General features: G+C 59.8%; 1 protein-coding gene and 3 long non-coding RNA genes across 32 annotated transcripts; 3 read left to right on the top strand and 1 right to left on the bottom strand.

Annotated features, from left to right (window-relative positions):
- Positions 1–8,362: 8,362 nt before the first annotated feature.
- BRSK2 (BR serine/threonine kinase 2) lies at positions 8,363–77,826 on the bottom strand. Of its 29 annotated transcripts, none has more exons than XR_011524239.1 (22): positions 77,412–77,649; positions 35,150–35,244; positions 33,580–33,665; positions 30,736–30,876; positions 30,168–30,284; positions 29,337–29,370; positions 29,077–29,145; positions 28,818–28,964; positions 27,359–27,390; positions 26,867–27,031; positions 26,601–26,698; positions 26,370–26,520; positions 24,400–24,465; positions 22,351–22,411; positions 21,368–21,575; positions 20,610–20,658; positions 16,162–16,285; positions 14,391–14,571; positions 14,233–14,322; positions 13,937–14,031; positions 11,708–11,755; positions 8,363–10,417 (listed from the first exon to the last, which is right to left on the bottom strand). XR_011524239.1 is itself a non-coding variant. In XM_070565926.1 (21 exons), the coding sequence occupies exons 1-21, from the start codon at positions 77,500–77,502 to the stop codon at positions 10,194–10,196; spliced, it is 2,277 nt and encodes a 758-aa protein (XP_070422027.1). In that variant the 5' UTR covers positions 77,503–77,826; the 3' UTR covers positions 8,363–10,193. The 29 variants fall into 29 exon arrangements, 19 of the variants coding, with proteins under 19 accessions (XP_070422027.1, XP_070422022.1, XP_070422029.1 ...); XR_011524238.1 differs by having other exon boundaries at positions 8,363–10,369; XR_011524240.1 differs by having other exon boundaries at positions 8,363–9,942.
- On the top strand, positions 15,035–18,792 carry LOC139074546 (uncharacterized). The gene is made up of 3 exons (XR_011524248.1): positions 15,035–16,248; positions 16,384–16,956; positions 17,767–18,792. It is a non-coding gene; the product is annotated as an uncharacterized lncRNA (long non-coding RNA).
- Positions 77,827–90,544: 12,718 nt separating the features above from the next.
- On the top strand, positions 90,545–94,951 carry LOC139074418 (uncharacterized). The gene is made up of 3 exons (XR_011524017.1): positions 90,545–90,859; positions 90,954–91,183; positions 91,270–94,951. It is a non-coding gene; the product is annotated as an uncharacterized lncRNA (long non-coding RNA).
- An 11,004-nt stretch (positions 94,952–105,955) lies between these two features.
- LOC103563252 (uncharacterized) lies at positions 105,956–111,817 on the top strand. The gene is made up of 3 exons (XR_011524016.1): positions 105,956–110,092; positions 110,960–111,177; positions 111,400–111,817. It is a non-coding gene; the product is annotated as an uncharacterized lncRNA (long non-coding RNA).
- The last annotated feature ends 5,508 nt before the right edge of the window (positions 111,818–117,325 follow it).

Here is a 117,325-nt window from a genome sequence, read left to right as displayed (position 1 = left end):
GTGCTGGCCGATGGCAGGCACTGCCCTTCTTGCCAGGGCCAAGCACAGTCTCCCCCTGCTGACCCGTGTCCACAGCGGCCTGCAGGGCCACAGGAAGCCTGGAGCCAGGGAACACACCTGTGTCACAAGTCCCCAGGGGGCTTTGGTCACTCCTCCTGTGCTGTGCCCTCCCCGTGCAGGTAGCAGGGACCCTGGAGTGGGGGCTGGAGTTGGCTAGGGAGTTTTCCTGGCCAGCGTGCTGGAGGGGCTCCACTGCAGGTGCCAGCCCTGGCCAGGACAGCATGGTCCGAGGGTGGCTTAGGGGAGAGCTTGGGGAGGGGGTGAGTGCCTGCAGTGGGGTCAGGGCAGGGCTTGGGGAACAAATGGGGGAGTGAGGCATGAGCTGAACCCTGGAGCTTGTCTAGGTTCCGTGTGGGCAGAGAGGAGGGGGCTCCAGTGGGGACCCCCCCACCCTCCCTGATACCATGCCTGGTGATAGGTCAGCCTTCTCTGGTGGTTGACTCCTGTCCTGCTCACCTCTTGTGCACCCCTTAAATGGCAGGGGCCCTGGGCTCTGTCTCCCAGCTCGTGTGGCCACCAGGTCCTTCCCCCGCCCGCCTTCTCTCCGGACCTCTTCTGTGGCCTCTTCATTGCTCCTGGCATGGCGTCTCCTCCTCCTGCCCCTGAGAGTTGCTCCCCACCTGACAGCCCTGGGGTTCCCCAGAAAATCCAAGTGCACCCTCGGGGGCCCTGTCCTCTTATCTCCCCACCGGGGCCCTGCACCATCTCCCTGACCCCTCCCTGCACCAGAGCAGCTGCACAGTGGTCAACTGGGAGCAGCTTTAAAACTCCCCGTGCTTGAAAACGAAGACCAACCCTGTTGACTCAGTCCCTGGAGATGGAGGGTAGACATCAGAATTTTTTTTTTTTGAGGAAGATTAGCTGTGAGCTAACATCCGCCACCAATCCTCCTCTGAGGATTGCTGAGGAAGACTGGCCCTGAGCTAACATCCATGCCCATCTTCCTCTGCTTTATATTTGGGACACCTGCCACAGCATGGCTTGATGAGCAGTGTGTAGGTCCATACCTGGGATCTGAACTGGCAAACCCTGGGCCACCGAAGCGGAATGTGTGAACTTAACTGCTGCGCCACTGGGCCAGCCCCCAGAATTGTTTTAACATGACTTTAACATGCACAGTTCCAGAAGGTTCCACTCAAATTACCTGCTGAGCTCACTCATGCTCAGAGCCTCTGGGCAAGTGCCACCTTCCCTGCAGGAAGGCTTCTGGGCTCTCCTCTGCCCCTCCGAGCCCATGGCCGCCTTGCCGAGGCTTGTGCCTCTGTTCCCACCTAGCCTGGGCTCAGCAAAGCCAGGCCAGCCTCTTCCCCTGCCTGCCCCCAAGTCACTGGATGCCTCTGGCAGCATCCTGGCTGTGCCTGTCACCAGCTGGGAGGCCTTACCAGTCCCTTTAGCCATGACCCCACAATGAGGCTGGGAGGTGTTGACTCAGCTCCCACTACCCCATTCCCTGCAGGTGCCTCTTGAAAGGATGAGCTCCTGGCTGGCCTGTGTGCAGCCTGCCACCCCACTGCTTCCTAAACCCTGCAGACAAGAGCTCTGTGCCCAGCCAGGGAAGCCACAGCCCCTCCTGGGCAAGGCCTGGCCTGGGAGCCTCCTTCAGGTCACCCCCCTCCATCTGTCATGCCCTCCTTCTTAGTCATCCTGGCCTCACTGTGGACACTCAGCCCACCTGGCTGCACGGGCCCCTTCCCCCGGGTGTGCCTCACCCATGTGTCTTTCCCGTCTCTCTAGTGTATTTTCCACGTGAATTGGACCCCCGAAGTAGAGGTCTCAGGATGCCCGTGGCACTTAACCACAGGGCTAAATGTGGGAGCCAAAGGCAGGGCTCTGGCCTGGCCTGGGGTATCAAGGACCTCCTGAGGCCTGCAGGGAGCAGACCAGGCACACAGGCTGTGTCCCATGTGTGTTTAGGCTGCTGGGTGGAGGCCTGGAGTAGGGAGGTGGTGAAACTGGCCCTGAGGTGGGAGTGGGAGCAGTCCGGCTGGCCGATGTGGGGACTGGAGATGCCAGCAGGACACTGGAATGTCCAAGTCGAGCTGCTGGATGGAGCTGAGATACAGAGCATGTGTAGAGGGGGTGACATTTCCATGAGGAGCCACAGGACATCTGCAGGGAGGTGTCTAGGACACACGTGGTCATGTTGGTCTGACTCAGGAAGGAGCTATGGAATCCCCGGGCATGTGGGTGTCGTGGGCACGGCACTGGTCATTGGGACCTCAGGAAGTCCACCCAGGAAGGGCCAGGTGGCCAGGATGAAGACCAGCACTGGTTGTTCTGGGAGTGCCTCCTGCTGGACTGTGCGCCGGCTGAGCCAACCCACACACCTCCCAAGGGTGAGGACAGTGCCCCGTGCTCTCCACCAGCTGGCTGGCTCCTTGCTGAACGACCTGCAGAGTCCTGGCCCACTCAGATCTTGGGGGAGGCTTCTTGCCTCTGCCTCAGTTTCCCAGCCTGCAGTGAGGTGGCTGCACATGGCTCCTGGGTTTTGCCTGCAGTGAGGCAGTGGGGCGCAGCTTAAGGCATGCAGACTCGGGGCTGAGTCCCAGCTGTGCCCTGATGAACTGTTCGCTTACCCATCCCTGAGTCTTGGATCACCCAGTCCTGTTAGCTCTGTTCTGGACATCCCCCCAAAGGTGTCCGTGTCCTAATCCCTGGGACCTATGAATACACTGCCTTACCTCGCAACGGAGAATTAAAGATGCTGAAGGAGTTACAGTTGCTAATGAGCCAACCTTGAGACAGGAGCATGTCCTGGATTGACCAGGTGGACCTAACGTCATCACAAGGGTCCTCGTACATGGAAGACGGAGGCGGAATAGGGAGTACCAGAGAGAGGCAGCACAAGAAAGATTTGGCCCAATGTGGATAGAAGAAGGGGCCATGAATCAGGGAACTTGGGCCCGTCTAGAAGCTGGAAAGGAAAACAATTTCTCCCTTTCCCCTGGAGCCTCCAGAAGGAACTAGCCCTGCTGACACCTTGATTTTAACCCAGTGAGATCCATTTTGGATTTCTGACTTCCACAACTGTAAGATAACAAACTTATCTTGTCATGAGCCACTAAGTTTATGGTAATTTGTTACAGCAGTGATAGGAAATGAATGCAGATTTTGGTCGCAGGAGTAGGGTGCTACTGTAACAAATACCTAAAAATGTAGAAGTGGCTTTGGGAATAGGCAATGCAGAGGCTGGAGGAATTTTGAAGGGCATGATAGAAAAAGCCTAGATTTCCTTAAACATGTTGTTGGTAGAAGTATGGATGTTAACAACTCTGCTACTGAAGACTCAGAAATAAATGAGGGGCACAGCAAAGGAAACCTAATTCACCACTAAGAATACCAAAAATCATCCTGAACAGCCTGTTAGTAGAAATATGAATGTTAAAGGCATTGTTGGTGAGGCCTGAGGGAGATGAAGACTGTGCCACTGGAAATTGGAGGAAAGGAGGTCCTTGTTATATGGTGATACATAGCAGAAAGACTAGCTGAATTCTGTCCTCCTACAGTTAATGGAAAGCAGGACTTGTAAATAATCAACCTGGATATTTAGCTGAGATTTCCAAGCAAAATTTTGAAGGTGCAGCCTGGTTTCTTGCTGCTTATAGTAAAATGTGAGAGGAAAGAGAAATTGGGGGAGGAGCTGTTAAGCAAAAGGAAACCTGAGCTTGATGATTTGGGGAATTCTCAGGCAAGCCAGATTGCAGAAGACACTAGAATTAGGAGGTTCACTGTCAGGAAAATGTGCTCTGGAGAAAAAGTTGAGAGTGAAGCTGGACAGCCTTCTGCTAATACCTGAGAAGACGAACAAGCTCAGAGTATTCAGTCACAGGGAGGGCTCTTGGAGGAGGTCAAGCGTGTGACTAATAGTTACCACAGTCGTCTCAGGAAAGCCAAAAACAGAAAATTTTCTCTTGGAAGGATCTGGAGGAACACCTTGTCTTATGGAGTGAATCTCCATGACACATACAGGAGATTCACATGGTTCTTGAGAATTTTATACCATCAGAAACCCTGACAGCTTGGACTGAAAGGGTCAGTGAGAGGATGAAGTGAAAGGCTGTTGGACCCCCCAAGATACTATGGGCAGGAAACAGACTGATAAAACCTCAGCTGCAAATGCTTGCTACCTTTCTTTAAAAAGGAAGTCTAAGCCGGAGGGTGGAGCTGGGTATCCAGAGGGCAGAGCCTTGAGCCACAGAGGATTACTCCTAGGCCTGATGGGCGCCTAGCGGAGTTGGCCCAGCTGGGTTTTGAAATTGCTTGGGACTAGTGATACCTATCTCCTCCTTCGTTTCTCCCCTTTTGGATGGAAATGTCCATGACTGGCATCGTATGCCTGTCCTACCATTGTATTTTGGAAGCAGATAGCTTTTCTAGTTTTAAAGGCCCACATATGGAGAGGAATTTTGCAGTAGGATGGATCATACTCAAAGTCTTCACATACCCACACCTGAATCAGATGATTTAGGTGAGATTTGGGCTTTTGAGCTGTTGAGATTTAGATGAGGTTTCGTGTTTGACTTGATACTGTAATGGGTTGAGCCTTTTGGGGACCTTGGAATGGAGTGAGTGTATTTTCCATGTGAATTGGATGTGAAACTTGCTAGAAGGCAGTCTGTGCTTGGCAGAATAATGCCCACCCCCCAGTGTCCACATCCTCACCCCTGGAACTTGTGACTATGCCTGTCACCTCATGTAGCAAAGGGGAATTAAAGTTGCTAATCACTTGAACTTGAGATGGAGAGATTATCTGGGCCCAGTATAATCACAAGATTCCTTAAAACTGGAAGAGGGAGGCAGAGGAGGGAGAATCAGAGAGATGGCAGCGTGCGGACTCAGCTGATGTTCCTGACTCTGCAGACAGAGGAAGGGGCCACGAGCCGAGGATTACAGGTGCCTCCAGAAGCTGGAAAAGGCAAGGAAATGGATTCTCCTCCAGAGGGGATGCAGCCCTGCCAACATCTTGATTTTAGCCCAGTGAGACCCACTTAAGTGAGACTCAGTTCTTGGCCTCCGGTCCAGAACTTAAGATAACAAATTTGTGTTGTTTTAAGCCATTAGGTTTGTGGTAACTTGTTACAGCAACAGTAGGAAACGAATATATCTGTAGGATGGGCCATGGAGCTCTTAGCGCCATTTTGAGGGCATAAGGAGATGATCCATGAAGGCACTTAGCTCAGCGCCTGACTCCAAGGATGTGTGACAGACAGCAGGGCTTGGGCTGGTGACCAACAGCATAGACTCCACAATCCCACCTGAGCCCCAAGGCTGGCACTCAGCTTCCCGGATCAGAGATGCTCCTTCCTTGCCTCTGTCAGTCCTGGCTGCGTTTCTCCTCAAGTAGACATCGCTGTCTTGACATTCACCACCAGTCCTCTCCGTGTCACTGGCTGTCCTCTCTGCTCCCCGCTAAGCTCCGTCTCTTTCTGAATCACACCAAAAGAGACTTGGGTTGGTGGTGGGGAGTGGGGTGGATCCAGGAAACAGAAAGTGTGAAGGGGGAGGGGCTGGCCCTGTGGCTGAGTGGTTAAGTTTGCGTGCTCCGCTGCAGGCGACCCTGTGTTTCGTTGGTTTAAATCCTGGGCTCGGACATGGCACTGCTCATCAAGCCACGCTGAGGCAGCGTCCCGCATGCCACAACTAGAAGGACCCACAACGAAGAATATACAACTGTGTGCCAGGGGGTTTTGGGGGGAAAAAGGAAAAAAATAAAAGCTTTAAAAAAAAAAAAGATATGTTATCTAATATTTAAAAAAAAGTCAGTGAAGAAGGGGGCACTGGACTTGGTGATTCAACTCCTGCTGGCCTTGGGTGAGGGCAGGGGGAGTGGGCACTGAACTACAGGGAGAAGGGAGGGCAGGACTAGGAGGCAGAGCCATCAGCGAGGGCCAGGCCACCTCCAGTGGTGAGCTCCCTGGCAAGGGAGGTACGTCAGCAGGGCTCCTATAGGAAGCCTGAAGCCGGCTGTAGGACTTTGAGGATCCAGCCTGCTTCTCCAAGCTCTGAGGCCTCATGACACCAGGAATTGCTCCTTCTCATAGGTTGGGAGCCTGTGAGGCACTCAGCTGACGGTGTGGTCAGAGTCCAGGGCAGATTCTTGTCAGAGCAGAGCTAGGGCTGGGCTGCTGCTCGCATTTCCTCCTTTGTGCCTCCACCCTGCCCATGCCACCTGCCAGCACACAGAGCCCCAGGGGAGACATGCATCATGTCCAGCAGTCATCCGTGATTTCTGTGGTAGGCACACCCCAGCCAATGTGCTCATCAGCACCCCAGCTCCCAGGCCAGGCAGTGCCAGGCACCCGAAATGTGCCAGTTGAGTTAGCCACCTGAGAACTCAGAATGGGACATGGGAGGTCATCCCCTCACCAGGTGCTAGACCCACCATCTTTTTGGTTTTTTTACATACCCATTTAATTTCTACTTCATAGAAATAGTCTGAAGACCACTTGGTTTAATGTTCAGTGGAAGGTGCTCAGAATAGTGTCTGGCACATAGTTAAGTCCTTATGTATTGGTTTTTATTTTATATATTTTTTATTTCATATTAGCAAATATTAATACTAACAGTTTTTGGCTTAACTGGCCTTGGTTTCTGTTACTTACAACAAGAGAGACCTTGGTGTCGGAAGTGGGATTGTGGAACACAGAACCTTCCCATGGAAGGGGTGTGGTGGTGGGCAGATGGAAAGCTAGCAGATGTGTCGGGTATTCTGTCCTATTTGGGGGGGGCTCCAATCACGTGCCTGTTAAGGCTGACACTTTAGACTGTAAACCTTTAGAAGACCAGCAGAGGAAGATTGGGAGGTGTCTGTGCGTCAGCTGCTCTTTAGTAAAGCACGTGCAAAACCACAGGTTAAGAAAACTTTTCCTGTGGCCAGCAACCTGGGACCCCAAGAGCCCGATAATCATCATGTGCCTTGCTGAACTGTAGCAACCAAATTCTTTCCTTCAACCTGTTTTTTTAAGCTAAAGTTAACAGAACACTGCAGCCCAGTGATTGCCATAGAGCCTGGTCCTCTCAGCCTCTCCAAGGTACCTTCTGGGTACCCACCTCCCTCAAAGGCGGGGTGATGTTCCAGGGCTGGGCAGAGGAGGAAGACCCCAGCTGCACGTCAGCAGACTTTTTCATGTCCTGGGTCTTGAGCAGAGCTGGAGACAGCTGCCATTCCTGCAGAGCTCCCAAGCTCACAACTAAGCCAGAGAAGCATGGTGCACTTGTGGCTGTCTGCTCCAGCAAGATGGTATAGGAGGTAAGAGTATGAATGCTACAGCCGATTCCGCCCCCCAGGGGATGGTGGCAATGTCTGGGAACAGTTTTGCTTGTCACACGGGGGTGGGGGGGCAGCTAAAGGCATCTAATGGGTAGAGACCAGGAATGATGGTGACATTTGACAACGTGCGGGTGGGGCCACCAGAGAATCGAACCTCAGCAGTGCTGCAGCACAGGATCCTGCCCTGGAGTCAGGCTCTGCCACCGGGCCAAGCGTCTGTGCTTTGCCTGCTCTCCTTCGTGTATGGGGGAGTGTGTGTGTGAGAGAGGCCAGAGGGCTTCGTGGGTGTCCTAGTCTCTGCTTGGACCCCTTGACAAGGATTGCTCCTCGTCTGTCCTCGAGGCTGTGGTGGAATCCCAGGCGCAGCCCTTGTGACATGGGGCTGGGCGGCCCCATGGTTTTCAGGGGGCTGGACCTGTCCTTCACGCTGCAGCAGCAGAGCGGGAGGCTGGCCAGTGCGTGGTCATGGTGCCTACATCCCCAGCTGGTGAGAGTGGTGGGCACGGCTGGGACCATCCCCTACGCTGTGAGAGGCCAGCCTGTGGTCTCCAAGGGCTGCCCGCTAGCCTTGGCCCATTGCTTTCAGGGCGAGGCCACAGTGCTGCATCCTTCTTTTCCCCAGAAAGGAGTGGAAAGAATGTTTGTCCTCCAGGACAAAGCCGAGATGCTGGGATGACCCCTGAGATCCCTGGTAACCGCAATGCTGCAGTGCCAGGCAGGGAGTGGTGCTCACTGGCGCCACCCTCTTCCCACCCCCCAGAGCTCCATGTCAGCCTCGGGGGCCCTTCCCTAGGCCTCCGGCCTCTCCTCCCACCCAGCCCCGCCCAGCATGTGGTCTGCCTCAGGCTGGGGGCAGCCTAAGAGGGCACCTCCCACCCCTGCACAGGGGTCTGTCCTTTTCAGCTGGGGCAGAAGTTAGTGCCATCCACACCTGGCAGAGCCCAGAGGAGCGCATGCTAGGGACAAGAGCCAGTCCCAGGTTGTCCTCCGTCCCTGCCCCGCCCACCCACCTGGACGGAGACTGGCGTCGAGTGTCTTTACTGAAGGAATTTATTGTTCCGGAACTAAAGTTGCTCACAGTTATTGGACAGGGAATACACTGAGTGGGGCTTGTCCGGGTCGTGATGTCTGCGTGTGTCCCAAGTACAAAAGAGGAAGGCGAACAAGAGGTATTGCTTTCGGCGTCCTCTGTCTCTGGAGCAGCCCCTCCCGCTGTACGGCGTGGCTGTTGCTGATATGGGTGTTGAATTTTTCTTACGTGTGGAAATCCCAGCCTGCGGGAGGGGGTCAATGTAATAGAAGCGGTAAAATCCACCCGCAACGGGCAGGGCAGCGGGAGACACCAAAGCAAAATGGACTGACCAAGCCGAGGCATGCATCCCGGCCACCGGGCTGGCCGCACCCACAGAAGAAACTCGAGCAGAAGCGGCCCAGCTGAAGTGTCCCAAGAACACACTGCAGAGAGTGCTGCTCACTTTCTCTTTTGTCCTTTGTTTTCCTTTTTTTTTTTTACTTTTTGTCATTTTAGTAAAAAACCGCTGCGGTGCCCCTGCCGTCCTGTGTGTGGGTGAGGCCGGCTCGGGGCCCTCCTCTGCCACCCACTCTCGGACACAGAACAGAGATGGCCCTGGCCTGGGCCTGACGACCTCAGCCGCAGGAGTGACCGCGCAGTCTTTAAATATATATATGTGTGTATGTCTATAGAAAGAACCAAGAGCCAAGACCTGAACACAAAGCCTCACCCTGCCCGGCGGCTCCCACACACCCTTTTCCAAAAAGAACCAAGAAAACGAAGTTTATAAAAATATCTTGCAGGAATTCTTTAAAGTTTACAGTAGTTGCTGGCGCCGCACCCACCGGCCTGCCCCCCGGCACTCCAACGGCTCCGTCCTTGGCCCCTCGGCCCCGGACCCCACCCTGCCCGAGACACACACACACACACACGGACACACACAGACAGACGGCAGGAAGACGCTGCTGCTGCCCCTTCCCTGAACAGAGAAGTAAAGACACTCAATAAGTTAAAACAGCAAATAAATAACACTGATGTGGGCCGGCCCCGGGGCGGGCAGGCGGCTCTGGGGCCTCTGAGGTCTCTCCACCTCAGCCAGGAAGGACGCCAGCGCCCGAGAGAGCGCAGCAGCCCCGCCCCGTGAGTCATGGAGGACTGGGATGCAAACTAGTGGCGGGGGCGGCGCCAAGGTGCTGGGACGAGGAGAGGGTGCGGCGGGGAGGAGAGGTGCCGAGGAGAGGCTGCGGGCAGGCTGGCTGGGCGCCTATGGCCGCTTCGCCCACCACAGGCTGCGCCCTGGAGGTGGCCTGGGCAGGCTGGACCTGCCGAGGGCTCTAGTCACTGCGAGTCCGATCTGCTGGGCTGGAGGTGGCTTCCCCTCGGAGCCAGGTCCTCCTCCCCCTGGCCATGCGGAGCTGAAACGGGGCAGAGCCACCCGCAGGCAGGTGGATGGAGGCGGCGGGTGGGCAGGCCTCGCCGCCCGGCAGGCAGCAGCAGGAGAGGGCAGGTCCACAGCAGCTGCCTTCGGTCAGCTCGTGTCCAGCGCGGAGCACAGAGGATGGCCTCGTGGAGGTGACATGTTAACTTTTCGGGATAATTCCTGGTATCAGAGTGGAAACAGTGACGTTGTAAGAGACAGGCAGAGAGACAGACAGCGAGAGAAGGAGAGAGCGGGCACGGGCAGGCCCAGCCGCACGGTCCCCCTCTCCTTCCCTCCCCGGCTTCACAACAGTCTAGACGGACAGATGGGCGCGGCCCTGGTCCACGCAGGGCGGGCAGCGGGTGGCGAGTGGGCGGTGAGGCGGCCTTGGTGGCCACTGTCAGGGCCGTGCTGGGGGAGGGGCTATGTGTCTAAGGCTGCTCGCGGCGGGCGGCGGGCGGCCCCGTCTTGGCCATGTCCTTGCCCGTTGGGTACTCGGCGTCCCCTCCAGGGCCGGGGCCAGCGGCCGCGGAGTCACCGAGTGGGCTGTGGGCACTCCGCTTGGCGGGCGTGCTGGGGGCCTGGGCCGCCTGCCCGTTCTTCTCGTCTGAAAAAAGTTGTTTAATTACGTCAAAGAAGTTACTCAATGGGCTGCCTGGGTACACAGAACAGAAGACAAAAGAAAAAAAAGAAAAAAGAAAAAAAGGCAGAGAAAGAGGGAGGGAGGGAAGGAGAGAGAAAGAACAAACAAGGAATTGAACGGAAGAGCCTTGACAAAGAAGAAACCCACGAGCTGAGGTCTGAGATGGTGGGGACAGGCGGGGATGGGCGGGCAGCAAGCAGGGTGGGCAGGCGGCCGCGGGTCCCTATGCGCCAGGGGCTGGCAGCAGGGGCTGGTGTGGTAGAACCGGAAGCTGGGATCCCCTCGGCCTCCCAGCTGGGGAGCCAGACCCTAGGCAGGTGGAGAGACCCTCCCCCTCGCAGGCCTGGCCCTAAAGGCCTGGCCACGCCTCCTCCTTAGCCACGCCTCCCCTCATCAGCCCTGTGGCCTTGCCGGCTGGCCAGCCCCACTCTGAAAACGGAGGCACAAAGACCAGGGCTGAGCAGGACCTGGGCCGGTGGCTGGCTCCTTGCACGAGGCTGCAGAGCTTGCTCTGGGCTGAGGAAGCCAGAGCCAGTGCGCCTGCCACACTCCTCCCAGGAGGCCTGGAGCCCGGCCCCTGGCCAGCCCAGCCAGCACAGCGTGGACACAGGTCAGCAGCAGACAGACAGATGGACGGATGGGTGGACAGGCATGGAGAGCTTGGGTGTGGGAGGGCTAGGGGCAGGCAGCCAGAGTGGGGGCCCTGGTCCCAAAGGGCATGTCCTGAGGGCTGGAGGAAGGGGGCAGAAATGGGGCGCCATCCCCCACTAGGTGCCCTGTGCTCACTGTCCAGGTGCACTGACAGGCACCTCAGCTCTATTTCCTAAACCTGATGCCTACCTGGGCCCAGAGCACAGGGGCCCTTCCCTCCCGCAGGTGCAGCAGGAGGCAGTGCATGCGCGTCGAGGGAGCTCACAGCCTCAGCAGGAGTGGGCCCCCCGCCCCGTGCCAGCGGACAGAGGGCCTGACACCAGACCCTGCCCAAGGACTGGAGTCCACCCTGACCCCAGGCCAGAGCCTGCATATGGGGCCCTTGCTGGCCTCCGGGAATGGGGTGCCTTTCTTGCTTGGAGGCTTGGGGTCCCTCCCTGGCCTATGCTGATGCGTGGGCTGGCCTGTGGCGAGTGGCCAAGGCTGCTCCCAGCAGAGGCAGGGGGCTGGGCAGTTGGGGCCTGTGCCGGCCGCGTGTGTGTGCCGGCCCACGTGTACACAGGGACCCCAGGACAGCCCCAGGGGTGGCGGGTGGGGGTGAGCGGTGGGGGTGACAGGCTGGGGGCCCAGGTGAGCGTAAGGGGTTCTTACCACATTTGGAAAGCCTCCCCGTCATCATTTCCATACAGTTAGTGGTGTCTGGAGCACAGAACGGAGAGAGGAGGGGGGAGACGTGTGAAAAAGGCTTTCCACCGGGCCCTCGGGCTGGGCACTGCCCACAGCCTCTGGCCAGGCCCTCAGGGAGGGGGCCGAGTCTGGGGCCCCGGAGGGGGCGGGGCCCAGGGTGGGCGGAGTCCGGAGCAGGTGGGGCTCAGGGAGGGGGCGGGGGCCTGGAGGGGGCGGGGCCCAGGGGAGGGGCGGGGGCTGGAGGGGGATCAAGGAGGGGCGGGGCTCAGAATGTGGGCGCTGAGTCAGGCTGTCTCCAGCGCAGTGGCGGGTCCTGCAGCAACTAGGGCCTGAGGACAGGATGTGACCCTACCCCTTGGATGCCCTGGGCCCAGGACACATGCTGTGGAGCTGAGAAGCCCCTGGGCTCTAGCCGTGCTCTACGATGGCCACCTAGCCACCTACGTGTCCTCACCCTGGGCTCAGGCAGCTGCATGGCTCCCATTTGCTCCTCAACTCATGCATGGCCCCCTTCCCTGACACTCTCCCTCCCTCTGCTGGGCCTGGGAGTGCTGGCAGGGCCTGGGGTTGGGGGCTGCTCCCTCAAGGCCCTCTCTAGGGCCGCGGTGCAGGGTGGGATGTGTCTTCCTGGCCTCCCCTCCCTGGGCTGGTGGCCCCACTCGGGTGGCCACTTGGTCTTTTGGTCTGGAGCCTGAAGGTCCCCCACTTCCACCGCCCTCCTACAGTGGCTCTGGGACTGAGTTCGCTGGATAAGAGCGTCCAGTGTGGGAGGGAGGGTGCTGGGAGGGGCTGGAGTATCAGGGGTCTAGGCATGGGGCCAAGCGATGGGCTGGAGTCCCAGGTTGGGCTCCCTGAAGGAGGGCAGGGGAGACAGGCTTGGGGCCCAGAGTGGGTACCCAAGAGTCTTCAGAACTGATTGCTGGAGCCCTGAGGAAGGTCCCTGTCCACCTTGTTGACTGCTGTGCCGGGGACCTGGCACGGAGGGCACTTGCTGACGGACAGCATGACACCTCTTAGGGTGGGACTCGGGGGCTCTATGCACAGCCCAGCCAGGAGCAGAGAGGGACCACCACCCTGGGTGGTGGCTGCAGGAACAGGTTACCTGGCCTTTGCTTGCCTCCCAGGACAAGTTGTGTCCCTCCCGGGCCTCAGTTTCCCTCTGTCAGCACTGCCTTGCTCTGAGATGGAGGCCTTAAAGGCTCAGGGAGCCAGAGGCACCTGACCCTGCTTGCTCCCTGTCCCCCTGCCACCTGCTCCCAGGGCAGGAGAGGGGGCCCCTCCATGGCGTGAGGGCAGGTGTTGGGGGCACTCCAGCCCCAACCCGCCAATAGGGTGATGAGGCACGTGTTGGGGGAGAGGAGAGGGGTGGGTGAAACAGACGATGGAATGAGGATGGCAGGGCAGAGGACAGAGGGCATTCTGGCCTCTAGGACCCCACACAGAAGCACGGAAGGTGACCCCAACAGCCTGGGGAAGGGCCCACTCAGGCCCCGGCCGGCCACGGGGGGCTCAGAGAAGGAGGGCTTAGGCTGGACGCAGTGCTCCCTGGACCCCAAACCCCAACACAGGCTTTACGGGGACCCTGTGCCTCACTGCTGTCCAGACATGCCCCACACACCCTCACTGACAAGACGGCCACTCGTGCACGTGCCCGCCCAGCCGACTTGGCTCACCCCCACCCACACCCGTGCAGCCCACTCCTGCCAGACACCGAGTGGCATGGACCCTCAGGCTCCAAGGCCCCCAGTGCCTCCAGGCCTGGGCAGCCCCTTCCCTTGTGTGACCCCCTCTAGGCCCAGCTGGGGAGCCCCTGCTTTGACTGGGGCCTCAGGTCCCCTCTGCCCTGCTCAAGGCCAGACAGTCGCAGGCCCGTTATGGGTAGGGTGTTAGGCAGGGTGGGCACCAGGTCAGAGCCCTCACGGGTGCCTCGGGCAGGAGCCCTGAGGGTGCAGGGCTCCCAGGCAGGACATGGCCACTGCTCTCCAGGAGCCTGCTCTCACTGTCCCAGGGCCCGGCTGCCCGTCTCCAGCTGCTCAGCCTGGGGGCCGGGCCTGCACGGCCTGTCCAGGGCCAGGAGCTGGCCACTGGAGGTGTGAGCAGGCACGGGGTGCCTTCTCAGGGCCAGCCTGGCTCTCACCGGAGGCCCTGCCCGCAGCCCCCTCCCCGCCCCAGTGGCGGGGCCGGACACCTTACCTGCCAGCGTCAGAGGCTACTCTCGTAGCTGGTGGCCACCTTCTGGCCCTTAAGCCCAGCACCCCAGCTTAGTCCTGGCGCTGGCGGGGGGGGTTCTACAGTGGACAAGAGGCGCCTTTCAGTGTGGTGTGCTGGGCCCTACCTCCCTGGGTGTGCAGATGCAGCCGGCCCGCTGCGCTGGGAGGGCCCTGCTCCCTGAGGGCGCAGCACAGCTTGGGGTGGGAGTGGGGCACATCGGAGGGGCCAAGCCCCACTTGCCAGCCCGCCGGGCGGCCCGCACTGAGCCCCCGCCTCACCTGACAAATGCTGGGTGGAGGGCTGGTCGTGTGTGCTCAGCAGCTGGGTCTGAATAGTCTCCACGACCCTCTTGAAGCGGCGGCTAGGGCCTGTGGGAGACTGGGGGTTATGCCCGGGCAGGGCTGGCCAGAGCCCATCCCCCGGCCCAGCGGCTCACCTGACAGAAGCGTGAACGTGACAGAGTAGATGCCATTCTCCTTCTGTGCTGCACCCCCCTCAGTGTAGGTGATGTCCACCTGGAACTTGACTGGCTTCTGGAACACCGCTGGGCCCCCCGTTGCCTTGTACTCAGCCCGGAAGCTGGTTTGGGAGATGACGCTGTGGCTGAGGCTGGGGATCTGCAGGGTGGCAGGTGGCGTGAGCGTGGCCCCGGCCCAGCCCAGCATGTGTGCTGTGCACAAGACTGTGCACTGGATGCACTGAGCCAGCCCCCGCCTCATCTGTGAAACAGGCGTAGCCAGATGAGGCCCATCAAGTAGGAGCTGGTCTCCCGCTCCAAGGCCACGCGGCAGAGGCACGTGGAGCCTCCGTGGAGATTTCTCACACGGACTGACAGGAGAGCAGGCCTGGCCTACTAGGCCCACGAGGCAGGGCTCCTGAGAGGAAGGTAACCTGGAGGGGAAGAGGGAGGGCGTAGGGGGCGGGACTGAGGGCGGAGGGGGAGGTGAGTGCAAGGTTGCAGACCCCAGAGAGCAGCAGCGGGGACCGAGCCTCAAGCCTTCGCTGCATGTTGACAAAGTGCTTCTGAGGCTGAGGCCACATGGCCTCGCTGACGACAGTGCCCATCACTCTGCTGGTTCTGGAGTCCAAGCTCTCGGCGCCGGGCCCAGGGGCCTCTGCGTTTTGGGGTTATGCAGCAGCAGGGGGAAAGGCCCATGGGTCACCCCCAGGATAGGGCCCTGCCGCTCAGGAGAGCACAGCGCTGGCCTCATGGTTAGAAGGGCTGACCCATGTCAGGAGACAGAGGCGGGCACTGGCCAGGTCGAGGTCACAGGGGAGGAATTCTTGGTGTCCCACAAGCAGCCAGAGGGGCCTAGGGGGCAGGTGGTCAGGACAGGGTTAGGGGGCCAAACCCGCTCCCAAAGAGGAGAGCAGGCTTCAGAGACAGGGTGCCTGTGTGCAGCGTGAGGCTACCCCCTGCCTGGTGCTGGCTCCTTGGGCCCTGGAGACCTCTAGTGGGCACAGAGCTGTCCCTGCACTCTGAGGGAGGCTGGGCTGCAGCCAAGGCAGCAGGGGTGATGCAGTGCCCAGTGGGCCAAGGCTGCCCCGAGTTAGAGAAACCGCCCCGAAGGCTGGGCCTGAACTCGGGCTGCAGAGATGCTGGGATCCCTCTGATACTCCTAAGCTGTGATCCTAGGGAACCTAGCACAAGGCAGGCCCAGGCAGGCTGGGCCCCCTGGCGTGACTCTGGAAGAAAACCTTCAGGGCTTTCTGCTCCGCATGCCCAAGATCCCAGCAAAGACAAGTGGAACGCACTCCAGGCCCCAGCGCGGTCCACCCTCAGAGAGCTGGCAGGGCGTGGGGTGTCTGGAGGGCACACAGGGACCAGAGACAGCCGCTTAGCGACCGTTCCCCAGCCCCCAGGCGCGTCCACCACACCTCGCAGAGTCTCTGAGTCAAAGCCTCATGTCCCATCCCTGCGAGCTGCTGCGAGGCCGCCTGTGCTTCACCCCGTCTCAGTGAGGGGCCACCCCCAAGGCCTGGCCCTGTCCCCAGTGCCCCTTCCTTCAGAGCCCAGCCCCGGTCTGGGCCTGTGCACAGCACGACTGTGGATCTGTCAATGCAAGCTCCCTGGGCCCTCCCCAGGCCAGGCCATGGCCTCAGTGATGCTGCGGCCCCAGCGGAGCAGGTGGGAGGCAGTGTCTGCCGAGTGAGGGATGGATGGACCCTCTGTCCGGGGCGAGCGTCCCGAGTGGTGTGAGGCTCACCGACAGGAAGGCGTGGACGATGTCTGCTTTGATGGAGCTCAGCGGCTTGTCCTTGATGACCACGAAGATCTGCTCCTCCTTCTCCAGGTTGATGAAGTTCCCAAACCAGGACTTCTTGGCGAGCCTGGGGGAGGGACGTGGGGCAGAGGGCTGGTTATGTCAGGGTACACTGTGCCATCAGCAGAGCGTCTGGGGACAGGCCTGCCCTTCTCTCCCTTCCAGGCCAGAGGCCAGTTCACTGCCCTAACCTGACCTTCTGCCCTGACCCAGCACTGACCCCACCATCTGGTGATGACACCCCCTGCCCAGGCCCTGCCCCTGAAACCAAAAAGGAAGGAGTTAAAATTTCCCTGGATTAGGCCGAAACCATTGACATGGGAAACAAAGTGACCAAGTTTCTGAGCTTGTTCTGCAGAACAGCAGGGGGACGCTGACACATGGCAGCTTGTTGACCGCAACCCCGCCCCCAAGCATCATGCAGGGGCACCAAGAGGCCAGTGACTGAGTGTAAACGTTCAACATCACAGACTAAAATCCACCGCATGCAACATGGAAGACAGTTGCACCTGTGCAGAGGACTCTTAGAACTTCCGCCCCAAGGCCACATGCTCCCCCTCCCCCACTTGAAACCCCCAATAAAAACCCCTGCTTGTAGCTTTTCGGGGAGTTCGGGATTACAGCGTTAGCTGCCCGCTCTCCTTGCTCAGTGCTCTGCAGGAAAATTCCTACTTTGTTCCACTGCGCCCGGCGTCAGAGATTGGCTTGCTGTGCGACGGAAAAGCGAACCTGCTTTAGGTTCAGTAACAACCCCACCATCCTGGCCCCACCCTGCCCCCGCCCCACCCCTGACCCCACCATCCTTGCCCCTGACCTCACATCCCTAATGCTAGTCCCACAGCCCTGGGCCCCACTCCCCCGCCTGCTTGGCCCAGGCAGCACCTGCTGGAATCCCCCAGGAAGGAGCAGAAAGCCCACCCTGCCCCCAGCCTGCTCCTCTCTGTTGAAGCTGCCAAGGTTGGGGATATTTGCTGTGCAGCCATCTGCCCTTGTCCCAGGGCTGTGTGGGGAGCCAGAGAGGGCAGGGATAGGGGGGCAGCAGGGGAACCCTGCAGGGTATGGTGGGGGAGATGGCACAGAGAAGGGGCAGCCTTGGCCCCCCCAGTGCCACCCCCTGTACCCCCATCCTCAGGACCAGTGGCTGCCCGAGCCCAGGTCACTGGATCGTGGACTCACGTCAACCCCATGGGCCCAGCTGCTGTGCTAGGCAGGGTGGAGGCTGCATCCCGGGGAGCCCAAGGCTGGCAGCACCCTCCTGCACATGGCCTCTCGCCTCACGGGCACCCAGGGCTTCCCTTCCTTGCTCCGTCTGGTCTTGTCACTCTGTCCTGTGTCTGAGCGCCCCCTGAGGTGGAGCCCTTCCTGCTACAGCACGCAGCAGTGTGGGAGACCCCTGGGTGGCCCCGCCGCCCTGCCTCCTGGATGCCCGTGTGGCCCCCCCTTGGGTGTGGGCAGGGCCTGTGCCTTGCTTCTAACTAGCATGCAGGAAGGTGACAGGTCACTTCCAAGATTGGGTTATAAAGGCTGGGACTTCCATCTTGCTAGCAGGTCTCCACTGAGTCTTGAAGGAGCCAGCTGACGTGATGGTGAGGAACCGAGGCCCTCTGTCCAACAGCCATGAGGACCTGAATCCTGCCAACACCACCTGAGCTTGGCAGCAGATCCTGCTCCAGTTGAGCCTTGAGGTGACCACAGCTGGCTGACACCCTAAAGCAGAGGGGCCAGTCGGGCTGCGTCCAGGCCCTGACCCACGAAGACCTCCACCAATCAAACGCGCCCACTCAAACTGGGAGCTAGTGATGCAGAGGCAGGGACCTGGGGGGAGGTGCTGCAGCAGCCACGTGCAGTGTCTGCAGCCAGGGCCGGCCTGGTCTCAGGCCCATGTCTTGCTCCAGCAGCGGTGGCAGGGTGAGCTGTCGGTCTCATGTCAGCAGAGCTCTCTGGGCTGACTCTCAGGCTGGGTTTGGTGGTTTTCATGGCCATGCGACTTTCCTTTCTTCTGCCCATTTCCGGAACTGGGTCTTCGGCCACCATGGCAATTCTGGAGCACCAGCCGCCTGCCGACCCAGCACTTCCTGCTCCCACCCGCAAGAGCCGACCTCCGTGCCCTGCCAGGACTCCCGACAGAAGGCAGAGGTCAAGATATGCAGAATCTTCCTCGCGGACCCCACGCCGGTGCTCAGCCACCTCAGCGTCCTTCCCCACATCCAGCTGCTCTCTGGCCATCGGCTCTGTATCCCACACTCCAGGGTAGGCTGCTACCCCAGCCTGCTCACCGCTGGACCCCAGCACCTGTCCCAGGGCCTGGAGCCCAGGAGGTGCTCAGGGAAGTGGTTCCGGAACCTGCTTCTCCCTTGATGAAAAAGATGGAAGAATAACAATGGAATCTGACTTTTGTACTTTGGAACCCAGGGGTTGGCATCTGACAAAATAGTCCATGTCTGAAAGAAGCCTGGATGAGCTGGCAAGGCCAGTGGAGGGAGATGGTGATGGGCCCGTGATGGTTAACTTCAGGGTCAGCTTGGCTTGCCTGGTCAAACATTGGGTGTTGCTTATTAAAAGATATTTTTTAGACATGGTAATCATTTGACTGAGAAAGCAGGTGACCTTCTCAAACGTGGTGGGCCTCATCCAATCAGCTGATGGCCTTCAGAGCAATGGCTGAGGTTTCCCAGAAAAGGAAGAATTCGCCTCAAGATGGCAGCATGGAGGCCGGCCTGAGTTCCTGCTTGTCTGCCGGCAGGTTTTAGACTTAAGGCTGCAACGTCATGCAAACCTGCACTTCCAGCCTGCCGAGCCTAGTCTCAGGCTCGCCAGCGCCCCCAGTCTCATGAGCCAGTTCCTGAAAACACCAGCCCCGGCGTGCACACCCTGCCAGCTGCTTCTCTGGGAAGCTGGGCTGATGCAGGGTTGCTGGCGGCTGTGGGTAGGATGTCTCAGGTGGGCGAACATGTGGGGGCTACACTCAGGGGTCAACACACAGGAGGGGCGGGTGCTGGCCAGGGCGCTCAGGAGGGGGCAAGGCCTCCACGGGGCTCAGGCTGGGAAGGAGGGGCTGCAGACTGCCCAACCGGCTGAGGCTGCTTGTAGGAGGTTTTCAAGTATCCTTGAAAATATGACGATGACATGCCAAGGATGTTCGCGAGAGCTTCTGACAACAGCAGAAACTTGTGACTGAAGGGACGCCGACAGTGGATTAAAACGCTCCCTAACTCAGCCCCCAGGGCACACGCCGTGCTGGGTGCCACTGGCTTGGCGGCTCGCCCGGCTCCCACCAGTGGTGCCAGGCCCACAGCCTCAGTCGGCGCACAAGACTCGGTAACAGCTTCTTCTCTGGCTCAGGTGACGGCTGGCCCGGTGCCTTGGCGCAGGCTGCCCGCGTGAGGTCACAGCGGCTCTCCAGCACCTTCACCCTTGGCGCCCTGCCTGGCACCCACACCACGTCTCGTGTTCATACCATCAGCCCACAGACTGTGCAATGGAGGTCACCAGGGGGAAGGTGGGGAGAGTGGAGCAGGCGGCGCCTCTCCAGGGTCTTTGCCCCAGACACCGTGTGATCGGGTGACACCACAGAGGAGCATCTCGGTGAGTGGCATCTGCGGTGTGTGTGTGTGTGTGTGTAGCTCTGGGTTCCTGCTGCCTCCCACAGGCCCCTGCTGCTTCCTCTTATGGGACGGGGAGCCGGGGGCTTGGTCTACACCTGCCTTGACCAAGGCCACCCTCCCCTGGACGTGTGTCCCACTGGGCCATTCCATGGCTTTCTTCCTCCCTGGCCAGTGCCATGTCTTCCCCTCGAGGACTCCAATCCGCGAGCCCCCGAGTCTCTGGCCACACTTGGGGGCTCTGCTCTTGGGCAGCCCTGACAGAGGCTCCTGCTGCAGGCGCCACAGGCCAGTACTTCCCACGACCCCAGGTCCGGCACGTCGAGAGACATGAGCCAGCCTGGCTACCAAGGGCTCTCCCAGCATGGAGGCCAGGGCTCCCGGCGGGTGTGGACTGTCACTCTGAGACATGGCTATGCTGTCCATCCCTTGAGTCTGGCCAGCCCTGGGCTCCCCACCCCAGGGTGTGGCTTCCCAGCAGAGCCGGGAAGAGCCAGGCTTTACTCCCCAGCGGCCCTCTCACTGCCCCGGGCCCTGCTCCCCAACTCAGAGCCACGAGCACTGGGGAGGAGGTGGCCAAAGCAGGGGGCAGAGGGCAGGGACCTGGGGGTAAGCCAAGGGCCACAGGGAGACAAGGAGGAGGACCCAAGAGGCTGGGTTGCTCGGCCCTGGAGCCGCCCGTGGCTCCCCCTGGCCTGCTACCTGGAGAGTCCAGCATGACCCTCCCTCATGTGCCTGGCGTCCAGACACCAGGAGGGAGGCTGACGACCTCGGGCAAGGGCCACTTACTCTGGGGACGACTCCGGGGTTAGGTTGGACATCTCCTCTGGCGTTGGAACTGTAGACACAAGCAGGACAAGGAGAGAAGCGTGGTCACTGCACGGCCCTCCCCCAGCAGGGCCCCACCCGCAGGCTGTCACTATCCACAGCACCCAAGGGCACAGGTCAGCCCCAGCTGCCAGGAGCTGTCCTGACCACGGGTGCTGAAACCAGGCCACACCTTCTCTGGCCTGCAGCCAGCCCTCCTGTCCCTCACAGATGGCACTGGCCCTCCATGTCCCACCCATCAGCTGTGCTGTGCGACCCGTGGGCCCAGGAGATGGGCAGTGCCGACTGACCCTCAGCACCCAGCATGCAGGGGTCAGCTGTCAACTGCTGCCCTGGTCCCGAGGGCTTCCTGACCTTCTGCACCCACACCACCCACGTGCTCAGGCAACCCGGCCCAAGGAGGACGAAGGGCTAAGTGAGGAGCAAAGGAGCCAAGAGGGGTCCCAAGGCTGCACCTGCTGGGAGGGCAGTTCTGAGTGGACCCCTGACACACGTGGTGGGCAGGCTCAGGCACACATAGACGTCTGGAGGTGCTGCCCAGGCCTGTGCTGGCCTAGTGGACATGGGCTGCTGTCCAGTGTTGTTGGCAGATGAACCACCAAATGGGGGAGGGGGCAGCCCGTAGCCTACAGCCCCCACCTGCCCCACTGGCTGGACGGCCGGTGCTCCCGCTGTGGCCCTACTCCCCATACACCCTGCCACGTCCGGCCCAAGCGCACCTTGCAGTTTCCGGCGGTGGAAGCGGGGCGACCCCAGGAAGCTGTTCTTGATGGAGTTGAGCCGTGTCCTCCAGGGCACCCCTCCAACGCTGGGACTGGACGGCGGCGTGGGGTTGGGCGTGCCGGCTGGGCTCTCCTTGGGCGTGTGCACGGGCGTCCCCTTGGGGGTGGGGAGGGGACTGCCCCTTGGAGAGGGGTGAGGGGTCACCTGTATGGTGGGGACAGATTTGGTGTTTGGTTCAGTCCCGGCGGGTAGGAGCCGGGCGGGGGCCGGCAGGGTCGGCGAGGCCGGGGGCAGGGCCAGCTGGGGGCCGAGGCCCCCTGGGACAGGGGGCCGGGCCTGGGTGCCGGCTGGGAGCGGGTTAGACTTGGTGCCCTGTAGCGGCTTGTCGGTCAGCTTGGCCTTGCTCGGCAAGGTCTGGGTCTTGGGGTTGGGCCGCGGGGCGGGCTGTGCAGGGAGGACGTGTCCCAGCCGCGAGGCACTCCGACAAGCTTCGGGCTCCATGGAGGTGGCCGTGGGGCAGGCCACGAAGGGGAGCTCCGGGGGTGGGGGGGGCAGAACAAACTTTCTAACAGGCTACAGGGCAGGCGTGGGACAGAGAGTAGAGTAAGGGGTCCAAGGGGTCCGCGAGAGCCAAGCGCCAGCGTGCACACCCCGTCCCGCCCCCCGCATGCACACACAGCACCCGTAGGACCAGAGAGAAGCCGGGACCCCAGGCGGGAGCAGCGGGGACAGGCAGGCGTTGGGGGGGGGGAGTGTTTGCCACAAAAGAAAACAAATGACACACGAGAAAACAAACAAGACAGAACAAGAGCGTGCAGTTAGCGAGAGCAGTGGCAGCCACGCGGCAGCCCCAGCCGCAGGCGGGGACCAGGCGAGGCGGGGCCTGCTTCTGTCCACCAGCCTCCCCCCACCCGGCGCCCGCCGGCCGCAGAGGCACGGGCACCTCCCGGAGCCTGCAGAGAGCGGGTGGGTCACTCACCCGAGGGCTGCTGAGAGGGCTGGTGGAGAGGCCTGAGGAGGCGCCGCTGATGGACCTAGACCTGGGGACACAGGCGCAGAAGCAGGTCAGCCTGGGAAAGGGCCACGGGCTCTTGGCCCCTCTCTCCCCCCAGGTAGACTCTGCAAGAGGCCTGGAGCCCTGGCCTGGTGCACGCCCGGCCTGCCCAGGGCCATCCTGCTGTCCCCACCCTGCCTCTCACCAGGCCCAGGAAGGCCCACAGCCCATCTAGGCCCCATCAGAGGCCCAGGGCTGTGGCTGGTGGCCTTGGAGCTCCTCCTCCGCACCACATGACAGCTGTCCCGTGTCCGAGGTGCTAGACCCAGGACAGCAGAGAAGAGCCCTCAGCAAGGGTCTGCCAGGGGCTTAGGTGGACGGAGGGACAAGGGGACGTGGGGGCTCCCTGCGAACTGAATCCATTCCCTGTGCCGGGTCCACTCCATGCCCTGGTTGCCCTGAGCCCGGCCTGACCCCCAAGGCTGAGCTTTCACAGGGCTCTGAATCCTGCACTCGGCCCAGCCCTCATGTCTCTGCATGTGGGCCTCCAGCTGGGCACCAGCCCAGCCACTCCAGACCCATGGCCCACCCGCCCAGCCCAGAGCTGCCCACGGCAGGCCAGCCCACAGCCCTCTCCTCACTCACACTGGGCGGGCCTGGGCAAGACGAGGCTAGGGTGGACACTGGCAGGGACCATGGTCCTTGTCCACCACTGGCCCACATGGCCTGCAGACCTGGCCTGGGCGTGGCCAAAGAGAGCCCACTGGCCCAGTGTGCCTGGCTGAGACACACACACAGCCGTTGCTCCTGTGAGGCTGGAGCTGGACCCCCCAGAGGCCTCTCCACCACACCGACGGCCGGAGGGAAAGTGAACGCCTTCCACCCCTGGGCACCTGCACCTGCCGTCCTGGAGGAGGACACGGGAGGGACTGGGGCGGCCACCTGGGACAGGAGGGCACAAGAGAGTGAGGGCCATTCGCCCACCGCCTGGCCTCTGGAGGGGTCTCACCCGCCCACACCACGGCCCGGCCCCTGGGCCTCAGGGAGAAGCTGAGCCCACGCTGGCACCTGTGGGCTGGGGCCCCATGGCGACGAGTGTCCTACTCTTGACCTGACAGCTATGGAGCCGGGGGCGCTGCGGACCCTGCTCCTAGCCCCTAGCCTGACCCCTCGCGGCCAAGATGGTGCTCAGAGCCAGGCCAGGGCTGAAGCTTTCAGATGTTGCATAAGGGAGCTGGGGGCCAGTCGGTCCCAGCTGGTGCCCACCCCAGCAGCCACAGGCTGGCAGAGGCAGCAGCCATGAGCAGACCTCCCACTGAGCCAGCCACGAGCTCGTCGCTTGGCACAAGAAAGCAGAAAAGCAGCAGCGGGTGGGAGCCGCGTCCACACCTGTCCAACCAGGAGGCCCCTGGAAACCAGGCTGGAGCTGCCTGCAATAGGAAGGACGGCACCAGAACCCAGAAAAGGCAGGAGGGGCTGGAGCAGGGGGATGGGGTGAGGCCTGACCACCGGTGCCCACAGGCAGCAGAGCCTACAGGTGCAGGGCCCCGGGGGCTCAGGAGGACTGGCCCCATGCAGAGGCCTCTGGACTGTCCCACCTCCTGCCGCCTCCTTGGGGAGCCTGCAGCCCGCAGGACTCGGGGGGCCAAGCGGCCCTGGTGACGCATCCACTCAGGCCCTTGTGGGCAGCAGGGAGGCCCCAGGACCCAGGGGCCATGCAGAACAGGGAGGGGAGGTTAACCAGGGCCACAGAGGCCCACCGGCCACAGGGCAAGGGCAGGCCAGAAGGGGTCTCACAGCCTGCAGCCACTGGGGTCCCAGGGCAGGGAGAGCACTGTGGGTCTCCTGGCCCCTCGCAGGCTGGCCGTCGGCCTCGCCCCAGCAGCCCTCTCCTCCTGCTGGGCTCTGCCTACCCTGGCCAGGCCCTTCCCCGGCCAAAGGGAGAGAGCCAGACGCGCCTCAGGCCCAGCCCTGCCACCAGGCCCACCGTGGCCATCAGGGCAGGGGGCGGGGGTGGGTGGGCAGGGTGTGTACCTGTCTTCTTTGCTGAATTGGGGGTGGGCTTCAGCGATATCCAGGCTTTTACTGAACATTGCTTTACTACAGCAGGAACAAAGCGAGAGAAGAGAGTTACTGACACAGCCCCGCTGGCAGTCCAGGAGGCCTGCCCACCACACAGCTCTGGGCTGGGCGCAGGCACCTGGCCCCCTGCCAGGGCACACGGACGCCAGGAGCAGTCGGGCAGGAGAGCACCAGGGCCACAGTGCATCCTGCCCTGGTGACCTGCTGGGCAGGGCGGCTGGACAGGCCTTGGAGGATGCCCAGGACCCCTTAGCTCCAGGAGGTGGCCTGCTGTGGCCCAGTGCTAAGTGGCCAAGCCAGAAGAGGCAGCAGAGCCCGGAGCAGCAGCTGGTGGGGAGGAGCCAAGAGGAAAAGGGCTTTACAAAGGTGACCATCGGGATGGTCCACACCTCATCCCAGCACCCTGTTTCCCAGGCAGTGGGGCCTGGAAGGCAGAGCAGGAACCACGGCAGGGTGGGCTCCCACGCCGGGCCCATGCCCCTGCCCCTGCCCCAGGCAGGTGGCGTGGCAGGGCTGCAGGGCAGCTGGTATGGGGAGGCGGTCAGCACTCAGCCTGTCGTGTGGGAAGGCGGGCTGGCGAGAGGTGACCTCTCAGTGAGCCGCTTGGAGGGGGCCACTCTCCCCTGGGGGCCTGCTGGGGGAGGTGCGCCCACCACAAGCAGGACGCCAGGTGTGGTCAGGGCAGGAGCTCAGCCAACAGGACCTTCCTCCTGCTCCTCCTCTCGACCCCCCAATGCAGGAGCCCACGGGCGTGTCCATGGCTGTCTGGAGACCTGGAAGGAGGCCTCAGAGGGCGGGGACCCCAGGTCGGAGGCTGAGCCAGCCAGCCTGGTTCCCTGGGGGAGGGCCTGGGACCACCCGGGGGCTATGGACCACCAGCCCAGTTTCATCCTGATGGGGGCCTTGCTGCCCTGTGGTCCCCATTTACTGCCAAATTCCACAGGAGGCCTGCCTGGCCCAGCACCTAGCGCTAGCTGTCCAGGGGTGGCCAAGGCTGCTGGGACTTCCTGTGGTGCTCCAAGGCCCCAGGGCTGTCCCCAGATGGCTGAAGCCCCCACTGGGCAGGAACATTGGGCCTTGCCCCCAACAGGTCACACTCAGCACCAGGGTGAGGATTTGCCAAGAGCCTCGCCCAGCTGGCTGCCACTCAGCTGAGGTGCTGTGGGGCCCAGACCCTGTCCTTCCTCCAGGGGATCTGTCGGGATAGCCAGACCTGCTCATTGCTCCCAGAATTCCACATCCCTGCACAACACTGCCTGAGGCCAATGTCAAGTGGGGACAGGATAGGACAGCCCAGCCCAGCCCAGTTAAACCCAGCCCAGCTCAGTCCAGTACAGTCCAGCTCAGACTAGTCCACTTCAGATCAGTCCACTCCAGTTCAGTCCATTTCAGCCCAGCCCAGCTCAGCCCAGTCCAGCCCAGTTCAGCCCAGTCTCCTCCAGTCCAGCCCAGTTCAGTCCCGTTCAGCTCAGCCCAGCCCAGTCCAGGCCCTTCCAGTCCCGCCCAGTTCAGTCCCGTTCAGCTCAGTCCAGGCCCCTCCAGTTTAGTCTATCTCAGTCCAGCCCAGCTCAGCCCAGGTCAGTCCAGTCCAGTCCAGCTCAGCCCAGTCCAGCCCAGTGCAGCCCAGTGCAGCCCAGCCCAGCTCAGCCCAGTCCAGCCCAGCCCAGCTCAGCCCAATCCAGCCCAGTTTAGCCCAGTGCAGCCCAACCCAGCTCAGCCCAGCTCAGCCCAGTGCAGCCAGCGCAGTCCAAGCAGCCGAGTCCTCGGCACGGCACAGTCCACCCCGCCCAGTGGCCTCGGCGCAGCCCAGGGCCAGGGGGCAGAGATGAGCTAGGCCAGGCCCAGCCGGCCCATGAGGGTGCTGACACCGACCAGGCCAGGGTACAGGAGCCGGAGCACCGGGTCCTCTGGAAGGCACGCACCTCTGGCCGTGCTGAGCCATCTCGATGGCCCTCCGTGCGGGCACCGGGGAGCCACCGTCCGTCACGCTGAGCACCTCCATGGACTTGCGCTCTGGCCGTCGCTTGCCGTGCCGGTTCAGCATCGGGGAGTCCACACGCTTCCGGGGAGGGTCTGCATGCAGAGGGGGGTCAGGGCCGGGCAGCCCGCGTGGGACCAAAGGGTGGTGTGAGGCTGGGCCCCTGGGGCTGTACCTATTTCATTCCTTGGGGGCAGGTCCTCGTCCTCGTGGCTTGGGTACCTCTCCTTCCGGTCCAGGAGGAGGAAGTAGATCATCTTCTCCTGGTTCTCCCTGGAGCAGGCGAGAGGCGGTGAGGAGGCCTGGCCCCAGGGCACATCAGTTCCTGGGTGATGGTCCCCGGGGCCACTCTGTGTTCCCCCAGGGCACCCACTCCCCACCGCCTCCTACGAACACTCCCGGCTCTGCCGCCCGCCTGGGTGGGTGTCCCCACAGACGCACTCCTCGGACAGCAGGTCCTGCAGCAGCTTGTTGCGGTCGCGGAAGCAGCCCAGCGAGTGCATGCTATCCAGCACATCAGGGTCGATGTCCTCCAGGCTGGGCAGTGAGCGGATCTGCACCTTGCGGGGAATGGGCTGCTCAGGCTCCGGCTCGTTCTTGCCCCCTCTGTGGATGACAGGGCAGCGGCCACTCACCTCTGGCCCAGCGGAGGCTCCTCCACCCCCACCCTGAGGCGGCCAGGAGGGCGGGAAGCCGGGAGGCCCACCCCTTCCTGGGGACCCTGAGTCCTGCTGCTCCCCCTGCGCCAGCCCCTGCACACCTCCTGCATTCTGCCTGTGCCCAGTGCAGGCCAGCCCAGGGGCCCTGAGAGCTGGCCAGGCAGCCAAGGCTGGGGCAGGCCTGCGCTGGGTCCTCCCCCCCGCCTTCCCTAGCAGGCCCTCCAGGCCACAGCCACAGGCAAGCAGGCGAGGAGTGGGAGGAGAAGCTACTTACATATACCATGTGTGTTTCTGAATGTGCTCTAGCTACGAGGAAAGAGAAACAGGGAGTTAGTAGGGGGAAGGAGAGAGCCCACGTTAGGAAGCCAGAGGGAGCAGGAGGGGGAGGCACAGGAGGGGAGGGGGACAGGAGCTGGAGAGAGAGGAGGGGGAGGGGGTGGAGAAGAGAGGATGGAGATGGGGGAGGACAGGAGGGGGAGGGGAGGGGAAGATGAGGGGAGAACAAGGATGAGGAGGAGAGAGGGAGAGGAAGGGGGGGAGGGAGAGAAGGGGAAAGCGGAGAAGGGGCAGGGGAGGGGAAGGATGGGGGAGGGGGAGAAGGGAGAGAGGGTGGATGAGGAGGGGAGGGGGCAAGGGAGGGCGAGGAGTGGGAAGGGGGAGGATGGGAGATGTGGGGCGGGGTGGGGGGCGTAAGGAGGGGGAGGGCTGCATTCCCAGAGGCTCCAGGCTAGCTCCCCTGACCTGCCCTCCCAAGTGAAGAGGAAATGCCAGCCTAGAGAAAGCAAGCAGTTGGGGAGGGGAGGAGTGGGAGCCGCAGGCAGGGGCGGGGGCCTGGTGGCCTATGCTTCGGGTCCCTCTTGGGGCTCTGGGAAGGAGGTGTGAGGGAGGAGAGCAGGGGAAGCAGCCAGGCCCAGCCCATCTGCGTGGGGAGGGGCTGGGGGGAAGGTACAAGCAGGAGGCCCAGGGGCCGAGCCCCCCACCCAGACTCAGGACAGCTTTGCTGGGGAGGGAGGGAGAGGGCGGCTTCTTGGGCACCAGGCCACCCAGGGGAGTCCTACTGCCCTCGCCCTGGGGACCTGCCAACTTGGCAGCAGCTTAGCCCCTTGGCAGGAGACCACAGACAGCTGACCTGGGGCTTCTTTCAGAAGTGGGGGGCTTCCCTCAGACCCTCCCATCCCCCAGCGTGGGAGTCGGTCATGCTGACAGCACTGGCCCAGGAGAAGGGAGCCAGTAACGGTGGACTCTCGCCTCCCAGGCACACCTAGCGCTCCAGAACCACACTCACAGGCAGAGGACTGTGCACATGCCTATGCCCGGCACACGCTCACACCCATGCACACATGCACACATCCATGCCCATGTGCTTGCACACCTGCACATACACGCACACACCCATGCACATGCCCACACACAGCTTCGCATGCACACTCCTATTCTCACACACACTCATGCCTCTGTGCATGTACTGTTACCCATGTGCATGTGCCCATATACCTGTGCACGTGTGCACACTCACAAACCCATGCACACGCCCACACACGCCTGTTCATGCAGTCACACACAGCTGTGCACACACTCTCACATGTGCACGCACACGCCCTCTGCACACCGGCACACTCGCGCACACCCAGGGCTCCGTACACACTCCCGCGCACAGGGCCGTCCCCGTGGGCAGCGCCCCTCGCCCTGGGAGGCGGGTGCAGAGGAGCCTCGCCCGCAGGCGGCGGACGCACCGTGAGGCGCCGCGCGGCGTCCACCTCGATCATGCCACGCAGCAGGCTCTGGCAGTCGGGCGGGATGAAGTGCGGCATGTGGAACACGCCCCGCTTCACCTTCTCCAGCAGCTGCCGCAGGTTGTCGTCGTCGAAGGGCAGCGCCCCCTGCCGGCCGGAAGGGGGTCATCGCGGGAAGGAGGGTGGGCGGTGGCCGGGCGGGGTGGGGCGGGGTGAGGGGCGGGGACAGAGATGGATGGGGGCCGGGACGGGGTCTCACCACCAGCAAGGCGAACAGGATCACCCCGCAGCTCCACACGTCCGCCTTGCGGCCGTCATACTTCTCCCCCTGCAGACACAGTGCGGTGGGCGCGGGCGCAGGGCCGGGGCTTGCCGGCGAGGGGCCCGGGCCAGGGTCTGGGAGTCGCCCCGTGGGCTGTCCAAGGACACGTGGACCCTCAGACCTCCCCGAGGGCTGGGGTGGGAGCCCCCTTGGACAGATAGGGCCTGGGGTGGGGGCCGCGGGCAATGGCCACTTACCCGGATCACCTCGGGGCAGGCATAGTGGGGCGACCTGAAGGGAAACCAGCGTCAGGGCTCGAGGCAGCACCACTGTCCGTGGCCTGGGCCTCTGGGCTGCCCCGGACACAAGGTGGGGCCCACATGAGGGGTGGTCCCTGCTCCCTGTCCACTGCCTGGACCTCTGGGCCCCTGGGACACAGGAGGGGCCTGGAGGAGGGGTGCTCCCTGCCCCCTGGGGTGGAGTCCCGCTGGGGCCCTCACGCCTTCCAGGAGGCTCAGGGGGCTCTGGTGCCACCACACCACCACCTAATGCCCTGCATGCTCCCTGGGGGACAACAAGGCCTGGGAGCTGGGGCTCCTCTATGCTCAGGGAAGTCTGCCCATCCCTCCTGGTCCAAGGAGATGGGCGTCAGAGGAAGGACCACGGGGCATGTCCTGGGGTCCCAACTTAGGTCCCTCTGCTAAGGGTGCACAGAGCAGGAAGCTGTGCACCAGCTCCCCCTGCCCCAGGGCAGGCAGCCATGGGGCTGGACCTCCTTCCAGGGCCTGGTGGGAGAGCCGAGGGAGGCTCTGGGCCAGGCGGGCCACCTGCCACCCCTTCACTGAACAGCACACCAGAGCCAGAGCCGGAGGCAGAGCCAGGGGTCCTGCCTCCAGCCCAGGCTGCGGGGGCCTGGAGGGAGGCCCTGGGGCTGCAGGGCCACCTGGCCGGGCAGACACAGAGACCCCACGTGCATCCATGGGCTGGGCTGGGGCAGCAGCATCTGGGCCACCTCTCCGAGCCTGTGTAGAGCTGGCAGGGGTGCAGGGCTGCAGCGGCAGGCAGGGCCGAGGCAGGTAGGCACTCACCCACAGCTGGTCTCCAGCAGGCTGTCGCCCACCTGCAGGGAGGCCATCCCGAAGTCCGCGATGCGGATGTTGTTCTTCTCGTCCAGCAGCAAGTTCTCTGGTTTCAGGTCCCTGTGGCTGGAAGGAACCGGGTCAGGCCGAAGGGCCCAGAGCTGTCTCCCCTTCCCTCCCCACCACACAGCATGAGGCCAATGGCAGCTCCTGGTGATGTCACAGGCAGCCCATCTCACGTGGCCTGCCTGGGCTCTGGTCTGTGGGATGGAGGGACAGGCTCTCTTGGGTCGCACTGCTGGCTCTTGTGGCCCCTGGGCAGGCTCTGCTTTGCTCCCTGAGGCCCCATTCCCTTCGCTGCTTCCCCCACACCGCTCTGCGCGGAGGCCAACCTGCGGTCCCCAGACCGAGGACGCCCTGAAAAAGCCGAGGAGAGGCTTCCAACTCTTGGGTGGGCACCTGGCAGAAAATGTCCTGAGGCCCTTGAGGAGTCAGTAAGAGATGCACTGTCTACTCCAAGGGGATAGGGGAATGCAAGAGTCGGGGGAGGCGCTCCTGGGGTGACGGGGGCGCGTACCATATGGAGTGGCTGTGGCAGAAGTCTAGCGCCGAGATGATCTGCCGGAAGAACTTGCGCGCCTCTTTGGGGGTCAGCCTCCCCTTTTTGACCAGGTAGTCGAAGAGCTCACCTCCAGACACGTGTTCTAGCACCAGGTATCTGCGGGGATGGCGGGCGTCAGTGGGCACACACAGCGTGCCCGGCCCACCCCAGGGCCACCCAGCTAGAGCCACCGTCGTGTCCTGGCACCTTCAGCATGAGGCCCCACCTCGAGGGCAGCCTGTTGGAGGCATCTCTGGCGCCTGGGGCCAGGGAGCAGGGCTACATGGCCCCCCAGCTGAGGGATGCTGGCCCGAGGCGAGAGAGGTACTGTGGTTGGACCTTGTGTGAGCCATGGCCTCGGCCCTTCCAGCCCTCCCTGGCCAGCCCAGGCAGAACTTCCCAACAACAGGATGAATCAGACCGTCGGGCCCTCAGGGAGCCCTGGCCAGCAGGACAGACATCAAAAGGGAGTAGGCGAGGGGCTAGTAGGGCGCAGCCGGGGGTGTGGGGAAGCTCTCCCTCAAAGGAGGTCTGGGAAGACAGAGGGGAAGGGGTAGGAGGAGGGCCTGGGTGGGTGTGTCCCAGCTGGCAGGGTGGCAACTGCCCCTGACTTGGCTCAGTGCGGCTGGAGCGGTGCCAGGGGTGGGGACTGGGCTACTGGAGGGACCAGATGCCCCTCTGCTCAGCCTGGCCCTTTGCACCCTCCCCTCAACTGCATCACAGCGCCAAGCAGGGGTCCAGGGACCAAGGACATCTGGGCAGCTGTGCAGGGCTGTGGGGTGGGGGCTGAGACAGGACGGGGAGGTCAGGTGGAGGAAGGTGTCCAGGCTCTGGCTGGGGTGATGGTGGCTGGGGGGACCCGCACCCCTCTGAAAGGGGGGTGAGAAGCGGGCTGTGTGCGAGCTGAGCCTGTGGTGGGGCCTGACCAGGGTGGTTTCTGGGAGAAGTGGCGGGTCCCTGGGACGATGGACTCTGATGCCTGCGGGGCCTCAGGGGAGCCTGGTTGGGACACTGAGCACACTCCCGAGGAGTCACTGGTAGGAACTGGTGAGGGTGGGGTCCCGGGCAGGCTGCAGTGGCTTTTCGGGGGGAGGCATGAGAGGAGAGGATCATGAGAGGAGCCACACAGGACAAGGGCTGGCAGGACCAGGGCCTCAGGGGCGTGCCCGGCGGCCATGGGATCAAAAGTGACCAGCTGTCTCAAGGGCTGGTTTTGCAGGAATTGAGGGGTCAGTGCGCTGGGGGCCCTGGGCACAAGGAGCCTGTCTGTGAGGTGGAGCAGGGCCCCACCTTGGCCCCTGCAATCCCCTGGACCGGCTACCTGTCCGCCTGTGTCCAGGTCCCCCATTCCCGTCACCTTTGCCGAGCTGTGCCCACCTGGCCCCGCCGTCCCAGGCCCCTCCCCAACTGCCTGGCCCCATGTTGGCCTCCTTGAACCTCAGGCTCTGCTGTCGCCTATGTGTCTGCCTCACGAGTGACTCAGCAGCCACAGAGGTGTGAGGTGTCCCATGTACTAGGTGTGCAGGGGGCATGGCCACACACCCTGCATCCCAAACCCACAGGATGCCACTAAGATACTGCCAGGTGGTTGATCAGGCCAGTGGGGGCGAGGGCAGGAGTGTGGTGTGGCCCCATTGCACCTCATCAAGGTCCTAATGGTGGCCAAGTTCCGCAGTCCACCAGCGTCAGGGCCCAGGCCCGTGGTGACTGAGGTCCCCCATGCAGGGCAGCTCCTGGCACTCCACCCTCATTAAACACTTGGAGTTGGCCATTGTGCTGGCTGGGACCCCAGCTGGCGTAGTGGTGACACCGTCATGCACGAGGAAACTGAGGTGCAGAGAGAGTGAGTAACCTGCCAGGGGGACACTGGGTCCCAAGCCCTCCTGCTCCCCCAGGGCTGCCCTCGCACCGGCCTCCTGCCCCACCTCCACTGCCCAGGGCAGTGCCCAGGGGCTGAGGACGGCCACCTGGGCAGCTGGTCGGCCTGCATCAGGTGCCCAGGGCTCTAGGACGAGGGTGGCTGGGGGTCGGGGTTGTACTCAGGGGTCGAGCCAGCCCTTGTGTCTCATGTCCTCAATCTGCATGTCCCCGAGGAAACTGCAGGAGAGCCCCTCCCTCAGGGACACGGCACAGAGGGCCAGGAGCCTTCCTACAGTCACACATGCAGCAGTGGCAGAGCTGGATGCTCCCCAGAGGTGAGCCTGTGGTGACCGCCGCCTGCAGCCCCAGCGAGCTCGCTGAGCACAGAGGGCTGGTGACCTGGGGGCACCAGGATTCCGACCCAGGTCTGCAGGGGACAGTGAGGTTTCCACTGGCCTCGGCAGCCACGGTGTGACAGGAGGTAAGGCATACTCAGCAGCCCGGGGCCAGGCGTCCCCAGGAGGGTTGGTGGGTGGGACAACAGACTGGGTGAGGGGTCTGGGGTGGCGAAAGTACAGTCAGCCAGCCTAGGGTCCCGAGCCCGGTGAGGGAGCAGACGGGGGCTCAGTGTGAGTGGGGAGGGAGAGTGGCAGTCCCCAGCACTGATGGAGTCAAGGCTCGCTGGGGCCAGGGAGAGAGGGTCCCAGAGGCGCCTTCCCCTTGACCCCCACCGGCAGCCCACTCCTCCAGGAAGCCCCACTCCACCTGGTGGCTCAGGCTGGTGGCTCTGCCAGTCTCCAGCAGAGCAGGCCACGGGTCTGGTCAAGAAGCAGTGACCGCCACAGCCTGGGGATCGGCCTTCAGAGCCCCTCCTAAGACGGCTCCCTGCCCAGTTCCACTGCCCAAGGCCCCCAGCCCCACCTCTGGCCACCCCAGCTCTCTGGACCCAGCAATACCTACAAATATTTTTTGTTTTCATAAACGTCGTGCAGCTTTAGGACGTGAGGGTGCTCGATGAGCTTCAGGATGGCAATCTCCCGCTCTACCTGCTCGGGAAGAAGAAAGCACGTCACGGTGGGGGCAGGGGCTCATTCCCTCACAACCCCCACCTCCACCCACTGCCCGTCCCTGCGCTCTGAGGCTCGACGTCTGACGCCGCGTACGGGGCCAGGCTATGGGCAGACACGGACACCGCTGCCCGCCTGCCCTCAGGAGCCTCCCACTGGTGGGAGACTGAGGGGTCTGAGTGGACTGAGCCCCTCGGGATGCCTCAGTGGGCTCAGGGGGCAGCACCGGGCTTTGGAGCGGGGCCAGTCTAGGGTGGGCTTTCCACCCGTGTGGGCCAGCCGTCCATGTCACATTGCACAGGGCCCCACCCCTCCCCCGGCCGCACCTGGTCCCTGCAGGCCGTGGTGGGGTGGGCCCAGTTACAGCCCCAGACCCCCTTCCACTGAGCACCTGTCCCTCCCCTCAGAGACCTCATGGGCAGCACACTGAACCCATGAGTCCCAGTGCCCCAGCCAGAGCCCAGGCCCCAGCCAGGCGCTGTCCAAGGCAGGGTCGCAACCTGCCTGCCCCCTGCTTGCACTGCCCCCACCCATCCAAGGGACCCCCGCCTCCTCTTAAAACCGTCCCATCTCAGGTCCCTGGGGTTTCCCAGTTGGGCCCAAGTCCCTCCCTGCCCCCAGCAGCCAGAGGGGTCCTCATTGTGTCCCTGGCTCTCACCCTGGCCCCCTGCACATCTCCCCCGCCTGGGCAGAGCCCTTATCACGGCCCCACGAGCCAGGAGGCCGCTGCCCTACAGCCCTGAGCAGACGAGTGAATTAACCATGTGGAGGGTCCAAGAGGCGCAGCCCATGGGCGGGGGCTCAGGGGCGCAGCCATTGGTGATGGGGCAGACCCCGCTTGGCCACCCACCTGGGAGGTCTCAGCCACCCACACCCACGTGTGAGCAGGCAGATGGACACCCCGAGGCCTGCGCAGCCCCTCCCCACTGAGTGTCTGGGCAGACCCCAGGAGCCCTCCACCCACATGGAGTCTGCTCCAGCCCCAAGGGGGCCAGACTCCCCCATGAGGCTGCGGGGGGCTCCCAGGACTGGGGGGGCAGTGGGAAGGAGGGAGCCTATCACGTCCTCTTTCTTCCTCAGGGCAGGGGTCTTGTCCTGATTCTAACTGGAAACTGATGCCCAGCCTGCTGTCCCAGCAGGTCAGAACAGCACCTGGCCGTGCCCCAGGCCCCTGGCTGAAGCAGGGAGAAAGGGTGGGTAGGGCTGGAGGGGAGGGGCCCATGTGCTGGGTGGTGATAGACTGACCAGACTGATGGAGGCCAGGAGAGGGAGCCAGCTCTGCTGCCAGCAGGAGAGGGTGTGCAGGGGTGAGGGACGCAAGGAGCAGGCCAGGGCAGGACCCATCTGGGCTGGCTTTGCTGCAGCCCAGCTCTCGGCCCCACCCACGGGGCACCCACCGCAGGGCTACCCCAGGCTGGTCTCAAGGCCCCGCCTGCCCCCCCAGACCCCGGCTTGTGGTTCACCTTCATCAGCACAGACTCGCTGAGCTTCTCCCGGTTGACGATTTTGATGGCCACCTTCTGGCACGTGACACAGTGAACCCCCAGCTTCACGAGGCCTGCGGCGGGGAGAAGCCCATCAGACCCCATCTGGGGCCTCGTGCAGGGCCTGGAGGACTCTCAGCCATGGGCCCCCAACCTCGAAGAGCTTTCCTGGGGGTGGCCGCGGCCTACTCTCCAAGGCCCTGGCTGAGGGTCCCGTCCCCTCCGCCCGCCCGCCCCTGTGTCCTACCCAGCCCCTCACTCAGGGTCTGGATCTGACTCCCCCACCCCCCTGCCAGCGTGCCTGGAGCCTGCCAGACTCCGGCCACTTCTGCTCCATGCTCCTTGGTCACTGCCCAGAACGGCTCCGTGTGGAGCGTCCCTCTGTCCCAAGCCACATGCCTCCTCCCACATACCGGCCCTGAGGCCTCCTTGAGCCCTGGGTCTCAGGCGGACCCTTGCTCCGAGTCCCTCCCCCAGGCCTTCAGCCACCCCCAGCAGGAGGGCCAGGGTGCCCTTGGGTCCAGGGCCACTCCCACCCAGCCCCATGAGGCCCCACACAGACCCCTACCCCCAGGACACCCAGCCTCTGCTACCCTGCGACCCCCACCCATCACCCTCCTTTCGGTCTGCGGACCCTGGACAGAAGCGCCCGACACCTGCACCCAGCTCGGCACTCCCCCCAGGCTGCGGGGACTGCCTGCCTCCCCTGACCCCCACGGGGCAGAAGCTCTGCTGACTCAACTCTGCTTGCCCCACACTTCCAGTCCCCACAGTTCTGGGGCTTGTCACGTGGGCATGGCTGGGCGCCTGCCTCCCCTTCCCTCCCTGGCTGGGAAGCGCCACCGGGGCCACCAGTAGCCCCTCTCCCACTGTGACCTGGCCTGCTGCCCTCTGGCTAGACTGCTTTGTGAACTCGGCCCAGGAGACCTGTGCTCTCCTTCCAGAGCCCCCATCCCAGCGCCCCCAAGGCGCCTTGAATCCCTGATGGGCCTGGGGAGGTCACAATGGTCGGGGCTGCCTCCAGCCTTTGGGGCCTAGGGGGCTGCCACGTGGAGGGTGAGTTGACCAGGGCACCGCAGCCCGACCTCGACCTCTGCTCCGTTGCGAGGGGCGCCCCTTCCGTGAACCCTGAGGGGCGCCCACACACTGCTTCGTCCCATCTCCACCAGGCACCGTGTCCAACTCAGAGCTGGCCGCTGGCACCTGGCCCCGGACTGCTGCCACGTCAGCCTTCACGTGGTGACCGCCTCCTGGGGGTATTCCTGACTTGCAGGAGCCCTTTGACTTTCACGGGAAACGAATCCTTTGTCACATCCATAGAAGACAAGTCCCCTCGCCACTCCCTCACACCTCCTCTCATTCCTAGCACACTAGGTTCTCCCCTGGGGTCGGAGGCCTCCTGGGCCCCTCATGCCCCATCTCGCCCAGCGGCCTGCACAGACTGCCCCGCAGCCAGAGCCTCTGCCATGGGCAGTGAGAAGATGACACTGTGCTCCCTGAGGCAGGAGCAGCTGCAGGCCAGGCTGGGGACAGAGGGCAGGTGGGGCACACAGACCTTGTGGGAGCCTATGCCCAGGGCCTGAGGCTCCCACGCTCTGGGAAGCCCATATGGTGGCGCTGTGCCTGCTGAGCCGGGGCTCCTGCCCTGGGAAGGGCTGCGGGCTCCGGGGCCTCTCATGGCTGCCTTTGATCTGGCGCTCGAACCCTGCGATTCCAGGTGGAAAGGAGCAGAGAGCACAGCATGAGGAACGGGAGGCAGGTGTGATCCAGAGCCTCCGAGCCGGGGCCCAGGGACCCCACGGCCTCCTAGACAGAGTCCAGCCATGGGCAGGACTTGGCCCTGGTTAGAAGCAACACCTCTGTCCTGTCCAGCAAGACCCCAAACAAGGTTCACAGGCCTTGAGGAACGGAGGACACAATGGTGACAGGTGGCAAAGACCACTACTACGAGGGGTACAAGCACCTACAAGTTCTCAAACGCCTGTGACAGATGCCAACATGGTGTCCAGACAGCAGGCAACGGTCCCAGGAAGAGACATCAATGGCCAGAAACACCCACACATGAGCCGGAGAGACCCTACAGGGCAAAGGACGCACTGCCCCAGGACACACCATTGGGGCCGAGCCCTGGGATGGCATTCCTGAGCGCAGGAGGGCCTGCGGCCAGCGGTGCACAGCTGCTCATGTAGCAAAACTGGGGAGTGACCTGGAGACCGCAGGCAGGAGGCAGGAAGGGTGTGTGCCTCAGCCACCAGGGTCCTGAGCAGACCTCCAGAGACCACACCACTAAAGCGCACTGACCAGGACCACACGGCCGCCAGCTGCGGCAGGAATGCACTGTGTGCACATGTCCTGTGCACAAGTCCCGGGGAGGCTGGGGTCATGGATGTGGGGGATCGTGGCCCTGCTTCCGGGGAAGGGAGAAGAGTGGCCTCCAATCAACAGGAGCCTGGCAGCAGCATGGCCAGCTCTCCAGAAGCAGAAAGTTAAATGGATGACACAGCCACTGTGGCCACTGCTGTGAAGAGGACAGCAGTCTGCCAAGCGCTGTGTGCCGTGGGGCCGTCCCCACCCCATCTTATAGTCGAGGAAACAGCAGGTCCCTCACCCACTGGTGCACAGCCACTCAGAAAGGCCAGGAGGACAGTGGGCCCAGTGGACGAGGTCAGGGCACAGGTCTGCTGTCCCCACAGAGCTGCTTGCGGGCCTGTGGGCTGGGGCCTGTGGTGGCCAGGACGCACGGCTGGGGTGCAGGAGGGCTGCCCTGGGCACACCCAGGAACTCTGGTGGCTCCCTCCCTGCCTTCATCTTCCTCCATTTGCCGCCTCTCTGCCCAGAAAATCCTCTACTCTGCAGACTCCTACACACCCCTCAAATCATGGCGTGGAGGTGCCCCTCCTTGGGCAGTGGCTCAGCCCTGGGTTTGAAGGTCTCCCACAGCTCCAGGGTCCTCAGAGCAGGATGTTTGGGTCCCCAGAAGTCCTGCCACCTCCCTGGAGGCAGGGAGTGGAGAGTGTGCCCTCAGGAGCCCTTCTGAGTAGGCTGCAGCCTCCGATGGATGCAGTTTCCGTGGGAAGCCCACGATCGCCCTAGTTATCCAGCTCTCCAACTGCTCAGGCTCATTTTCCAATTGCAACTTTATCTCTACTTACTGTCTTTACAGCAAGGGCAGGCGCATGTCGAGACAGGGTAAGTATACGGTGTCACAGATAACTGTGGGAGCAGCGGTGTGGGCGCGCAGGCAGCTGGGCCCGAGGGTGCCAGGCCTCCGCGCAAGGAGGGGCTGTGGCATGGTGGAGACACAGGGCCATGGAGGGAAGGTATGGTTTAAAGGCCAGGGACCCTGGGCCCCACAGGGCTGCCCCACCTGCGGGCTCCCCACTGCGCCCAGGCTCAGGCACAAACGTGGTGTGCAGTAATACGGGCGCCACCCCCAGGGCCAGGACAGTCACAGGGACGACAGGTATCTGAGAGCAGCCTCTGCACTGGCCCCAAGCGCCGAAGAGTGTGGGGCCCTCCTGACCTGGGCTGGGGCTGGGGCTGCAGAACGGCCTCGTGAGCCCCAACCCGTCCCCTGCGCAGCTACTGGAGCCGTAAGGCCCAGAGGTGGCTGCAGAGCTGGTGGGCAGGGTGCTCTCTGGGCTCCGCTCAGCAGCTCTCGGCAGGCGTGCCCAGCCCTCCTGCCCCTGCCAGCCTCCAGCAGGCAGTCTGGAAGGAGGAAGGAGGCCAGCCCGGTGTGTGCTGGGCCCTGGTGGCTTAAGGGGCCCATAGGGCCAGGGCCAGGAGGACAAGGGTGGCCCTGAGCAGATGCCTTGCCTCCCCAGTTGGCTGTGACTTCCTTTTTCTTCTTGGTCATGGTCCTTCGGAAAAGACCCTGCCAGAGGATTCTGAGCCCTGGGAGCCCCCAGCGTGGGCCCGGACTCCACTGGCCAGAGACTGTCACTGGGGCTGGACCCACTGCCCTCTGGTCTGGGAGGGAGGGGGACACTCTGCGTCCCGGGATCCAGCCCTGCAGCCCAGTGGGTCAGTCAAGGTCAGAAGGCAGCAAGTGGGGGCGGTGGGGCAGCCTAGAGACACCCTTCTCCCCACAGGCACAATGGGGTTTTCAATGAGGCTGGAGCACCAGTGCGTCCTGTGCATTCCAGCCTCAAGTGCTATTTCCAGCCCAGAGCAAGGAGCCTCCAGCGGTGCTCCAGGCCCACCTCATGTGGGGAAGGCCCTGGTCTGACACGGCCCCAGGCCTGCCTCCCAACCTCTCAGGTGGCCCAGCCACAGCCTGCTGACTGCAAGCCCAACCCTTGGGGGTCCTGGGTGCTCCCTCCACCATCTGCCATGAGCCTGCAGACCCCATGGACAGACAGCTCAGCACTGCGGGTGGCTCGTCCACTCTGTTCTCTTTGTGAGGCCGAGAGCTCCCCCTGAAGTCCTTGATCACCCACTTCCCTCCCTCCAGGCACTGGAGCCCCATCAAGCCCACTTCCCTCCTACCAGGCATGTTTGGGAACACCAGATGTGAAGGTCCTGCCCCTCCCTGGAGCCCCTTCCCTCTCTGCCTGTGGCCATAGCGTCTTGAGCCCCCCCAGCTGGCCCCAAGGCATACCACACCTGGCCCATGCCACCTCTCGGGGTGCCCAGCAGCATCCTGCACACCTGGCCTTTTCTGGCCGCCCCATGTGTGGCTGCTGCAGGGGGCTGGGACCAGATGGGGGTCCTACTCCTCTTGGTGATTCTTGAGTGGGTTTCCATCTCTGATACCCTCTATGCCCCACCCACACAATGTCCACATCTTCTGAGACCTGGATGGTGGGAGGCACTGTGGCTTATCCGTCGGCTCCTGCTTTGCTGCACCGGGACCACCCTCCCCAAAGGGATGGCATCTCGCAGAGTGTGCAGGTCCCGTACTTGGTGCCCCTGAATTGACCCTCACATTTGCTCCCCACCCCAGCCCCGGCCAGGCCCTCACCAATGGCCCAGTGGCTTCTCATCACCACAGACCCTTCCCAGCGCATCCCAGCCACCCTGTACCGGGTCCAGGAGGTCTTGAGGCCTAGAGGTCAAGCTAAGGAGGCTGGCTGCGCCGTGAGAGCTCTGCCCACTGTGGGGCCTGGCCTGCGGCCCCTTGCCCAGCCGGCCACTCCACTTAGGCAGACAGCCTCCGCATCACCTCCCTGAGGCTGACGTGTCCCGTCCACTGGGGAAGAAGACTGAGCGGAATAGTGGCCCCGAGCCTTCCCCTGGTGGGGTCCTCTCGGTTTCCACCCCAGCAGCTCTAGCCCCTGTTCACTGGCCACACCTCTGCATGTCTACTACCTGCCAGGCCTCAGTCCAGGCCTGGAAGGTCCCTGCATGGAACCCAGAGATGGGACAGGCACATATGTGCCAGAGCACACACACCACACACGGGTCCCGTGGTGGGACGGCCCTGCCTGCGCCCACCGCGACACAAATCCTGCAGCCTCTGCATGGGCCTGGGACACCACCCTCCCCTTCCCCCCACACCCTGCCCCCACCGCTGGCCCTGGCAGAGTCCCGGGAAGTGCACAGATGGCAAAGCAAGGGGAGAAAGGATCTTCTGTTGTTTCTCATTCAAATTACCAAATCCTAGATCGTGCCTCAGTCTGAGAGCACCCATCCCCAGAGGGAGAAAGAGGTGCCCCTCGGCGTCTGGGGCCCCCAGGAAGGTGCTCAAGACCTAGGCCCCCGTTTCTGACTCAGTTACTCTTGGCAGGTCTGCCCTTTTGGCCCGGCCTGGCCGCTCCCCAGATGGGGTGCTACTGCCCACCCGGCCCTGCCCCCTCCCCACCCCTCCTCCCACACTCCCCAGCCACAAGCCACTCTCCAGAGCCCTGGTGTTTCTGCCCAAAAGGCCCTTCTCGCCTGTGCACCCCACTCAGTGGCAGCTTCGCGGGTCCAGTGCTCCGTCGTCACCTCAGGGCCACCTTGGGGACCCCTCCTCCAGCTTCTGCCACCTCTCCCCTCCCCCAAAAGAGGGCGAGAGTTCAGAGAAAGGACAGGAGTCAGCAGTCTATCTGCAAGGCCCAACCAGGACGTGGGGCAGGAAGACCTGGCAAAGGCGTGTATTACGAGGCTCCAGAGGGAGGGTGAGGAGTGGGGAGTCCCCAAGACTCTGCAGAGCCACTCTGGGGAAGGGTACCTGGGGAGGGGCCATTCTGGGGAGGGCACATTCTGGGGAAGGGGCACCCTGGGGAGGGGGCACTTTGGGGAGGGAGCACCCTGGGCAAGGGTACCCTGAGGAGGGGCACTCTGGGGAAGGGGCACTCTGGGGAGGGGCAGTCTGGGGAAGGGGCACTCTGGGGAGGGGGCACTCTTGGGAGGGGCACCCTAGGGAGGGGGCGCCCTGGGCACGGGGCAGTCTAGGGAGGGAGCGGAAGGCTTTCTGTAAACCAGGACCCTTGCTGCCTGCAGCTCCTGACCACAGGTGACAAAGGGCAGCTGCTGTCCGTGGTGCTGACAGGGCCAGGGGCCCAGGGCCGCTGGGCCTGGCCTGATACCCTAGGCCTTCAGAAGACAGAAAATGGACCGTGAGGGGGAATGAATGGGGACATGCTGCTCACGTGAAACCGGCTGCATGTGCTCACCCTGCCTCCTTGCTGTGCAACACACTGGGGACCTGGGCTGCATGTCTGCCGGTCCTCCGGCAGGGTGACCCAAGAGCAACATCCCCTGTGGGGTCCAGGAAGGAGACTCACGGGGCAGGATGTGTCAGAGCCCAGTTCTGCCCAGCTGCCAGCCCCACCCCTACCTCCCCAGGCTTCTGCTGAGCCAGGAGGAGGAGCAGGGCAGCGCCCGCCAGGCCCCCCCGGGAGTCCCTCGCAGCTCCTCAGGAGAGGCCAGCATTCGGCCACTAATGCTCACAGGACCATGCTGAGGGTCACTAATGCCTGAGACCCTCCTTCCCATAACCGCTGTGCCTCTGGGGCCACGTGGCCAGCTCCCCAGGGCCATGGACACAGCTAATGGTGGCCCATTTTGATGCCTCACTGTGGGGGCTGGACTCGTGGGGCGTGAGTGGGGAGCAGGTCCTGTAGCCAGGTGAGCAAATCCGCCCGTCTTCCTGGAGCAGCCCCTCCCAACTGGGCTCTCCCTGGAGGAGCGTGGGGCAGTGGCACCACACCAGCTCTTGGAAAAGTGAATCAGCAAAGCTGGCCGCCCTGAGCCAGCCCTGCCTCCCCCACCCCGGCTGCCCACAGTGGGCGGGCAGGGTGAGGCACAGCCTGCTGCGGTTGCGGTAACTGAGAAGGCGCCCAGGATTGCAGGCAGGAAGGGGCCGAGTCCCCTGGCCCCACAGGGAACGCATTTTCTGGCATCAGCACACAACGGCCTTCTGCTGAGAGCAGGCTGCCCTGACCATCACCGGGGTGGAGCTTCACCAGGCTCTGCTCCCAAGGGCCAGGGCAGTGGCCTCTCTGGGGGAGGCTCCCGCCATCGCTCCTGGCAACCTCACGGTGCTGCCCTGGCCACTGTACCCACATGTACCACAACCCCACGCCCAGCCCAGGAACCTCCAGCTTGCCCTCAGGAGAGCTTATACACACCCTCCTGATGGCAGGAGAGGGCGGGGGTTCTGGAGGCAGAACTGAAGGGGGAGGGGTGGGGCACAGCAGCTTCCACAGACCAAAAGCTCAACACAGCCAGATACACCCGGGGACGGGCAGCCAGAGGCAGAGGGGCCACAGGACCAGCTGGCCCGAGTGGACTCCTCAGAGAAGCTGAGCCCTGGACAAGGGCAGATTTAGGAGGCTGAGAGGCCCCTCCCCTGCTCCCAGGGAACCCCTGGGCTGGAGCGGCGAGCAAGGAGGCACGGCCTGCTCACTTGCTCAGGACAGGCATTTGCAGGGTTCCAAGCTGCACCTGGCCCTGCAGCCTCTGGCCTCCCAGGCCTGGCTCTTCCTGCCACTTGGTCACCCTGCTGCTCCAGACTGCCATCAAACACTGCAGGTGGCTGCCTCCAAGAGGACGCCTGAGCCCACCTCCTGGAAGCCACCTCCTGGCAGAAAGGATGGATTTGTCCTTCCGAGAGGAGATGATAACAGCACAGCTCCTTCTGGGGTCCCGTTTTAGTGGGCTCACTGCTCTGAGGAGCCCAGCTCCCTTGTCTTGAGGCAGCGCCCTGTGACTTACACCCACATGGCCAGGAACTGGCCTCCAGCCAACAGCCGTGAGCCAGTCTCCAGGAAGCTGTATCCTTCTCCTTTAACACAGGGAAGTTTCTGCCACTGGTGTCACCCTGTCCCATCTCCTGCCCTTCACCTGACACACAGCCCCTCCACTGTCTGCCTGGCTGGGTGGGGGATCCTCAGGGTGGGCTGGAGGTCACACCTCTAGAGCAACAGTTGGGACATCCTCATGCCCACTTGGCTCTCCTCCTATCATGCCCACACTCACCCAGAGCTGGGGGTACCCCTACGGAGGCTGTGGGGAGGGGCCTTGGGTGCCCCAATTAAGACTTCTGGGAAGAGCACCACCTTCCCTCGCCCTCAGGATCAGCTGTGCTCCAGGTCACGGCCTCCGGCTGACCACTGACGGCTCCCAGATCAGCCTGTGCTCCAGGGCACTGCCTCCGGCTGACCACTGATGGCTCCCAGATCAGCTCATACACCAGGTCACGGCCTCCGGCTGACCACTGAGGGCTCCCAGATCAGCTCGTACACCAGGTCACGGCCTCTGGCTGACCACTGAGGGCTCTCAGATCAGCCTGTGCTCCAGGGCACTGCCTCCGGCTGACCACTGAGGGCTTCCAGATCAGCTCATGCACCAGGGCACTGCCTCCAGCTGACCACTGAGGGCTTCCAGATCAGCTCGTACACCAGGGCACTGCCTCCGGCTGACCACTGAGGACTCCCAGCAACCAGCTGAGCTGCTCCTGAGCCTGTGAGCACAAAGCTGTAGTGCAAAACTGGGGATGCCATGGGTTCCACCTGGAGCCCCAAAACAGTGATAGAACGTAGGGGTTGAGTGGTGGCCCCAAGAAGTTGTGTCCAGGTCCTAATACCTGGAACCCACAAATGTGACCGTATTTAGAAAAAGGACCTTTGCAGTGGTGATTAAGTTACAGGTCTCAACACAAGATCTCCTTGCACTTAGAGCGGACCCTAAATCCAATGATAAGCGTTCTCTTAAGACAAAGCAGACAGAGATTAGACACAGACATGGGGGGACGTCACACGAATGTGAAGGCAGCTTCAAGGCGATACATCTACAAGATGGCCAGTGGACCACCACAAGCTGGGGACGGGCCTGGGACAGATTCTCCCTCAGAGACCTTGGGAGGAACCAACCCCCAGACTTCCAGCCTTAGAAGTGAGAAAATGGGGTTCTGCTGTTTCAGTGGCAGGCGGGCGGTGGTTTGCTGGGGCAGACACAGAGAACTGGTGCTAGGCATCCTCAGCTCACACGAGGTTTGCCTGTAGTTTCCTCTCATCACAGCCCTCCTACTATGTTTCAAAAGGGTGTTTGGCTCATTCCACGAGGACTTTATCTTCAACTCATTCACTGTAATGTGAGCTTCTCCCATCCCCACACTCAGCAAGTGTATCTTTGCTCGGAGAGCAGGCTGCTCCTAACAGCACTTGGCACACAGGGTCTCTCAACCCAGCATTGGCCTGGAAACATCCGGGATAGGATTTGGGGGAGGGGTGCTGGGTTCTGCTGCCTCTGTGAGAGCCCACAGCAGTGGCTCAGCTGGTCTCACCATTGCCCTGCCCACACCAAGCGCGGCTCTGGGGGGAGGGGCCCAGGAGGCTACAGACCAGTCACTGGAAGCCGTGGCTGAGGCCCTGGGGCAGGGTGGGCTCTGGGCAGTGGTCAGGCCCAGATGTAGCCACCTGTTCCAGCAGTGCCACTGTCTGGTCAGAACTACGGTTCCCAGGATCTTCCACTTAAACCCAGATCCTCACAGCAGCCCAGCTCCCTTTCTCAGAAGGGGAAACCGAGGCTGGGTGAGGCCTGTGTGACCCGAAGGCCCATTCTCCTGCCACTGCCCATGGGTTCAGGGTGAAGTCTTCCCAGCCCAGCCCCGGGGGCAGGGTTTCCCTGACAGGTGTGGGCACAGCTCCACTCCCAACATCCCCCTGCACAGGCTTGGGGAGTCGAGGGGGTGCTGGCCCAAAAGGTGGGGCGAAACAGAGAGGCTGGAGGGAAATTCGGTCAGTTCCTGGGCTGCCACAGGGGCGGGAAGCTCCCTTTCAGGACCCTGGACAGCGGCCGGCACAGCCCTGCAGGACCCAGGGACAGCAGGTAACTTGCTCCGGGACACACAGCTGGTGCTACACCTTAGCAAGGGTGCCCGTGGAAGCTGGTGGTCAGCGCTCCCAGGGAGCCTCCTCCGGCCACACTCTTGCCCTTCCCGGGTGTGGCCTCGAGGCCTGTCCACACCACGACCTGCGGTGAGCTGTAAACCCGGGACTCCACAGGTGCGCACATCCCTCTCTGCATGGCCCCTCGCTTGTCACACCAGCAGCGATGTCCAGAATTGCTTCCCGGGTTCCGGTACTGGACACTGAGCACACTCAGGGCCACCCTCGCCCACCACAAGGCCCCACATTCCTGGCTGCGAGTTCGGCCTCAGGCCCAAGGAACGGCCCTCGGCAGTGGGAAGAACACCTCCCTCCAATCGTTGGATGGAGAGGTGCTGCAGGAGGCCCCACCCCTGCTGGGAGAGCGCCCCATGCCCGGCATGCTGCAGGCCAGGAGGGAGCGTCCCAGAGAGGGCAGACCCGCCAGGGCTCCCTGTGCACAAACAGGCTCCAAAAAACTGGTGGTAGTAGGGTGGGCCGGAAATGGAGCCTGGTGTGTGGGAGGAGTAGGTGGGGCCCAGGTGGCACCAGCCGGAGAGGTATTGTCGCCGGCTCACGAGTCTCAGAGGCCCGTGCTCAGGGAGGCCTCGAGGTGCCTCCAGCCTCCAGCCTCCAGCGGGATGACCATCACTGTCCGCCTGCACCACCCGCAGTCCGCAGCTGGAAGAGCCCCCAGGGTCCTGGCAGCGCCTCTGCCCTGCACCCCTCTCAAAGCTGTGGTTGGGGGGAATCCCTGGTCTTTTGGCCCAGGCCCACCTCAAAGGCCTGTGTTTCAGGGACCGTGAAGGGAGAGGCCAGCACCTGTGGGAGGTGGGAGTGTGGACTGCACTAAGGCTGCCCCCACCACGATATAACAGTGGCCTGGCGCCCAGCTGCCAGCACCCTCTCCGTCCCACCTGACATTGGGTCCCACCTGACTGTGCTTCCCGGGGCGAGCCCCGTGGTGAGGCTGGGAAAGTCCCGGGACTTCGGTGGCACCTGCACGACCCTGAGGCTCTGAGACCACATGAAGGATGGCCACAGACCCACCCGCCTCCCGCAACCAACAGCCACCCTGTACCTAGATGGGAGACTGGGCCTAGGACGACGGTGCAGGGGCTGCCCCCACCCAGGCCATGCCTTCAGCCTGTCCCCTCCTCTCCCAGGCCTGGTCCAGGGCCACCCGCTCACATCCGGCTTCCAACTCTGCTCCTCGCAGGCAGAGGGCAGGAGGAGCCCTGGGCTGGCGGGTTTGGTCCTTGGGTCCAGGGAGCACACCCCACTGGCCTGGGCTCCTCAGGTCGCATCCCAGGGGCCGCCCCCAGGCCCGGCGGGCCGCTTCAAACACGCGGCAGACTCCACCCCTCGTCCCTCGGGCTTGCTCTGCAGAAGCACGCTGTGGAGAGAGCCGCCCCTCCCCATCCTGGGACGCTGAGCTCGGAGCCCTCGGCAGGAGGGGGCTCTTTGAAGTTGCCACAGACATCAAAGAGCTGCGTTCCCGCAGCCCCCCGACTCGACCTCCTTTTCCGGCCCTGTGTGCCCTCTGCCCCAGCTGCGGGCTCCCTCAGTCTCTCCTCCGGGGGCTCCGAGCTCCCCGAACCCCTCCTCCTCTTCCATTTGGGTGGGACACACCCACCCTGGGCGTACCCACGTTTCCGGGCTCTGCGGAGGCCCTGCTGGCGGCAGCTCCAGGTGGCACCCCACACCCCACCGTCACGCGGCCCGGCCCCTGGTTCACGCCCACGCAGCTCCCCGGGCTGAGAAGGAGGCCCCATGGAGGGAGGCGGAGGGAGCGCCGGGGCGCCGGGCACCCCCAGCTCTGCTCACTCTCAATATAGATTCCACTGTCTCCTTCGCCCACCAGCGCCAGGCAGGCAGGAGGGGGGGCGGCGCGCGTCTCTGGGGAGACAACTGTTCACGCTCCGAAAAGGAACCTCTCAAATTAAATTAATTAAGCCCTGTAATATTTCATAGGTGCTGCAGCCGCTGGGTGCCTCTGCGCAGCCTCCCGCCCTCCCCACCGGCAGCACCCAAACAGGAGAAGGGAGCGCTGCCGCCGGCTGTGTGATGGATTGGAAACGCAGGGGCAGTCCTTGACCCAAAAGAAGGGAGTTGGGGGGCCCACTCCTCACCCATCCCCAGGCATCCCTTCCTGCCTCCGTGGCCATTCTAACTCCTTACATAACCCAGGCACTATTCTGGTACCTGAAGGCCCTTCCCAGATGCGGCCCAGGGTGAGCATCGACGGCTGCCGTCAGGGCCCAGGCTCTGAAGCCTGGCTCCCCATCCTCTCCTGTGGTGGGGGCCCGAGCCTCTCCAGTCTCAGGGTGTCCTAACACTGTCTCCTTCCTGGGTAAAGATTAAATGAGAAGCCCCCATCCACATCTGCAGTCCTCAGCACCCTACACTTGCTCCCCCCAGAGGTGCCCTGCGATTGTACCCACGAAGAGGCCTAGCTGGGGGCTTCTAACCCTCAGCACAGCCAGGAGGTCTCCAGGCTGCTCTACTGCCTGAAGGCAGGCTACAGGGGCCAGGAGCCCTTTCAGTTCCACGGCCACCCCAAAGCTGCCTCTCAGTTCTGCACCCAGTTGGAAGATGCTGATAGGAACCACTAGTTGGAGACCCGGGGTCAAGAAGTCATTGCCAGCACCCAGTCGGAGGGTCAAGGGAGGCATGGCAGCCTTCTTGCGGACAAGACCTCTTCGCACGTGAAACACTGGGGCCAGGGTCCCCAGGTCAAAGCTGAGAAGGGGCAAGATGCTGGGCATATGCTGGGCACCAAGGGGATGCCAAGCACCCAGGCCTCCAGGCTCAGTAACGGGCAGACCCTTCCCACTCCCCCGACGCCCCCCCGTGAGGCCTGCATGGGCTCTGGAAAGAGGTAGGAGTAGAAGCATCACCTCTGGCTGCGAGGGGCCCAGAGGCCTTGCCCAAGCAGCCACGAAGAGGCGCGTGTTCAGAAGGCATCTCCACTGGGGACGGTGATGAATCAGAGAGAGAGGCTGGAGGGAGGAGGACTGGTCCCAGGAGGGCTTTGCTGGCCCAGGTGATGGAGGAGGAGGCAGGGCAAGGTGGAGCTCTGGGGAAGGAAGGGGACGGGGGTCGGGGGGAGGACCCTGGGAGGAGGTCTTGGGTGGGGCCAGTACCTGGAGAGGCACCAGGGCCCTCGTGTTTGCCTACTATTGGCCACACCCTCCGGGTTACAAAAGAGGGAGCCTGGCAGGGGAACAGAGAGAACTCACAGCCTTCCAGGGACCTCTGGAAGGAAGGAGAGGCAGGTGACGGGGAAGAAGACAAGGGCCAGGCCTGCCAGTCTCCAGGGTACCCTAGAGAGGCTCCTGTGTTGGTGTCAGCCAGAGGGCACAAGGCAGGCCTGGGGGTGAGGCTGCAAACACAGATGGGGTGCTTACTGAGGGTGTAGATGCAGGACAGCCTGGGTCGGCATCCCCTGTCCCCAGGCCAAGACCGAGGGACAGCCAGAGACAAAACCCAGTACTACAGGGGCGAGGAGGCTGCACTAAGTACACTGTCCTTGTTCTGACTGGCCTAATGCCCAGGCCCTGCCCACGAGCACGCCTCCAGCAGACACACGACACTGAGCTCTGGGCAGGGGGCCCCCCCGGGGAGACCCGGACAAGAAAATGTTCCTACTTCTCACAGGGGATCCACACCACCACCCAGGCCTCCTAGTTAGTGAACAGCCAAGCACACATTACTGGAGGAAGTCCAGGAAAGGGAACAGAACTGGCCCAGCAGAAATAGGTATCTAACATTTATTTTACTGTGTGTTGCATTGATTTACTAGGATTTAATAAGTTGCTCCATCTGTGAAAAAAGAAATCTACAGAAAGGATGAGAAAACAAGAAAGAGCTCTAAGATGTTAAAAACAATAATAACTGGGGCCCAGCCCCGCGGTCCAGTGGTTAAAGTTCCACACACTCCATTTCGGCAGCCCAGGTTCGCAGGTTTGGATCCTGGGCACAGACCTACTCCATTGAGCAGCCACACTGTGGAGGTGTTCCACATACAAAAAATAGAGGCGGATTGGCACAGATGTTAGCTCCGGGCTAATCTTCCTCAGCAAAACATAATAATAATAATAACAACTGCTAGAACAAGAAGCTGCTGACCTACAGACTGAGAACATGAGAAAATGCCCAATGAGGCAAAAGGCAAAAAGAAAAGATGAAACAATGAGAGATGCTCCACCCGGGAAGCCCCTATTTGACCAAATGGAGTGGCTGAGAGAGGACAGGGGACATCAGGTAAGAACTGATGCCCCAGAGCAGACGGACACATCAGAGCGAAAGGCCCCTGGACCTCGCGTCCATGGAGTGCAAGTGGCCCTGAGATCCCAGGGGCTTGCGCGGGTCATCCATTCACTCAGTCATTTCGACTAGTGATAGCATTCAAAACAACAGAAAGGGGAGAAGTGTCCACACTGTGGGGCTCACACCTTTGAGACACTCGCGGGAGCTGAGCAGAAGCTTGCTGAAGTGGTGCGCTGGTCAGGCCGGCCAGCCCCCCAAACGCCTGCTGGAGGAAAGGGCAACCCCTTTCTGGGAAAATCTTGTTTACTGCAGTCTGAACTGTTCTTTTAAATAAACAATGTCTGGCATACAGTAAAAATGATGACATTCATGAAGGAGGAAAATGTGACCTACTCTCAAGAGAAAAACAGCCAACTGAAGCAGGCCATAGCTGACCCAAACATTAGACATTTCAGAAAAGGATTTTAAGATAATATTATAAATATATATATTTTAATTACAGGAAGAGATGGACAAAAAGAATTCACATGGGCATGATAGAGAAACGATTGGTGAACTCTAAGGCAGGTCAACAGAAACCATCCAAATTGAACTACAGAGAGAGAAAGAATGAAAACACGAACAAACCTGACAGCAAGTCAGAGACCTGGGGACAGCACCCAATGTCCGACATAATTGTGACTGGAGTCCCAGAGAAAGAGGAGAGAGACAGCAGGGCAGAGGACATATTTTAAGAGATGACAGCCATGCATTTTCCCAAATGTATTAAATATATCAGCCCACAGATCCATGAGGCCCACTGAACCAAAAGTAGGACAGAAACAGAAAACCACACCAAGGCTTATCACCCTGAACTGATACAACTGAAAGAGAAAGAGAAAGTCTTAAAAGCGGCCAGAGGAGAAGGGTGCATCCTGTCAGGGGGACATCAGTGACCTCACAGAAGCTGCGTGGCCAGGAGACAACAGCTTAACGTCTCCTCAGTGATGAAGAAAAACCTAGAATTCTATATTCAGGAGGAATGTCCTCCAGGGGCCTCCCCAGGGCTGAGTGGTTAAGTTTGTGACTCCATTTCAGCGGCCCAGGGTTTGCCAGTTTGGATCCTGGGCGCAGACCTACGCGCCACTCATCAGGCCATGCTGAGGCAGCATCCCACATAGAAGAACTAGAACGACTACAACTAGGCTATACAACCATGTACTGAAGCTGTGGGGAGAAAAAAAGAGTAAGATTGGCAACAGATGTTAGCTCAGGGCCAATCTTCCTCACCAAAAAAAAAAAAAAAAAAAAAAGTCCTCCAAAAATAAGGCAAAATAAAGACATTTGTGATTAGACCAAAGCTGAGAGGATGGGTTGTGAATACTACAGAAACAGTGAAGTGAGCCCTTGAGGCTGAAGGAAGTGACCCCTGACAGGAGCCCAGACCATGGCAGGACAGAGGGCACCAATAAGGGACACATAAGGAAACCTAAAAGCTCTATTTGAGAGAGCTTTTCTTGAAAGGATCAACTCTGTAGATCTAACAGCAAAGCACCGGGGGGTCTGCCCCCGGCAGCATCCACGACAGCAGCCCCACGTGGAGGGTGCTGGGCGCTGCAGTCAGAGCTCCTCACCAGTCCAGATGTGGTGTCTGCAGACTCAGGAGCACTGTGCTGAGGCCGCGGCACACTGCGAACATCAGAACGCCTCAAGCCCTTCGGGCTCAGGATGCTCTCAAAATGACTGAGGACGCCCAAGAACTTCTATTTATGCTGTTACATTTACTGATATTTATCATACCAGAAATTAAAACTGAGAAATTTTACCAGTATTTATTAATCCAATAAATACAATAGACCCATTATATATAAATATAAAAGTAATATTTTTATTAAAAATAACCATGTATTTTTTTCAAAACCAAGAAGAACTCGTGAGAAGAATGGCGCTGTTTTACATCTTTGCATATCTCCTTAATATCTGCCCGTAGGGCTGGCCCCACGCCCCAGTGGTTAAAGTTCTGCACAGTCCACTTCAGTGGCCCGGGGTTCACGAGTTCAGATCCTGGGTGTGGACCTGCTCCACTCATCAGCCGTGCTGCACAGGTGACTCACATACAAAGTAGGAGGATTGGCACAGATGTTAGCTCAGGGGTAATCTTCCCAAAAAAGAAAAAAACCTTCCTTCAAAGAAGATATATAGTGAAGTTCTGGAAACTCCACTGTGTTGAGGCAAATTAATAATATCCTATGATAATATCCTGTAACGTATGAAGACAGCTTTTGTCTCATGGACCCCCTGTAAGAATCTGGAAGGGGTCCCTTGTCTAAGACTTTGAGAACAACTGCTCAAGAGTAACCACTAAAGAAATAATACCAAAAAAGTGTAGCTAAAACACTGATAGAAGAAAGAAAGTGGAATAACTAAAAAACACCTGGTTGATGCAAAATAAGACAGGAAAGGAGGAGCGAAAGCACAAAGAACAGACAAATAGAGCAGAGACGTCGCTGCAGGGAGCCACAGCAGTGACCACACAGCAGGGAGCCATCTGGGGAAAAGGACCCAAGACCCCATCGTGGGTTGTCTCCAGGAGACACACTTTCAACATGAGGACATGTGGGTTGAAAGGAAAAGGAGGGTAAGACGGGCACACACAGCCTCAGCACACAGGTGACCACCAACAGCGGAGACCTGAGCTGACCCTGGGGACTCCAACTCTTGGAGGCTGGCAAGACGAGGGGGATCCAGCAGAGCAGGCTGGGGAGGAATGGGGGGGGGGGCAGGGGAAAAAGGGGCAAATGTGGAATTTCATAACCTCAGTGAAGAGAGGAATGAAGGAGAATGTGGAACTGTGTTGAACGCTGCTGCTGGGGCCTGAGAAGTGATCTGACTGGCATTGTGAAGGTCACTGCGTAGGGGGGTGAGGTCAAGAGACAAAGGGAGAAGATGTGGGTTCAACAAGACTAACACTTGTGAGGAGCTTTGATGTAAATGGGGGCGTGGCAAAAGGCAGGTGGCCAGACTGGCTCCTCCTTCCTGTCGGCACCAACTGAGGCTGGGAGCGTCGGAGCAAAGTCTCCAAAGAGCTGGGGGCAGAGCAGACCTGGGAGGACCACGAGTGCACAGAGAAGGGGCTTTTAGACACTCAGACTCAGAACTCTTCTCCCCGGCAACTTCTCCTAGGAAGTCACCTGACAAAATGAGGCGGGAGACCAGAAGGAAGCAATGGATCCCATCCAGAGGGGTCCTGGGGAACCTGAAGGTGGCCTCTCAGAGAAGCACCGCAGTTTGGAGCAGAAGGACACAGGGCTCTTGGAAGGAGGCCACCATGAAACAAGGGGCTTGACACAATGGATGGCCTATTTCTATTTCTAAATGAGTTTCTAATAAATAGTGCAACGGAAAAAGAAAGGCAACTGGGAACTCCAGGAAAATCAAACGGCTTTTTGAGAACTGTGACCCTGATGCCCATGGAATGTGTCACGAATGTAAACATTCGCAGAACCTCAGAAAGAGAATCCACTCAATGGACTCTGAAACCCGATTTTCCCAAATGCATAAAAACCAGGTCTCAGAGCAGAACCACCAGGCACACGGACACAGCCTCCTTCATGCAGGCCACATGATCCAGCCCCGCTGACAAGGAGAAGTAATCCTGGGACACTCCCTCGCCCAGCACGGAACGACAGCCCCACACTGACACTATGGAAACTCTCTTTATAACTTTTCACTTTCAAGAGTCAACCAACAGTCGAAACTCAGAAGGCATGGTATGGCTGAAGACAGACAGAAATGCTATTCTTTAAAAAAAAAAAAAAAGGTGAAATTAACTCAGAAAGGAGGATGAGAGGGAAAGAGAGAGGTGCCGACAATATGCTCATCTTGCAGAGGAAGGAGAAGAGATGAAGCTGTGACGAGACAGAACAAGGTTAGTGTGTTATGTGCAAGTACAAGGGACCAGAGGAAGACCGGAGAAGAGCAACAGCTGTCTACACTGAGAGGGGCGGAAGGGAGATGCAGGGGTCACTGGGTATTGCCCAAAGTGACCAGTCAGGACTTCTGAGGTGTGAGCTTACCACCAGAAGCTTTGGACCTGGAAACAGCTCAAAGCAGTGGCATCGGGGGGTGGCGCTCACCGGGTCGCCTATACGTGGCCACGCAGAGCCTGGCCTGAGGTCAGGACCCGCCCTGGTTGCTGCTCCTGATGAGACGGGTACAGCAGTGGAGAACAACATCCAGACACTTTTCCAGCAATTTGACCAAATAACCCCACGTCTGGTGAATCTGGTAAAATACATGGGCTCATGTTGTACAAGGCTTTGGGATTTTTCCCTCACTTCATTTTACACTAAAGTACTAGATTGGGAATTACAAAAGACTCAGCCCTCACCACGGAGAGGTTGACAGGTGCTATTCTAGACCAGGTGTGATCTGTGCTCCGACAGGTGCATGACCTTGATGAAAATAAACCCAGCTGCAGGGCTCACAGTGCCAGAGATGAGAGCAGCTCCGCAGGGCGGCCACTCACCTCCCGGACACCGTCCAGAAGGTCTGGCTGGCATCTCCCAGCAGGCCACCAGCCCACAGACACGGCGACAGCCCTCCAGGCCCGCCCCAGGCAGAAGGCAGCCCTCTGACCAGCTGTAGCCTCTCCCCCTCACCTGCAGCCTGGCTTCCAAGCCGCTGCCCATCCTCAGCTGGCCAGGGGCAATCCCAGCCCTCAGGGATCACACTGCCCCATCCACTGGAGGGGCCCATGTGCCAGACGAGGCCAAGGCTTGCCATGGGAGCCAGTAATGAACTCTGTCCATCTTGTCGTTCTAGGTCCCAGCTGGCAATGGACTTCAAAACTCTCAACTTGCCCAAATCTGTAAAAACTAAGTCACAGAACAGAACCACGGAGAACGCTGGCTGCCCAAGGCCGGCTGCTCTGGGGCCTCCCACAGCTGCCTTCCCAGGGGACAGTGGCCGAGGGGTGCCGTGAGCCACCACGGAGCTCAGTGCAACCGGGAGGACAGCAGCCCAGAGAGCTCCCCACCAGGACCACCCTGTGAGCGTCACACAGACAACGGGCGAGTCACACCCGTTTCCTCCAAGCCGATGGGGCCTGTGAAGGAAAGAGCAAGAATCCAAGCAGACAGGGGCAGTCGGGCGGGGAGCAGCCCAATGGGTGGGAGGGGGATGAGCGGGTGCCTGGTACACAGAAACTTCAACAACAAAAATAAAACCAACGAAAGTCGGGTCCACTGGAGAGCAGTTTGGCCATTGCTCAAAGTTAAACATGAGTTACCTTTGACCCAGCAATTCCACTCCTGCGTGTGCACCCAAAACGTGAAAATGGACTCAAACACACCCACATTCACAGCAGCCAAAAGGGGAAAACAACCCAGGCGTGTGTGGATGGACGAATGGACACATGAACACGTCCCTCCAAACAATGGACTCCTGCTCAGCCCTAAAGAGGAGGAACCCTGACGCCTCTCCCCATGGCAACCCCTGAGGACACCACGCTGAGCGAGACGGCAAGTCACCAAAGGCCGCACAGCACAAGACCCCATTCATACGAGATATCCAGAGTAGGTAGATCCACAGAAAGAGAAATCAGATTAGTGGTTGCGGGGCTGGGACAGCGGGTCAGGAGCGACTCCTCACGGGAACTGCCTTCCTGTGGGGTGGAAGTGTTTGGGGCTGCACAACCCTGTGAACGACAGCGTGCGCTCTGCAACAGTGCATTTTATGCTGTGTGAACTTCATCTCACTTAAAAAAATCGTCTCCTTTTCATTACCACGTGCCAACAATTCTAAACAATGTCGTCGATAAAATAAACACCCTTCCCAAACACAGTCCTCCATCCATCAGGGCCTGTCCTGCATCAGCGCCGCCAGCACTGCCTTCCCTGCTGGGGTAATTCCTCCCATGCCAGGGACTCTGCCGCCCGACACGTGCCAACGTCTCAGAGGGGAAGTTCCAGTGCCCTGGAAGCCCTGAGAGCACACGGCAGCCAGGACGCAGACGCACAGCCGGGGCTGCGTCAACGCCGTGTCCCCCGACCTCGGAGCTCCTGTTCCCATTTAAAATCCCGAACAAAATGGGATGAACTGTGGGGGGTGACATACTTGGTAAGTGCAAATCTTAGTTCATACATGAAACATCTTAGTTTAGTATCTTTGAATATGAAAGTAAATTCTTGTTTTTAAGTTAATTAAATTAACGATAATTGTTTTAGAACTAAAGAACAGATCAAGAAAAACAGTTACCACTGATTATCACATGATTATTACCAACCACGATTTTGTCGTATAAGGGACTTTAAAGGAAAGCTCACTCTGGGTGTCAGGACAAAGCGGGGTGCCCGGTCCCAGGGATGGGCTCATTCTCCAAGGGAGTCCAGTGGGGACGGGGCAGGGCTACCACGTGTGCCCACAGGTGTCCAGGCGCAGCTGTCGTGGGCAGTCCCACTCACACTCCAGGCCCCAAAGATGAGCCTTTGGTCCCTCGGGTGGCCCCAGTCCTCTGCCCTACAGCACTGGCCTCTGGCTGGGGCTGCCCTTGGCCTCGGTCTCCCCGGCTGAGTCCACCCCAGGTGGCCATGTCCTTCTCCCTGCCTGCAGCCAAGGCTAGGACCAGCACCAGCAGGCCAGGCGGGGCATGCCTACACCTTCCCAGAAGGGTCACAGCCACCTCCCCAGCCTCTCAACCACCGGCGTCCCCAAAAATGGAGTGGAGATAAAGCAGGTCTTGCTGACCCTGAGGCTCAGGTCAGGACCCCTCCTCTTGGCTCTGCCCTGGAAGGCACCGACTTGGATTTGCGGGGTCAGGAGACAGCAGAGGGCAGGACCATGCAGGGGGCCCCCAAGATAGGCTTGGCCTCCCACACCACAGGCCCCAGATGCCCCATGACCGCTTCCTCCTGACCTGGGGGTTCTGTGCTGAGCTTGGGGCTGGGGTCTACATGTTGAGTTGGGGGGCAGACGTCGGCACACCTGGGGGTGGGGGACGACGAGGGGAGGGATGCAGCTGGCAGGAGGAAGACCGCACGGCACTGTGCTGGGGCCCTGGCCTACCTGGCTGCCCCCCATTACTCATTACTCAGTGGCCTCACCCCAAACATCTGCTGGCTTGCGCCTGCCCCAACCCTGCCTTCAGGGAACAGTTTTCTTAAATGAAAACAGTCTAATTAAGTCCACTCAGAAAGTGGGGGCATTTTACCAAACCAGCCACGGAATTCATTTTACTTCTCCACCACTGGTGTGGCAGCCACCCACCCTTTAGTCTCTCATCAATTCTCCAAGGGAGGGGGCATTGTAGACACAGTCCTGGACTCTGGAAATGACCCCTCGGAGAAGGGAGGGGAAGCTGCTCCCACGGCAGGGCCTCTGCTAGCCCAGGGTGCCCTTGATGCTTCCCCAGCACCCGAGGCCTGCAGGAGGGGAAGCAGGGCTCCTGTCCCAGTGCCCAGCCAACCTTACCCACCCAGAAGGGCAGGGGCTGCCCTGAGGCCTGTCTCCATGGGACTTGCTGCCCGCTGCGGGTGGCCCCAGGACTGCAGCCTCGGGAGCAGGCAGAGACCAGCATGGTGCCCCCCACAGGGTCACAGGGAAGAGAGGAGTTCCCACCCTGCCAGCCGGCTGTCCCGGCTCACGCCTCACCCAGGGGGACGGGTCATGCCTGTCACGCTTGTCAGCTCTGAAGCCATCTGTAGGGAAGCTGCCTGGGAAGCGGGTGACACAGGCTGGGGCAGGTCCCCATCAACCCAAGGGGAGGGCTGCAGCATGGGCTGGGCATCACAGGTGGAGGCCAAGCCCACCACACCAGCTACGCTGCCCCCTCCCTTCTGATTAGTGCCGGGCAGGGGGCAAGGGAGGGGTCCGGAGGCCGGACCTTCACAGACATGAACACGCACATGTGCAGGCGCACACGCACACATGCACATGCATAGCGTGGCTTTGCTGCCCTGCCCGTCACCACATGCCTCATTCCCACAGAAAGGTCAGGGAGTCAGCCTGTGGCCTGGGCCCTCTGAGCACCCACTGCTACCAGGGGACCTCGCATGAGGCCCCAGGCCTCCCTGGGGGCTCCATCTCCCCAAGCGCCCCCCAAGGCCCTTGATGGGGAAACCCAGTTGGGGAAAGTGTCCCTCCAGGGCCTCCAAAGGTCAGCGCTGGGTCCTGGAACCAGGGCCTCCCCAGCACCCCCGCAAGGGGCAGAGGCGTGGTCCCCTGGGCTGAGGAGAATGGGTGCTGAGTTCAGGGCACACACGTAGGGAGAAGGGGCAGCCCTGGGGGGTCGTGAGGAAGCTTTTGGGAGGCATCAGGCTGAAGCCTGTGGGGGCCACTGCCAGGGTGTCAGTGATGTGTCAGGGCCCCGGGGTGCTCCTGGAGATCCTGGCTCAGGCCTGTGCCCTGGGAGCTGTGAGACGCCACAGAGAAACCAGCCCATGCCCCCAGTCCTTCCCAGAAAGGCCAGGTGGAGCAGGCTCCTGTCGGGTTGGCTGTAGGTGGGTTCCTAGGACCAGCTGTGTTAAAGGAGGAGGTGCCCTGCGGGTGGGGCAAGAGGAGGGCACCGTCTCTGGGTGCTGGGTGCTTGTTGGGGGGAGGGGGACAACGGCAGGGCCTCAGATGCAGACTGGGTTGGTGAGCCTGCCCCACAGTGGCCTGGGCAGGGCCCCCAAGCCTCGGCAGGTGGCCAGCAGGCTCCTCACCCACAAGGTTAGCAGGGCCAGGTCCAAGGACAGCTCTGGTGTGTGCCCTGCGTCCTGGGAGCCTCACAGCTGGGCCTCACCTGGTGCTGGGGATGGTACACGGGGCCCTTCCCAAGGGGACGGCAACCCTCTCTCACACATGCACACACTTGAACCACACACAGACTCATGCTCTCACACCCGTGCACACGGGGAAACAACCAGGGCGGAGTCTGGGCTGACCTGCAGGGTGGGATGTCGCCTCTGCAGGAAGAGCCAGCCTGGCCTTGAGGAGGCGGCGGTCAGGCTGGTGCAGCGTGAGCACAAGCGAGGGAGCTGGGGGCAGGGTACAGGGGTGCAGGCGTGGGTCCAGGGTCCCTGCCACCAGGTGATGACCCTGGATAGCGTGGCCCCCTCCCCAGGTTGCAGAGGGAGAAGAGAGGAGGGGGTGCAGCCCCAGGGCTGGCTGGGACATGATTGTCCCCAGCGGCACCTAGTGGCAGGCCCTCAGCCCTGGGCTGGGCACCCCTGCGATCAGTGGCTGTACAGTGGTGAGGCCGCTGTGCCCCAGCCTGGCCTTCTCCTCAACACCAGGGCTGGGGGGCAGAGGCGGGGGCAGGGCCATGCCCACTCTGCCCCCTGACCAGGTGGCGGTGTGTCCAGGTGGGGGCGCTGTCCTCTTTCTAATCTGTCACTCTGCCCCAGGGGTGAAGAGGGAGGGAGGGAGGGAGGGTGCAAGAGGGGGCCAGCCGGCCAGTGTGAGCAGGGGTGAGGCTGGTGCTCCAGAGACAGGAAGCTCAGATGTGGGTCTGCGTCTAAAGCCCGCCCTGCAGCAAGGTGCTGCTCTGGGGGCGCAGGGCTGGAGCTCCCCCTGCCCCACACCAAGCAGGAAGGATCCCCAGCTGGTCTCTAAACCCCGAGCAGCCCCACACAAAGCCCTCCCCCTCCTCTCTCCTGCCAACCCGCCATCTGTTGCCATGGCAACGGGAGCAGAGAGGCACACAGCGCTGAGCGTCCCGCCCTGCTCTCTTCAGCTGGGCCGGCTCAGCTAGGGCTCCCCAAGCAGCCGCCGCTGCTGCAGCCCCTCAGCTGCAGCCCCTCACCGGCCTCAGAGCCCCTGCCCCCAGCCAGCAGGCCTGGCCTCAGCCCAGCCAACACCTGCCCTCTGCACAAAAGGCCAGGCGGCCCCTCACCCTGTGCTCAGCCCCAGAGCCCCTCTCTGGCCCTGCCACAGTGCCACCATGCCCAGGGCGGGACCTGTCTGGCCCCTGACCCACCTCCCTGCCAGGCCCCCACAAGGAGAACCTGGCATGCTTTGAGCCCACCCCAAGGAGCATCCCCAGGGGGCCAGCTGCCCACTTGGGCCCACCCTGAGGCAGGCGGAGCCCCGGCGAGAGGGTCAGAGGGTTAGAACAGTCCTGGTGAACAGGCGGTGCGCAGCAGACCAGGCCGTAGGCACATAGCAGGCACCTCTGTCTGCAATGCCGCCTCAGATAAACTTGGGACGGACCAAGGAGACCACGGAGAACAAAAGCAACCGCTACACGCTGCAGTCGGAGCTGCCGAGGGCTGCCCCAGGTCACGGCCGTGGCAGTGACGAGAACGGGCACAGCAGCAGCCTCACCGTCGGGTGCTCCATCCATGCCCATCACCATGTCACTGCGCAGTTCTCACCCCTCCACGAGGCAGACACCTCGAGTGCCCTCTGGGAACCAGGGCCCAGGCTCAGAGAGGTCGGGTGAGTCGCCCGGAGGCGCCCAGTGTGAGCCACAGGCCCAGGAGACTGCGCACAGCCGCGGGGCACCATGCTCATGGCTGTTCTCTTTTGCCCTTGAGCCCTGGTTTTCCCTAAAACCCGCTCCTCCACCGTCTGGCTGTCGCAGCTGCTTCCCCACAGCTCTGCGGAGGCATAGCTGCTGACACGGGTGTACGAGTGCCGCTGTGGGCTTCTACCTAGGCATGCAGCTCCAAAACCATCACCACAGGACAGTGGTCGCTGCCTCCACCCCACGTCCTCGCGCCCGTGCCCCTCTGCCCTCAGGAGCAGCTGTGGGCCTGATCACTGTCCACAGCCCACCCTCTCTGGAATTTCACACCAATGGAATCTCCTGGAGCATGAAGGTGTCGTGCAGCCACGCGGGCAGCCACGGAAGTGACTCAGGGCATCCGAATTCCCCCAAGAGAAGGGACAGAGGGGCGGGGGGGGGGTGGCGCGGCCCCGACAGCCCCCACAGAAACAGACACCCACCGCACTGTTCTCCAAGGAGCCCAGACGAGAGGGCGGTTCTCAAAGACACAGCCAGTCTCAAGTGAGCTCCAGCCTGGCTGAGGAGAGCGTTGGGACCTTTCCCTGCCCGGCCACAGCCCCACAGGCTCAGGCACAGGGCCGGGGGGTAGGAGCAAGCGGGCACCAGGCAGCTGTGGAGCCGCAGGAGCAGGAGGACACCGGCCCTCCCACGCTGTCCTGATCTGCCTGCCCTGCAGCCCCACATCCGACAGCCAGCTCCCCGAGGGAACAGCAGGGTGGGTGTCGAGAGTCCCTTCCAGCCTGGGGCTGTTGGGGGAAAGCTCCACCACACAGTGTCCACCCAGTTCCTTCCAAGGGCTGCTGCCCCAGGACCCACCCACCAGGATGAGTCTGGGACACTGCACTCCATCCCCCCACAGAGTGGAGACTGGCTCAGGGCTGCGGAAAGAGTGGGGTCAAGGTGGCGGGGGCCGTGGAGAATGGGCCACATGCAGTGTTGTATGGACAGAACCAGGGATACCCAGGCAGCGCACTGTGGGCTCCACGGTGGGAGAGGCCGGAGGGAGGCTGAGGCTGCGCCACATCTCCCCACCTCCTAGGCTGGTGGGACAGAGCGGGGAGGCTGTGGGCAGAGGGGCCGAGACAGCAGGGCGCTTGACGGGGATTGGAGAGCGAGGAGGGGATCCCCTCACTCCTTGGCAGTCACAGGTGCCCAGCCTCAGCAGCACAGTGGTTGCCATGGCAACAAGAGGCAACCAGAGACCAACAGGTGTGTGACATGATGCAACAGGGCACCCCTCACCCCCTCCCCCACCCCACCTGGCTTCCTCTTGGCCCAGTGTGGACCCCAAACAGGAGGGTGGACACTCTGCCCTCGGCAACAGTTGCCTGGCCAACTTGAAGAGCATGGACATGGCCATTCCCACCTCCAGGCCGGGGCTCCGCCAGATGCAGCAGGGCCCACCCAAGCCTCCCTCAGCCCAGGGAAGCCCACCTGCCCAGCCAGTGTACCTGAGGAGCATCCACCTGCTATGTACTCAGCCCCATGTCCTAAGGACAAGAACCCCAGATGTACAGACATCGGACCCGAGAGCCAGGGAAGCCCCTCAGCCAGACATGGCAGGTAGCACCAGCACTTGGGGATTCCCCTCCTCCAGCCCACAGGGCCCATCCACTCTGGCCACAGCCCTGTGGGCGGGATGCCCAAGGGAATTGCAGCCTCGTCTGGGAGCACGAGAGAAGTGAAGCTGTCAGTTCTGGGGGTGCATAGGGTGAAGAGATAGCAAAGAGCTGGCCTGGCCCTTCCTGGGCCCCCTTTGTGCCGTCCCTGCCCAGAACCTCCGCCTGCTCCGTTCTGGGACACCCTTCCCGGGGGCGAGGCTCTCGGAGGCAGGTGAGCAGCGACCGTGTCTCCAGTTCCCACCGTGGTGGAGGACCACATGAGATTTTTATTAACTGGGTTTTCTATTCACTGCTGAGCTCAGTGAACCATTTCGAGTGAATCCAGTAACTATTCAGTAATTCAATCTGGCAAAAGAAGAAGAGGGGTCCAGAGGCTTGTGGGAGCAGGCAGAGAGGGCCCAGGCACATGGGCCACCGTGACAGAAGGGTCGGGTCCGCCACATGAGGAGCCCCCAAATGCGAGGAGGCTGGACTCCAGGAGGACACCCTGAATGACCGGAGGGGCCGCTGCTGGCGGCAGCACCCTGGCCAGCAGCCGTCCAGCCCCAGGGTCGTGTGGGGGTGGAGGGTGGGGCAGACAATGGAGGGACAGGGCGGTGGCGGCCAGCAGGAGCGATTCAGTCAGTGACCAAGTGCCTGGTGGGGGGAGGTGGAGAGGGTCACCAGGAGAGGTGGGAAGGCTGTGGTCCAGACCCCAGCGGGGCCCCAGTAGCAGACGAGGACCCCCGCCTGCCCACCCACCCGCCCAGCAGAGTGCGCAGCCTGGTTTCTTCCTGCCCCACATCTGCCAGGCCCCAGGGATAGTGATGGGGTTGCCGTGGTGACGAGGTCGGGATGCCTGCCCTGGGAAGCCCAAGGGAGTCCCGGGCTGTCATCACGCACAGACACACCAACACAGACACCTGCTGCCTCTCCAGTGGGCAGGCAAAGCCCCATCCACACACACCTGCTGGGCGTGGGGGGCCCTCAGGCACGGAGCCAGACCCCATAGTTGCTCACAAACTAAGCTAGGTGTGGAAATACTCCCTATAAGCCTCCAGGCCTCCCCACAGTGCAGGAGCCATCGGACCAGACTCCAGAGGCCAGGTGCTCTCCATCCCTACCTGCTTCCCAGCTACCACCAGCAACCTGGTTGCACCTCCACCCCCCCCACAGGACACAGTGAAGCCACACGAGGCGAGGCTCCTGCATCTGCCAGCCGGCCGGTGGTCAAGCAGAGGAAGGCAGAGCCCACCAGTCTGTGGCCCCCAGGTGCCCTCAGCCCCTTCGCCCACCACGACTGGGAGGCTGCCTAGGTCGGCTGGAAGCCACGTGGGCACCCGCGGCCCAGTGGGCTAGGGGAAGAAGGAACAGGAGGGCAGAGAGACTGCTGCAGAGCAGGCAAACCCTCTCTGGTCTGCAGCTGGGACCTCCTGTCCCCATGTGGGGTTTCCACCAGGACAGAATGAGAAACTGAGACTGCCTCTGCAGGGGAGTGGGGGCCACTGGCCACTCTGCACTCTGTCACATTTGGATTTAGCATTTAAAAAAAACATAATCCACATTTAAAAACTATCTGCTGACTTGATTTCCCCAACCATTAGGAGGGTCTCGTGTCCCACCCTCCCTGGAGCTCATGGGGCAGGGGCGCTGGGGCCAGAGTCACACCCTGCCCCACACTCCTCCCCAGGAGACCAGCCCTCCGCTCTGCCAGTCAGGGGCCCTGGGCAGGGCAGGGTGCCAGCGTGCGGGCCACTCCCTGCCTAGTCCAGGCTGGGCTGCAGCCCTGGCCCTGGGTGGACGAGAGCAACCCCCCTGGGGGCACCCGGACCCTGCCGGGTCCTCAGCGGTATCTGCTCCCCAGACGGCAGACGGCCAGACCTCACACCCTGCCAACGACACCAGCAGGAAGTGAGGGGAGAGCCCGGCCCGGAAGGGCACCGTGGACGTAATCTCCAGTGTGGGGTAATAATAGAACCTGCTTAGTGGGCAGCGGGCAGCTTGCTTGGAAGGACAGAGAGAAGAGAGGCAGAGACCCGCCTGCCACGCACGTCACCCCATCCTCCCACCTCAGCATCCGTCCCTGAGCTCCCCCACAGCTTCCAGCAGGCTCACCCGCACAGAGCTGTCCACAGTCACAGAGCTGGCCTCCCCCGTCTCGGGGCTGGCACTCCGACTGGCAGCCAGAGGGGCCAGGCACGGGGACCTGCTGCCCAGACGGTGAGAATGAGCACGAGGTCCCAGGATAAGAGTATGTCCGGACAGGATGCAGAGCAGCACCCCCCGAGGTGCCACGCCTGCCAACACACAACCTCAGGCCTGTTGCTCGTGTCCCCAGGGCTGCTGCCCTGACCTCCAGACCCCCTGGCCCCTGAGCCCGGAGCCAGGCCGTGGAGCCTGTCCCACCCCAGCACCCACTGCAGGGAGGCGCTCAGAACACGCACACATCTCCTTTCCACTTGGAAACCAGCAGGTCAGTCAGCTGGCCTGGTTTATCAAGTGCTGTACCCAAATGCCACTGGGAGGCCACCTGTCCTGAGGTCACACACACCAGGAAACCTGCCATCGTCCTGCTCTTGCCCAGCTGGCCAGGACTCCCAGGCAGGGAGAGGAGAGGCACGCCCCATGTTCCCCAAACACTATCAGCACCTGCCCTGTGCCCGCCCAGAACTGGTGGCTCCACCTTGCAGCCCATGCTGTTTCTGAGGCTGCTGGCTCCTGCAGGATAGAGGTCACTTGGTGTCCAAGAGAAGAGGTGGCCCAGGGGGGATGGGCACCAGCCTGCAGCCCCCCAGGACGGCAGGACTCACCCAAGTGGTGAATTCCCAAGGCCCAGCAAGAAAGCGCAGAGATGCTGAGACATAGCTGGGGAGCATGCCTGTGGCTGCCAGCCACTCCCTCGGCCTGGCTCCCCCACGGACTCTCACAGAGCTCACTGAAGGGTCGGCTGCAGAGATGCCAAGGACGTCCCTCAGCAGAGAGGCCCACTGCCGCACTTTGCAGTCCTGCTGAGGGACACAACAGCTCCTGTTCAGTGACAGGGCTCCTGCAGTGGGTGTGGGGCGGGAAGCTGGAGCCCCAGACCCAGCCTGGACTAGGAGACAGGCCCCAGGGCTGGCCTCCCCAGGCCCTGGCTGCCCATTGAGTCTCTGCCCAGGTAAGGACAGAGTCCGGCTGGCTTCCAAGAGGGGCCCTCGGGTCCACTGGCCAGGAGACCAGCAGCTCCCTCAGCAGCATCGAGAGGGCTGCCAGCCAGGCCGCAGGTGGCAGGGGACCTGCGTGAGCCACCTGAGGCACAGTGGGACTGTTGCCCAGAGGCCACGCGACTGGAGCGACTCGGGTGCTGCAGCCCCCTGGATGGAAGGGACAGAGTGAGGCTGTGAGGTCAGGGACCCAGGCCCCCAGGCCCCGCCAGGCCCTGAGCATCTCCAGAGGCCCAGAGTGCTGGCTGCCTCAGGCTTGCTCCCCCAGGCCCTCACCTGGACATGGCCTTCTCCCCTGTGGTCATCTGCCCCCAGTCGTGTTGGGGGCATCATCAGCGTTGCCCTGACAGAGACATAGTCCCCATGGTGACCCATGGACCAGGGACAACGTAGTTTGGGGTGGGGAGCAGCCACCTCTCTGGGTCTCTGGGTGTGGGGACAACCACTGACCCTCAAGTGACCCAGCTGGGCTCCACTTCCCCCTCCTGCAAACCCCAGGGCAGTGCACGGACACCAGAGGAGGGTGTATACTGTGGAGGGGACAGTGCAACACAGATGTCAGAGGCCCCGTGGGTGGCTGACCCCAAAGGTGAGCTGTGGGACACGGGTCTGGGCACCCCAAGGTGGAGGGACAGGGGCGGGGGTGGGACACGGATGTGGGCCTGTCCCTGCCTCCGTGGGGCAGCACCAAGGGCAGCAGCTGAGCTCTCTGGGGACGCTGAGGACATCGCGTGCCCCTGTGGGGCCAGCAGCAATGCTAGAAGTGAATCTGACGGGACGCACCCAGCAGACCCCTGCCAAGCCCCCAGCGTATCCGTCCTGCCACCCAGGCTGACACAGCCACGTCCGTCTGCAAACGCCCTCCGTCGCCTGTGGCATCTGCTGGAGGGTGCCCTATCTGTGCCACTTTATGATTAGTTATAAATCCCTTGGGATTTGGGGCTTAGAGTCAGCAAACCTCCAATCTCAGACGAGCTCTCCGCCTCTAGAGATAAGCCAGTATCTAACCCTCGCCCTCTGTCCAGCCCAGCAGCCGCCCCACCCCCTCCCCGGCAGCAACAGCACACATTCCCTCCTCTACTGCTGAGGCCTCGCTCCTTCCAAATGGCTCCTGTCTCCAGTCATCCCCGCTTGGCCTCCCCACTAGCTAGCCCAGGATGGCAGTTTGGGGTGGGGGGGGTTTGGTGGGGGGCTGGGTTGGGGACCTGGCTTTCCGAGTCCAGGCCCAATTCCCCCCATTGCCCAGGGCCAGGGAGGGGCTGCGGGTGTAGTCTCCAAGGCTCCAGAGGACTCTCCGTGTGTGTGTGAGGGGCTCCATGGGCCAGCCCAAGGTGGGGACAGCAGGAGAGTAGCACCCATCACCTTCATATCCACATCTCTGTCCTCCTGAGGTGGGAGCTCAGGCAGGCAGACCTCTGACTCAGAGGTGACAGCCCAGAGCCCAACCCACAGCTGCCTCCCCACTTGGCCATGCTAAGGCCATCCACTGAGACACCCCAGCATTCTGCAGGAACTTCTGTGTTTCACCCACCTCCAGCCACAGGTCCCCTGAAACAAGGGGACCCAGGAGTGAGTCAGGGGACACAACTGACTGGGGTGGACCAGACCCCTCACAGTCGGCCTATCCCACCCCAGGGGACCTTGATGATGCACCCACAGCCTCCAGAGCATGGGGCCAGGTAGCCAAGGCCTCCTAGGCTGCCTTGTGCCCCCAATGGCACCCACACCTGGGGAAACCCACACCCAGGGAGGCAACCACACTCGGGGGGGAGGGGCACACACACCCAGGGAGCACCCACACGTGGGGGCACGCACACTCGGGGTGAGCACCCATACCCGGGGTGGCAGGCGTCTCCGAGGGAGCCCAGATGGGGGGTTTCCTGCAGCAGCTCCTGTCACCTCGAAGACACAAGTCAAACATCAGAGGGATGCCAGTGGCTGCCCTGAGAAGTCACCTCGAATCAGCCCAGAGTGAGAGAAGGCCCCCTGGTGCCAGTGGCTGTGGAGGATAGTGGCACTCATGCTCACAGCTCTGTGGCGCCCTGGCCTTCCCCTGGCCCCCCGCGAGTCAGTGGCAGCCCCAGGAGAACTGGCCACCCGTTCCTTCTGCCCAAGGAGGGACTGGGAGCTGATGTCTCCCCCAGGAGCCCGCCAGCTAGGGCTGGAGACTCAAGCTGCCATGGAACACGTTCAGCACCAGGCAGCTTCTACCTCCCACCCTTCGTCAGCACGGAACCCAAGTCCCACAGCCAGGAGACAGGTGAGCGGACTTGCAAAGATCCCTAGACCTTCCCACAGGTCCAGCCAGCTACAACAGAGGCTTGAGGACCAACTGCTAACATGGGGAGCAGAAGCTACAGACTTCAGCACAGCCGCACTGGACAGCTCCCTGCCCACAGGCCGCTGGCCTTCCCAGGAAGAGGGACCAGCCCAGCTGGAGGACCAACTCAGGCCCCTCAATCCCCAGCCCCAGGAACGGGGCATAGGACGGGTCTCTCCTAGTCCTGAACGCCTCTGGGTCGGGGTGTGGCCAGAGAGCTGCCCCAGCCTCATCCCCACGTGCCCCCCAGGAAGATGCCCCAGAGATGGGCCACCACCGGAGGATGTGGGGGACTCGGGGAAGGGAGGGCAGGGCGGCTGCTGGCTGCTGGCATGGGCCAGTGAGGGGCCCTCCTGGGAAGACAGTGCAGGGGTCCCAGGCTGCCTGGTTCTCGTTCCAGCTCCCGACAGTCCCTTGTGCATGAGACATGCAGGGAAGCTTCCAGAATGAGCGGACCCGCTGCCCCCAGGTAGGGCCACATCTGTATTTTGCTGTGCCTCATCCCATACCAGCACCAACCAACGAGGACCCATGGACTGAAGAACCAGTCCCACACCGCCATCACACCAGGGTCAGGGGTGGAATGAGGGATGGGACAGGTTACCCCATGCACGGTTCTCTGTCCAAGTGGGGTCCCGCGAGCATCAGCATCACTAGAGAGCTCAGAATGCAGATTCCCCAGGCCCACCCAACCTGCCACGTTAGACACCAAGGGTGAGGGCCTCTGGGAGCAGCCCCCAGCCCAGGACACACCCAGGGCCCAGGGAAACGATGTCTGGGACTTGCCTGCAAGTTGTGAGGGAGTGAAGTGAAACTGGCCACGTGTCACTGAGCCTAGGGCTGGCTTGCGGGGCCCAGGGGACTCTTCTCTCCACTGCTATGTCCGAGACTGCCCGTATGAGAGGAAAACGAGAAACTGGTTCCCACGACCGCCCCAACTGCAGTTCCAGGAGCCAACGTGGGCCCCACCCTAGCTGGGCCCCCAGGACAAAGGAAGCTGCTGGCCAGACAGCAGAAGGCTGGGCGGGAGAGGTCAGCCCACGGGGACCCAGGCAGAGCAGGGCCGCGTCCAGGGCACCTGGCATCGTGTGCAGATGGAAGAGACAGGACGAGCCCCTCCCCAGTCCAGAGCCTGTGGGGTAGGGCGGCCACCAGCTCAAGGCCCCCAGGACTGTGCCCCCCCAAGGGCCCCTCAGCCTGGCGCAGCTGGCCTGGCCTGGCTTCGCAATCCCCATCTGCTCTCCCCACTCACCGCCCCCAAACAAGAGCGCCACAAAATCCCACTGCCGAGGGGGTGAGTGCACACGACGGCCATCTGTCCTGCTCCTCCCCACAGCTCCCCGGACAGGCCAGGCACAGGCCGTGCCCACTCTCAGGCACCTCTGCCCACATGCGACCCAAGGGTGACCCTAGCCACAGCAACCATGCCAGGCCCCCTGCTCAGCCCCGACAAGCACCTTCCCTTGTGGTGTCACCCATCACACCAGAGCCGAAACAGGGAAACTGAGGCATGGAGACACACGACTATCCGACAGCAGTCTGGGTCTTCACCAAACACCCCGTGGGGGCCCTGCCTCAGGAGGGTCTGCACACAGGCTGGCCCCAGAGGCCCTGGACAGTCACAAATGCTCGGCGCCCTCTGGCTGACTCCCAGGGGTAGCAGAGCAGGCCTGGACAGGGCGGCCTGCCCAGCTCTTTCCTGACTGCATGGGGCTGACTGCGGACTCCACACGTCTGAATAGCCCTAGGGCACGCCGAGCCCCTCACGCACACCCAGCCACACACCCAAGAGCGGAGACGGCTGCAGCGTTCCAGGCCCTCACCATAGGCATCAGGCCACGCTCGCCCCCTGGGGCTCCCTGCACCCTGTGGGCACCTGCCAAATGCCAGCCCCTTACATTTCAGGAAGGAAACCTGCCCAATGGGGCCACCCAGGCTACAGCCTAGGCCCTTGGCTAGACGGGAGGAGGGAGTCAGGGAGCAAGACCAGCAGAGCCTGTGGCTCCTCACCCAGGGAGGGGGCAGCACCTGGTCTCTGCAGACCCAGGACTGCTCCTGCCCACCTATGCCCCCGCCTCCAGCTTGCAGCGAGTGTCACCACCCAAGGAAGCTGGACACATGAGTCCAATCTGATGCTGGACCCCACGTTTCAGACAGGATGAGCGTAAGTGCCTTGCCCTGCCCAGTGACCTCCTCTGGCCAGCGCCTTTCCTGTCTCAGCTTGGGCCCACCTGAGAGGTCTCCTGCCCAGGGAAACAGCCAACCAGGGCCCAGCTGAGCCCCCAACCAGGCCACCCCAGCTAGCATCCCAGCATCACCCCTACTCTGACCTCATGGACTGTGGCAGTCCAGGCGGAAGCCAGTCACAAGGATGGACCCGTCAGGTTCCCAGGCGGCTGGCCCCCCAGCACATGGGACACACCAGGCACTGCCTCCCCGGCCCCCTCCCATCCTGGTCCTTGGCCCAAGCCAGTGGCTGCTCAGCAACTCTGGAGTCACCCGGGGCACCCCAGCCAAGCCACCCCTCACAGATGCCACATTCCTGGCCGGGCAGCCTCCCGCGGCCCCCACAAACCGCCCACGGCCTTGAGATGGAGCAGCAGCCTGACGTGTCCCCAGCCCCCAGCTACGTCACTCAGGCCACGCAGGCTGCCATCGAGGCTGCCCTCCCACCTCTGCTCTGGGGCAAGGGAGGCCAGCCCTGCCCTCCAGGACCCTCAGGCGCAGCCTGAGCCCACAGTGGGTGGCAGTGTCACGGGTGCCCTGGGGCACCTCCGTCACCACGGCCCAGCCATGAGCCCTGCTCCCAGGAGCCCTCCCCCTCCCAGCCCAGAAACACCAGGCCCCGGAATCTTCAGTTCACCCTCAGCCAGACCCACGGGCAGGGCATGCAGGAGGCTCAGGCGGGGCAACCAGCCCCAGGCCCCTGCGCAGTTGAGGATGCAGCTCCACCCAGAGAAGTGGTTCTGTCCTCACGGGCTGCCCCCCCAGCCATAGTGGATGTCCCCAGGAGGCTGGGCAGTGCTCTTCACGCATGGACCTTTGAGACTCTTACAATCCACCCAAAGGCGCTGCCACGCCAGGGCACAGCCACAGGCCCCTGGGCCCCAGGGAGGAACGCAGGATGAGCAGGAAGCAAAGGGCCGCTCTCTTGAGCCGCGCCTGCGGAGCACCGGCCTGCAGGGCTCCCAGCTGCCCGCCTCCAGAACACTGGCCCCTCAGAGGCTGCGGAACAAGGCCCAGGCTGCCTCTCAGGGCCCACACAATCCCTGCTTTGTCCCTGCGGCCTCTGCCCCGGCCGCGCCTCCATCTGTCCCAAGGCCAAGGCAGCTGGCCTGGGGCAGCCCCGCTTGGCCAGCCAGCACCCCTGGGGCAAGGCTCCGGATGGGCCTGGGAACAGCTCGGTCATCCCTGGCCAGGACCCGGGGCTTTGGGCCAGGTTCACGGAAGCCCTCCCTGGGCCTGCCACCCAGTGCTGTGTGGCCTGGCTACCAGTGGAGCTGACCAGGCCTGGCACTGGGGCAGGCTCCATCGCAGCCACTGTCAGGAGACGCCAGCTCTCTCCACATCTGAGAGGGCTTCCTGCAGAGTCCAGGGCAGCACTAGAGACCACCAACCCCAAGGAACGAGGGGTCCCTCTCCCCTGCTGAGACCCCAGATGGACCTGACAGTCTGACAGATGCTGGCCTGCTGTCCTCCCCGGACCCCGTGCAGATCTGTCCCCAATTGTTCCCAGATGCCAGAGCCCCATGGAAGCTGGGGAAGGCCCGCCCCAGAGATGAGGACCTGAGGGTCCAATCCCTTAGCTACTGAGTACAGGGGCCTGGCGGGCTGTCCCCGGTCTAAGCCTCCAGGACCAGCAGCACAGAACTGCCCCAGGAGGCTCCAAAGCACCACAGAGCTATGGGCCCTGGTTGTGTGGCCAGAGAGGCAAGCCCAGGCAGGGAGAACTTGGGGCCACAGGCGGACAGCGAGGCCCTTCTCCCGCCACAAGGGCTGGAAATGCATGTCGCCCCATACACTCACTCACGTGTGGCAAGAGGTCCTGGAGACCGCCAGCGCCCCCTTCCAAGGAGCCAGACTGCGGAACACTGTCCACCACAGGGGACACCACTGGCAGAGCCCATACCAGTAGGTGCGGCGGTCAGCGGACACAGTGCCTGGCCACCTCCTCTCTGGACACTGCCACCCAGCCGGGCGGCGGACCCCAGGGCAGCCTGACCCTCCCCAGTCCCCAAAGAAGCTGGTTCTGTGTCTGGTGGCCTCAAAGGCACAAGTGCTCTCCAAACCAGAGCACCGGGTGACCTCGAAGTTGGCCCTAATCACTCCTGGAGAGCACCAGCCATGGATCCTCCAACAGTGTGCACGGACACGGGCAGCGTGGCCAACTCGGGCCTCCTCAGCATCCGGCCTCGGCCCTGGGAGGGCCCGTCTGTCTGCTCCAGGCACACAGAAGGCACCAAGCACGGAGCAGGGCTCGTGCTCAGGCAGAGGATGTGGATGGTGCTGCCGTCTGGCCCACACCTGCCTCCGAAATCCTCCCCTCCTCCTTGACCTCCCTCTCTCCTCAACGTGAGGCTCAGCGGTCACCCCACAGACAAATGCCAGAGGTGAAAACCAGGGAAAGAAACAGCGAGAGAAAGGTGCAGAGAAGCGGGGAAGGCACACACTGGCTCAGGCCCACGTCCAGGAGCAGGCCTCGGGCCAGTGATGGCTAGCTGCTGGTGGGAGCAGGGGACCCTAGCGTCCTACAGCACAGTGCTCACTGTTCCACTCAGTCCTTGAGATGGCTGGTCAGGAAGGGGCAGGAGGCAGGGGTGCAGAGAGGGCCAGCCCTGGAGGCCCCAGGCCACACATGCCCCATGCGCACGGCCAAGCCCATCAGCCTCCAGTGGGGATCAGGATGCCCCTGGCCACCAGGGAGGACAGGGGTGGGGCAAGACCTAGGGCCCCTTGGAGGCCATGGCCCCTCTGCTTCTCTGCCCCGAGCATAGTCCAGATTGGTCATCTGTCCAGCAGCCTTCACCTACAGAGCTGTGTGAGGATTTGTTAGAAACAGAGTCCCCTCAGGGCCTGGGGGCTGTGGCCAGTGTCAGCCAAGCTTGTCACGGGAAGTGAGGGCAAGCTCTGGCCTTGCCTCTGCACATGCAGCTGGGAGCACCCCGCTCCCAGATGGTTCTAGAGACAACTCTGCACCCTGGCACATGGCAGGGCAGAAGCCAAGCCACAGATGACTTGCTGTTCCTGCATGATGCTGGGAGCCCTGGGGGTGAGGGGCTGCCAGGCCGTAATGCTTCCTGTGGAACACCCACAATGTAGACAAACCCCCAGCCAGAGCCACGCCCGGGAAGCACCCGCTTCTGCAAAGACCATTTCTCACCTTGCACTTCAGCCCCTGCTGAGCCCTGTGCCTGGCCTGCCCTTCCTGCTACAATCAGCTCCCGGTTCCTGCAGAGCCTGTCGCCGCTGCCAGTGGTAAGGCAGGCGGGACTCGGGAAAACTCGGAGGTGTTCAGAGCCACGGCAGGCCACCGTGGGCAGGGGACTCTGGGACCAGGGTCCTAGGGTTCTGCCCACCCCCAGGTCCCTTCCATCCCTACCTGCAGGAAACTGCCTGACCTCCAGGGCATGACCCCCATTACCCGGCAACCTCTACTTGGAGGTGCCCTTGTCGACAGCCCCGCAGAGGGGCTTCCTGAGGGAGGGTCTGCGCCAGAGGGGGACTGGAGCAGCGTCTGTCCTGCTCAGTCACTGGTGGGGTGCCGAGCAACACCACACAGGCCTTTCCAACCACTCCACAGGGGTTGGGGAGATGGGAGGGGGCTCCCCCCACACCCCCCAGAGCTCTGCCTATAGGTGACTGAGAATAGGATCCTACTACTTGGAACTTTTAGACCAAGCCCCGTGCACGGAGCAGACTGTGGCTCTCCCTCTGTCCCCAGGGAGCTGCTGCCCTGGACCAAACCTCTGGGTTCTGAGCCTGTTTCCTCGCCTGTAAAACGGGCTAGACAGACGGAGGTGGCCTGCTGCACACAGTGCGGAGGCTCTGGACTCACAGCAAGGGCTGATGCGGCCCGCTGGTGGCCCTGACCATCAGACAGACAAGCAGCCCACACGTGGCCACTCTGCGCTGTCCACCTTCGCCCCTTGCCCCAAGCCCAGCACCTCCACCCACGCAGGAAGGCTCACTCCTTCTCCCCTCCTCTGGCACCCCCAGCGGCTCCTCGGCCAGCTCCCGCCCCATCTCCAGGGCCAACACAGTGGCCACTGCTGGCGCACAGACTGCCTTCTTCCGCTCAACTTTCTAAAACCCACTTCATGTTCCAGCTCCCAGGTCCCTCCCCTCCCACCTCTGCCTCTGGCTCTGCCTGCCCATCCTGCTCTGAGCTGGGCTCCCTCCAGCTCTGGGCAGGGGTCACCCCAGGGTCCACCAGACTCTCCCTCCACCACGTCCCCCCTGGCCCCGCTAACCTGTCTCTCCCTCTCTCACCTGTCTCTCCTCCCAGTTCACCTGTCCCGCCCTCTCTCACCTGTGTTCCCACCTCCCCCCAGCTCCCCCTAACCCAGGACTCCTCTCGGCTTGCACCACACATTAACCCTCCTAAAGGTCCCTCGAGAACCTGGGGGAGCCCAGCTCCCTTGGCCAAGCAGCTCAGGTTCTTCCCTGGGCCCACCCCCAGCCTGCGAGCCCCACCAGATAAGCTGCAGGGTGGCCCCCTAACCCCCCTCTTCCCTCTTTAGCCTGACCGACTCCTCACCTGAAAGCGCCACCCCAGCCACCTCCCCTCATCTCCCACCCACCGGATGACAGGCTTCCAAGGGCTGGCTCCACATCCCGCTGTGGACCTGGCTCCGAGAACAGCTCACAGAGCCTGCCGTCCTCCCCCTCCCCTCTGGGCATCCTCCTTCCCCCCAGGGGGTCCTCCTGGCCTCCAGGAGCTGAATCCCACCCAGGCTTGCTGTGCTCTGGTTTGGGCAGGGCTGTGCCCTGCTGTTTCCTAAGGGGGCTGGAAGGATGAAGGCCACACAGCCTTTGCAACACCCCTCCTGCCCTGCTTGGACCCGCCGGGGGTGACACCCGCCCCCCAAGGAAGAAGCCTTTCCAAGATCAGGAAGAAGCCAGAGCCTTGGCAGTGGACTCCACCCTGCACAGTGACACCCTCCCACCAGCAGGCCCTGAAGGCCCCATCCCTCGACCAGAAACCACTCGCAGCCAGGGCAGAGGCCCTCCCAGGGTTGCCTGCAGAGGCGACACCAGGCCGCTGAGGACAGCTGTGCAGAGGAGATGCCCGGGCAGAAGGGAGATGGCTGTGTGACCACAGCCACACCAGCCCCCACCAACATGAGAGACGGAAGCCGCTGGCTGAGCGTGATGCAGCACAAGCAAAAGAGAGCCGCTGGCCGCTGAAAAGATGCGGCAGAAAGTGTCACCTGGACACTGCCAGTCACCAGGGAGGCGGCCAGCCGACTCTGCCCACACCTGCACTCCACACCTGGCAGCAGCCCCGACCCCGCATCTGATGCCCCAAAGGCAGCATTTTGGGGCAGAGCAGGGGTCCCCCCTTCCAAAAGGCCCTGGCTTGGGCCACAGTGACCAGGGTGCCCAGGTCAGACAGATGTGGGCCCAGCTGCAACCACCCAGCCGCCTGGAGGTCTCCCTCCCAACTGCAGGTTCCACTGCACAGGACTTGGGCAGAGTACAAGCGAAGAAGAGCAGGGAGGACGGAGATGAACTATTACCCAGGAGACGAGGAGAGCTGGGCTGGACTTAGGTGCCAATCATGTGGCCCCACCACACCCCAGGCTCACCAGCAGGACAGGATGTCCAGGGAGGGAGGTCGCGCACAGAAATTCAGCAGTACGTTCTTCCACCAAGGTCTCCTGGTAGAAAGCCTGGCCCCCAGATAAGGCCAGACGTTTATCTCTGGAGCGAAAGGACAGGCCTGGGAAATCGCAACTCTCTTGGCATTTGGTGCCGAAGACTAGCCAGCAAACCGAGTGGCCAGGCCTGGGACACACACACCCAGAAGTCCCACAAGGCCACCAAACTCCAGATGATCCTTCAAAAGTAGGGACAGAGAGACGAGTGCCATCAGGACGGCCTCCTCCCCAGCCATCCTGGGAAGCAGGTGCTCCCACCATCGGAATCTTCAGAATCTCGTGTGGCAGCTCGAAGCACTCAACGAGACCAGAAGGAACATAGGAGGACAGATCCCCAAGGAGGGGACCTCAACTAGACCAAGAGCCAATTCCACTCAAAGGGGAGAGGGGCCGGAGGAGAGAGGCTGCTGGTTTGTGCGCACTCAGAGCTGCTGTTGTCTAAACATCACGTGGCAGCATCTTGTTGACACACACACACACGGCACATCCTTTTTATTCATTACTGTTAATTACAGTGGAAACCTCCTGTAATTAACCGTACGACAGTATAACTCAATGAACAGGACGGAGACCAGCCCCTACCCACGGAGACTGGCACACAGAGCTGCATATAATTCATTGCTGTCATCACTTACACACTGATGTTTCCTTATAATAACATTTTATTGGGACGATAATTAGATTATTTCACTGCCTCCCGCATTCTGCTGCCCCAGGCCCCTCCCCCTCTGAGGATTCACCAACTACAGTTGTTCCTCCCAAGACACATGTGTATTTTGAAGTCAGTTGAACACCGGCTGTCTGCCACCTCCTCCTCGAACCTGGGACCAAGCCACCCCCACTCCCAATGGCACTGCCCTACTGCCAGGGGCCCCTCGGGGCCTCAGCTGTTGGCACCGGGGCTGTCTACCCAGAGTGGGAGTGGGGGAGCTCCACCACCGCAGACACCTTCATGCTCTCTGCCTTAGTTACATCACAGCCGCTGCCCTCCCCGGAGAGGCCGGGCCCTGGCCCACTTTCTACCCAAACACCACCTCCGGGCTCCACCTCCGGGCCACGCCGGGAGGGCTTGAGGAGGGCTGCAGCATCCCCGGCCAGAGCAGCCCCCTCCTGGCCCCCACCCTGCACCAGCGCAGTGGGCCCAGCCCTGCCGCACCCTACTCCTCCCCTCCTCGGCTCCTCTGCCTGCTCCAGGTCTAAGAACTTCCCAGAGAAGGAGGGAGAGCAGTCAGTGCCAACTGGACCTCGGGGCTGCCAGGAAAGGCCCATCCTGAGAGAAGAAAGAAAATGGCTGAGCCCAGCCTCCCACAAAGCCACTCTGAGAACGCCTGCCCGGCCAGATAAGGGGACTGGCCACCGGGCTGTCGGCTAACCTGATCACCGGAAAGACAACCAAGACGAGCCAGGAAGCCCCCTCCTCCCGTAGGCGTAGGCCGATCTGGGATCCACCGCCTGAGATCCGCCGCGGCCTGGGATCCGCGGCCGGGCCCAGTACCAGCCTCCCTCTCCCGCCCCCGGGGGAGTGCAGTGTCGCAGACATTCCGAGCAGAGGCCGGAGGAGAGAAAGGCGCTGTCCAGCCCTCTGAGCGGCCCAGCCGCTCTCCCACTCCCACGGTGGAGAGAGGTCTCGGCCCGGTCAGGGTGGCCCGGGGGGCTCGCAAACCTGTGAGGCGGCCTCCCTGCTCGCCAGCCGCCGGGAGCTGGGGGTCGCGGCCGGGGGCGCGCGGCCCGGGGCGCAGCTGCTCGGGCAGCACGCCTATTAGCGCGGCCGCGGCAGACGGCAGATGGGCGCCGCTCGGCCCCCTCCTCCGCGGCACAATGGGCCCCGGCGCCCGGGCGCACAATGCACCTGCACCGGGGACGAGGGGCGCTGGCCGGGCCGGGCCGTGCGCCCCCGTCCGCGCCCGTGTCCTTGGGCCGCGCCCGGCGACCGCAGCCGCGCGGCCTGGGGGCCCCGCGATGACACCCGGCCCCTGCCGCCCATTGTTCGCGCCGCCGGCCGGAGCCGTTGCCGGGCCCGCAGCCCCCGCTCGGGCAGCTCCCCCCGGGCCCGCTCGGCGCGCCGTCGGCACGGCCTCCCCGGCGGGCCCGGACGCCCGGCCCTCCCCTGCACCCCGGTCCCCTCGTGTCCCCTCCGTGTCCCCGCGCCCCTGTGCCCGGCCTCCTCGGTGTCCCGCGCCCCCGCGTCCCCGGCCCGCGCACCTGTCTGCCCCTTGCCCAGCGTCTTCTCCAGCCGGTAGGGCCCCACATACTGCGCGTGCTGCGCCCCGCCGTCCTTCCCCGTCGATGTCATCGCTCCGGGCCGCGCCGGCAGGGTGGGCGCCCCGGCGGGCGGCGGCGGCAGGGAGGGGCCGCGCGTCCGCGTCCGTCCGTCCGTCCGCCCGCCGCTGGCCCGGGTCGGCGGCTCCGGGCTCCGCGCCCCTCGCGCCTCCCCCGCGCCGCCGCCCCCCGCGCCCGCTCTGCTCGCTGCGGCCCGGCCCGCGGCGCTGCCTCCGCCTCTGGAGACGACCGGCGGGCGGGGGACCAGGCTTCCGCCGCCGCCGCCGCCGCCGCCGCCGCCGCCGCCGAGGCCCGCGCCCCGCGCCCCCCGCGCACGCCGCCCGTCCGTCCGCGGCCGCGCAGCCGAGCCGAGCCGAGCTGCTGAGCCGAGCCGGGCCGCCAAGCCGAGCCGAGCCGAGCCGAGCCCGAACGAGCGCAGCCGAGCCGAGCCGAGTCGAGCCGAGCCCGAACGAGCGCAGCCGACAGCGGCGGTGGCGGCGAGTGGCTCCCGTGCCAGCCAATCAGCAGCAAACACCAATCAGCGGCGCCCGCCCTGCCACCCACCCCCCCACCTCTCCGCCCCTTGGCGGCGAGCGCTGGGCGGGGGGGAGCTGGACTCGGGGAGGCGGGGCGAGGCGGGGCGAGGCGGGGCCGGGCGGGGCGGGCTCGGGGCGAGGCCGGGCGGGGCCGGGCGGGGCCGGGCGGCGGCGCTGCGGGCGCGTGGCCGGGCGTGACCCTGCCGTTCTGGACCGTACTGGACGCTCCCTCCTCCGGCGGGTGTCCCGGGTGTCCCCCCGCGGGTCACGGCGCTCACCCGGCGGCCGGCCTCACGCGGACCCCCGTGGGGGGGCTGCTCCGCGAGGTCACCTGGGGAGGGGCGGAGGGCCGGTCCCGCGCTCCTCTGGCTGGGGCTGCGGGGCGCGGGTGGGACAGGTGCGGCCGGCACGGGCCCAGACCCCGGGGGGCGGCCACGAGCCCCTGCGCTCCCGCACGTGGCTGGGCAGCGAGCTCCCGGAGCCAGGTCTCACCTGCTGAGAGGTCGTCACCAGAGGCAGGTGACCCTCGTCACCTTCGGGGTCTGCGCTGCACTCCGGCCGCAAGGCCCTCCCTCCGCTCCGTGTGAGCCCTGCCCTGCCACCCTGGGGCGGGCTGTGCGCGCTCAGGAACGCCCACCGGGAGGGCCTGGTCGCGTTTCCTTCTCCCCTGTCTGAGCTCAGGCAGGACACAGCCTCGAAACAACTGCCTGCCGCCCTCGGCCCTTGCGTGTCCCCCCGCCCATTGCATCCCACTCATCTCGTTAAAGGTTATGGATTAAGGGTCTTTAGGTGCTGGGGTCTCAAAAGCTGCTCAAGGCCATTCAGGGCCCTGCCTGTGGGGGACCCTAGCATGAAACAGACCACCGCAGACAGGCGCTCAGCTCCAGGCTGGGGCGGGTGGGGGGATAGATGGATTTAAGTAGCTTCTGGGACCTTGGACTAGAGATATTTTCTGGCAGTGAGGTCTGGTTAGAGTCTGCAGTCGAGGGTGCACATGAGACGGGGGAGGGCCATCTGCAGGCAGAGGAGGGGTGGCCAGCCCAGGTGGTGGAGGAGAGGCACCTACTGGGGACATGGCCTCCACACTCACTCTGCTGAAAGGGTGCCCCCGCGGTCACCAGGGCCTCCCCAGCCTGCAGGACTTGTCATTTCTCTTGTGCCTTCAGTAGCGTTTAGCCCTCGTGGCCATTCTCATCTGGATGCTGCTGAGTTAAAACTCTTGGCCTCAAGACTCCCACTTCCCTACTCCTGCCCCACCCCTGGGCTCCTGGGGCCTTTTCTTCCCTCTCTGGCCACTTCTCAGTCTTCTCCATGTCCGTGCAGCCCATACCCATCAAGATATCTCAGGGCTCCGTGGGGGACCCCTCTACCCGCCTCTCCATGTCCTCCAGGTGACTGCGTCCACTCTAAGCCCATTCCTGAATCACCACTGCCAGCCTCGCCCTGGCTCCAGGGCTGTGGGGCCGGCTCCCTCCTGCACCTCTCCTGTGTCTGTTGCACAAATTCTCAAACTCAGCACGTTCACAACAGAATGCCTTGTCTCCCGATCTCTGTGGGGGTCAAGAGCACAAGCCCTCATGGCCAGGCTTCCATCAGCCGGGTCCAATGCTAGCCTTGACGCAGGAAAGTCCGGGCGGGAGGTCTGGCTGGAGGATGACACCAAACACTTGAGGGAGAAATAACGCCGACATCGCACAGCACTTTCGCGGACACAGAGGAGCAGGGAACACTTCCTGACTCCTGTATGAGACCATTGTAACGCTGTACCAAATCCAGACAAGGACACGACAAGAAAAGAAAGCTAAAGTCCAATATCCCTCATGAGCCCAGACACAAAGATCCTTAACAGTATATTAGCAGATCAATTCCAGCAATGTATAAAAAGAACAATGCACATAACCAAGCAGGGCTTATTCCAGGAAAGTAAGGTGAGTTTAACATTCCAGGATCAATTGAGGTAATTCACCATGTTAGCAGTCTAAAACAGAAAACCACACGATCATTTCAACAGACGAAAAAAATAAAACCCATTTGACAAAATTCTGCGCCCGTTCATGATTTTTAAAAAAACACCTCAGTAAACTAGGAGTGAAAGGGAGCTCCTGCATCCTGGTAAAGGGAACGTACAAACCCCACAGTGACATCACACTTGGTCGCAAAAGACGGACTGGGAATGAGGCAAAAATGCCCGCTATCACCACTTTACTTCCACTCTGTGGTAGGGGACTTGGCCAATGTAATAAGGCAAGGAAAACATGGAGAACTTCTACTTTATACTTTTATATGATTGGGAAGGAAAAAGTAAAATGACCTTGATTCGCAGGTGAAATTGTCTGTAGAAAGTCCTCAGCTACCCAAACTAACAAGTGAGTCTAGCAAAGTCACAGGATACGAAGCCAAAATATGGACATTCTACTGCTGTTGTCCTGACAACAGACAATTAGAAATTGAAATTATAAAAACAAATACCATTTACAAATAGAATCAAAAACCGTGAGATACTTAGAGGTAAAAACTATGTGTGGAGCCTGTACACAGAAAACTATAAAACACCACTGAGAGATTGAAAAAGCCCTCACTAGGTGGAGAGTCGCACCGTGTTCATGGACTCCGAGACTCAATATCATTAAGGTATCATTTCTTCCCAAATTGATCTACAGAGTCAATGCAATGCCAAGCAAAACCGCAGCCAGCCTTTCCATTTTTTTTAGAAATTGACAAGCTGATTCTAAAATTTATAAAGAAATACAAAGGACCGAAGAAATCCCAGACAATGTTGAAGAAGAGCAGAGCTGGGAGCCTCACTACTTGATTTCAAGTCTCACTATAAAGGTCCAGCAGCCAAGACAGCATGGTGTTGGCTTACAGGGAGGCATGTAAATCAAAGCGTGACACAGGAGTCCAGAAATCAGTCCCTACATTTATGGATTTTCAACAATGGCGCAAAGGTAACTCCACAGAGAGAGGATAGTCATTTGAACAAAAGGTGCTGATGTAACTAGACATCCACACTGAGTAAAGACCTCTGCCCTTACCTCACACTGTCTACAGCTGACAACTGGATAACTCGTTAATACGAATAAATGTTAACCAGAAACGGCTCATAGACCTAAATGTTTCTCTGATAAAAGATTTGCATCCAGAATATATAACGAGCTCTTACAACTCAGTAAGAAGAAAACTTGATTAAAAAATTGGGCAAAACAGTTCAACCAAGAATAGATATGGATGGCAGGTAAGCACAGGAACGAAACGCTCAACATGATTCGTCCTCGGACACAGGAAAGGTGAAACCACAATGAGCTACGCACCTCTGAGGATGGCTACACGACAGAACGCGGACAGTGCAAGAGAATTTGGAGCATCTGGGACTCTCCTGCATTGCTGACAGGAGTGCAGACGGTACAGCCACTTTGGGCGCCAGTTTGGCAGTTCCTTATAAAGTTCAACATGCATTTACCAGACAATTCAACATCCCACTCGTAGGTATCTCCCCAGGAAAACAAAAACTTACATCCACACAAAACTCATGTGCCAATGTTCACAGCAGCTTTATTTGTAATCACCCAAAATTGGAAGCAACCCAAATGTCCTTGAGTGGGTGATTGGATGGACAAGCTGTGGTCTATCCACACAGTGGAAAACACTCCGTGACAAAGAGGAATGCACTGCCGATACCACGACATGGATGAATCTCAAAAACGTGCCCAGGGGAAGAATCTGGTCTCAACAGGTAACATACAGTAGGATCGCATTTAAACAAAAAGGCAAGACTATAGTTACAGAATGGCTGTGGGTAAGTGAGTGGCAGAGGGCTTCCTGGAGGAGGCAGGCTCCAGCTTCCTGAGGACACGAGTGCAGAGCAGAGTGGACACTGATACTAGAGTTGGGGGAGGGTCCTCAGGATGTCACGGGACATCCCATCTCCACCGAAGACTAAAAGTTCCTGCGGGCAGGGACCATGCTCTCTCTTCCCGCTGCCCACAGCCCTAAGCACAGGCCTCAGTGGACGTGCTGGAAAGAGAAGGTTTGCACACTTGGCCTCTGTGAGAGGCACAAGGCAGCATGGCAGCTGTGGCCAGCATTGGGGGTGGAGGTGCAGGCTGCAGCAGCTCAGCTGAGAGGGCCTCCGGGCATCACCTGGTGCAGCCTATGTCCCCCGTGAAGTTCTGCCAGCATCCAGCTGTGACTGCAGGTGCAGGATCACATTAACAACCCTCTCTCCCTCTCCCACCCCCTCCTGCTCTGTCCCACCCGATGACATCCCCAGGCAGGGGGGACAACTGCTGCTGGCCCCCGGCTCCTGCATTTGTTTCCTGAGGCCAAGGGCTGGTGGATTCATCCATCCATCCATTCGTTTGTTCACTCCACGCTGCCTGAGGTTCACGGGCACCGAGATTAAAGACAGTGTGGCACTCCCCTCCCCAGCTGCTGACCCTCTGCCCTGGACAAAAATCACACAAATGACTACAAGACCCTGGTGGATGGCATAAGTGAGCTGGAGATGTGCTCACAGCCAGGGAAGAGCCAGGGTGGGGCCCTGGGGCCAGCTCGACCCCAGAAGGTGGTCATACAGGTGGGCAGCTGACCTGGCTGTCATTTGCATTCCCAGGTCCAGAGAGAGCAGAGGGGCCTCCTAGCCCCTCCTCCCCGCTACCCCTTCACCCTCGTGAGAGCTGGGCTTCCCGCACCCTTTACCAGGGGCCGTGGGCTGAGAAGGGAAGAGCAGCAGCCTTCTTGCTTCCCAGCATCATCTGGGGCATACGGGGACCCTCTCTGCCCACAGCCGCCTTATGAACCGCCCATCTCACCTCCTAGGCTTCTTTCCCCACTCACGGACCACTCGGCTGCCCTGGGCTTCCCAGTGTCCCTCCATCCTGTGCACAGATCCCCTGTTCCCTCAGGGGCACGTTAGACAGGCTACCTGGTCCTCATCCAGCCAGGGCCCCACTCACGGCCACAGCTTTCTTTGTGTCCCCTCTGTTCACGTTCCACCTGTCCCTGGAGCTCACACTGGGGTCAGCCGCGGACCAGGGAGGCTCTGGTCAGGGTCCCTGATGCGACTTTCCCACCCGAACCCTGCTCCACCTCCTGGTCTTGAGGGAGTGAGATGGAGCCCTGGCCTCCCAGCCTGTCTCCTGCCTCTCTCTGCCTCTCCTTCGTCCTGTCTCAGAGGAGGAGGGCCCTGGCGTCCCCCCGCCAGGCTCCTCCACTGTCCTCCCTTTCTCTTCCTGCTGCTGTGCCCCTCACCCCAGCCCACCTTCACTTCTCCTGGAGAACGGCCACCTTGACCCATGAGTCCCGCACCAGAATGGAGTGGAGAGCTCTGGACATGACAGGCCTCTGCCACAGTCTAATGCACCCCCTCTGCTGTCCATCAGGGGCTGGTCCATGTGCAGGCGGGGGTCTCTTGTGTTCCAGCCATGCAGTCCCCCCCAGCCAGGCTGACAGAAAGCAGCACCTGTCACGTTGGGAGGGTGATACCTGCTCACCCGAGCTGGGTAGAGCCTTGCATCCTTGAGCTCCACCAGGAAGGAGGCCAGGGCCTCCCAGTGCCGCCCCTTGCCTGCACCCGCCTCACAGCTCCCTGCCCCGCAGCCTCCCACCGCCCCCACTGATATCTCCCAGGGGCCCAGCCGGGGGTTTTCTTCCCTTGTTCTTCTCCCCTTATTCAAACTTCGGAGCCTCCCCTTCTCCCTCTGGGCTTCTCCAGGCTGCATCCTCTGTTGAGGGGTTGAGAGCAGGCCCAGGACTTCAGAGACCCCACGCCAGGTGGCACGGGCCCTGTTCTAGCAGGGGGCATCCTCGTGGATCTGGGGTTTGGAGCAGCACAGGCTCTTGCTGGAAGCCCGGGAAAAGCTGATCAGGTTGCTGGTCCCATGGTGCACAGACCCTGCCCCCAGGAACCATGCGGAGCCACCCTTAGCCTGGGGGGCACAGATGGGCTGTGGGGCCCAGGGGAGGCAGGGCAGGCTTCCAGAGCTCCTCTTCCCAGCCGACAGGGCCCCTAAGTTGCCCTCTTTCTCCTGACCCCGAGAGTGGGCATTGGGCAACATCCTGTCTTCTGCTCCACTCTCCTGGTGGCAGCCAGGCAACTGCCCAGTCCTGTGGACATAGCTGGGTGAGCACTCACACCAACATCCTTCCATCCTGCTCGCCCACGGCTCTCCACTGAGTCAGGGAATTTGGATCCCAAATCTTTCTCCAGCCCTAACCAGCTCTCCAGGCCCTCGCGGGAAGATGCCAAATCCATGTATTGTAATTTCACCCCTCCCCCACCGCCCCCAGTACCCCACCATCCGACCCCCAGTGACCCTGATGAATCCCCGCCCCCCGCCCCACCCGCGGGCTCTAGATGCCACATCCTACCCCCAGGACCCACCAATCACCACCCCCCAGGCGGCCCTACAGCCACATCCCCCTTCCCGCCGGGCTCCCCGCGGGTCAGTGCTGTCAGTGCTGCCCACAAGACCCTCTGGATCCCCCTCAGCCCCAGACGTCACGCGCTCGGGGCCCTGGGAGGACGTCAAATTCAGGCTGCTGGCCTCTGCCTGGCGGGAGGGAGGGCGCGGGGGCTGCAGCCGCCCCTGCTAGGCGCTGCCCCTCAAAAAGAACGGCTAAAAACTCTCTGCGGGGAGATGATTTGTGACACAAAAAGAAAAGAAGACGGGGAAAAGTGCAGTGTGGTAAATGGTGAACCACCGCGCGGGAGGCGCGCTGGGCGGAGCCCGCGGAGGGACCCAGGCGTCCTGAGGCCGGGAAGGCACCTGCGGGAGGAGCCTGGGCTCCATCCACAGAATGAGGGGTAAGGGAGAAGTGGTGCCCATCCTTAGTTAGTATTAGTTATGGTGAGGGGAGGGGGAGTGGGGAGGGGGAGTGGGGAGGGGGAGGGGAGGGAGGGAAGGGATGGGTCCAAGCACCTGGAGCATCCTTTCCTGGTGGCTGTTTGAAGAGCCGGTGAGGGGAGCTGGGGACCATCGTGGGAAGGGAACTGTGAATCCCTACTTGGCATGGATGTAGTTGGTGCTGGGGCGCCAGGTAGGGATGGCCAGGAAGCCCCAGAAGGACAAGCCCAGGCCTCAGATACTCAGAATGGCCAACATGGATGGAGTGCCTGGTAGAGGTCAGCCCAGGTGCTCCGCTTGCGTCACCTCGCTCGATGCCTCCCCATTCCTGCCGTCACTCCCATGGTGGGTGAGGACATGAGGCCTGGAGAGGCTGAGTGCCCAGCTTGCCCTCTGGTCACAGGGCAGCCCTCTCCCCACACCTCAGAGGCCAGGCACTGCCTGCTCTTGTAGCCCTGCGCGTCATCGAGTCACCCACGAGGAGGTAAGTGACACCTGGGTGTGAGCGAGTCCCCCCAAGAAGGGAGTAAGAAGAAGACAGGCCAGGGGACACAGGGAGGGCACAGTAGGGGGGCCTGCGGAGGGGACAGAAGGGGCCGTGCAGAGAGAGGACCCAGGAGGGCAGGAGGGAGGAGGAGGGGGAGGCTGAGCTTCAGAGGGAGGGGTGGGACCAACGTGTCTGGAAGACTCTTGAGAAAACCATGCTTATGTGACTCTTACTTACCAAAGGAATGTATGCTTATCAAAGGAATTTTGAAAAATATAGGCAAATAAAAATCAGCATTGGTGCCGCCACCTGGAGAAAACCACTGTGAACACCTAGCCCACGACTCCTGCCAGGAGTTTTCTTCCAGCTTCTGCTGAATGGGACGGTTGTACCTCCTCCTTTCAGTTAAAATTTTTTGTAACAGCTTTATTGAGAATAATAAGTGCGGAAAAACAGAAGAAGAGGTTTTTCTGTGCGAGAGTATCGAGCCTTCCAACTCCTGAACGTGGGACGTCTTTGCACTTCTTCAGGTCTGCAATTTCTTTCAAAAATGTGTTGTAGCTTTCAGAGTGCAAATTTTGCACCTCCTGTCTTAAATTTCTTCCTCAGTGTTTTATTCTTCTTGGTGCTGTTATGATTTCTTAATTTCATTTTCAGACTATTCTTGCTGGCGTAGAGAAATACAAATGATTTTTGCATCGTACCCTGCAAATTTGCTAACCTTGTTTATTAGTTCTAATGGTTTTTTTTAGTAGTTTCTTTAGGATTTTCTATATTTAAGCTCATGTCATCTGGCAATAGAGAGAGTTTCACTTCTTCCTTTCCAATCTGGACGCCTTTATTTCCTTTTCTTGCCTTCTTCCCCTGTGCAGAACCCCCAGCGCGATGTTGGATAGCATCGGGGAGCAGACATCCTTTTCTTGCTCCTGATGTCAGGGGGAAGCATCTAGTCTTCCATCATAACGTAGGTTTTATAAAGTAGGTGTGAGCCGTAGGTTTTTTGTAAATGTTCTTTATCCGGTGGAATAAGTTCACTTCCATTCCTAGTTTGTTGAATGTTTTTGTCATGAAAGGGTGTTGGGTTTTCTCAAATGCCTTTTCCAGGTCTATTGAGATGATCGTGTGGTTGTTTTTTTTTATCCTGTTGATATGGTGTATTCCTTTAATTGATTTTCGAATACTGACCAGACTTTGCATTCCTGGGTTGGACACCACCCAGTTAATGGCATCTAATCCTTTTCATAGTTGCTGGATTCAGTCTGCTAATATTCTGTTGAGGATTTGTGTCTACGTTCATGAGGTGTGTTGGCCTTTGGTTTTCTTTTCTTCTGACGTCTGTGTCTGACTTGGCGTCAGGGGCTCTGGCCTCAGAGCACGAGCTGGGAGGTGTTCCTGCCTCTCCTGGGAAGAGTTTGTGGGGGATCGGTACTCATTCTTCCTTAGTGTTTGGTGGAATTCACCAGAGAAGCCATCTGGGCAAGGGTTGGTCCTTGTGGGAGGTTTTCAAATCACTTGTTCAACCTTTTTAGTTGTCACAAGTCTATTCAGATTTTCTACCTCTTCTCGAGTCAGTTTTGGTAGTGTGTGTCTTTCTGGGAATTTTTCCATCTCACCCAAGTTCCCTAATTTGTTGGTGTACGGGTGTCTTCATTCTCACCTCTACCCTGGCGTAAATGCAGCACCCAAGGACCGTCTGAGGGTGTGAGCCCCACCCCGCCCCCCTCTGCTCACACCTTCCATCTCCCTCAGGCAAAGGCAGAGGCGGCCCTCACCCCTTCTCTCTGACCTCGTCTCCCACCAGCCGGACTTTCTCACACCGCTCTGGCCCCCGCGGCTCCTCCTCGCTGGCTCCTGTGCCAGGCACACTCCCGCCACAGGCCGCTACACTGCTGCTGCCTCCACCTGGAAGGGTCTTTCCTCAGACGTACACTTGGCTGACTCCCCCGGGGCTGGCAAGGTTTTCATCCACTGTTAGGGTGTCAGTTTGCCAGGGCTGCTGTAATGAAGCACCAGAGACGGCGGCTTAAACCACAGGATTTACTGTCTCCCGGTCCTGGAGGCTGGACGTCCGAGATCCAGGTGTCGCAGGCCTGGTTCCCCCTGAGGCCTCTCTCATTGGTGTGTAGACGCCGTCTTTCCCCTGTGTCCTCACATGGTCGTCCCTCTGTGCTTGTCTGTGTCCTCGTCTCCTCTTGTTACAAGGACACTGGTCATATTGGATCAGGGCCCACCCCCGTGACCTCGTTTCACCTTAATCACCTCTCGAAAGGCCCAGCTCCAGATGAGACCACATTCTGAGGAGCTGGGGACTGAACACGTGAATTTGGGGGACACAGTTCAGCCCGTACAGCCAGATTCTTCGTGAGGCCCACAGGGCCGAGCTCCTGGAGAAGGTGGCCTCTCCCCAGGCCCCGTGCTCTGGCCCTGCCTTGTTCTCTTGTTTCCCCGGCAGGGGTCATCTTCTCACGCCCCATCGGTGTTCCTCATTTGTCACATTTTCTATCTCCTCCTCTGGAGCTCAGCCCCTCAAGGTGGGGGTCCTTGTTCTGTTTCTGGATGAATCCAGGGCCAGAGACTGGCCTGGCACATAGCAGACTCCCTGCGAATGTGTGGATGCACGTCTTCCCTCGTCATCAGATGTTCTTTGCAGCATCACTTAGGGGACTATGACAAGTGCAGGCATCCGTAATTGTGTGCATTAGCCGGGGCTCCTCAGAGAAAGAGAACCAATAGGAGGTATATATATAGAGAGAGAAACAGAAAGAGGCTTATTATAAGCAATTGGCTCCCACAATTATGGAGGCTGGGAGGTCCCAAGGTCTGCAGTCAGGACCTGGAGGCCCAGGAGAGCCGATGGTGTAGTCCCAGTCTGAAGTCAGGAGAAGACCAACGTCCCAGCTCAAGCAGTGAGGCAGGACGAGTCTCCTCGTACTTGCAGGCAGGTCAACTTTTTGTTCTATCCTGGTCTTCAGCTGATTGGATGAGGCCCACCCACACGGGGGAGAGCAATCTGCTACTCAGACCGCCATCCAGACGTCCATCTCATCCAGACACACCCTCCCAGATGCACCAAGGATAATGTTTGACTGAATGCCTGAGCCCCTCATGGCCCAGTGAGGTTGACACATACAGTGAACCCTCACACTGTGTAAGACACAGAAATGCCTTACTCCTATGAATGGGGGTGGCTTATTCCGTCCATCTGTACTTGCACGCCTTGTGTGCTTCTCTGATCATTTTCCTGCGTGAATTCCCCCATGCAGGGCCGTTAGGGCAAAGGTGCCACATTTGATAAGCCTTCCGATCCACGCCCTGGACCGCCCTCCACAGCATTGTGCTGAAAAGCGTTACTGCCGTCGACGCGCTCCAGTTCACACCTCCACCGTCTGTGAATGTTCGGAACTGCCTTCGTGCGCCCTCACGGAGCTGGGTGGTGTTTTGACCGTTGGCAGCTCTGATCCAGGCAACAACTCTCTTCACTCGTGCCGACCTTTCCCCTCACTTGGGAGGCTGGACGGTTTTTTCCACCTATTTCGTAGCCATTTGCATTTTGTGTGCGTGTGAGTGACTTATTCGTGTCCTTTGCCTACTTCTCTTTTGAGGGGTTCAGGTTTTTCATATTGATCTGCAAGACCCCTGTTTTAGTAAAGACATGAGCATTCTCTGGCACGGGTATTGCAAATGTTTTTTTCAGCTTGTTATTTGACTTTCAGTTTTGGTTACGGTATTTTGCCGGCTAAATGCGTTTTTAGTGTCTGTATCAGCGAGGGTTGTAATCTTCCCTTCTACAGTCCCAGTGAAGTGGAGACCTCTGGGGTTGTCTGTGCACATTAGGGCTTCTTGCTGTCTAAGGCCCCTAATCTCCGAGTCGTATTGGTCGGTGCTCTGGGACGCCCGGGCTCGGCTCATGGGACCAGGTGCCGTCTGCCCACGTGGGGCCAACTGGGTTCTCCCTCCTGATAATTTGGGACTGGGATCCAGAGGTGCCCACCAGGCAATGCTTCCCATTAGACCTGAGGACACAGAAGCCTGAGGGCTGTGAGGGTGGGACGGCCCCACAGGCCCTCAGATGCTGGCAAAGTCAGATTAGAAAGACAGAGGGAAGAGGAGAGGGCTGCAGAGGGGAGAAGTGTGCACTGGGACCAGGGAGCAGGCCGGGACTGAGAGAGCACCCCTGAGCCTGAAGCCTCCTTGGGCCTGGCCCCTGGCCTAGGAGGCCCACTGCCCTGTGTCCTGGAGGTCATCTCTCACTTACTAGCTAGGTGAGTCCCTTGTCACAGCAGAGACTTGACCAAGCCCCTTCCAGGGCCATAAGGGCTGGGAGTGTGTCTGGCAGCCTTTCTGCCTGGTGTCATCGTGGAAATAAAAACCTTTGTGAGCAGCCAAGCCCTGCCCCTCACCCTGTCACGCCCTCCCCATCAGCTCGCACTGGGGGCAACCAAGAGAGAGCTCCATGCTTCCTGGCTGGGCTGGCTGCTAGTCACCACTTCCTAGGGGTCACCCTCACCCCCTGAACTCAGGATGGGGGTGGGAGAGGTGTCAAGGTGGAGGGCTTGGACTAGTGCCCGGACACACATTACTCTGTGGGCCCCCAGGGCCAGTCCCGGGTGCACTCCCTGGCTGTGCCTTGCTGGGGTACACCGTGGTCCCCAGTGGCTCTGCTGGATGCTCCGCTGGCCCTTGGAGCTGGTTGGCCGGGGTCCCAGTGGCAGTTCCTCCCTTCACGCCACCCGCACACTTCCGTCTGCGATGGGGAGAGGCTAAGCCGGAGGATGGCGGCTCCTCCAGGGCCCCCTTTCCAGCCTCCTGCCACAGACGACGAACGCGTATATTTTGAAACACAATTTAAAAATTTTAAAACAGGCTGAAAAAAAAGAGGTCATAGTCTTACAAGTGAGGCTTCCCCCCCCGCCCCCACCCCACGCCCGGCACCCCGCGGACTCCCCAGGGGCTGCGTCGGGCGGGACAGCACAGGGAGCAAGGCCCCGCAGCCGCAGCCTGGCGCCCCAGGCTGGCGCTCGCTCGGTGCAGGGACAGGACGAAAGAGGGAGGAGGGAGGCGTTGGTTCCGAGCGGGCTCTCCCGGCGCTGGCCCGATATTTTTGGAGCATTAATCCGTCTCCTCGGGAGACAGCGCAGGGCACGCCCCTCCTCCCTCGCTCCCGAGGTTAACCGGAGCGGAGTGCGCCGGCGACGTGCACCCGCACAGCGAATGAGGAGGAGGAGGGCGGGGCGGGCTACGCTTGAAATTACACTTATTAGGCAAACGCACTAAACGCAGGTGCTGCTAATGCCGCGGGCCATGCGTCTCTCCTCCCTCGGTTCCGTCTTGAGCGCGATGTGGGAAGAGGCGGTACCCGGAGCGCCCGAGCAGCGAGTGCTCGGCGCGGAGTCTCCCCCAGGATGGATGACGGGCCCATCAGGATGTAATGATGCTCACACCCCGGTGAATTGTGGCTTAATATTCATGCATCTCAGTGTGACCGCCTTTGTGTTTACTTGTTTCATGACACCCGCGGCTCTGGTGAGGCCCAGCCCGCACGCGCCTCCTCCTAATGAGACTATTTATTTATGTTTTCAATTTCGTTTTATTGTTACTATTATTATTTGTTTTTCAGAATCAGAAGTGCATCAAACATTCCCTCGCCCCCAGAACCGGGTCACATGTCCCCACAGTGCAGGCAGAGAGCTTTCCTCGGAAGTGAGCCGAAGAAAAATGTCTAATAATTTCACTGAGTGTCAATAATTGAAGTTAATAGAGCTCCGTGGACGGAGTCTATATTTTGTCGAATTTGCCTCTTTTGTCAGTAGGTAGCCTGGACATGGGTTCGTCATACGTGAATAGCTGGTAGGTTTGGTAGACTTGCGTTTTTACAATGTTAGTTTCCCATGAAATTCGTGTTTAATGAGGGATTTTTTTCCTTGTTTTTTCAGGACCCCTTCGACACCATGACGGGTCACTTGGACTGGACCTGGCCCATTTCCTGAGTCACGTGTGAGGGTGCGAGGCCGTCTGCGGTTGGTGTCTTGGTTATCTGATGCGTGTTGTGTGGCTCCACTCCTGGCACAGGCTCGCGGGAAAACTTTAGTCCTGGCCACCGTCCCTGAGAGCCACAGTCCTTGGGTCCCCAGCCTCTTCTGTGAATGAACCACACAGCCTTGTCCTCCTGCCCTTGTCCCTAAGCCCCAGCATGGGGACGTGGGGCTCTGAGCTACAGCTGGAGGCAACTCACCACAGTAAGAGCCCCCTGGGGATCTTGAACCCTGGGTTAGGGTTTGGGATTCTCTCTGGTCACCCGAAGGTAAAGCCTTTACGGTCAGGTGCAGCTGATGGAGACTCGTGGAAAGTCCCCAAGACACTTCTTGGGTACGTGCCTCTTTGCCATGGCCGGGCCTCAGGAGTGCAGTGCCCAGAGAGCTGGTCAAGGCTGTGTGGGCTGCCAGCAGGCTGATCCCGGGAGGGGCCGCTTCCCAAAGGGGAGGGAGGGAGGGAGGGACCAGCTCAGTGGCTGCAGGCACTCTGGTGCAGGAAGATGCCCTCGCTGGGCCCAGCTGGCGCTCAGGGGATGGAGGCAGCCACCCTTCCCCATGTCCACCCCTCCCTGCATGTCTGCTGCTCCTCAGCTGTGGTCTGCACGGGTCAGGTGTGGGGCCACGGAGGGCGGGTGAGTATCCCTGACCCCCTGGAGCTTTCAGCCCCTCCAGCCTGACCTCGAGGTCAGCAGCCTTCTCCCATCCCCTGCACCTGCTGCACCTCAGGGCAGCCTTGACCCCACTCAACGCTCTCTGTGTGGAGCTCCCTGTTCCCGTGACCCTGTGGCCCCTGTGGCTGCCCTGTGCATATGGGTGTTGTGGGGTCTCTGGTCCCCAGGCTCCTGGCCTCTCCTGTACTAGGTCCCTGGTCGACAGCACCTGCTTAGTGGAGACTCCAGCCTGTCCCGGTTCCGGGGTTCCCCTGATGGGCCCCTCAGCCCTGCTCCATTGACCTGTCTCCTCCTCCTGTCACCTCCAACCCTGGCGGCAGCACTGACCTTTATCTCTACCTGCTCGGGGCTCCCTGTGAAGGAACAAATAGTCCGTTCAAGGGAATGGGAGGGGAAATACTCTCGATCCGGGTGAGAGCGTGGTCTCAGGGCTGGCCTGGGCTGCAAGGGTGGGGCGTTCTGCTAAAGGAGGGTGAGGCCGGGGGCCCCCGGGATAGGGCTGCGGCTCTGCCAAGGCACCTGGCTTCAAGGCTGCTGCTCAGCATGGCTCCCTCTGTCTGGGCATGCCCAGGTCACGAGATGATCTCACAGAGGGGGCAGAAGGGGCCCGGCTGTGTCACTGATTGCCTGCCTCCTGCAGCCTGGAGTGTGCCCCCAAATTCATACATTGAAGCCACACCCCAGCACCTCAGAATGGACTGTATTTGGAGACCGAGCCTTTAAAGTGGTGATTAAGGTGAAATGAGGTCACTAGGGTGGGCCCTAATGCAGCATGACTGGGGTCCTTATAAGAGGAGATCAGGACACGGACACCCACAGAGGGATGGCCACGTGAGGACACAGGGAGGAGACGGCGTCTACACACCAGGGAGAGAGGCCTCCGGGGGAACCAGCCCTGTGACACCTGGATCCCGGACGTCCAGCCTCCAGGACGGGGAGACAGTCAACGTCTCCGAAGACTCTCGCTTACTCCCCATTGCCCTTCCTCACACAGCTCCCTGACCTCCATGTGCTGATGAGGTCAGAGTTCGATGAGTTCAGAGAGCACCCAGCCTCCCTGATGCAAGGCAGGGCCAGGGCCCAGGGGGTAGGGGACAGATTCCTGACCCCAGGCCTTCCCTCCCGCCCTGGCATAGAATGGACACCCTGTCCCTTGGACGTGTGCCTCCCCATGGAGCAGGCAGGTGTGGCCATGTGGACTGGGTGCCTCCCTTTGGGGCTGGTGCCAATGTCGGACGTGGCCATGTGGCTTGCTCTGGCCAGTGGGACGTGGGCACAAGTGGCAGTGTGCTGGTTCTGAGCCAGGCCCTGTGAGGCCTTCATGCTCCTGCCGTCACTGTGAGGACAGGTCTCAGGTGGCTGCACGAGATGGGACACATGGAAACACTGATCCCCAGCTGCAGCCCGGAGCCTGGGCCACCGAGCCCAGCTGAACCCAACGCAGCTTATTTTGCAAACCACCGAGTTTTGGGGTTGCTGTCATGCAGCACTTTGCAGCGGTGACTGACTGATACAAGGAGCCTGGGCTCTGCTCCTCCATAGCACCCCGTGAGCACACGGGAACCGAGCCCCCCGCCACGGGCATCTAACCCTGAACCCGCCAGTCCTCATGCTCCGGGGCGGCTGGCCTTCTTGCCGCTGTCTGGCAAACCCCTGGATGCTCGTCAACAACCTCCGGTCCACAGGTCTGCTTCTGAGTGCCCGTCTCTCCCTGCAACATCTCTCCAGCCCACATTTACAAGCAGCAAGGAGCGTCTGCCCACCACACGACAGCAGAAAGGAAATTGAGAGCTTTCATTTTAGTTAAAATGCCTCCAATACAATGTAAATAACTGTTTTCCTCGTCGTCGGCATTCATGCTTAAAGCCAAGGCTTTTTTACACAGCATCGAGCTGCTGGTGTGGAGGGAGGGAGGGAGGGAGGCACCCTCTGATTTTACGGATGTTAACAGAGGGCCCTGGAGGAACCTGGGGCGGCCACGTGCTCCGAGGCTGCTCACTTCCTGTGTGAGGTCAGAACTGCGATGGCTGCAGGTGGACCAGGCGTGGTCCCGCCTCCATCACTCGTTCTGGATGGCGAGTCTGTGCAGTGAGTCCCCCTGCTTCTGCAGAGGGTCACACGTGACCCCTGACGTAGATCTAAGAGTCTGCTCTGCCAGCCCCACCACTGCCCACCACCAAGGTCAGCCAACGGCTCCGGTGGGCAGACGTCCCCCGCTGCAGTGCTGTGCGCAGCTCTGGGAACTGAGATGCGGTGTCTGCGGCCCCCAGGGAACATCCTGGGGACATCCCACATGTCAGAGGAACGCCCAGACCTCCCACGTGTGCAGCCTGAGTGGTGCCACAGGAGTGGGCAGCCATGGCCACTCTTCTCTGGGAGCTGGTGGAACTGGGCGGGGAGGAGCTGCCTGTGCACCACGTCTGCAGGAGGCTGGACAGAGAGGCCCCGAGGAAGCACAGCGATTAACGAGGTGCAGAAGGAGAGGAACCAGACGACCCCAGACGAGAGCCACAGTACTTCTGAGCTCACCAGCAGAATTCCAGAAGACAAACATGGCAGCACCCCATCTCCTCACCCCGGGCAGACAGTGGCCCCAACTTGAAGCACACAAGCCGCCACATGGCAGAGTGACCAGGCCAGAGCTCTTGGGACCTGTTTCACTTCCACACTCCCCTGTCACCTGAGGGTTATATGACTTGGTCCCTTAACGCCTCCCTGGGCCTCTTTCTCCATGAAATGGGTGAGTTCTCAGCGCGTGACATAAGGAGCTGCAGGATGTGACGTGCGTGGCCGTTGGCCCCGCCCACAGCTGGAACTGTCATCGGGAGTCTGAGAATTAGTCTGTGGATTAACGGCCGTTCTTGTTAACAGAAGGCCGCCCAGAAAAATTTTAAAAAACTGTTTTCAAACTGTTTCAACTGTTGGGATCTGATTTCCTGCCTTAGCGAGAAGGCTCTAGTGACCAGGATGAAATGTTTTTAATTCAGGGTCTGTGTCCTTCAGAACTTCTCAACAAGCCTCAGCTCTAACCCACTGGGCTGTGCAGGGGTAGCGGGTGAATGGGCTCAAGGGCCCAGTGGGGGCACAGGGAGGGCGGGCTGAGCGGGGAGGTCAGCTGCATGAGCTGGGGCAGGTGGGGCAGGGGCTGGAGAGACCTGTGCCCCCCTGAGCCAGTGTGTGGTGCTAACTCCCCAGCCATGCTGCGAGGGTGTCCAGGCCAGGGCTGTGAGGGTGTCCAGGCCAGGAGCTGTGAGGGTGTCCAGGCCAGTGCTGTGAGAGTGTCCAGGCCCAAAGCTGTGAGGGTGTCCAGGCCAGGGGAAATGCACCCTGACACAGGCATCTCCAGCCCATGCTCAGCCAAGGTGTTATGGTCGTCTGCAGAGGCAGGGGACCCCACACCCCAAATTTGCTTTATGTTGAGACAGATGACACTGTGCGCACCAGGAGAAGCTTGTTGCTCACTCAGCTGCGGTCTCTGTGGGGAGCGAGCCAGGAGTCTCAGGTGGGCCCGAACCACTTGAGAGGGAGGGAAGCCGGGGTCTTTACCGAGTCGGGGCTGGGGCCAAGTGGCAGGGACATGCGTGGCCTGAGTCTCCCGCCGATAGAGGAGGAAGCACAGGACTCCATCCCAGCTCTCCAGATGTGAGGCACAGGGGGCCCTAAAAGCTGTTGGCAGTCAGACGCCAAGAGGGCAGTCGGATCCCTTATTACCAGGGGCTGCTCTTCTGGCTCATCTGGGCCCAGGAGCCCAGAGCCAGGGGACCGGGGGCAGCGGGACCTGGTGCACCCTGAGCCTGGGGCTTCCAGGCCCCCCGACCCTGTGCTCCAGGCCCTGCTGGGCCTCTGTGGCCCGTGGACAGCAGCCGAGGCCAGAGCCACCGGGGAGCTGGTGTCATGGGCCAGCTTGGTTGTCGGGGCGGGGGGGAGGCAGACGTGACAGCCTTGCGTGGGGGAGCGGCTGTGGGTGTGGGGATCACCCTGTGGGTCTGGAATGATCCCACTCACACCACCTCCATGGTCCTTCCCCGACCAGTGCCCAGAGAAGCCCCTCTGTCCTCGAAGGAGCCTGTGGCTTCTCTGTAAACTAGTTTGCAGCTTTCAGTTTCCAGAAGATCTGCCTTTCTCTCTGGCTCCTTGACATGTCTCCTCTGGTGCCCAGTGGGCATTTCAAAGCAACTGTATCCAGAATTGCACTCTCGGTCCCTCCCCGAGGCTGTTTGCTGCAGAATCCTCCCCAGCCCACCACCCCAGCTTCATAAATGGCAACTCCACTGCTCGGGGGCTCAGACTGAAGCTGGGGACATCCTTGACCCCACATCCCATGTCTAGTTCAGTAGTGAATGGTGCCACCAGGTCTACCTTGAAAACACGTCGGGACGCCAAGCCCTTCTCCCCTGGCTGGTGAGGAGCTTCCTCACGCACTCACTCGCCTTCTTCATCTCGCCTGTGCCCCAACCCTGGCCAGACCTCCCAGCAGCCGGAGCCGTGGTGCCCCCAGCCCATCACTCCTGTTCAGCCTTCCAGCGGCCCCACTCGCTCTGAGTAAATGCCGTCCATCACTTGAGCCCCTGACCCCACCTCCCTGGCCCCACCTCTGCCTGCTGTTCCTGCCGGCACTCCGGCCCCACTGGCCTCCTTGCAGGTCACTTGGTCAGGGCTGCCGGGCCCCAGAGCCGTTGCCCATGCTGTCCTTGCTCCCTGGAATCCTGCTGTCAGGAATACGCACGTGCGGCCCCCGCCCCGGGTCCCAGCACGCCCTGATGGGGAGGCCGCCCCATCCTCCTGTTGACACACCACCCTCCCCGCACGCGCCCAGGACAGCCGGCCCCTCCTGCGTCACTCTTCCCCACGCCTCCGTCCCCAGCAGGATGACGTGCAATTTGACATTTATTTCTGCCTCCACCCACGCGCCCCAGCTAGTCTCCTAGAGGCTGGGGTCTCTTCTGCCTCCACCACAGAGGCCTTGGTCAGACTTTCTGAATGCGCACAGTTTTGCTTGTTCGCGTTTTATTTTTTCAAAATTTTTAAATTGTAGTAAAATACTATAACACCAAATTTGCCATTTTAACCATTTTCAAGAGTACAGTTCACTGGCATTAAGTGCATTCACAAATGTGCAACTGTCTTTGCTACCCTCTCCTGGTTCTTAATGGGTCAGTTTTAGGCATTATTCACTGACGTCCGTCATTCAAGGTGAGGATTAGCTCGGTAGAAGCCCTGTCCTCCCCACGCACTCGATACAGAGAATGCAATGGTCAGTATTCACACCGTCGTGGCTGGTGGGAGACGGGGGACATTCCTTTCCTCGTACAGCTTATTGTTCTTCCCAGAGTTTGTTATTGCTGCTTATTCCACTTGCATCAATTACTATCGTCTTAGCTCTCGTTCTTTCCAATTGCTCGACCCTACTGGAGGAATTTTCTATTGCTGCTGTGCCAACTTGCCACGAACCTAGTGGTGAACAACTTGAGAGACGTGGAGACCAATGGAAAGTTCTAGAAGCATCTCTGTGTGTCCAGTTGGAGCGGGTCCAGCCAGGGGTCCAGCCACGGTCATTGCCAGGCCCTGGCTACCCCACAGGCCTGGGTGGGAGCCCACAGCCAGGTCTCAGAGGCGGGAAAAAGGGACAAAGGCGACAAAGGCAGCTGGGGCCCTGAGCCTGTCCCCATGGCAGGCGTCCGCGTTGCCATCGGAGTCAGGCCAGATGGAGCAGGTGGGGCCTCAGGGACTCTGGGCCTTTGCGCTCTTGGCCCAGTGACAGCCACAAGTCATCCATCAAATTGAAGGCCCCTCATTTAAATTCTAACAGGAAAGGGGCCTGGAGGCAGGGGGATTCCCTGGGGCTTCCTGGGGCTGCAACTGAGTGCCGTCCACACCAGGATCGCAGGCCCCACGAGGTGGGGCCCACAGAAGCAAAGGCTCTCCCCGGGAAAACTCAGGACACCTGCTTTTGGTGGCTTTCCCAGGGACCCACGTGCATTGCACCACAGGAAGAACAGCAAACAGCCCCGTCTGCTTGCATAGCTGCGCCTCCCTGTCCCCTGGACCCCAGCCTTGGATGTCACTCCTTTGGGGGGCTGTTTCTGACTGAGGGAGGGGTGAGGCGAGGCAGTGGTGAGCGATGCTAGAGTCCCAGGGGGACCCCTCCCCTGTGCCTGGCAGCCCTCTGAGACACAGGGCTGCATGTCACCGCTGGGGGGGCACCAAGCTGGTAAAAGGGCTGCCGACAGGGCTGGGCATAAGTAAGTGCTCAATGAATGCTGATTTTACAACGGGCCCTGCCCTGAAGGATGAGACACATAAGACCACACTTTCGAGAAAAGATGCTCTTAAGCATCGAGCCATGCTGCCCGGACTCTGGTGCTCTCACGTTGAAAGTTATTTTCTATACAAGTCAAGGAGCAAAATGACACAGGGAACCGACAGCAGCCTGTGGTTCTGAAGCAACGTCAACAGCGAGTTAGGAAGTGTCACGGGAAGAGGGACCCACTCACGAGAACCACATAGACATATAACTTTAAAACTCAGAACCCCGTTCCTGAACGGCCTGGGCCCCAGGGACCCCCAGGAAACAGCCTTCTTTCCTCCAGCAATGTGGTCACAGCTCATGCATCTACCCCACGGCGTCCTGGGCCGATCCGTGACTTCCTGAGATTGAACAGTTTGCCTGAGCGCATGGGCAACCTTGGTCTCCCCCAGGTGAAAGGCACTCCTCCCCTCCAACCTGGACCCCGGGCTGGGCCTGGGGGTGGGGAAGGAGGAAGGGTTCTTCTGTTGCTCCGTGCACCCTTCATCTTTCCCTCGTCCTACTCTGCCAGGATGCCGGCTCCTCCGAAGGTGGTGGGGTGAGGGGACAGCATTCCTGCCCTCAGTGCTGTGGCGTTCCGGCCGTCGCTGCTCCGTGCAGGGCATGTGCAGCTGCTCCCTTGCATGGGGCCCCTATGAGGGGCTTTGGGGACTCTGCCCCCCGCAGTGCACCCCACAGCCTCTTGTTGCTGGCTCGGCTGGGCCAACCCACCCCGACAAGCCATCCCCTGTTCCACCCAGAGAGGGCTCCCCACCTGCCTGGACAGGGCTTCTGTTCCCACGGAGATGTCATGGGAGCCCAGAGGGTTGTCCCCGGCTCACCTGCCTTCTGCTGCCCAGCCCACCAACCCCACCCTGGACCAGGCTGTTTCCTTCCCTAGGGGTCTGGCTGGGAAGCACTGGGGCCTCCCTAGCACAGTGCCTGAGAAAGCTCCCTTCAGGCTGCCCTCCCATCCTCTGGCGGACGCTGGGCAGCACACCCGGGCAGCACAGCCCTGCCAGTGTCCTCCAGCCAGGGAGAAGACCACCGGCCCCGTGCCAATTCTGTTCGGTGCCTCCACCTCAGACGCCTCCTCTCCAGCCCTGGCAGGGCGGGTGGTCACCCAGTGCAGCCACCGATCCACCTGGAAAGCCAAGTGCAGGATGGCAGGACGGCCTCAGGCCTGCCACTGACGCTACAGCCTTGGACGGAGGAGGACGAGGGGCTCGCAGGTGTGGGAGACGGGGACTGCTCAGCAGCCAGAGCACACGGACTCCCACCCAGGAATAGAGCTCACTGCCCGAGACAAGAGGAGCAAATCGAATAAAAACCCACTGAGTGTCTCGGTGGGATTCCGTGGGCTGTCACATTGCTTAAATAACGGGAGGAGGAAGTCTCGCACAGGGACAGGCTGAGAACAATGAGCAGTGAGTAGCAGACGGAAGGTGGTGACAATCAGGTGACCGTGCAGAGTGCACGTGGGGGCTGTCCCAGACGGCAGAGGCACCAGTGAGAGATGTAGAAATAAGTCTGTGCAGAGTTTTCTGAAGGTCCAGGAGTCTGTGGCCCTCCTGGAGGGGGCAGGCGGTGCTGAGGTAAGGTGGGCAGGCGAAGGCTCTCAGAGAGGCATAGGCTGCTAGACCCCACCCCGCCCTGCACCACCGGGGCCCTGGCCCAGGCTCAGCACGTGCCTGCAGATGTATTCTCCCGAGAGGGTGGCAGGCAGGGTCTCTGGGCTGGGGGACTCCAGGTACAACTGGGGGTGTGTGGGGGGTTGGAGAGAATCCCACCCAGGGGACAGTGGGACCTCAGATGACAGGATCTCACCACCCTTGGTGGGCAGTCAGCAGACAACACCTACAATTGAAAACCAGGGCGCAGCAGTTCTGCAGCCTGTTGGGACCCGTGCGGGGAGCTGCCAGGAGGATCCACCGGAAAAGCTGAAGGAGGCTGACCTTTAGGGAGAGGATGTGGGTGTGGAGGGGGCAAGGGCCACAGTGAGCTGAATGCACCACGAGGGGAGCCACACAGCTAGCCACACGCGTAGTGTCCGGGAAACCAAGGCTGAGCTGACCACGAGGGGAGATCAGCTCTGGGCTGGTACAGTTTGGGGGTGTGAGGGGAGCCCACCCACCCCTGGAGAGGTGGCTCAGGCTGCAGCTGCTCTTCCCACGAACCAGCCGAGAGTGGGCAGAGTAAGACACTGGGAGGAATTGGATTTCTTGGGACTTTTATTCATGAAGGTTTAAAACAATGAAGTTTTGGCTTTTACTACCATGGATTCTGCCTCTTTTAGACTTTATTTTGCAAGAAGCTTTGATTGCAAGTTGTTCTAGCCCGATTCGGTCAGGGAGCAGATCCACTAGGGGTGTTACGGGCAACGTGGTAGGTGGCATCGAAGGGGGTCCTCACGATCCCGCCTCCACACATTGATGGTGGTTGAGTCCTCTCCCCGTGAGCGGGGGCTGGACCTACCGACTTGCTCCTGATCGACAGAACATGGGAGAGTGACTGACAAGGTGTCACTTTCGAGGTTAGGTCACAGAGGCTGTGCCCTCTTCTGCTGTCACTTATTTGCTCTGGAGGAAGCTGGCTCTCACGTCGAGCTGCCCTATGGAGGGGTCCTGATGGCGAGAAAATGATGTCACCAAATACCAGCCAGCAAGGAATGGCAGTGCACCAGGAAGTGAACCCCACCAGAGACCCTGGGAGGGAGCTTGGAGGCGGGGCCTCCCACCCTGCCTTCAGATGGGACCACAGGCCCCGCTGGCACATCAGCTATAGCACTTGAGACCCTGAGCGAGGGACCCAGCCGAGCCCCACCCAGAACCTGACCCAGAGGCAGGGAGATGATGAAATGTTTGTTTTCAGCCACGGTGGTTAGGGCTAACTTGCTACACAGCAGTGGATAGCTGACACATGGGAGAAAGAACGTTCTAGAGGAGCTAGACCTGATACGAGGCGCCAGGAAGGAAATCCTGACACCTGCTACACATGGATGAACCTTGAGGACACAACGCTCGGTGAGATAAAGCAGACACAGAAGGACAAGCCCTGTGTGATCCCACTTGCATGAGAGTCACCAAATTCGCAGAGACAGACAGTAGGGTGGTGGGCGTCAGGGGCTCAGGGAGGGGATGGGGAGTGAGTGTTTAATGGAGACAAGAGTTTCAGTTTGGGAAAATGGAAAGTTCTGGAGACGGGCGGTGGTGATGGCTGCACAATAATGTGGAATGTGCTTAATGCCACTGAATCGTGAACTTAAGCATGGTTAAGATGGTAAATGTTATGTTATGCGTATTTTACCATGATTAAAAAAATTTTAAAGGAAATTAAGTAAATTACGTTTATACATGAGGAACTGGATGGCTGATGGTGTTTAATGAAGGTTATAAATGAGGCTGCGGAGATATGCAAAGAACTAAAGGAAAGCATGCTTAAAGAATCAGACAAAAGTATGACAAAAATAATTCATCTAATAGAGAATATTAATAAACAGACAGAAATTATAGATACAAAAAAGAACCAAATGAAAATCTGAGGTTGAAAAGAACTATAATTAAAATGGAAAATTCACTAGAGGTGCTCAACAGCAGATTTGAGCCAACAGGAGAAAAATCAGAAACTTTGAGATAGATCAACAGAGATTTTTCAATCTGAAGAACAGAAATTTTTTAAAAACAAAAGAATAAAACTGAAAAGATCCCCCAGAGACCTTTGAGAAGCCGTGGACTCATGACTTTTCATTCTTTGGATCATAATCCATCAGTGTCATCATTATCTGGCCACTTGGCTCCCCTTCAGTTACTCTCGTGTTCCTTTGACGTCGCCCATCCTCCTTCAAGGACCTCCTCACTTTCTGCACCTCTGATGCTCCCACGCCCACCCTGAATCAACCACGTCTCCAAGGAGCCCTGGGTCCTTTATTGGCGAGTGGTATTTAGACACCAAGACCCAGGTGCTAGGTGTGTTCTTTGGGACGAGGGCGTCATTGTTCCTAAGCCCTGTCAGTGGATGGAGTTAGAAAATGTAGGTGTGTAAACTAGTCCACACGCCTGCATTTTACATCTATCTATCTGCACACAGGTGAAAACCACGAGTTCACGCTGATGCCTCTTACTCCAGTTCGGCCCCAGAAGGTCCATTCTTGCCTTCCCCTTTCGGTATTGCTCCAAGAGCAAGAAGCCTGTCTCTCATCGTCTTTGACCTTAGAGAATCCAGTCAAAATACCGTTTTCCACTTTACTGAAGTTACTTCTCTTCCGTGTGGCAGCCTTATTCCTTTCCAATACAGTAGGCTGCCTCCGTTTGGTTTGTATTACATTTGAGGCGGTACCCCATCTTGATTAGTGTCGTTTGTTTATTCTGAGGGGGTAGAAAGAGGATGTGAACTACTGCTATGGTCTTTAAGCGTCAGAGCTCTACAAAAAGGCATCCTCAGAAGATCCGCTCCCTCCACACCCCTGCCAGCCCGTTCCCACTGTCCTCCCGTCACCCCTTCCCTACCCATCCCTTAGATGACTCGTCTCTTCACTCTCTGGTTTCCCCTTCCTGTGGTTCTTGTGCACACACGAGCAAGCACACGTGCAGTCTCCCATGTTGCCTTCTTTCTCACATGAAGGGAAGCATACGACAGATACTCTTGTACTTGCTCTTCTCGCTTAGTAAGTCCTGAAAATCCCTCTGTATTGGTCCATTGAGATCTTCTGCATTCTTTTCCCCCCTCCCTGATACCTCACGTTGCAGATTCACCCTCGTTTAGTCAACTGCTCTCCTATCTAGGAGCACTTAGGTTGTCTCCAATATTTTGCAGTCACAACAATATTTCAGTGAATAACCTTGTGCGTGTGTATTTTCCCCTGGAGTTGCATCTTCAGGGTAGATTCCTAGAAATGGGATTCTTGGTCAAAAGGCAAGTGCATATGTAGCTTTGCTGGGAAGGACCAAATTCCCTGCAGAAGGGTTGAACCCATTTGCATCCGTCTGCAATGGACAGTGTTGCTGGTTTCCCCACAGCTTCACCGACACTGGGTATCGTCACGCTCTGACATTCTCACCAGTTGGATAGGTGGGAAGCGGGATCTCAATGCTATTTCAATTTGCGTTTCCCCAATGATATGTGACTCCAAATATTTTTTACTTGTTTGGGGCCATTTGTACATCCTTCTTCGTGAATTGTTCACATCTTTCCCCCCTTTTCTATAGCATTTTGCCTCATCATCCCTCAGCCTTAAGAGTTCTTTCCGTATTGGGATGTCAGACCATCGTTGCTGGTGTATTTTGTTTCCATCCAGTGAGTCAGCTGTCTCTTAACTTTGCGGACGTTTCTGCCTTGCATTAAATTTTCTTTTTATGTAGTCAAATTTTGTTGCCTCTGGATTTTGACTCCTGTTAGAGAGCCTTTCCTTACACGGAGATTTAAGAGGATCTCGCCGTGTTTTCTTCCCGTGTTTGTATGGCTTTGTTTTTTCACATTTTGATCCCTGACCCATTTGAAGTCTATTCTTAAGCACGGTGTGAGATATGGATCTCATTTCATCTTTCTCCAAAGGCTGCTCGCTTCACCCAACACCATTTATTGACAGTTCCGTCTTTGCCCCATGACTTGTGATGCCACCTTTGTTGCAGACAGACTTTCCACAGGCTCAGCCCTTTCCTTGGTCTGCGTCCCCTCCACACGGCACCACGCGGCTCCAAAGGGCCACGGACGCTTTAGGACGTCTCACGACCCCGGGTCTGCCTCCTCACGGTCGTTGCTGTTCCGTGGGTTCCTGGCTCTCCCTACACGTTTGCTTTTCCATAAGAACTTTACCAGCAACTCGTCTAACTCCACAAAACAGGGTCTTGGCATCTTGATTGGGGTTACATTGAATTTATAAATTAACTTAGGAGAAGTGACCCCTGTAGAAGGTTGGTCACTCTGTCCAAGGAGGGCTGTCTTTCCACTTGTTCATGCCTCTTTGTGCACCTTCCTGGAGCCTTTTAAAGTTTTCCCCACAGAGGTTTCAACGCGGTATTTCTCAAAACAGTGGCCTGCCATCATCGCCAGCGTTTCCTTCTAAGCTGCTGATGCCAGTTCTGCAAGTTCTGACGCTAGTGCTCAAAACAAAGCTTACTGGAAAGTGTTGAGCAGGGTGTCAGACAACAGTCGGGACTCATGTTCTTTCCCCAGATGGTCCTTAAATGGCTTTCTGTGTGACACGTGTGGAGGGGCTGCGGTTGTCCAGCCAGACTCAGGAGGAACCACCAAGTTTTCCCCAGCACAGGTGGTGAGCGCAAGTCCACGTGTCACAACTGCCACCAGGGTGACTGTGATTATAAGACAGCACCCGCTGTGACACTCGCCCCGACTTCGGGGATGTGAAAAGGTGAAAAACAGCATGCCCAGGAATTCACAAAACGCATCACGAGCAGACGCCCACTGGGAACGGCATCGGGGAAGCTCACGGCGTCAGCAGAACACGGAGAAAATCCCAGGCCGTCTCAGCAGAGGCTGAGGAAGCTTTTGACAAAGTCCAACGTTCACTCACAGGTTAAAAATAACTAGCCAACCAGGAGTAGAAGGAGACTCCTTAACCGGAGGGACTGGTGCGTCATGGAGAGCTACCCCTGAGGTTGGGCACCTGCTGGCGTGCCTGTGTCCAGCACTGGGGTCCTAACCAGCGCTGCGAGAAAGAGAAGTGAAAGGAAAAGACAAAAGGATGTCCTGACGCTTGAGATAATGGGGTTCATAGAAAATCCAAAAAAGCTAGTGTGGTGGGTTGAATCATGTCCCCCGAAATTCATATGTTGGAGTCCTGACCCCCAGCACCTCGGAAAGCGGCTGTGTTTGGAGATGGGGTCTTTACAAAGGTGATTAAGGCAAAATGAGGCCATGAGGGTGGGCCCTGATCCAGTGTAACTGGGTCCTTACAAGAAGAGGAGATCAGGACACAGACACGCACAGAGGGGCGACCCCATGAGGACACAGGGAGAGGATGGCGTCAACACGCCAAGGAGAGAGGCCTCAGGGGGAACCAGGCCTGTGACACCTGGATCTCGGACGTCCAGCCTCCGAGACCAGGAGACAGTACCTTTCTGTTGTTTACGCCACCTTGTCTGTGGTACTTTGTTACGGCTGCCCTGGCAAAATATACAAATACAATATCAATACACTAATCAATACAAAATCAGTATACGGAATAGAGAGTTTCTATCTGGGGTGATGAAAACTTTGTGGAGACAGATGGTGGTGATGGCTGCACGACAATGCGAATGTACTTAATGCTGCAGAACTGTGTACTTAAAAATGGTTAAAATGGTAACTTTTATGTTATGTATATTTTACACAGTAAAAAAAATCAATATACAGAAGTCAATTGTTTACATGCCAGCACTAAACCATTGGAAATGGAATTTGGAAGCTGATATTTACAATAGCATCAAAAATATCAAATAACTATGAATCTAACAGAAGACGTGTGACACCGCTATGGTGGAAACTACGACATTTTGAGGGAATTTAAAGATTATCACTAAAAACGGAGAAATACACCATATTTATGGGTCTCAAGACTCAGTATTGTTAGGATGTCAGTTCCCTCTGAGTTTGCCACCCGTGTCTCATTCCAGATTCTAACGGAACGCTTCTAATGTGTAACCAGCAAACAGTACAGCTGCTGTGGTTTCCAGCTCCGTGAGATCAAGGAAGACCTTCTGAGCTCCTGGCCCACTGAGATTTCACCTCCCAGCTCTCTCTGCGTTGAGTCGTATCACAGACTTCCTGGCGTCGAACGCCCTCTCATGCAACGCCGAGATCAGCCTTGCTTCCGACTACGGCCAGTGACTATTTTAAGCTCTCGCTGGATTCTGTTTGCTGGTGTTTTATTTATACAAGCACAAGCCATCGCCATCTACTCCACACGTCCGTGGACCACGTAACTGTAAACAATGAAACAGCGCTTGACTCTGGAGGGGAGGCAGCATCTGTGCTGTTTGTCGTGTTTGTGTGACGAAAATAGACTGTGAAATGGAAATGGATAGGCATTTGCATACATTCTCACGTGCCGCTGTCCTGCAGCTTCTCTGTTACATTCTTTTCTCCTGTGTGTGTGTTACTGGATGTGTCTGTGTGTGTGCGATTGTGCATGTCTGCATATTTGTCTTTGTGTGTCTGTATGTATCACTGAGTGTGTGTGATTGAGAGTGTGTGAGCCTGTGATTCTGTGTTCCTGGGTGTGTGATTGTGTGCGTGTGTCTGTGTGTCTAACTGGCTGTGCGACTGTGTGTGAACGCGTGTGGCTGTGGTGGGAGGCTCATGTGTGTGGGACTGTGGTCCCAGGCCTGTGAGATCTCTCCGTATTTCGTGTTGAAAGTGCCGGTCTAAGGGAGGCATGGTGTCTTCCTCGGAGATGCTTGGGGCCCGCTCTGTGGGTCTCCCCGCTGTGGTTGGTGGGGGTCCAGCCACCAATTCACATCTTCCTGGTCACTGTTCTGCTTTTCCGCCTCTTGTGGGTCCCGTTGGAAAGTCAGTGTCCTGAGGGCAGGGGTCCTCGTCTGTCTGTCTCCAGCTGGAACGCCAGCACGACCGCACAGTCTGGCCAGCAGGAGGCGCCCAAAACCCCTGGGAATGAACGTGTCAATGCCTGAGTCCATTTTATCCCAGTTTGACTTAGAAAACGATCAGTTTCATCAAGATTTTCAAATTTACGGGTGTGAATTGCTCATAAAGTTCTCTTTTAATTTCTAAAGTCTCTTTGGTGTCTGTCGTCTTTTTCCTTTTTGTTTCTTCTATTTAATCAGATTCATTTTTTTCAAAGTCCGACGCTGGGTTTTATCGAGCAGTCTACTTTTTAATTCTCTCTTTTCTTAACTTCCGTTTGCCTTTCGTAATACCTTTCCCTGACTGGATCTTCGGTTTCCCATTCCAGCCGGGCGCAGTTTTCATCCATCCTCCGACCCTCTGATAGAAGCCTGGAGGTTTCGCTGTGGGGACTCAGGACGCGCTCATTTCCAGCAGCTCATAACCTAAGTTTTCATTTCTACCCAGAAAGTTGTTTAGAAAGGCATCTGTGAGCTTCCAGGGAACCTATCTCAGCATGTTGCTGTGTGGCCCCTGGAGGGCGTGCGCACTCTGCACCAGGGGAGCCCAGGGGACTCCGTGTGGCCCCAGTGAGGCTTCGGGCTGCCGCGGTCCCCAGAGCGTCTGAGAAGATGGGACTCCCTACATTTCTCCTCTTTCACAGCGATCCGCCCGCCCGGACTAACTCGTCGACTAGGTAACTCAATCTCTGGACCTTGTTGTCTATTTTTCTTCCCCTTTGTGGGTTTCTGAGAGACATGTCGACGGAGGTTTCTCATGCAGTGGTGGGGCTGCTGAAGGTCTGAAGGTCGCTCTCTGCCTCTGGGAGCTCAGCACGAAGCTGCAAGATTCACAGCCGTCCCATCTTGTTGGAAGATCGTGCCTCCAGTCAGGATGAAATAGCTGTTCGGCCTCCATCCTATCGGAACTGACGTTGATTTGCTCGCGTTTACGATGGCTCAGCCGCTCCCTCTGTCTGCGTGGCTGCTGGATCGCCGTCCTTGTCCGTGGGTAAACGGTTCCTCCTCGCTGTGTTTCCCGCTGCGTCTGTTCTAACGCGTGTTGTCTGTCGATCCGTCTCCGGCACCCTCTGATCTGGACGGTTCCTGGGAGGAGTTTCCGCCTTCGCTCTTCGCTGTGATCCTCGACAGCTCTGCGCTCGCTCTCGCGCTCGCTCTGTCTCCTCTCGTCTCCTGTTTACTGAGGTTTTCCTTGTTACTTCCCCACCCTCCTCAGCCTTTCATTGTATCGACTGAGCTTTCTTTGTTCCATTTTCTGTCTTGGCCATGGTTTGGAAAACTTCCGTCTCCCAGCGGCTTCCCTTCAGTCTTAACACATGAGTTGGAAGATGTTTTTCCGTCAATACCTGCAGTTGGTCTCCTGCTGGGGGTTACAGAGGAGCCGTCCGTCTGCCAGGAGCATTGTCTCCCCACTGACATGGTCCAGGAGGGTCAGAGTGTGGCTGTGGCAACACACCGACTTTCGGTCCGTTTTTTATGGCTTTGGATTCCCTTATGCACCTGGGGTGGGCGCCCCGCGCCCTCTTGTAGGTGTCCTCAGCCAGGATCTCTGCTCTCCTCAGAAACAAGAGGAGAAGCCCCTCTTTTGCTGGGTTTGAAATGTCCGCACAAAACCCACATGTACACATGTGTGTGCACATACACACACACACCAGCCCACCACACCCACACACATGCACATAGATACACTATACGTCTATGTGCACAGCTACATGTCCACACCACATACCTAAACGTCCCTGCACACACTCACACCAGTGCACACACACACACACACACTCACACACGTGCATAGGCATGCACACACATGTGCACACACACTATCACACCAGCCCCACAGTCACAGGGTTTGGCCCCTTTTGCTCCTGCTGCATCCCCAATGCCAAGAGCAGGGGACGCCTGATGACATGGATGAATGACCGGTTGAGAGGAACAGAAACTACACTGGCGAGGAGCACAGAACGCGTGCACAGTGAGCAATCCTGTCCTTTCAGGAACTTTGTGTGAGTTTCCACAGCTGCTCAGCAGAGGGAACAATGTCCTGTCGGCTGCTGAGCAGCTGGTAACAGGCCGGCCTTCCAGATGGCCGTCCACTGCTGGCCCATCTGCCCCAGTGGGCTGCACGGCCAGTGGTCCCTGAGGGAGTCTCAGGGCTGGGGACAGCTCCAGCCACGTGGACAATCACCAGCCTGGGACACACTCTGAACACAGGGCCGAGGAACTGAAAGAGGGGGCTGCAGGGGGACCAGGGCAAGCGCAGGATGAGGACGGGTGCAGGAGAAGGGCAGGAGTCCCTCTGGGCCAGCCCTGGAGAACGGAGACCTGGGCACCGAACGAAAGATCTATAGGAGGGTCAATTGTAGCAAGTGAGGACAGAGACACGTGGGCACAGACCCCGGCAAGAGAACCCTGGAGGAGAGGGAGACACAGAGAGACAGAGACACAGAGAGAGACAGAGAGACAGAAAGGGAGACAGAGAGAGACAGAGAAAGAGAGACAGAGGGTAAGAGAGAGACAGAGAGACACAGGGTAAGACAGAGAGACAGAGAGTGGGAGACGAGGGGCCGCCTGGTAGGGGAGCCTGCAGAGCTGGACAGTGACACGGGAAGAGGGGACGGCTGTGGCGAGGAGGGGAAGTGGAGAACTCATCGAAACCTTGATTGCTCAAGAAACTTAACTGACTGGTGGCGGCTCCTCCTCGCCGGCCGGCTTTTGAAATGTGGCTTCTGTGTCTGCCTTGTCACCCACTCCACCTCCCTGCACAGAGCGTCATGTCCCCAGCGGGTCACTGGTTCCGGGTCGCGTCCTCCAAGGGAGACAATTCCTGGAGGGCAGTGGGGACCCGGTAGCCTAAGAGGAAGCATTTCAGAATCTCACCCCATCTTTCTTTTTAACAACATCTCTCAAATGAAGATGAAATGGAATAAAAACACGCTTGGATGGAGCAGCCCCCGTCGAGGGGGATGAAAGGAAACCTCCCTGTGGCCGGAAAAGAGGTGAGATGACCACAGGAGAAGGCAGAGCCCCAGGAAGCTCCTGGGGGTTTCGAGCGGGTTCTGCTCTGACTGGGCTCCCAGCTCAGGGAAGACAGAAATGCCCAAACCGAGACCAGGCACAGAGCTAGAGTGAGCCCAGGACGGCCTTTAACATAAAAAATGCAGAGAAATACAACTGTGCTGTTCCACAAGGTAAGCTCAGGATTTGCTGAATAATAATAATAATAATAATGATAGGGGCTGACCCCGTAGCCCAGTGGTTAAGTTCGCACACTTTGCTTCAGTGGCCCAGGCTTTCACCGGTTTGAATTCTGGGCGTGGACACGGCACCGCTCATCAGGCCATGTTGAGGGGGTATCCCACATGCCACAACTAGAAGGACCCACAACTAAAATATGCAGCTATGTACTGGGGGCTTTGGGGAGAAGAAGCAGAAAAACGAAAAGAGAAGACTGGCAAAGTTGGTAGCTCAGGTGCCAATCTTTAAAAAAAATAGTAATAATAATGCCACCCTCTCTGGAGCTCTGGGCGTGACACATGGAAGCTTTTGAGGAGCTGGCTTGCTGAGAGTGAGACTGAAGTTCTTAGTGAACCACCCCACTCACAGCCTGCACACAGCACAGCTCCATCTAGCTGGGACTTGCCTCGGGGAGCAGGGTCACAGGTGTTCTGGGTGGGACACTTGTTCTCCACCTTGCCCACTTCCATGGGGCTATCCTCCACTGGAGGATGGAACTTTCTGGAAGGATAGCTTCTCAATGTGATGACTACATATGGGGCACAATTTTTTTTTTTTTTTTTTTTTTTTTTTTTGCTGACGAAGATTTGCCCTGAGACAACATCCTTTGCCAATCTTCTTTTTTCCTTTTTCATTTGGGCTGCCACCACAGCATGGCCGCTAAGAGACGAGTGGTGTAGGTCTGTGCCTAGGATCTGAACCCAGACCACTGAGGCAGAGTGCACCAAACTTAACCACTAGGCCACCAGGGCACGCCCCAGACAGGGCACAATTTTATGTTTAATCTGCATTATGAACATTTTCTCTATCCCTCTCTAAAGGCTACACAGTCAAGAAAACAAGGAATCCAGGCCCGATGTGTCGCCTTGCCAATTTCCCTGGTGTGAACCCTCCCAGGGCCTCCTGTTGGCCCCTTCCAAGCTACCAACGTGGTGTCACTGACACAGAGTAGGGAGAGATGTGCAGACACAGGCTGCATCGCACAGTGGGTCTACCGCACACACCACAGACGGAGGCCACCTTCAGCACGTATGGAAAGGTAAGAGGTCGCCAAATAATTAGGAAGCAGTGAGTTCTGAGTATTTATCTCATGGAAATTAATAAAGGAACCTTAAATAGACTGGATGTGGAAGGCCTGACAGGGGAGCTCTCACCCCCATCACACATCCTCAGCTACACCAAACGGGAAGGGACAGATGCTTGCATCTCAGAGCAAAGTTCCACTACTTTGTTAGGGAAGGATGATTTCTCTCCCCACCAGGCAACAGCCCAGCCAATGAGAAACACTGCAGCTCAGCCAATGAGAAGTGCCACAGTCCAGCCACTGAGAAGTGCTGTAGCCCAGCCAATGAGAAACGCCACAGCTCAGCCAATGAGAAAGGCCACAGCTCAGCCAATGAGAAAGGCCACAGCTCAGCCAATGAGAAACAGCGCATCTCAGCCAATGAGAAGTGCTGCAGCCTAGCCAATGAGAAATGCCACAGCTCAGCCAATGAGAAGCCATTGCCACCCTGAACTGTTACTCTCCTCCAGTGGAGTTTCCTTTAGAACAGCTCCTCCATCTCCCCCTTTTTATCTATAAAAGCAGCGCTCTCCTTTTTTTCTGGATTTGCCTGTGGTTCACCATAGCATGCACATCCTGAATTGCAATTCTTTTGGCTATTCTCAAATAAACTCATTTCGAGGGTAAAATAACAGGCGAATTTGCTTTTTAAGTTGACAATTGCCTTTGTCTTTGTTTTACCATAATTTATTTAGTTGGGAGTTTAGTTGTACTAATTTGTAGATGGCTGTTTAACAGCGGTTTGCTAGTTCCTGGAAATTCAGCAGTCATTTCTATGAGACAGTGGGAGCGGCTCCTGCAGAGGCTGATTGGCACACTCGGCCCCTGCTGGTTCCACACTCCTCACAAGGGGAGACCCCAAATGGAGGAAGCATGTTCATCTGAAGTCTGTCCTGAGAGTGAAAATATGGACAAGGAAAGAAAGTTCCAGAAGAGATCCCATGTGGAGCTCTCACTCTCTGTGCAGAGGAGGGGCTGGTGTAAGAAGCACAGGGGCTGGGGCTGGTGGGGCGGCGGGGGGGACTGTGATGGGCTGGGGCCAGGCTAGGAGTGGGAGTGGGGTAGGGCTGGAGGTGGACATGGTGATAGGGGTAGGGTGAGGTGGGGTGGGGTGGGCGTGGCGGGCATGGGGTGGGTGGTGTGGTGGCGGTCTTGACCCAGCAGTGGCACTGGAGAGGTATGCAGGGCTGAAGCTGTGTGACACAAAGATCAGGAAAGGAGCTGGGACGGGGGCCGGCACCCACAAGACAGACCTCACCCTGGGCTGACCTGTTCACTTAGGACCAGGCAGGGACACACAGGAGACCGACCTGGAGAAAACCAGCCAGAAGGCTTGGCTCTGCCTGGATGACACAATAGAACGCGTATTAAGAACAAAGACCTGGGCTTTGTTACAAAGGAGCTTTGTTCCCAGAGATTGTGTTGTTCGAAACTTCCCCACTCTGAACATCTTTGAATTAGTTAACACTTTGAGAATGAACACCTGATACTCTGCAGGAGCTGCTATTTACAGGAATTCTGGGATTTAGCAGACTCTCCTGAAAGCCACAAGGATTCCTTCTAAGGTAGCTGTTTTATCTGCTGATGTCACCTATACGGGATGTCTGACTATGTTTCTTTGGACACGCCTGTCCTCTGCTCTCAGCGGGGCTTGAAGAGAGAGTTTGAGGCTCCAGTCTAGTCTCACCATACAGAACCCATCTCTTTTACAAACTCATTTGTTCATTCATTCATCTATTTATCCGCTCACTGTTTGTGTGAACTTGGGAAAAGGGCTTAGCTTCCCTAAGCCTCAGTTTCCCCCTTTGTGTCATGGGGCTGTGTGTCTCTGGTGACGAGTAGAGGGGATTGTAAAGTCCCTGTTGGAGAGCCTGGGTGGCAAGTGTTGCTGTAAATGTTGGCTGCATCACTGTTGCTCCTTCAGCAACACCCCATGCACACCTGCCACGTGGGTCTGTGCCCACCTGAGGGCATGACTAAGGGATGCCCAGCCCAGTGTGGGTGAGAGGGGCCACCCTCTCGCCTCAGTGTGGGTGACAGAGGCACCATCAGGGCCTGGCTGTGAGCCCACGTCCCAGGGAGCTTCCGAGGAGCATGGAGAGAGCCTTAACACAGGAGGTGACATGGAACCGGGTCTTGATGGATGAATAGGAATTTTCCAGGCAGCAGGTGGTAGAGAGGGACTTGTAGGCAGAGGAAGCAGGAGTCACTCCTGGGGACAGGCAGGAGTGCAGTGGTCACCCGCAGGGACCCGTACCTCACACCACACACAAAAATGAGCTCAAAGTGGATCGAAAACCTTGACACAGGAGGAGAAGCTATAAAACTCTTAGAAGAAAACCCAGAAGTGAATCTTTGTGACCTTGCCTTAGGCCATGGTGTCTTGGATATGAAACCAAAAGCACAAGCAACAAAAGAAAAAATAGACAAATTGAACTTGACTAAAATTAAAACTTTTTTTGTGCCTCAAAGGGTGCCATCAAGAAAGTGAAAAGACAATGCACTGAATGGGAGAAAATATTCGCAAATCACTTATCTGATAAGGGACTTGTATCCAGAATAAATGAAGTGGGGACGTATGAAGAAGTGTTACAACTCAACAAAGAAAGGACAAGTAGCCCAATTTAAAAATGGCAAAGGATGTGAATAGACATTTCTCCAAGGAAGAGATACAAATAACTGATAAGCACGTGAAAAGATGCTCAACATCACTAATCATTGGAGAAATGGCCATCAAAACTACAATGAGACAGCACTTCACGTCCAGCAGGACGGCTATAACTAAAAAAGGAAAATAGCAAATGTTGGTGAGGATGAGGAGAAATCAGAGCCCTCACACACTGCTGGTGGGGTTGTAAAATGGTGCAGCCGGGGTGGAAAACAGTCTGGCGGTTGTTCAAAATGTTAAACGGAGTTACCGTATGACCCAGCAATTCCGCTCCCAAGTCTACACCTGTGAGATTGTGATTCGTAAGAAGAAATTTATAACTGGTCTTCATCCCGTTCCTGGCACAGAGCTTCTAAAACTTGGAATTTCCGAAGTGTTGAGAGTGGTGAAGGTGTCTTTTGTTAATGGGGTGACTTTTGGAAAGCCCCTAGGTCACTTAAGGATGCGCGCTGGTTGCCCGGGGAAGCAACCAGGTGATTAGAGGGAGGAACTTTCAGTCCCATCCCTGGATCTCTGGGGTTGGGAGAGTGTCTGGGGATTCAGTTCAGTCGCCAGTGGCGAATGACTGAATCAAGCATGCCTAGGTAATGCTGTCTCCATAAAAACCCAAAAGATGGGGTTTGGAGCCTCTGGCTTGGTGAACACGTGGAGGTGCTGGGATAGTGATGTGCTGTGCATCTCTGCCATCTGGCTGTTCTTTCGTCTTCTTTAATATCCTTTGTAATAAACCCATGATCTAGTGAGTAAACTGGTTTCCTGAGTTCTGTGAGCCGCTCTAGAAAGTGGATCGAACCTGAGGAGGGGTCGTGGGAACCTCCAAGTTACAGCCAGTCTGTCATTTATCGGCCAGCCAGCACGACTGGAGTCTGAAGTGGGAGCAGGCTCGTGGGACTGAGCCCTTAATCTGTGAGATCTGACACTATTTCCAGGTAGATAGTGTCAGAATTGAGTTCCATTTGTGAGATGCCCAACTGGTGTCAGAGAATTGCTTGGGGGTGTGGAAAAAACACACACGTTGGAATACCCGAGAGAAATGAAAACAGGCACATAAAAACTTATAATGTTTGTAGCAGCATTATTCATAACAGCAACAGCCCAAATGCCCATCAACTGAGGAATGGATAAAAAATTGCTGTCTGCATACAATGGAATGTTATTTGACTGTAAGAAGGAATGAGGTAGAATGAAAGCAGGGGCTCAGAGATATCTGTACACCACATTCACAGCAGCATTACAATAGTCAAAAGGTAGAGGCCACCCAAGTGACCATTGACTGACAAATGGATCAGCCAAATGTGGTCCATCCAGACAGCAGAATGTTATTCATCCTTAAAGAGGAAGAAGGCTTTTTTTTTTGAGGAAGATTAGCCCTGAGCTAACATCTGCCACCAATCCTCCTCTTTTTGCTGAGGAGGACTGACCCTGAGCTAACATCCGTGTCCATCTTCCTCTACTTTATATGTGGGACACCTACCACAGCATGGCTTACCAAGCAGTGCCATGTCCGCACCTGGAATCCGAACCAGCGAACCCCAGGCCGCTGAAGCAGAACGTGGGCACTTAACCACTGTGCCACCGGGCCAGCCCCAGGAAGAAGGTTCTGACACATGCCCCAACACAGGTGAACCTCAAGAACATTATATGAAGTGAAAGCAGCCGGAGACAGAAGGGCACACACTGTAGGACACCATGTACCTGGAGTGTCCATGCAGGCCCATCTGCAGAGACAGAAGGCCGAGCTGTGGTTGCCGGGGGCTGGAGGAGGGGAGGCTGGGGATGAGAGCTGTGGGGGCTGGGCTTCTTCTGGGGCTCATGGGCCCTGGAGTTGACTGTGGAGGTGGACGCACAGCTCTGGACGTACCAGGAGCCATTGAACTATACACGTTAAATGGGCGAACCGTACGGCGTGTGAATTGTATCTCAATAAAGCTGGGGAGAGGGGGAACGGGAGAGAAGGGGGTCAGGCCCAGGCTGGTGCGGCCTGGTGGGCTGAACCGAGGCACCTTGGGAACCATGCAGGGCTGGGATGACCACGTGCAGGATGATGCGGGTTGGGGTGGTGGATGTGGAAGTATCTGGTGGGACTGAGAACCATGACGGTAGATACTAAGAAGAGATTGCTAACTGACCTCCAGAATCTTCCCTCCCTCTTCCTTCAATCCCAGGGCCCACGGCTCACGGGCAGCGAGCTGCATTTCCCAGCGACTCCATCCTTCTCCGCCTGCAGGTCACGTCCTGCATCCTTAGGAGGAAGCGCAGGCTCCTCTTGTCTCTGCTCTTCTGGGGCAGAAGCAGGAATGGGGTGCAGGGAGCCGGTGGACCAGAGACCAAGGTTGGACAGGCTGGTGGATGGCGTGGCTGCCCCCCGTGAAGGTTCACCCGCGAGAGCTGACCCCTCTCTAGTCTGAGCCGCTGCCCCCGGGGGCTCCTGCTGCAGGGGCTCGGCCTTGCCTGGTCTTTGTAAAGACAGCGGCCGACTGGGGACGAGTGAGCAGGTTCTGGTCGGCCCCGAACGTCAGGGGTGTGTGGCCACTTCCCTCCACCTGGTGGGACCCCAACCCACTGGTGGCCGGCCCTTCCTACCAGACCATGGGGGGCCACGCCTGGGATGGCAGAGGTGCAGAAGGACCCACCAGGCCTGAGAGAGAGACAGATGCTGTCTGGGTTTGGTGGCTGTCACAGCAGAAAATCTTTCTTGTGCACATTTTAAAGGGCACATTTGTAATTTCTCACCTCGCTGGCCTTTCCTTTTCTTTAATTTGACCCCGGTGTGAATTCCGCCCTCCTGCGGCTCACGCCTAGAAGCAAAATTCTTCCTGCAGCTGTCCGTCCGCCTGTGGTTTATGAGCAGGACTAGGAAAAGCGGCCTCTTTTGTCAACCTCACTCTCCTCGCACTGGAACCTGGTGCTCCCTCCTGTACATGCTCAGCTGCTCACCGCTTGTGTGTTCATTCGGGAGGCGTCTCCTGTGGGCCAGCCCCGGGCCGGAAGACTCAAGGAGCGCTGGCTGGGCCTCTGTCCTTTTCCTGGGATGCGGGTCATTTCTTTCCCTAGAGAAGACACAAGTGCACATGGGAGACCACGGAAACCCTGACCACGAGGGAGTGCAGGACCCTCTGTGACTCGTGACTCCGGGGGGACATCCTGTCAGTGGGAGCAGCTGAATGAGCCCATCCTTCAACTTGAACACAGACCCTGAAGAGCAGAGCGTCGCCCTCCCACAGACCCTGCAGTGAGCGGCCGCTGCCTCGTGGGAGCGGGGAAGCATAGGCTCCATGCCTGGGTGCAGGCTTCCCCATGACGCGCAGAGTCTGAGATGAAGCAGCTGGAACAACGGAGGGCCAGAGCTGTGGTGGACGGAATTCTCCAGACTCCAGGTGGAAGGACAGAGGTGTGTTGTCCCACTGGGCTGCGTCAGACCGGGATAACCAGGGCACGGGGGTAACCTGTGATCGG

Source organism: Equus przewalskii, chromosome 11 (genome assembly GCF_037783145.1).
Source record: "Equus przewalskii isolate Varuska chromosome 11, EquPr2, whole genome shotgun sequence".
Taxonomy (NCBI): Eukaryota; Metazoa; Chordata; class Mammalia; order Perissodactyla; family Equidae; genus Equus; species Equus przewalskii.
The sequence above is the reverse complement of the archived record's forward strand: the minus strand, read 5'-3'. Positions and strand labels throughout refer to the sequence as shown.

What these genes read in the sequence shown, in the direction of transcription:
- BRSK2 (XM_070565926.1), bottom strand. Translation starts at nt 77,502, where the DNA reads ATGACATCGACGGGGAAGGACGGCGGGGCGCAGCACGCGCAGTATGTG. An exon ending in TGCCACAGCCACTCCATATG is followed by an intron (nt 30,285 to 30,735) that starts GTACGCGCCCCC and finishes GGTTCCTTCCAG; the next exon opens with CCACAGGGACCTGAAACCAG. An exon ending in GCCCCCAAGGAATGAAATAG is followed by an intron (nt 26,521 to 26,600) that starts GTACAGCCCCAG and finishes CTCTGCATGCAG; the next exon opens with ACCCTCCCCGGAAGCGTGTG.